Source organism: Anopheles ziemanni, chromosome 2, assembly GCF_943734765.1.
Source record: "Anopheles ziemanni chromosome 2, idAnoZiCoDA_A2_x.2, whole genome shotgun sequence".
NCBI classification, from domain to species: Eukaryota; Metazoa; Arthropoda; class Insecta; order Diptera; family Culicidae; genus Anopheles; species Anopheles ziemanni.
Window position 1 is genome coordinate 17,735,586 of NC_080705.1, and position 132,563 is coordinate 17,868,148.

General features: G+C 46.8%; 11 protein-coding genes and 1 non-coding gene across 12 annotated transcripts; 8 read left to right on the forward strand and 4 right to left on the reverse strand.

The window, feature by feature from the left end:
* The first annotated feature begins 10,222 nt into the window (after positions 1–10,222).
* Positions 10,223–10,699, forward strand: LOC131293088 (uncharacterized). Its single transcript, XM_058321168.1, has one exon. It carries the CDS (start codon positions 10,223–10,225, stop codon positions 10,697–10,699), a length of 477 nt encoding a protein of 158 aa, XP_058177151.1.
* Positions 10,700–21,403: 10,704 nt separating this feature from the next.
* LOC131281355 (ankyrin-1-like) lies at positions 21,404–31,256 on the forward strand. The gene is made up of 6 exons (XM_058310684.1): positions 21,404–21,419; positions 29,576–29,852; positions 29,917–30,338; positions 30,404–30,642; positions 30,710–30,862; positions 30,939–31,256. The coding sequence occupies exons 1-6, from the start codon at positions 21,404–21,406 to the stop codon at positions 31,254–31,256; spliced, it is 1,425 nt and encodes a 474-aa protein (XP_058166667.1).
* Positions 23,008–23,674, reverse strand: LOC131281375 (DNA-directed RNA polymerase II subunit RPB9). The gene is made up of 3 exons (XM_058310706.1): positions 23,534–23,674; positions 23,338–23,466; positions 23,008–23,265 (listed from the first exon to the last, which is right to left on the reverse strand). Exons 1-3 carry the CDS (start codon positions 23,596–23,598, stop codon positions 23,076–23,078), a joined length of 384 nt encoding a protein of 127 aa, XP_058166689.1. The 5' UTR covers positions 23,599–23,674; the 3' UTR covers positions 23,008–23,075.
* On the forward strand, positions 24,030–25,211 carry LOC131281365 (hsp70-binding protein 1). The gene is made up of 3 exons (XM_058310695.1): positions 24,030–24,132; positions 24,195–25,019; positions 25,082–25,211. The coding sequence occupies exons 1-3, from the start codon at positions 24,082–24,084 to the stop codon at positions 25,151–25,153; spliced, it is 948 nt and encodes a 315-aa protein (XP_058166678.1). The 5' UTR covers positions 24,030–24,081; the 3' UTR covers positions 25,154–25,211.
* Positions 31,257–31,709: 453 nt separating the features above from the next.
* Positions 31,710–32,234, reverse strand: LOC131281656 (INO80 complex subunit C). The gene is made up of 2 exons (XM_058311003.1): positions 32,082–32,234; positions 31,710–32,010 (listed from the first exon to the last, which is right to left on the reverse strand). The coding sequence occupies exons 1-2, from the start codon at positions 32,227–32,229 to the stop codon at positions 31,814–31,816; spliced, it is 345 nt and encodes a 114-aa protein (XP_058166986.1). The 5' UTR covers positions 32,230–32,234; the 3' UTR covers positions 31,710–31,813.
* Positions 32,235–32,647: 413 nt separating this feature from the next.
* Positions 32,648–36,519, forward strand: LOC131286458 (uncharacterized). Its single transcript, XM_058315415.1, has 5 exons — positions 32,648–33,831; positions 33,899–34,093; positions 34,156–35,753; positions 35,827–35,953; positions 36,115–36,519. Exons 1-5 carry the CDS (start codon positions 32,893–32,895, stop codon positions 36,379–36,381), a joined length of 3,126 nt encoding a protein of 1,041 aa, XP_058171398.1. The 5' UTR covers positions 32,648–32,892; the 3' UTR covers positions 36,382–36,519.
* A 1,739-nt stretch (positions 36,520–38,258) lies between these two features.
* Positions 38,259–39,622, forward strand: LOC131293089 (uncharacterized). Its single transcript, XM_058321169.1, has 2 exons — positions 38,259–38,729; positions 38,816–39,622. The coding sequence occupies exons 1-2, from the start codon at positions 38,259–38,261 to the stop codon at positions 39,620–39,622; spliced, it is 1,278 nt and encodes a 425-aa protein (XP_058177152.1).
* Positions 39,623–39,721: 99 nt separating this feature from the next.
* Positions 39,722–42,137, reverse strand: LOC131293090 (sodium-coupled monocarboxylate transporter 1-like). The gene is made up of 7 exons (XM_058321170.1): positions 41,902–42,137; positions 41,554–41,831; positions 41,417–41,495; positions 40,987–41,130; positions 40,777–40,917; positions 40,085–40,711; positions 39,722–40,013 (listed from the first exon to the last, which is right to left on the reverse strand). The coding sequence occupies exons 1-7, from the start codon at positions 42,135–42,137 to the stop codon at positions 39,722–39,724; spliced, it is 1,797 nt and encodes a 598-aa protein (XP_058177153.1).
* Positions 42,138–45,655: 3,518 nt separating this feature from the next.
* Positions 45,656–47,881, forward strand: LOC131281735 (uncharacterized). The gene is made up of 3 exons (XM_058311082.1): positions 45,656–45,887; positions 46,911–47,007; positions 47,095–47,881. Exons 1-3 carry the CDS (start codon positions 45,656–45,658, stop codon positions 47,813–47,815), a joined length of 1,050 nt encoding a protein of 349 aa, XP_058167065.1. The 3' UTR covers positions 47,816–47,881.
* A 1,847-nt stretch (positions 47,882–49,728) lies between these two features.
* Positions 49,729–67,437, reverse strand: LOC131281749 (serine-rich adhesin for platelets-like). Its single transcript, XM_058311098.1, has 5 exons — positions 66,945–67,437; positions 52,749–53,356; positions 51,286–52,595; positions 50,601–50,960; positions 49,729–50,530 (listed from the first exon to the last, which is right to left on the reverse strand). The coding sequence occupies exons 1-5, from the start codon at positions 67,435–67,437 to the stop codon at positions 49,729–49,731; spliced, it is 3,573 nt and encodes a 1,190-aa protein (XP_058167081.1).
* Positions 67,438–115,583: 48,146 nt separating this feature from the next.
* Positions 115,584–115,656, forward strand: Trnar-ucg (transfer RNA arginine (anticodon UCG)). The gene has a single exon. It is a non-coding gene; the product is annotated as a tRNA-Arg (tRNA).
* An 8,465-nt stretch (positions 115,657–124,121) lies between these two features.
* LOC131282708 (orphan steroid hormone receptor 2) lies at positions 124,122–132,167 on the forward strand. The gene is made up of 6 exons (XM_058312240.1): positions 124,122–124,309; positions 129,080–129,428; positions 129,516–129,805; positions 129,854–130,596; positions 130,668–130,945; positions 131,013–132,167. The coding sequence occupies exons 2-6, from the start codon at positions 129,083–129,085 to the stop codon at positions 131,519–131,521; spliced, it is 2,166 nt and encodes a 721-aa protein (XP_058168223.1). The 5' UTR covers positions 124,122–124,309; positions 129,080–129,082; the 3' UTR covers positions 131,522–132,167.
* The last annotated feature ends 396 nt before the right edge of the window (positions 132,168–132,563 follow it).

Here is a 132,563-nt window from a genome sequence, read left to right on the forward strand (position 1 = left end):
TAAAACCCCGAGATATTATCGATAGTTAACGCTAGCTTCAAACTTAATTCAAGACCAAAACAAACACGAGAAAATACGTACTTAATTTTTCAATTAACATTAAACTACTACTCAAATAACTCGCTCCAAAGCCGGAAAGAGCACTAGAAACAACTTCTACTCCAACCGGTCGTGTCGCGATTGCATTGCACTGCACAAAACCCAATCAGCGTTAATCTTCCGCTGACTTCATTTCCTGATGCTAATTGAACCAATTGCTAGAGTAAATATTGATTTTTCGCGAGACAGACACACGGGCCCGGGAAAACCCTCCACAAAAAAAAAAAAAAAAACGGGTTGGTTAGTAAAAACCCAACCGAGCACGAATGCGCCATGGAGCCGTACGTAAGCTGTTACGATTTTCGTTTTGTTTCATTTCGGCTGAAACAAGATGAAATTAAAATACACGAAGCAGTTTTCATTTGCCATAACATATAAGAAGCGCCCCCACCTTTACCGCCGCTTTGGTGTGGAAATTCAAAGCAAGGTGAATACTTAGGAAAGCTTCCGTGTCAGTGGAACATTATTTATTTTCATTGCAGATTTTTTTTCCCCCGCTGATGGAAAACGGAATGGTAACAATTTCCGCAACTGGTGAAATGAGTTTTGGGCAACGTTTCGCTGTCGCTTAAATTGTTGTCTTGAGTGAGTAATAGAAGGCCATTATTTTTAGTAATAAAATGTGAAATTTTGTAAGTAAAAGGATAGTTTTGTTGTTTAACTAAAGTCGATAGAACAAACAAGTTGACAGAACATCCCTCGGTATGGAATAAATACGATTTATAATTGGACCAAAGCGTGTGATCACATGATCCACTTCATCGAAGTCAATCTCACTGCTTGCTCTGGCGTGGTGGCGGTGATGGTGGAAAACTGAAGGAAAATTCTTGCCTCTCCTCCTGCACTCCCAAACACCCAAACACCACTCAAGCTCACACACACACACAAGAGGTGGAAAATCGGGAAGCGAAAAGTGTGGAAGAAGGAAAAAAAGAATGGAATCCTTTTTTTTCTCTGCCTCGAAATGTCAAACCGTCTTGCTTCTTCTCCGCGCTGTCTTCGGTTTGGGCTTTGTTTTTCCATCAAAGTGACATCTGAGATCTTCCATCGTTTCGAAACACTACTCGGTCTGTCTCATTCACGTGTTGGTTTTCTTTTTACTCCGCTGGCCAACAGCTTGCCGTCGTGGTGCTTCTTCCACACACTCGCCGTTGTGTCATTCTGAACCGCACATTTGCTCACGTGCCTTTCGATGAGTTTTCCCACGGACCGACGGACCGACCGAAGGGAAAAATCGCCCGTGGAGGCAAACATTCCACTGCTCTTCTCCGCGGTTCATTGATCTCAGCATCATGTGCTCATCGCGCAGTGATCCTTCGTGTTGCTCTTTGCCGTGCATGTGTGTGTGTGTGTGCGTGAGTACTCTCACACGTTTCGAGCTGCTCTCCCAGGGAAAAAGGGTGCACTTTTCCAATGCCCGTGCATGCTTTTGTGTGTATCGCTGTTCTTGTGTTGTGAGCACTTTTCATGCCTCGAGAGTTCTGTCTTCTGTCTTCTGCTCTTCTGAAATTTCCCCATTTGGGTGACCCCCCAAAACATCCCCTTCTCATCCCCATACTCAGATGTAGTACATGTCGCCCTTCTCACGCGAAAGCGAAAGGACAAGGACTTCGGTCGGGATGGGTCGCCAGGCCGTGGATTAGTTTCTCTTCCGTGGTTGGCCCGAACGGAGCGGTCGGTCCGATAGAGCAGCCTGTGTTGCTTCGTGTCGGGGGCCCTAACTTGAGTCTGGCACCTTTGGATTTTTCCCCACACAAGGGGGAAATCATTTTCCCCGGGGTGCGCCGCGACGTGCATTTCCCACAAAAGGCGATGCCAACACCACGAGGTGTGTTGTGGGACCAACCGGAACGACACAGTGAAGAGCATAATTTTCCAGCACAATATCGAGCGATTAGAGCTGGAAAAACTCGCCTTTGAAATGGATCTGAGCTAAGCTCCGGATATCCTGGAAAATCCGCAATCCACCGCAATAAAGCAGCTTACGGAAGAAAAGCTGAAACCGGAGCAGAAAGTCCTGAACTTTCCGAAGGAATGTGTGTAACGTCGTTTGTGCCGTTTGTGGGAAAAGTCCGTTTTTCCCGAGTCACCGATGGTTTGGGGCGCACGCAGGCGCACGGTAAACGTCACCCTCAAGCAGCAGAACACCGTGTCTTCTTCGAGCTCTGCGCTGCGGAGACTGCGGATCGGAACTCGGAAAATGCTCTCGCTCTCCACCACTGACGGGAAAACTACCACAACTCCCCCCCGTGCGTCGTGTTTGCAGCTAACCGGAAAGGTGTAACACACGCGTAGGAGGACGGCCGATTATGATTGCGGAAGATGGATACACACGAGAGCCCCAAGGGAACGGAGGGGGGAACAGGAGGTAGGCTAGGAGTGACAAAATGTCCGTTTTCCCACGCTTTACGATTTCTCGAAGCAATTAGCACCCCGTTGGTGTTTATTGAGTTTGTTTTCCCCCAACTGGGAGCGCCACCACCACCGAGTAAGTGTGTTTCAATCTCCCCACCCCTCTTGTACAGGATGTTTTACTGGAAAAGCACAGGAAAAGCGAGGAAGGACTCTCTCCGATTGTGACAGTTGAAGGAGCGATTGCGAGAGGGAGTGTTGAGTGAAGAGAGTTTTTGATTTATTCGTTCTTCACCGTTTTCCCCGAGCTTCTTGATCAAGAACAAAGAACGAACGGACGGAGTTCTGGACGGTGGAAAATCCTGATGACCACCCCGTTCCCCCCGGTGAGGCCGTGGGAAGTCTATCGCCTCAGTCGGAATCGTTCTAGCGGGAATTGAGAATAACATTTGACGAATCTCTCGCACGGACGGAATGTTTATTTGTGCAGAGAAGGCAAATCCCTTTTTTTCGCATCGGAAAAACCTACAATTCACGAGAATTTGGTTGTTTATGTGAGAACCGGAGAGCCAAAAGTATGAAAAAAAAAGTATAGAGAGAGAGAGCATTTGATTATTATGGTGGAGCCTTGTGGGCTCGATTCACGGGTGATGGCGAACACCCCACCCCCCTCATGGTTAGCAGGGAAAACTGTCGCAATGAGCCTAGCTGTGGCCGATTTTTCAAACCCAGAGTCAAACCGAGCGCTTCTCCGGTGGCTATCGAAAGGTCGTATGCCTTTCGGATTATATTTGTGTGTTTGTGTGTGTTTTTGATTTTTCACCGTAAGTGACGTTTTCGAGTTCCGAAGTTTGGGCAAAACACATATTATTTTCGGAAGTTTTTCCCTCCTGAGCTAGGGAAAAGGATCCTATAAAACAGGCCCATTTCTTTCCACGTGTCGTTTTGGGCTTCGAAGACAATGTTGAAGCATGGAAAACCTGGAGTGATGGAAAATCCACACACTCCCTGGATAAACTCGCCAGTCCTGGAACGTGAAGTGAGGCAAGATCAACGACCTGCACCGAAGGTTTCCTCAAGCCTCCTAGCATTTGTGAGCAGAAAAACATCTGGAAAATTTTTCAACGACGATGAAAAATGTCACGTTGTTATGAGGACAGTTTGTAAGTAACTTCCGACGGTGCGAGTGTTAGTTGGGGTAAATTAATAATCCAGTGCGTTTTTTTCCACAACAAAGTTCCAAAGCAAAATTATTATAAGTAATCAAATCATAAGCAAATAGATACGAAAGCACACATTCTGGGATGCAAAAACATGTTAATACTTGGCCCAAAATAGTCCCTTCACCGTGGGAAACACATTTTCCAGGAATGACGAAAGAGAATCTCCACCCAACAACCCGGATTCTTCCAGAGGAAGCGATTTTTCTCTCCCTCTCTCTCTCGTTTTAGCTCTCCATTGTGCATGTCGCCATCTCTTTTCCATAGCTACTACTTACTTTGGGGTCGTTCTTTGTTCTGAAAATCGCCCCATGGAAAATCACTGCGGGGAGGAGGGAATGCAGAAGGTAGACGATATCTTCTCAAATTTCCTTTCTTTCAAAGGATGTTTGTTTGTCGTTTCATTTCCCAAATAGGTCCTAGTTTCTAAATCCAATAAGATCTGAAGGTATCAGTGTTGGAATGTTTTCCCAATTTAATCCTGTGGAGAACAAGGCAGGATTTGTGGAGCTCGTTTCATCGGAAACTGATCTCTTCCTTCTCCCGTTTCAGCCTAAAGCTCTCCCGTAATTTTCCACCGATGTGTCCGTCGGAGAAAGAGCGAGTGTGTGTCCTGGCCGCGCGCTGGTCGCTGGCTAGATATTGTGCAGGATCAGTTCCATCGAGGTCCTGCGTGAGCATGTGCAGTTCGTGTTGGGGTTTTTGTGTTTGCCTTGTGCACGACTTGCAAAATTTTGACAGCTCACACAAAGCCTGTCCTAGGACTTCGACTTCCGTTTTTCGGTCGGTCGGAAAATTCGGGTGGACCTGGAAACCCCACACCAGCTCGTGAAGACGGCGACATAGCAGCTGGAGCTGGCGTGATTGTGAAAAGCAAACTAATTAACACCAAGCGAAGGGTACGAAAACGGTTTTGTGGTGTGGTCTTCGATTAGCAAAGCTTCGAAACTTCGGGGGCAATGTCTCTGTCCTTCTATCGCAAAGGTTCCCCCATTCCGCGGGTGTTTGTGCTGGTATTTGTGTACTGCCTCCTCCTCCTGTGCGCTGACCTCTGATTGGCCTACGGGGTGAACCCTTGCCTTGAGCTTCACGTCGGGACGATTGAAGTGCCTCTGTCAACGCATTTGACATCCGGAAAGGCAAAAAAACAATAAATCATTGGTGAAAAATTTGGGGCGCTTCCCCTGTCACCCAAGGCAGCATGGAATGGATCAGCTGTTGTGGCACATTTTTGCAGGACAAAATATCGCCCTTCTTACAATAGACAGGAACCATTGCGAGTAATATTTTTAGAGGGTGTGTTAATAGGCCAAATATTCTCTTTTCTCTCCCCCCCTCCCTCCATGAAGCATACTTCACCTTCTTCCAAGTGTCACTTCTATAGCTTACCATTTCTTTGTTCTCCTTTTCGTCCTCAGAACCTCCCTCGTGCGAGCCCTCGCTGAAGAATTCAATCATAGAATGGTTCCGGAGGAGTGGAAAATCTAATCCCGACGTCGTCGACGCCCCGTTCGCAGACAAACGCGTTGTGACCCCTGGGGAACACGGACACCTTAGCGGAAACACGCGGTATCGGAATTCAAGGAAAGCACACCGCGAAAGACGCAAGTGTGGAGTGCTGGGGAGGGGTTGGAGAGGAAGTATCGCGGATGTCCAGAAGGGAAAACCCTCCGCTTGCGAACACGCTCATTCCGTTCGAGGGAGATTCGCAGTGTTTAGTTGCGTTCCGTAGGTTGCGGTAAGAACATCGTGGTCCTGTCTCTCCGCTGGAGTCCTGCCGATCCTTTGCCAGCCTGACATGTTCCTTGTCCGGCCTAGTTTATCCACGAATTTTCCTGCAACATTTCCTTTGTGATTCCCTTCTCCACCGTGTGATTGAAACCCTTTCCTAGAGCTGCCGTAAATCCAACACAGTGAACTGTCAGTTTCTTCGTTTTTCATCAACACGACACAAACACAACAGGGGAAAATCATACACACCAGACGATTGATCCAGCTGCTCTAGCTTTCCCCATTTTCCCATTTTGCTGGGAAAATTAGTGTTCGCGTGCGTGCAATTCTATATTGTTTCTGGTGAAGGTTTCTTCCACTACGAAACAGCTAAAGTTTGTTCGCCTGTCATCCACTCATCATGAAATCGTCATCTTCATCATCATCGCCGTGTTTCTGCCCTGTCTGTGGGAACCCGTAGATCCGAACTTGTGCTTTACATTTCGTCCACAAGAACGGACTTATGGGATTCTGCCGATGGTTGGGCTGCCCATCGTGAATCGTGTGTGTGTCGTGTTGGGAGTGTTCGGAGGGTCGGGAAAAGGTTAAAACCAGAATCTTTACCATATCTGCGAGAAGTCAAAAACATCCCCATACACACAAACACACACACACACATATATTTGTGCAGGAAGAAAAGTTCAAAGCCACAAAGAAATGTCCACCGAACAACGACGAGTAACGTAACGTAACGTAACGTAACGAGAGGTGTTCCCGCAGTTGGGAGAGTTTGGAATGTCGTGAAAAAGATTTGGCAAATGGTGCGGAGAGCGAGTGCGGAAAATTCCTTGGTGAAAGCTCTCTGCCTCGAAAGAAAGAGGAAGTGGCCGGTAGAAAACGGGGCAAACTATGAACAAAGTATTGAACGTTACTTACTTTTCGTCGGTTTCGTTAGTGGAAAATTCCTAGAAAAATTATTACCAAGGAGAGAGTCCACAGTCGGGAAAGAGCAGAGGACGGGGCAGGGAAACGGGCCCGTTTATGAAACAGGAAGGAAGGCCCTCTACGGCTTTTGGCCATTTGGAGTTATCTCTCCCAGCGAAGGAGCACCGTTTTGCGGAAGAGTATTTCGTCCTGTTAGTTTTCCACTCACACTTGCATTTTTCGCTCTCACTCAACACTCGGCCCGTTCGGCTATTCTCCTCATCTCGGACCCCACGGTAAAGGACTCGGCTGCCTGCGTGTGTGTGTGTGAGTGTTAGTTCACGTTGGTGTTTGTGCGTCAGTGCGGTAGTATACGCGAGCGCACACGTAGTAACGGACGTAGTAGTCTGCTGACCGAAGCAGCGAAGAAGGATACGGACCCGGAGGAGTGTCAGAATGAAATTTTCAGCGCTCTCGATCGTACGTCTCTCAAACGTCGGTTCTCGGTTCTTGGTGTTCGCCCTGGTTCTGGTTCGGTTCCGGGCCAAACACAAAGGACCTCCCCCGGCGGAAGATAGGCAAAATCCTCGCAGTGTGTTCCTACCCTCCGCACGTCGAGTTGCTCGTTTTTGCCTTACAATCCGAGCGTTTTTTTCCAGTTGGTGTTTATGGTGTCCGTGTCTGTGTATGTGTCGGTGTGTGTATGTGTGTGTTCAGTGATTAATCTACGAAAATAGGATCGTTCCTAGTGAAAAGCTTCTTTCCAGAGCCGTGCCTCTAAACTTTACCCCAAGATTTCTTTCATCTTTCCTTTGGGAACCCTTTTCCCAACTGTCCCAACTCTTCTTTAACTTCCTTAAAACACACCACTTCGTTGGCACCTTTCTTCCCGACTTTCCTACTCCCCTTTGTACCTGTGTAAAAATACTCTATCGCCCACAGGCAACGCATAATTTCTCCTCTTGGAGTTTGTTCTTCTATCTATCGGTTCGTTATCAACATTGGCGAAATGTTTTGTTCAGCACACACACACACGCACACAAAATCCATCAAAAAAAGGATATCCTAGTCGAACTTCGCACCGAGCCAGCGGAACAAAGAAGGCTACCCAAAAGTCCTTTTTGTTTTCAGTGGCCTGTGTGAATCCCGATGGAGAGAAAAAAATAGCTAAAAAATCACAATACCAAAAAACAACAACAACAAAAATACGAAAACAAATTCAAACCCAAATGCGAAATAAAAAACAAACGAAGAAAATTCTAATAAAATAAAAAAATTGAAGCTCAAATTGAAGAAAAATAAAATTTCGAAACCAATTGGCAGTTTTATTCATTTCATTACTGTAGAATCCTATTCGAACTTAGCTGTCTTATAGCATGTCGTTGGGACGGGGTCTGGCGGAGAATTGGCTACAAACCGACGGTGGCCCAAGAAAGACGGCAAGACACTGCGCCATCGCAACTCGCAATGATCGAACTTGTTGGGTTACAACAATTGTATAAATTTATTTGTTACATTATTCTAGAACTGTAGTGAAGATTATTATTTATAAATCATTTTGTTTCGTAGTACGTTATGTTTATGTATAAAAATAGGTTGAATCTTTATGCTAGTCGTTGGTATATTTTCAAGCTTACATCACTTTTTACCATCTAAAAATCAAAGAAGATCATGTCTTTTATGAATTCATGTTACGTAAAATAAGAGTACTTTGTTTTTTCTTAACTTAACTTTTGAGTTCTTTCATGGTGTAATTAAGTTTGTAATATAACTTTGTAGATGAATTCAAGTTGCTTATTTATATAAATAGATCAATCTCGTTGGTAGACTATTTTGTTTCTTTATTTTGCAATTATGTTCACCGTTTGTTAAACCTCGTTTGCTCGGAGAAGACAAATCGAAACCATTTTGTAGTCCCACCGACATCATTGGCCATCTTTTGCCAAGTCAGTTCCTCCAGCTGAACATCACCACCGACATTTATCACAAATCTACCGAACAAGATGTGTATGAACGAAGGTAAGTACGTACGTTGAAATATATCAGATCTCTCCTGGTGGAAGCCAGCCTTTTCTCGAAGCCTGTCGGCCCAATTTTTAAAAAGACGACAGTTACGATGATAATCAATCACTCCTTAGTAGAGGGCTAAATTGGGTTTTGTTCGATTTTGTGACGTTTTGGAGGATATTTCCTCAACATTTTCAAGCATTTCCCAACACAAACGAAGAGATACGTGTTTTGAGTGATTTATTTAACAACTAAAATGTCAGGAATATTGAGGCATGGAATTTGACGGATTAGTAAAGTTCAGAGTCATGTTTTTAACGGAGACTCCTGTTTAAAAGTTTATTCCAAACATAAATGGTTCTATGCTAATATTGTCAAACTACTGTTTAAATGTTGACATACTTCGAATAGCTCTAAATCTAAGTTATCTTGTATAATATTCTCTCAAATAAAAGTCTACACGCGCAAATCGAGTTGGGTAAAACATGGTTGGTTAATATTATTATTGAAAAAACATCCTCCCCTTCTGGTTTTAAGGAACACGTTCGGAATCAAACGCATACGCCATATATCCGCTTCCTCCAGCATTTACCCAATATCCATAGAACCGTTACTTCTTTGTTCAAGATACTGTAATCCAATATTTGATTATTTAAAATGTAGATGTAAGAAATGTGGAAAGTGTTGTATATGAACCCTTGTGTGTGTGTTTGCGATATTGTTGCCCTTTGTTAAGCTCGTTAAATCCCGTAATAAACGAGTAACGAACATCGCCCGCCTCGCCCCAAAACCCGGCCAGCGACAAGTCGCAATCGGACTACTTCCGTGATGAGGTAGTTGGTTGTATAGTACCGTGTTTGTAATACTCGACTATACAATCCGCTAACTTACCTCGTGGGTAGCGAGTCGTCGTCGAAGGAGAGGCAGCAACCCACGATCAACCCACGAAACGACGAGCCAGAGCTGCCTTACTCCTAATTCTCTTCTTACGTTCCGTTTTCCCTTGAGCATGATCTTTCTGGAATAAGTTTCATTAAATTGATTTGATAAGTATAAATCACCACCTTTCAGGAAATTTCTATTTAGTAAATTGATTCAACACATTGCGACTCAGTCATAGAAACAGATTGGTGGACTTGATTAATTGGAACAACTAGAGATGAAGCTCGACTAGCTACTATTTCGTTTAAAGTTATCAAAAATTATCATATTAGAATATATCTATGGCAAAATTATATTTTATTATATTAACTTCTTTCAAAGAACCATCTTTTGCCATGTAAATTTTACAAATTCTAGTAAGGCCTTACATTCCTTTACCTGTTAAAGAAACTGCAAATGGATCCGGCGCCGAAACCGATATCAGCGCACACTCTGCACTTATCCTTTTGTCCCTCCCCCCGGGGAAGAGAGAGGGCTCCTGGGAGTTGGTTTGAGTTTTAGAGTAGCCTCTTTTATTGTTTCGTTTTTTGTATCTGCTGATTCCCTGAGACCCTAACTTGTGACTATCGTTACAAAGTTTCACAAGTTTTGATCTCCGGTATTAGCGGTTGAGATGCAACGGGAAGTTTATTTCGCCGGACCCGGTTTACGCTGCAAGAGCCCGTGCCCTTGCATGTGTATGTGTGTGTGTGTTTGTGTGTGTGTTAAAGAAACTGCTGTGACCAGTTGACGATTTTGTGAAACATGCCGGAAGAAAATGGCCGCATCGAAGGAAGTAAGTTGTCAGTTTTGAAAAGAAGGAAAATGTGAAGCTAACCCTTTGCAGATGTAGAGTCAATAAAGGAAAGGTAAGTTCGTGCTGTAGCAACCGAGCTGCGGGTGATGATCAGCTCTCTGGTGAGCTCTTCCAGCACGGAGGGGAGAGCCTAGCTCGAGTGCTTCATTTGGTGATCGGCAAAGTTTGGGAGATGGAAGAACTACCCCAGGACTGGATGACCGGTGTCGTTGTACCGGTCTTCAAAAAAGGGGATAGGTTGGACTGCGAGAACTACCGTGGCATTACCATACCAAATGCCGCCTATAAGATCTTCTCTCAACTTTTGCTCCACCGGTTGCTGCCCCTGGCCGAAAACTTTGTTGGGGAGTATCAAGCCGGCTTCATGGATGGACGCTCGACAACTGACCAGCTGTTTACGCTCCGGCAGATTTTACAAAAATGCCGTGAGTATAACTGCAGAACACATCACGTCTTCATTGACTTCAAGGCGGCCTATGACAGCATTGACCGGCAACAGCTGTGGATGCTGATGAAGGAGTTTCAGTTTCCGAACAAGCTGATCAGGCTGTGTAGGGCGACTATGGGCAATGTGATGTGTTCTGTAAGGGTCGGTGGTGTCGCGTCCGCTCAGTTTTGCTTCCCAGAGAGGGCTGAGGCAAGGGGATAGCCTTTCATGTATCCTGTTCAACGTGGCCTTAGAAGGTGTGATAAGGCGAGTAGGCATCGACACGCGAGGTACCATCTTCTGGCGCTCAATTCAACTCCTGGGCTACGCGGACGACATTGACATTGTTGCGATCAACAAGAGGACGGTTGCGGAAACGTATGCTGGACTTAAGTCAGAAGCTCAGCGAGTTGGACTCCAGATCAACACGTCAAAGACAAAATACATGCAAGGATTAGGGTCTAGGGATAACACCCCAGATACCTTTCCCGGCATCACCTTGGATAACGACACTCTGGAGGAGGTGGACTCATTCGTATACCTTGGATCCCAAGTCACATGTGACTCGGACACATCCTTGGAAATTCGGAGGCGCATCCTCGCTGGAAATCGCACCTTCTGTAGTCTACGTAAGTGGCTGCGATCTGGTCGTGTCTCCAGGCGAACAAAATTGACGCTCTACCGGACTCTAATAAGGCCCGTTGTGCTCTACGGACATGAGACATGGACCTTACTGGAAGGCGATCTGCGCGCACTTGGCGTTTTTGAACGCAAGGTGCTACGTTCGATCTTCGGAGGGGTGCGGGACGCGGACGGCGCTTGGAGAAGGCGGTGGAATGATGAGCTGTACGAGCTGCTAGGTGATCCCCCAATTGGTGTCCTGGTAAAAATCGGGAGACTAAGATGGCTGGGACATATAGCGAGGAGGCCTGTTAGCTATCCAGCCAGGGAGGTCATCGAAAAGGACCCAACAGGCACGCGCAGGAGAGGGGCGCAGCGAGTACGATGGCTTGACCAGGTCGAGGCAGACTTGCGGAGGATCGGTGTTTCGAGTTGGAGATCTGCAGCACAGGACCGGGCGTTATGGCGCAACATTTTGTTCACGGCACGAGTCGACCGACGGCTCTAGTCCGTTATATATATATATATAAGTTCGTGCTGTAATGTGGAAGAAAATTATATGGTATGAACAAGATTGCCATGCAAAATCTGAGGATAACTCGCAATCATTAGTTTGTATGTAAATGTGTATGCTTATCCAAATTTGCTGACGATAAAACGATTACCGAACGTACAAACAAACATCCTAAAGTAGTTGATGCCATAAAAATTGAAAACCTCCTGACCTTCTCATTCTTCCTTTGAACGGCATGACATTTAGTGCTTTTCTTTAAAACTTTCACGGTGCGGCGAAAAATGAATGTAATGTCCTATGGTCCTTGAAGTGTAGGGGGAGTCGCTGTAGTTGAATGAAAAGAAATTCATCGTGACTCTTTTTATCCGAGACGATGGAGAACCGGTCAAACAACGAGAGGATGGGGGAGGGAAAAAAGGGGATCGGAAGAGGGACAGCAGTCAACTTTGCGAGACTGAACCAACCGATCCGATCACTAAACGAAACGGGTCGGAAAAGGTCTCGACTCGATTCACCTAGAGGGAGGATAGTTTTCCGAAAATATTGTCTGAACGATGAATTATCCTCTAAAGGAATAGAAACCACCACAATTGAGCAAGAGTAAGTAAAACATACAGCTTTTCAAGTAAGTTCGCTACGATGGCTGTGATTTGACCTTGTTTTTCGATGAACAAGGAGGCACAAGATCTCCTACAGAAGATCGTTCCTTCCGGATGGAACCGAGGCGGGAAAAGGAGGAGATGCGGGCTCGACTGTTGCGCACGGGCGAATGCACTTCGACTGCATCGGTATCCACTCGATCTTCAACGAGGGAGAGCAACAAGCTGCATTGAGCTGTCCGCCGAACGCTCGCTGCGCCGGATACCGGTCGGCGGCCTCTTTATCCCCCCTGCCCGCCTCATCCCCCTACCCGCGGCCCTTGACTTGAGTGAAGGCCCTTTAGGGCCCACCGCCCGTTTGCGTTCGCAAAAGCGGTTGACCTCTCTCTTCTCCTTCGGACAGACAGACCGAAAGATGATGCACAAGTGGTGAGTCTCGCCCGCGAAAAAGGGTAGCACCGAAAAAGGGGGAAAAAAGAGGAATTGCTCAAACGGCAAGAGCGACTGCTCGTTGGGGAAGAGCTCTTCGTCGTAAAAGCCGGTTTTTGAAGCCGTCGGCGGAGGAGCATATATTCAGGTTCGCCCGGCGACGCATCGACGCGAATGCAACTGCAATCCCGGCGTTTTCCCCGTGATTTGGTGCAGCGTGTGTGTGTGTGTGTGTGCGAGTGCCAATCTGGTAAAAATAATGAACTATCTGCGATGGAGACCGGGAAAAGGGGGTCCCCTTAAATAAGGCACGCATACTAACGGCTAGGAAGAGCAATCGACAAGAAAACTCGATCGAAAAAGAGGCAGTAGGCTGGCTGTTTTCTTTCGATCTTTCGAGCTTGTAAACCGCGGGGGGAAAGCGGTTTTTGAAGGAGAAGGAGGAGTTGAAAAGCGAAAGTGCGTGCCGTCGTCGTGCACGTTCACGGTCGTACGTGTGCGCGAGTGCACTTACCCGTGCCGCCCCAGAAGCAGAACGCGTGAATGTCACGAAGCGAGCTGACCGCGAATCGGTGGATGCGCAAGGCGGAAGGGGGAAAGTTCGCGCCGGTCGAAAAGACATGTCTAACTTTATCACAGGGCATTCATTTTAAATTGTTGATCCTTAGATCCTTTTCAAATATGGCTTTTAAAAACAATCCTTAACTAATCATTCGTTAACTAAAAACTTTACAAAGAAAATTAAAACCAAAACAGGGATGCCTTATAAAAGCGCTGATCCCAGAAATATTCTGTGTAGAATGGCTAAAAATAATTATTAATTACTTTTGCTGTGAACAAGGCATAGGCTTTGTAAAAATAATACTCCGCCCAAAAATAAATCAACAACGCTAAATATTACATGAAATTTGTTCAAACACTGCAGAAGCCATAGATGGATGTATAAATTATTGGAAGCATGTCCCAATATACAAACATTGATCGTTAAAAACAGCATTAAAAATAACGCTCAGAGTTTTACATTTGTACCTTATTTCTATTCTAGAGGAAACAGTGTAAGAGCATAATCAGAGCGAGGATAAGATTACTTCAATTAAAAGCAAACTATATCTTCTAAATTATAAAAACAACCTTACTAAATTAATTGGAACCGTTTGAATGGTTTTTCCTTTAAATCAACGTTGTAGCATTAAGGGCAAAGTTGCGAAATGTTATTTGATATCTGTTTTCTGTCTAAAAATGTAGTCCCTTAGAAAACAAAACTTCTGAATTTGGTCCCTTAGAAAACAGGTTTCGCTTGCTGATCAATATCGTCGTGTTCAATGCAAACATTGTTCCTCGACCGAAAGAAGGGAACTCGAGTGATTATCTGTGCGCAAGAAAATTGTGTTGACTTAACGATACGCATCTCTGGGAACTTGTTTTTCGGACGCATAACAATGTGTGGTTATTCGTCACTCGAAAAACGAAAAAAATACCTTGTGAAAAATAGTGCAACACGCAATCGCTCCTAAACTGGTCCGGGCTGCCTCCTGAGTGGCCACCGGATGGTGCTTCCTTTCCTTCGTCGGCTAGATTATCGTAGATTAGTTTGAGTCAACACTGTTGGGACGGTGGCAAACATCACAAGGGCTTTTGATCTGAAGAGATTTCCCACCGATTCGGAAGACAAATGGAGGATGGGCCAGCTGGAACGGTTTTTGCGACTTCGACGACGACCTTTGTGGATTCGCGAACGCTCCGTGCCGTAACCTTGATGATCGCAGATGGGTTAGCATCTAAGCAGGCACAGCCACCGGGCCATCAACCTCTGACCGAGGCCCGCATCGGGTGCGATTCACCCTTCCGTGCGGCAGTTTGTCTAAATCGCCTAAATCGAGCTTCCCGGGGAAGCAGCTTGGGAGGGGGGAATTATGCACATTATTAGGATGCAAAATTGAACGATCATAAAAACGAACTGGTGGTTCGCCATCCTCCCCGGACACCACCACTGCGTGCACATTCACACAACATTGTGCCCGCGGGGACCGCGCACCGTCGGACAGCAACAACAATTGCCCCCCATGCCGCCGCGTGTTGCTGCAGAACCGGGTTGGTCCCCGGGACGGTCCCGAAAACGGAGGACGCTTGTGCTCGTCCCGTGGTCGTCTTGGCCAGTTGGTGGACGACCAGCACAACGGTCCACCGGACGGTAATTGAGGCGTGTAAAAGCCGTCCGGACCGAACCGAAAACTGGTTATGATAAAGAGGTGCAGTAAGTGCTTCGGCTAAAAATCTTCCCAGAAGATGCTCCCGGCGGTCCGGTAGAGACATAAACGGAAGGAAGAAAGAGGAAACCAAAAAATGAAACCCGTTCAATGAAACGAAAACCCCCTCCTCCGGTCGATGAAAAGTGCATGCTCCGGGTGGTGCAACGCTAAGCACATCCTTTGACGGGATCCTGCTGTAAGCTAACCGAAGAAGCACCGGACACCAGCCTATTTCTAATCTCATGGTCATTTCCCCTTTGCATAGCAATGCATTTTCGTTTTCTGCATTCTAATATCGCACTTTTGAATGGATCATCTTTTGCAGTAGGAAGTTTTGAAAAGGGTCTGGAAGATTGTCGGCTAACGGTGTACCGTTTCGTAGTTTCATGGACAAAGGTGTAGCTTCTGTTCTAGGAAAACATCTTTTTTTCCAATCCGATCCATTTAATTATGTTCTTAACTTTCATCACAATAAGGTTTAGAAGTGCTCGGGGCAAATTGTGGATGCATATCGTTCAGTTTAGGAGAATTTTCCACACGAAACTCGAACTATCATGATCCACAAGGGATGCTCGAACAAGAGCGGGTCGGTTATCTAGCGAAAATATATATTCGGTATTAAGAAGAAGAGGTTGGCAAAGTTGTGCTAGTGAAACATCAAGGATAGTGTCCAAGAATGTTTTGAAACTAAGTGTAATTTTGGTATATTGTTCATGCACAAATTAGTCAGTAAACATCTTTCAAACAGGAGAGGAGTTTGTTTGTTGAAGCAACGATTAACATGTGCAAATAAATTAAATTTATTCGGAGCACAGATAACACAACTTAAAACACTAAATATAATTTATAAAAATTCCCCCGGACTATGCGTATCGACAAGAGATGCACGGAAAAGTAGGGCAAAGGTAGATCGGCGAATAATATTTTTGGTAACAAGGATAAAGTTTCTGTGAATATTTACCCGAAAAGTAATACTAGTGTTATGTGGTGCAAATAATAAGCATGTTTTACTATTACAACAATAGTAGTGATGAACATTACATGAATGAATTTAATTCAATAAATTAGGAACAAATAAATTCGGTCACACAAATTTAAACCCAATTCATTGAGAAGGTAAAAATAATAATAATAATAATAATAATAACATTAATCATAATAATAATAATAATAAAAATTATAATTATAAAAGTAATAAAATAAGAGTAAAATTTCACAGCAAAAATCCTAAACGTTTGTAGGCTTTTATTTGTTGAAGTGATGCTAAGCATTGTAAAATAAATTTCATAAATTCTGAACACTTCTTTAACGCTTTCCGAAAAGATTTTACTGCATTATCTACGAAATTAAAAAAAAAATGTCTTGGGTTCTTTGTCCTTTATATTCATTACTTAGACTAAATGTATTTACTTAATTGTGGGCCTCATTAGAAAGCCATCCGAAGACCCTTGAGTCAAACCCAACGGGTGCACTTTTCCCTGTTGACATCTTTTAAACAAACTCTGTACTTTTAACAGGGATGAGTAAGGATAGGTATTCTGTACCGCAACGAGTTGGCGCTGCCCATTTTGTTCAGCCATCCTTGCGCCATCGTTGGTCCACATCCTTCGCCATAGCCAGAGGTGGTGCATCTTCAAAATATGACGTTAACGAACGATCGGATGCATAGTGACGGTTCGGTACCATAAAAGCCAGCTTCATTAAATCACAGCCCGTTTCGTAGTCGTCGTTAGGTCCGATCACCGAGCGTCACAGGACCGACGTTTGGACTTGCAGAAACGGTGAAGTGAAAACGGGTGGTTAGAAGGTGGTAGAGAGTTGCAGTTAGGAGAAGTCATGGTCGGGAGTTTGGGAGGAGTGGAATCGAGAAATTCGGGATCGGTGACGGGAAGCTGGCAGTCCCCCGGGGGATGGGGACTGTGGATGGCTCCCATGTGCGTAGCTACGATACACACACCGGCCGCCGCCACCGTCTCTCGCCGTCGGTTTAGGGCCCTTGTGGCTGTAGTTGTAGGATGCAACCCCGCCGCACAGATGCACCGCGGGAGGAAGGGTGCAAGGAGGGTTTCCATTTGCTTTTATTTTTGCACACATTCTCAGGAGTTGAACGACCTTTACGCCGACCGGTGCGGGGATTAAAATCATTTCGCTCCGGTTGCAGGGCCATTCACGCGCGCGCGCGCGCCTATCTGCGTTCTCTCTGCCGTTGGTCTTCGCCGAGTCCCCGGGGACTCGCCGAGTTCTATGCATTTCTATCAATTCGCATTCCCATTCTCTTACTCTCTCCGTCTCTCTCACTCTCACGCGCGCGAGCTGTCTCACTATGGGCCCTTTTCCGAGTGGCACCGCCTCGGATCGCCTTTGTGTCGTTACTTCGGAACCTAAGCCCTTCGCCTCCGGGTCCCGTACGCGTTCCCGGGTCTCGTCCCCCTGGTCCAGGCACTACGACGGTGGGTCCCTTTTCTTCTGCCCAGCAGCCATCCTGAACCTGTGCCCTCGGTCTGCTTCTTGGGCCTCTTCCTAACACATTTACTATCCCGAACTTATCCCGCTCTTCCAACTGATGCGCGCTTCATTCGTATCTTCTTCCTTTGCAGACTTCCGCCTGATCGCCAACACCGCTGGAGGCTGGAGTAAATGATGAGGGGGGAAGGAATGGAGGAGCTTGCTTGGTCTACCGATGCCGATCGAAAAGGAGCTGCAGCATAACCGTAGATCTTTGGACCGGACTGTAACCAGAGTGAGGTGTGTGTGTATGCGGCATACATCTTCCTCTTCTCTCCGTCCCACGAAGAACGATCTCGGGGATCCGACGTCTCGAATCTCCTCTTCGTTATCCCGTGGGAGGTGTGAGGGGAGAGCGCACATCGCCCACCACCTCCACCGCACTCCGCAGGTGAAGGAAGGATAGAAGGTTCGATGATTTGTGGCCGAAACCCGTTGGACAGACACACACACAGACACACACACGGACACACGCCACCATCGGAGGAAGGATTATCGTTCGCATGGTGGAGCCATGGTTTACATGTCCACACGAGAAGATGCTGGGACAAGCAGGCGAAGACAATAATCCGTACAGGAATCAGGAAAAGGAACTCTCCACAAGGGAAAATAAAAGAATAAAACATTGTACGGAAATGGTAAAAACCGAGAGGGGGTGGAAAGTAAGAAAGAATCATCCATCAGCAGAATGAATCGAAAACAGTAGATCGCTTCCCGGTGTGGAAGACTCTTCCTCCAAAATGGGAACAACGGGGGTGAGTGGTGACTACGTTGGCTTCCGAGTCCTTCCCCGAGATCCTCCGACATGGGGACACACGACGACGGGGAAAGATCAAAAGGACGATCCGCGTGGACCTCATCTTTGCCCGGTGACAACAACCCCCGCCGGTCCATCCAGGTTGGGGGCAATCGCTGTAAACTGACGACGGGTTCCCACCGGGAACCGTGTAATCCCTTTCCCAGGCGTGCTGACCTCCGCAATGTCGACGACGACGACGACGACGAGTACACACATTTCCCGAGCCGATGACCGCCGACAATGGGATTTGCATCGATCAACCGAAGGACAAGCGATTCGTGTTTTTATTCGAAACTTTATTGGACGGGGAAACACTCGGTATGTGTCCAGTACGAAACCGACTACGACGACGGAGGCAACGTCCCTGGAGGTGCATAATTTCTCCCACGGTATGCGGGGGTGAATGTCCGTCCGAGCTGGAGCTGCCGGGCTCGGAAGACAGGAAGACAGGGCAGGGACGTTTGTTGCTACATGCAGTCTACAAATACTGCCTACGATAGGAATCGTGGCCGTCGGATGTAAGCTCTCGTGTTCCGATGCTTGGCAGCATCGAAAACTATCGGTATGAGCGGCAGTAAATCGTCCGATAGACAAATGCTGCGACATCATCCATCGATGTGCGCTGTGGTGAATGGACTCTCGTTACATCGACATTCTGTTCCGACACGATAAGCCTCCTCGACACCAGAAGAGTCTGGGATTGGCTTACCGATCGAATACGCTTTCCAAGCGGTGTGGGTTAAGGTGCTCAAATTTTATAGCCGTTCGTAAAATGGACCAGGGAATGAGATAAATTAATAATGTGCTGTGTATATACCTGGCCGTTTCCATCAGGAGAGGTGAGGGTTATAAAAATTAAGAGACTGAGATGATCGTCTCGTTTGGGACCAGTCCAAACGGTTTCTTCTTTTTTCCACCCAGCCCCTGAAGTAGGGAGATTCTTAATTCGGGTATTAGCATGGAATTTTATCGATTTCATGGCCAGCTACATGATAAAATTATTGTGAACATTAATTGCTGTACGGTGCGGAGTTTACTATCGAAAAGCGATAACATGAGACGATCGAGTGAGCGGCGATCGTAAAACGAGGCACAATTAATTTGCAAATTGCATGTATCAAATGTGAACTAAAGCTCAATTCTCAGAACAGGTTTGACCATCGAGATAAAGATTGTAAGAAATATTAAACTTAGCAGGCGTCCGTTACTATTTTATTTCATATGACCGTTAGATGACAACGACCACACTCGGACCTCAAAACGCTACAGGAAGAGTGGGTTGTAGAATAAAGAAACTGGCTGGTACGAGTAGGCGAGGAAAAACTGCACAACATAACCGCCGACCACGGATAACCGAACATGTTTCTAATCCCCAACACCCTACACTGGGTTTGGGGCATCAGCATATGCCGGTGGGAAAGGAAGGCACGGGACACCCACATGCAACTAGGACCCCCGTAACACAACCCCCGTGCGGCGATCACAATACCACAAACCCTGCGGTCTGCTCCCACAGCCCGCTCGTCCGCTAACGACGAGAGAAATGATCCCGTCTGACGCGCTGCCACAGGAGACGACCATCGTCGTGGCGAATATATGTATGCAGTTCAATGGACGAGGCTCATGTTGTGCAGATAAGAACACGAGATCCGGGGACGGGGCAGCGCGTGGGATGATGGGGGAGCAGCACGGTAGTAAACCACGGAAAATACCTGTTCTGTCCTGTAGCATGGTTTTAGTGCAGAGGCACTCCAATGCGTTGGAGGGTTCGTATCACCACCATCCACTCGGTGATGCTTGTGAACTATGATGCCAGGATGGGACAGGTCATTATCCGTTTTTTCCCCGCAATGAAATGTGACGGGTTTTTCTAAGCGGAGCCTTAGAGTCTCTTTCGTCTGATAATGGGAATGGATTGAAAAAGGATCGTTGTATTTATGCTATAATCAATACAGCGCAGGAAATCGAAGAAACATTTATTTTTATTCTAACAGATTACAGCTAATCCGAAATCAATTTGTATAGGTGAGCCTTTGGTCTAGCTTTTGTTCTGTCGAGTCAAAACTTCGGGGAAGAATCAACAATTCAATTTGAAAAAGTTCCATAATGCAACAGCTCATAAGTTGAGAGAATCCGCAAATATTTTTATATTTCGTGCTTGTTAGGAATAATAATTAAACGTTTCTTAAAAACTTGGGATGTTCATCTTCCTTACTCTTGAGATGTCCGAAAGCCCTGAGAAATAAGGTTGTACTTTACAGTAAAATACCATTAATATGAATACAAATTCGGTTCCAACATTATGCAAACATCCTTCAAAGATTAGAAGTTTTCTCCAGCAGTAAAGTGATATATTTCGACCAAGTTGTGCTCTTCCTAACAATCTTACGATTACTTGAAATGTGTGTTGAAATGTTTATTATCAATTACTTGATATAATAAATGTACTATTCATCAATTATGTGAGCTATCGCTTCCGCGCAGGAAGGATGCATTACATTGTTTTGATTAGAATTAATACTCGTTGAATAACGTACCACCCGTTCGATCGGTTCGGTATTAAATCATCCATCATTTATGTATTTGGTGTTTCCTTTTATTTTACCTCGAACTTAGATTCGAATGGAATAAAAGCGGTTTCTTTCGGGTACGAGCCTTCGTTCCGGAATTGCACACTGATTACGACGATCTGCGTGTATTCGTCACCACCATCATCTCGTCATCTCTTCGCTATCACCGCAAAAAAAAGAAAGGACGCTCCGTGCAACCGCGACTGCACCGAACTGCACTCAATGAACCGTGCACTCTGTCCTTCCGGCGTTTTGGCCTTTCTGTTTCTCGCTCACGCCTTCGAGGCCACCTTCCAAAACGCATCTGTGTGTTCTGTCCCACCGCGTTGCAACTTCACTCTTCGTTTCAAACGGTTTAATTCTGCCTTTGGCGTCGCGATCGCGCCATCCATTGTCTCTGTTCCTCCAAAATGCATTCGGAATTAGCTAACGGTGGAAGTATGGAGGACGACGATCCGCAATGGTGCAAGGGTATGGGATCACGGTGGTGATGGTAGCGGTGGATGCATTTTCAAATACGCGCGCGATTCGCGGGAGTTCATTAAACTCATTCCGGTCGCGTCTTTTTTTTTCTACGTTCTGTTCCGCCACGGGGAGAACAAAGCGACAAGCAGTAAAGTGAGCGAACTTTCGCGCGAAGATGCCTGACCAGCGTGGTGTGATAGTATAAATGGTGCAAACAACATTAAAACGACCGATTTGGTTCCACTTACGGGAACTTTGCGTGACACGGCCTACTGGGGGAGTAATTTCTTAACACCGAAAGAAATTTTTATTTGAAACGACTTTAGGCTCTGGTTTGTCCAAAATTTATTGCATCTATATTTTAGCATTTTATTGATTTTATCCTGCAAACATTGTAAATAACTTTTTGCTGCTTTGGAAAATATAAGGATTTTTCTCATGTACACCGTCCCCTCCGGTTTTACGCTTCGTAACGCAATAATTGTTCCCAAACGTATGACCCTTTTCGGTGGCAGAGGAGAGAGAAAAAAAGCATACGGCTTGGCGTAATTGCAATTTATAATTATTTTCTCTCGAACCGAGCACCGAGGGGTGCAGCAGAATACAACACCACAAGTTCTGCGTATGTTATGCGAAAATGGTGCACCATGATGGACACTGTATTCCGCAACGGTCGCTATTTAACGACAAACAAAATAACGTGCGTGATCAACAGCTATAATCATTATGTCTTGAGCCGCCGTGTTTGACACAAATGTAAGTTGATAAAATAAACATAATAATACTGTCTGCATACGTTTAATTGTTAAATTAAATTAGTAACAGGCTTAAAAGTATGTTAAAAATGGAAAGCTATGCTGTTAAAGTAATTCCTCACATGTGTTTAGCTGCGATGGTACATTCCATTTGCAATTTCTTAAAAGGAATGGAAGGTGCGATATAAGCCATTCCATTACGTCTTACAAGGTTAATTTTCGTCACACGGGGTTGATTCCAAGTGTTACAGACAGCGTCAAAAAGGTTGGTTGCTGGTGCAGCTACAAGCCAGTAGTTTATGCAAATCCATGCATTTTCCAGCTTTGAGCAAAGGATTTAGTTCAGCCCTTGTTGGACATTACTTAACGCACGGTCGTAATATTTGCAAACCCACAGCTTCACAGTGGAGACGTGTATTTAATGCAAAGTAGATTACTATCTATGCTCCGGAAGATTCAATTGGAAAATGTGATCCGGTCGTTTAGATATGTTCCCCTTAGATCGTGTACATGGTACAAGCAGCTTTGGTGCCGTCTTACGGATAGTAACGGTAGGTTTTACCGTTCAACCGAACACGTACCTTTCTCTTTTCGGTCGTGGGGGTAAAACGATGGATCTGGATTAAGCGTCTGCCAAGATTAATCCCGTTGGATGAGGGATACGAATGCTTAATTAACGTTCCCAGCGGATCATGTTATACGGTGGCACCCACTGTGTGACCCTCAGGTTGCTTTACATCGGTACGATGGTTTAAGGAAGAGTCGAACAGTGCGACAATCAGCCATCTTAACGATTTATTTTATTTATGCGCAGACCCCTTTCCAGCAGCTGCCATTTTACTAGATGGTAACGTTAGCGTGTAAAAGTGAAAGGAAAATTCGTTTGCAATGCATTCTGCAACTAGGTCATCCGTTTTTTTTAAATCCATACATATTTTTTGCAATCGATTGCAACGGAGTTTGTTGTTGTGCTAGCCTTGGTCATGTCCATGCATGGTGAAAAATAAAGTGTAGTGTTAGGAGAAAGTAGATTTATTGTGACAAATTATCCTAAATGGACACCACTGCCGAAAAGAAATATAATCGTACCAACTATTCGGTCCACCGGTGGCAGCACGAAGGGTTCGTACACACGTAGTACAGTCTCATTTCTTCTTCTGCTCGTCGCGTTTGGGCCTGGAAGAAAACGGCCTCTCGGTGGGAGCACTTCGGACACGCATGTTCTTCTGTGCGTGGTAATGTAGGATCCGATATAACATCCGGTACAATGTGTGTCAACTCGCTGTGATCGGAAAGCGAATCGGAGACATTAGTAAAACCGGCCTATTGCTGGCAACTACCTAACGTTACTCACTCAATTTCGTGCATAATTTTGTTCACGTAGATGCAGTTCGAATCAGCTTCCTGCTTGTAGTCACAATTGCGACATGCATAGAGCAGAATTTTGTTTTCTTTATCCTCCTTGGGGTACAGCATGTTGTTGCTAGAATGGCAAATGGAATGATTTGTTAAGTGCGAGCGGAAGCAGTAAAACACAGCAGCAATCTTACCATTCCTGACAGAACCGGATTCCCACAAAACCTGGGCCATCGTCGTGAGCCGCGTCATAAGCCATTATTAATTATATTCACAACTAAAAACGTAAAACCGGGTAAATTTATCAATGCGTCGTATAAACAACAACAATTTTGTTAAATGCCGCGAAATGACAGTTGTCAACCTTCCGACTTTCCGACAAACGTCGGAGACATCTTGAAATATTTACCAAATTAAACCTGCCGAGATAAAATTATACCAGCCAGGAAAAACCAGTATATCCAAAACGACTAACATAAATCTTAATAATCATTAGCCATGATTTCTAAAACAGCTGCACGTTTCTTTATTCTTTAAATTTGGTTGAATGTACAAAAGTAATCCCGATGAAATATTTGCTAAGTGAGAAAGTGAAATATTTCTAAAGTGAGAAAGAGAAATATTTCACTCATGTTTATATTTTTCTCGAACTATCTAGATCTCACGAGGTTTTGTTTTGATTTGTTTAGAAGTCGAAATCGGAATTCATTTGCGGAAAAGTAGTTGATATTGCACGTTGAAAATGGACAGTGGTAACGATCCAAATCAGCCACGGCAACCCCGTAATCTGCAGGTATGTAGGCGGATAAAGTGCTACTGAAACAGTTCATTTTTTCACGAAAGTTCTTCATCAAGGGTCTGCTTAAATTCGCGATGGAAGCCACAAAGGATGAAGATGCACCACAAGAATCGCATTTCGCTCAAATGGACGAGGAAAGGCGACGATTCCTGGAGGAAGCTTTGAAATCACTCACCGTCGATGTGGTGCGAGAGTTGGAAAAGGCCATGAAAGTGCTGCTAGATCCGGAGTCGGATGATGAAGCCAAGGCCGAGTCAATCGAGATTGTAATCGACTACGTGCAGGACATCGATACTGCGAACGATTTCTTCAAAGTGGGAGGATTTGTTATTGTTAAACCGGGCCTCGAATCATCGAGTGCGGCAGTGCGGGCTGGCACTCTTCGGTTGGTAGGAGAACTGGCACAAAACAATCCATTCTGCCAGCAGCATTTGCTGGAGCTAAATATTCTGCCAAAGTTAACCGAGCTGCTCACCGATGAACCGGCTGTGGCACAACAGGCCATGCACGCGGTATCCTGTATGGTTCGACACTATGAACCGTGCCTGGCTGCCTTCATTGACATCGGAGGATTGGAGTGCATTTTGGGGTGCATACAAACAGACAACGAGAAGTTGCGCATAAAATCGTCATTCTTGATGTCGAACCTGTGCACGGAGTTCGAACCGGTGCGGGATGAGTTCATCAAGCTGAACGCCGTCGAGCGAGTGATGGCCGCGGTGAAACCGTCGAAGGAGTACGATGCAAAGTTAGAAACGGCATTGTCGACATTACGTGTTCTAACGGAGAGTAAAGAAGGTATTCGAAGGTGTCGAGATGGAAGCATGAAGCAGAAACTGCAAACTATAGTTAAACTGAACGCTGGAAAAGAAGAATGTCAGGTTGGTAGAATCATCTACGGAATCGAGTGTGTACATTATTAACTTCCTTTTTCTTTCAACAGGAACAATTGGAGTATGCCCAGACGTTACTGAAACGGTGTTTCTCTGAGGAAAATGATGGAACTGATCGCTAACAACAGTGACTTACAAACTAAGTTGTTTTATTCGAATGTTTTGCTCAGAAATCATAGCTGTTCCGGAATAACAAAAAGCGTTTGTTGCACATGATCACGTCATTAACAATAAATAACAAGTGAATTGATTTACGTACACTTTACATTTGTTCCATTTTCCCGATACGACCGAAATCCATTACCTTTAGCCTACATTTTACTCGAGCTACCCGGAAAATATCGTAAGGTGTCTTGTAATTTACTCCTTGGGACGAAATATGGAGCATTTCTGCGTGAGACGCGCAATATATAGTCTATGGAACGAGCAGCAAGAAGAAAAACATTACGTTTCACGAATACTGCGAAATTGCTGTTCGCAACCATTGAAATCTTCCGAAGCAGCACGTATTTGGGTTTTTGCGTCTGGGGCGTGTTTTTGTTGTTTGCGGCTATACTACGTTCCACACCGTCGCTGACGATATTTACCCACATTTCCCATTTATTCCGCATTCGACCAAACGTTTCGTTTACGTTTTTACACGAAAAACATTGATCGCTTTAGCATTGTCCCCGTTCAGTCACGGGGGCGGTGGGTGTCCGTCGGGCATGCGATGCGATTTGGTTTACTGATCTGTTTACTTAATCTTTGAACCCGCAAACGAGAACGATGGATCATCTGATTTCGTTCCATATTTTGCGCTCGTGTCACGTGTGAAAAAGGCGGCAAGACGGCAGACACCAGAGAAGAAGGAAAAACAAAATCCCAAAAGGTGGTGTGTCTTTGTACCGCGTTGGAAGGGGGTATTGGCCAGCCGGCTGACATGTGAAGGTACCCCAGTAGTGTAGAAAACGTTCTTTTGGAATCCGTTGCTTCCGGTCGCCATTAACCGGACGCTTTCCACTTCGACGACGGAAAGTTCAAGGTTCTTCTTTATTGAAACGAGAAACGGCAAGCCCACAACAGGTCTTATCGTACGCAAAAAAGTGTAAAATAAAAATCGGTTCAAGTTCAAGAGCTCCCATTGTTGTGGATGGACAGCTGGTTCAAGGTTCACATCCGTTTTATGGGTCCGTTGTACAGGGTACCAGGCGCCTCCATAGGAAAATGTGACTCTCAGTTGAAAAAGGATTTATTTATTTTAAACATAATGAAATAAAACTGTTGAATCTAAATGAATAAATTACGCGTATGAATTTTTGCTGAAATAAAATTAATATGTCATCATAACAATTGCGGCGCGTTTGAATTCTCAGAAATGCTTATTACGATGCGAGATCAGAACGTTTTTCCAACCTTTTTTGTTTTATTTTCTTCCGAATGACTAGACAATAAAATGTAAATTCGACGGTGCAAATCAATGTAATATTTTCCGTTGAAATATTGAAATAAGGAAACTACAATGTAAAAATGTGTTTTGTAGAATAGAATACAACGTACAAAAGAAGGCCAGAATAACAACAATGGAGTTCAAACCATCCCACATGGCGTGGGGTGACAATGCGACATGTCGGTTCAGGGATAGACATGCTGACTCTTCGGTTACCAGCGTTTCCTTTATGGGAGGAAAATACGCCAAATTGGCAGAGATGCGATGTACAAACACATCGGTAATATTTTAAACGAGACGCAGGTGAACCAAAGTTGTTTGGTGTGCGTGAATTTGCATTTGCTTCTGCATCTCCTCTATTTACCTTGTGGCCATTTACTTTTCCCTTGCCTCGCCCGTCTGTACCACCATCGTTACCATCTTAAGAAGACTCGATCAGGGCACGCAGACACGCTTCCCCACGACGATCCCGCCGCTTGGTTCTGCCGGTGGCGTTGTTTTAGTTTTATGTTTTTCGCGAAACAACCCCACTAGCGATCTGTTTGCTTATTAATTACGCTTTGCTTCTTTAGGGTCGCGAATACAGGAAGGGATTTTCCGCTGAGCGTCAGGAACATACTTATACCAGCGGAGGTCCACACTGCTCAGTCGATCACCGACTTCCAATCGGGAAGGAAAAGCAATCAACAGCACCAGAGAGCCAGCTCCCTCGGCAAGCAGAGGGCTGTGGACAAGACAAAGAAAGTCAGGAAGTTCGTTTACCACTGGAGAACTACAAGTGAACTTTAGTGACTTTAGTGCAGCGGATCAAACGAGAACTCAAGTGGAAGAAAACACGATATCTTAGATATGAACATTTGTCCACATTTGATAAGTTGTGGTGAGAGTGGAGTTTGGTGAAAAAACTAAAACACTACTGGATTTATTGAACGTTGAACGAAAAGAAACACTAGACCCAAAGATACTGTGCGTAGTTTTGTGAACTCCTGTTGAAGCCGGCGAAGAGAAGCAAACACAAGTCCCGCATTTAAACCTTCATTGGTGCATCCCCCCAGTAATAAAGTAAGTATAATTTGGTAACTTCCTTTACTTTTTATCTTTTGTTCGACGTGCGGTTGATTGACAGACGGCATGTCTCGTTAAGGCTATTTTTGGCAAACTGCTTTCGGAGAACTTCGAAGAAGGTAACGCGTTCCATGTGGGAAATGGTGCCATTGAACTTGGTCCCCCTTTTTCTCGAGACAAGTATTACCTGAGGGTGATACATTTTGAATGATTCTAGCATTCTTGACGGCAGGAAGTAATGGGATTTTTCCCTGAGCAGGAAAGCCAAACCATTGGCCACTAATTGATGCGCAGTTCTTCTTATATGGCACATTTATTTATTTTTTTATATTTCGAAATAACCTCCCATGGACACTGAATGGTCATGATTGTACCGATTTGTACAGAATGGTGTCAACGGAATTGCGGAAAACGTAGAAACCTATCATGGGCCATGGTGAGGATTATCATATGGCACCACGTGGTTGCGTGTCACACTTTTTGAAACGCAGCAAACGTGGGACAATCCTATTTATCTTCATCATGGCTTGCTAGCAATGCAGACATTTACCCATCGTTGGCGTTGTTTATAAAACACCCCCCACGCTGAATGGGCTGGTTGCAAAATTCTCGATGTATTATTGAGGTGCGGAGGGATTTTGTTATGATGCCGATGTTGTTGATGATCATGATGATCGTGATGATGATGATGCGTTGTTGAGAAATTTACGTATTTTCTTTTAAGGTAAAAGAAGACCGTGCACGTGATCAAGACGCATCAGAGCCATGCCTACTGCGTGTTGCAAATAAAGATTACTTTGTTTTCCCGCTGCCCCGATTGTTGGTTGAGGTTTGAATTTGTAGTTTCAGATGTGGTCTTTTCCAAAACGAACTTTTTTGAAACAATCTGTCATATTGCTCGTGAGAGAAAAAATCAAACAGCGAGATGCTACTCGCGAGCGATGCGCAAGAAATATTCTCGCGGAAAAAAATCGAGTTGGAAAACGCGCATTTTCACGAGCACATCTCGGCGAACGAATTTCTCCCCAACAAAAGACGGTAGGAACGCGGTGGTATCTTAGCAGCGCCGAAATAGTTGCGCTCATTCGGTGCCGGTAATTTCTCGGCTCCGCAGTGCCGCAGTTTCGTTCGCGTACGGATTGCTTTTGAAGGCAAAAAAAAAAGGAAAACAGTGATCGCTAGGCAGACAGGAAAACTCTGGTTCCATTGCCTGACGCGCAATATTCATCCGGCGCATCCGGCGATCGCAGCCAACTCGTCGCACAGTTTCCGCTCTTTGTTTAACAACACAAGACCACGGCCATTACGGAGCCAATAAATATCGACCGCTAATTAAGTGTTGCGCGTGTTGCGGGGAAGAAACATTGTGCAGGCGGAAGAAACGACACCGTGTGGAGTGTTGATTTTTGCACGATCAAAGCGACTTGCACTTTGTCGGCAACATTTTGTTTTTCCACCCTCACTGGCACCGGATTCGAACGGGATTCTAAACGGCGTCGAAATGAACAACCGAGGTAAGCAAACAGCTGATGACGGCCTGTGCTATGACGCTTGAGCGGCGTTGTGGTGCTGGATTTGGCGAGGATCGCGCAAAAAAAAAAGGGCCGCAAATCGGTTACGAAATCGTTACGGTGTGTCCGGTGGCAAATGATCCTAACGTAGCTGCTGCGATCGTAATCGCCGTCGGGTACAACGTGCATGGGGATGACCTCCGTCCATTCGCCCATACTTAGCGAAGCCGATTCGACGCGATCTGCAAGGAGGGAGCCGGGGTTGATGATGGTTTATTTTTGTAAATTACGAAAATCCGTCCACACGTCACTCGCGGACGACGGGTGTGTATACAAACGGGAGCGAGGATTACCTTTTTTTTTTATTTGCCGACAAAATACTAACCGGCGAAATCAAACGTTGAACACCAAATGGTTCAGCAAGTTTATGAGAGAACAATATAAGATTCATTAAATGTTAAATATTCCGGAAAAACATATCCTTCTAAAAACACTACTATATCAGTTAATTTACATATAAACTATCTCTTCCTTCGCAGGGCGTATTATCACGATGCCGGCCGAGTGTGCCGCGAACCCGTTGCAGCGGGCCCTTGCGGATGCCATCATCCGCATGGTTTCGATGGACGAGCTACGTATACTGCTCGCTTGCGGAGCGAAGGTGAACGAACAGGTCATCCAGGGCCTCAAGCCACTGCACTACGCCGTCTGGCAGAACAACGAGGCTGCGGTTAATCTGCTGATCGTACGGGGCGCCGACCTAAACGCCATCGATGAGGTCGGCTACAGCGCCCTTCATCTGGCGGCAGAGCATGGGTAAGAAAAAACGGAAGAACTATCTTCATGGAAATCTATAATGTGCCCTTTGCTCTGCTTGTAGATATCTCGAACTCGCAACTCTGCTGTTGGATGCAGGCTGTAAGATAGACTACCGTGCGCCAACGGATGATCCCTACCCCAGGACAACGCTGTGCGATGAACCGCTGCGGCTAGCGCTCCGCAACAAGCACTACCATGTGGCCCGTCTTCTTCTCGATCGGGGAGCCGATCCGAACAAGCGCTACTTCTTCGGCTCCGAAATCAACCTAGCGACGGATGTGGAGAGTCTGGAGCTGCTGCTGACGTACGGTGCCAACACGGAGGCACGTGATCGCTCCGGTATTACACCGCTGATGCGAGCGGTTCGCACGAACGGAAGCGTTGATTCGGTGCTTCTTCTACTGCACTATGGAGCCGATGTTAATGCCATGACGGATGCACGAAATGACTATCGGACCGTTCTTCATTATGCCGTTTTATCAGGTACGATTTCTATATACACAACTTTGTGTTTGCCGTTCAATAAAATAAAGTTTTGTCTTCTGTAGGAAATGCTTCACTTGTGACGTTGCTTTTAAAACAGGGAGCTCGGGTGGATATCCCAGCTCCACTGCCCGAACCGGACCGGCCTAGTCCGCTCGATCTGGCGGTCCTCCGTGGTGATCCAGTGTTGGTGAGAATACTGCTCGAGAATGGGGCCAATGTGAATCGGAGCAGTCCGATCATCGGCTCCCCGTTGCACGTGGCTTGCGCCGATAATATTCCCAACAGAGTGGAAATCATGAAGGTAAAGTGTTATCGATGATTGAACTTTGAATATTTAATCATTAATTATTGTTTTTGTATGTTTATAGATGCTCTTGTTTTACGGCGCTGATCCAAATGTACGAGTTATCGGGGATGTTGCCACCAATGCGATTCTGCGTCCCCCGTTGGCGGAGCTGCTGGCAAGCAATGAAATTGTAACACCCGAGGAACTGCATCTTCTGCTGCGACATGGCGCGAGAGTAAGCATTAGAAAATACGGTACGATTAAACAAATGGAATGATCAATAATCCCCTTTTCGTCCTCCTTACTTTCAGGTTATCCTGAAGACCCAGTATCGCGATCCAGATGGTTTGCTGAATTGCCTCTCCAACTTGCACCACGAATCTCCCGCCTTCCACATCATCCTGGACGCTGCCGAAGAGTTCGACCCTTGCATGATTCGCCGAAATCAACAGCTTACCGATGAACAGCGCGAGGTAATGATCGAGCGTGCCACAGTCCCCCGTAAGCTAAAGTCCCAAATCAGAGCTTACTACCGCCGGCTGTTCGGGCGCAACATCTGTGAGTTCGTACCACCGCTGTTCATACCGGATGAGCTGAAAAGCTACCTTCTTTACGAGCATAGTTTCTAGTCACTCGACAAGAAGATCTGGCTCGATTTGACAGGTAGGGGCGACCGGGTCGAAAGTGCCTACACGCCCACATTTCTTTATATCTGGACCTGATAAGACTATTCGCGCGTTGGTGAATCTTTTGATATTCCCACCATATGATAGACTAGTTTGTAAACGACTGTTTCGGCCGTGTCCCCATCACTGCCTCCGTGAATGCTTGCGGTGGCAAGTGCTGATTAAGTGGTACGCTTGGCCAATTACTTTCCCTATCGGTTCCGATGATGGGAACAGGTAAAACTTATGAGCTCTATTTAGAGGGAAGAAGGAAATAGTTGTGATATAAGGTGAAACATTTGTCCTTTTAACCTTTTTGTCGCTAGTAAGATAAGGTGCCTTTAGCTTGTAATCAATCGAATCGATTTAATTGTGCAAGAACACATCAATAAACACGAAGTTAATGAGAAATATAAATTTGTTACGTGCTATATTTTGCTTTAGGGAGCTAACAATTAGTTTTACATGATTAAAAGTACTTCCTTCTTTTGAATGAGAAACGTAAAATGTCCCGTGTCTACTCACACGATACTTGAAGCTCCTCTGAGCGCTAAATAGCCGGCAGTCAAATCCATCGGGAACGTACGGATCGTTTGATACTCTTCAGCATTGTGATACCGTAATTTCGTATGAGGATCGGTGTACGGTGCAATGAGACCGGATATATCGGAGTATTTCTTTGCCGGCTTCAGCGACGGAGGAGCGTTTACTGATGAATCTGCAAACAATTTACGACTGTTTAATCAGTCGATCAATCGATTCCACGTTCGTGTGTGGTGGCGTACTTACAAGTCACATCCGACTCTTTCCAGGGTAATGTTTTCTCGTGCGCAAGAATTTGTTTGAGCGATTTCCACTGCCGTTTCTTCCCAACGATGGGGTTTACCTCGGAGAGATTCTTTTTCTTAAACACCGGTTTCTCCGCTTCATTTTCCATTTTGTTCGTAACTGCATTTGTTGATGTTTTACGTTTTTGTCGGTAAACAAGTCCTCCTGCGTCTATACTGCAGGGTTATGTCGTAGCTATACAAATATACAGCATTATTTTTAAATGCCGCTCATGATATTCCAACTGCATCAGTTGATTTTATAACGCGATCATAGGTCCCCATCGCTTCTCCGGTTTGAATCCAGTTGAATCGGTTTGCTGCAGTTAGAAATAATGCTGCTGCTATTATGATATCATCTGAAAATTTTAGATTCATTTTTCAATCTCATTTGAAATGGCAGCAAGAAATGCTGTCAGTTCATCATGTTGACACCTGTCAGAATATTACAAAGTGCTGTCAGGTGATATTTTTTGCGATTTTCATGTTTTGCTTTGGAAATTGGATTACGAAGCGACCGTGGGAATAAGATAATTGGATTTTACCGTGCTACTTTGGCCTCGTCGCCGTACGATTTGGCCGTACGTCTTGGCGGCCCGTTGCAGTCGGTTCTTATCGCTGGTGGAAATTGTACAGCTCTCCGATTGCGTGCGCCAGTGATAGTGCGTTGGAGAATGTTTTGATTTGGCGCATCTGGTTCTGGATGGTAATGACGTGGTACTACCGCAGCGGGCTCCGACATCATCGACTTGGACGAATGAAAGCAGTTCCATATGAATACACTAACACAAGACCTGTCAGCAGAAGATTACAGCAGCAGCAACTTTCAGCAAGCGTCGTCCGGTTCTGTGGCAACAAGTTCAACCCAAACCATCCGCCACCCGTCGACGCGACGTCAGCAGTTAAATACCGTTCCGTCGCGCAAAGTTCAACAAGCACGCACTGCTGGCGGCCAGTTGACGGTGCGGGTGCCACAAAGAAGGGGTCCAGTGCACGGCGATGACACCGCGGATTGCTCCTCCGACGCGTCGCTCGGGATAACGGGACCTCCGGTGTCCGAAAGCGAGACCTCAAGTAAGGTGGAAGATGATAACGTGGCAGCCGGGATCGAGGACGAAAGCGCAAGTGATAACAGTCAGTTGAGTGGTGGTAGTGCTTTGAACGAAAAAACTCGCCGGTATAACCGCATTAGCATGATAATCGTTTACGGTCGGGAGGCGCTATGCATACTGGCCCTCATACTGACCACATACGCAACGATACAGAACAGTCCTCCGAAGATATCGAAGGCACCGCCAGCGGTTCCCTTTTTCCCCAAAGGATCGCTCGTGCACGATTGGCCCACCGGTGCCCTTGGGACAACGCAGACACGGGTGTCCGTATCGGAGCTTTCGTTCGTGCTGTACTACGCACCGTGGTGCGCGGAAAGTCAATATGCTCGTCAAGCGTATGAACAGGTGGCACAGTTGTTCTACCGGGAAGCACATTTCGCAGCGATCAACTGCTGGCAGCCGGGTGGGGAATGTCGACAGCGGTACTCGAAGGTTCAAGCGTGGCCAGTTCTCATGGCCTACCAATCGAATGGGCTGGCGGTGCAATACCATCAGGCATGGACTGCTACCGCCTTCTCGCGGTTCGTGCAATCGCTAATGCTTCCACTACATCGTTTTTCTAATCCAAGTGATCTACTCGATCACATGACCGGGAAGGATGTAAGAACGAACGAGCGAGCAAACCCTTCGCCTTTCTCTATCACAGACCCTTCTTTTTCCCACACAGGCCGTTATTGTCGCCTTCTTAGAGATGGCCAACGAAAGCAAACTTTACCAGCGATACTATCAAGCGTCGTTAAAATGGCTGGAAAAGGACCCCTTCCAGGAGCTCTCATTTGGCGTCGTTACGGGACAGTCTTCCAAAATGTTTGGCATCGAAACAGTACCGTCCATTCGGTTATACCTTTGGAACGAAACTATAGTAGGCATCGACAAGTGTTGCTGGATTACTAGTTCGTATTGACATATATGCTTTGTTTACAGGAGTACGTTGGGAACAGTTCCTGGACACCGCAAGAATTAATCGCGTGGATTAACAAGCATCTGCACGTGGCATCAATGTGGCTCGCTCCACCGGGCGCCACAAAGTCCACCACGATCGCGCCCTACCTTCAGCAGGGTCCGGTGTTGATGCTCTTTTCTCCTCGGCCTCTGTACGACGACAGTTCTGATGCGTACATGATGCTACGGCAACTTAGCATGCAGTACTACAACTGTCCCGGCGATGCTTGGATACTAGAGATGGCCCGCGAGTACATTGCCGAGCAGCGCACGCTGAACGCGGAACGGTTCGTTCAAAGGCGGGAGCAGTGTGCAAGGATTTTAGGGCGGCATCCTTCGCAAGAGGACGAGGAGGACGATGCAGATGAGTCCGGTGTGCGAAAGTACCGTCGCAATAGGTGCAAAGATGGATTTAAATCGACGGTTTCGGTGTCGTTTGTAAATGTACTCAACTCGTCGAAATTTGTCGACGGTAAACCCGTCGGGAAGGCTGTCGCGGATGAATACTGTGACATTGCACCCGCGTTGGGCTGTGGAGCTCATGAGTGTGGCGCCTTAGGTCCCGAACGGCGTCTCAGCTTGCGGTGGAACAGTGGAGAGGATGGATGCCCGTCTCGAGGCGGCAAGCCCGTGAACTCACAATCACGTACGGTGACATCGAAGTGGGATTCGGAACATGACTATCGCGGCCCCAAGCTGCTTGCCAAGCAAAATCTACGCCGTCAGTGTGAACTTCTCCGCTTGGCGGAAACCGATGGAGCTAATGTGTACTATTCGGAACCGGTGCCGAGTAAAAATCAATCAGCCGAGTTCTACACAGCGATAATGGGATTATCCTGCTCACAGAATAAATCACTCACCTTTCTCAGCATGGACAGCAATTTGTACCACGCGTTTGGCGAACGGTTGGGCGTAAATGTACTGAACGAACCAAACCGTACCGTGGCCTTCATCATCGACCATCAGGATGAGTCAACCTACGTGCTGCGGGACAGGATCAATTTGAATACACTCGCAAAGTTCGTACACGACTACCACAACCGCACGCTGGTGCGATTCCAACGCTCCGGAAACATCCACTACCAGCACACGCATCCTTTCGATGGCGCGAATGCGAAGAAACAGTCCAAACAAAACCTCGAAAAACACTACGAACAGCTCGAACGGGTTGCCAAAAGTAAGGCGCGATCGAAACCATCCAAGAAAGCTGAACAACAAGCAAACAGTTCTCCTCTACCACCGTCAGAAACTAACGAGCAGCTGCAGGCCAACTTGGATGCGATGGGAAAAACATCATCGACAATACCTACCCACAACAGAGAGCACCATTCGGTGAGGGAGATTTACTCGAGCAACTTCCGTCGCGTCGTGCTCGACTCGAACCGCACGGTAGTGGTTAGCTTCTACTCGACCCAGTGTGCCTTCTGTAACATCCTGTCACACCACTTGCTCACCGTGTCGCGCCTGCTACGTCAGCAGCCGGCGCTAGAGTTCGTGCGCATCGATGGTGACCGGAACGAGCTCGGTTGGGAGTATACGATGGATGTGTTTCCTTCGTTGATCATCTTTCCCAACGGGAGGTAGGGGAGGCGAAACGTTTTTCGATCTTTAAATTGGCAAACGATCTAATACATTTGTTCTTAAATGGCACAGGAAATCGGAGAGCCGTATCTTCCCCCACACGCTGAAGGTCAATGTTCCGAATGTGGTTGGATTTGTTCTATCAAACTTAACACCCTCCGAACGATTGCATGCCAACTTTTTGCTCTGTGGCGCCGTGGTAAGTTCAACTGTAGTGTTGGTTTAAAAAAAACCTTGCTGTTATAATGTGCCCTACTGTAGCCTCTTTTATCGACATCTTATCTTTTTTAACATAAAATCTATCGCAATCCTTTTGCATAAATACGCATCCCCAAAATTTTCCTATTTTCTCCATTTCAGAATAAAGCGTCCCGTACCGATTGCCTACAGATGCTGAAGCGTGAGCTCACCGAAAGCATCCGGTTAAGCTTGCGCGAATGGCGCCACCGAGCGTCGAGCGCGTGCGAGCGCGATCGCATCGTGCGCCGTTTGCAGCTCCTAAAGCAATCCTATCTGGGCACGTTGCGCTGCCTTAGTCATTCCTGTGATCTTTCTCAGCTAGTGGTGAACGAGCGGAAACTTATCCAGCAACTGTGGACGGGATCTTCGTCGTGTGTGGCCGCGTGAACATCGTCGATATCGTCGAGGAAATTGCTTGCTTGCTGGAGGAAAGTTATAGATAGCGAGACGTAAGTCTGAAAGTGAAATTTCCTGTTCCGTTTTTAAAATGGTTTTATGGTCAAAACGTCATCGATACAGCGTTTCAAACAACTGAATTCAAACAATTCCACTCTCAATACGATTACTCAACAGTTCGACGGGATATAATCGATCGCATTGCGCTCAGCTATTTATTAAAGAAAGATCTTATTTTTGTATCATAACCTGAGTACCTTACTTCTAGTAGTGAAAACACAAGTACCAAGAAGCTTTTAGCATCCCTTCCACTTAAAACAGGCGTTGATGGAATAGTCAATCGTGCATATTGAGGAACGCAAGGATATTGAGCCTTTTGTTCTCTTCTCACCTGCTTAATCCTGTTTCGAAGTATTCGGTTTTGCTTTCCACACATCCCAGTTATTTCGTTAACGTTTTTTTATTTTGTATCGTGATTTTATGGAGACTTCTCTCATTTAATATGATATTACAGGGGGAGTAGTAAAAAAAGGGAAGAAAGTAGAAGAACAAATTAAAGGTAAACCTGTACATAACGCTAAACGAATGCGGGCGGGAAGAAGAGAAGGAAAAACTTGTTGAGATAAACTAAAATGAAAGCGCTGGTACCGTGTCGGGTGGTCAAACTGTATGCAATATCTACGGAAGCGAGGTACGTGGTACCACCACAATCGATAAATTAAATAAAGAATTATCAGCTCTTAAGAAGGACTATTAACTACATTTAAAACGTATCAATCATTTCATGGTCCTTTTTTCGTGTGATTTACCATTAACGAATGAATGGCTCGTTGTGAAATAGAATTCGTACCGCAAGAGTGACTTTGAATAATTGATGGTTGGCATGAATGAATCAACTCGTAACCCGTTCGTCGTAACCTAACCGTCGTAACCTTACGGTGGGTTTGGTTAGTTTCGATGAGTTAAGAAATTCAGTCGCAAAATGTTGAGCGTGACCTTTAACACTAGATTCCAAATTGCGGTTATTTTGAACGCTTCCCAATTTTCGTTTTGAGTATCTCGAAGACAGCTGAAACTGGTGTAGGTGAAAAAAACGTGGATTTTTTAATTTATCATAGTTTGTTTCCATTCTATGCTTTGCTTAATTATTTTATTACTATGGAAATTGACGTTTATTTCAATTTATAGCGTCCTGTTTCATTGTTATAATATGAAACTATTTTTTTAAATATATGGTTTTCTTTCCAAAAATCTTCAAAAATAACTAAGTTATAGTATTTGTAAAAGAGCGGTCAAAAAGACCGCCAGAAAACATTCGGGACAGAATCCAAAGTAATGTACTCCAGTGTTAAGGACACAGCGCAAACACAATATAATTCAATGGCCAACAAAACGATTTATCGTAGAAACATCGAGTCGCGACGGTGAGAAGAAAGTAAAAAATGTTAGCGCGAGTAACAAACCTCAAAGACAGCGCTTTCAACAGCCTGTTATCGACATGTGTGAATGGTCAAAAATTTCCCTTTCACACACATACACTGCGCGAGTCGGTTCGTGTTCACCCGTTCGTTAACGAAGCGCCAAAATTAATCATCCTGGCACCTGTACTACCGTCGGAGAGGATATAAAAAAACCCTTTCATTGTGCCGTTGCCGCGATGTCATGTCAGGATAACGTTATTGTTAATACATCGATTGTGTCGTTGCGATGACCCGTGGCAGATAACGCTGTCGCTCGTGCTCGTGACTAACGGACTGGATCGTGCGATGACGTTCGAAGGGCGCGAAAAGTGAGCAAGGTTAAGCAAACGCCGCACTGACTCGCTCAGTTGTGACCCGTTAGCGAAGCGGATCACCACGGGGTCGCCGATGGTCCTACTCCGAGCGTACAGTCATCGGTGGCGGCCCGGCAGTACCACGGCTTTGCGCGTAGTAATGATCACCGCCATGGGATGCTCATCGTCCGTCGTGCTGGAGGAGGAGATACCACACACTACGACCCCGGTGACCCGAGGACCTCAAACGTTTGTTGGACCGCAAAGCAACAATCCGGAAACGGTGCTGGATGCGTACCGGAGGATGGATGAAGAGATTTGTGCACTGGAAAGTACCACACCGGGTCCGAGGTTGGCCACGGCCGAGGCTTGGGTAGATCTGCTGGACAATGCGAAAGCGCGGGATGGGAAATCATTCACCGATGATCAGCAACGAGTTGCGGGACGTTTGGCCAATGGGAACGTTCCGAATGGAGTCACGGCGAACTTTATCGATCAACCAGCGACAACCGATCGGGATAGTTTAATCGATGGCAGCCGGAAGGAGATGGTCAAGGTTCGTGAAGTACGTTTGCAAGTCGGTGTTCTTCATGGACCCCCCGCTTTTGATTTGTGCGATCACTTTTCCCTCCTTGTTTCTCATCTTTCCAGGTTGTCCTCCGTTTGGATATCGTGTTCAATCAGCTTAAGGCGGCTCAACAGGAAGAGTTCGTCGCAAGGCTCTCTCGGGCCGCCATGGACCAAGAGGCGGAACAGTTCCGGGAGGAAATGGTAGACCACGCGCGCCAGCGAGTCCTCGCCCTTCAGGCCTCTTTCGAACGTTTGAAACGCCTATATCTCGAACAGGACTACGCGCTAGCGATGGTTTACAACGGAAGGTACGGATCGCCAGCGGAACAACGGCTCGACGGTGAACTCGACGCGGCCCGTGACGTTCGGGATCGGCTAGGGGGTGCCGTGGAGCAGTGGCGCATTGCCGGAGGGCTCCTCCGGGCGGCCGCCAAAGGACTTCATCAAACCGTAGACTACTGGGAGTTGCTGCGGCCTTCAAAAGATGCAGATGAAACGGTCCGGCTTGCCTTGGATGCGCGTACGAGCTGCCACGGGGCACTGGTCGCACTGGAAGCGGCGCAGACAGCACTTCCACACGTCGAAATTCCGTACATTACCATCCGGCAGCAGTCGGCCGTTCGGCACGCACTTATCTACCTCCTCACCGACATGGTTAATCCGGCACGGTATCAACATACGCGCGATGTGTTCGGTGTGTTCGGTGCGAATGTGTCCAAGGCGGTGCACTGGCTGCACGAATGCTACGACGAAACGTTGCGGCAGGATTACAACACGGCCGACCAGAGTGCAACGTTGCTGGCAAAAACGCTGCGCGAAGAAAGACTCCGGTACATCGGGAGCAAAGTGCCGAACAAAATCTACGTCAAACCGGCAATCGGGAAGTGATATATAGGCTTAGTTTACACGGGAAGGATTGCAACAAGCGAGCTAAGGAAATAGGTGGATCGGGTGCCAGCACCCTCCCCCCCCTAGTGGATGGTGGAATCATTTAGGAATTTTCTCTATTTCGGTCATTTCGTAGCTTCGCGTGAGCTTGTACTCGCCCTTCTCCGGCGTGTGGTCCAACGTCTGGTACAGTGGTCGAACCCACGGTGTCAGGAGGTTCATGGGAACGCGCTCCTTCTGGCCACCGGTGGCCATGCTAACTGCAATGCCTACGACAACGACGATGATTGTGCCCAGCAGCGAGTAGTACATGAATCCGAGGCGGAACACCCACGGCACCTCGGAGTTGTCGTGGTTTTCGGCGTCCCGATAGAACGTTCTCGTTTCCGTACTGGAAAATTGATTGAAACCCAGTTGAAGTTGGTTAAGGTGGACATACAAGAGCGTGTTTTCGATGCTTACCCCGTCGCATTAAACCCTTCGCAGCCATCGTAGCGGAACGGTAAGCTTTCGTACTTCAGGTGTCCGCCGAGAATCTCAAGCTGTGCGCCGACGGCTATCGCACTAAGCGAAACGAGCGACGCGATCGCTCCCCAGAACGCTCCACGTCCGTTGACGTGCGGTGAGAACATGCCGAGAAAGAAGATGCCCAGCATCGTACCCGAGGTGACACCGGACACCGAGATCGCAAGACTAAAGATGCTGCCCAGCTGCTCGACGACGAACACCAGCAGCAGACAGATCACGCCGATCGTCACGACCATGCACTTCACGATCGTGCTTGCCGTTTCGTCCTTGAACGAGAACCTCGGCTGCACAAAGTCTTCGAACAGCGTGCCGGAAAGTGTGTTCATGCTGGTGGATAGCGACGACAGGGCGGCTGAGAAGATGCCCACCACGAACAGTCCTGGCAGGCCCGGGATCTTGCGTGCCACATCAAGGACGTAGAAGGCGAAGATCTGATCGTACTTCTGCACCGTACCATCGTGGATGGGATCGCAGTCGTGGTACTTGCCGAATATTAGCAGCCCGTTGTAGACGGAGCACAGTTTCACCACTATATGGCCCACGCCAAAGATCCAGACAGCTCTAAGGTAGAGAATTAAGCGAGGGTCAATAATTGGCGCAACAACCTTACAAACACTGGTACTTACTTTTTGGCACTGGAAATATCCGGAATGGTCAAAAAGCGCTGCACACACTCCGGCGTCACACCGATGTTCGAGATCCACATGGAAGTGAGTCCCACCGACACCAGCCAGAACGAGGATCGTAGGTACGGGTCCGGGTTCATGCTGTAGTAGTATGTTTTAATTGAATGAAAGTTCGTGCGAATTATGACCCTGAAGAAGAATTTAACTCACTTAAACCAAATCAGACGACCGCCAGCTTCGGCCAGTTCGAACACGTTCACGACTCCACCCAGTTGCAGTGTGCCGAGGGTCATGACGACGCACAGTGCGCAAATCATGGCGCCGAATTGTAACGTATCGGTCCAGATTACGGCGCTAGGCATGAGGATTAGAGAAGTAATTTAATAAAATAAAATAAAAGATGATAAGCATTATTAAAAATAGATTTTTAGTTGAATGACTTAGACATTTAGATCCATTAATCACCAAATCAGACGAAGAAGTAGTCGTAAAAGTATACCACGATCAAAGCAGCTTGTTCAAGTTTGACTCATAGGCTACTACAAGCTTCTTATCGTGTTTAACCAGCACCACCCTACTGCGTTTGTTTGGCATCTTTCCCTACGATCGGAGAATCCCCGTGACTCATCGCTTTACTTACCGTATGCCCCCGAAGGTGGTGTAGAATATGCAGATACAGCAAATCATCGGTGTAATGATGTGGACATTGATACCGGTAACTGTGCGGAGAAGACGCATTAGTACTCATGTGTGAAGAAAGAAGAAAGGCTACCCTACCTTGACTGAAGGCAATGGCGGGTGCGTAAATGATCACTGGTGTGTTTAGAAGGCAGTAGAACAGGAACAAGCCACTTGCCAACCCGCGAGTGCGCTTGTCGAAACGCTGCTCGATGTAGCCATAGCAGGACAGCGTCTGCAGCTCGTGAAAGACCGGCAAGAAGACGTACACCATAAAGATGGTGACGATCAGGCCCGAGATCGAGCAAGCCCAGTACTGGATTCCATACTTGTACATCTCAGCCGGCACGCCGAGCATTGTGATGGCCGAAATGTGTCTGAAATGTTGCGAGAGAGCGGTAACATTGCATTGCACCTCTTCCGGCCGAAAGTCCGAAAGGTTCTTACGTTGCCGTCATCGACATCGCCACCGGAAACACCTTCATCTGCTTGCTACCGAGCAGATACTCGGCGGTATTGTTTTGCTTCTGCTTGGCGAAGAACCCATAGTACACGCCGATCAGGGCGGAAAGGCCCAGCATTGAGAAAAAGATGACATAATCGACCACGGAGAAGAGTAGCTGCTGTTGCTGCTGCTCCACCGGTGACGTTCCATCTTCCGCGATTGGCACTTGTGCACCCATTTGCTCGCTGAACTCGGATCTCTAAGTCTGATAGGGTTTACTGTCCGAATTAGCACGCCAGCTTCAAGTTCAGCACAATCAGAATGGTCCAGTTACCATCAGGGATTCACACCGATTCCGACACCGAGCACAATCTTTGCCGCGGAGCGAAGCGAGATGGCAAACACGGAAATGACCGGTACTTCAATTACACTCGATTAGATATTTTTAGCGTCACGCCGGCTGGTAACACCACCACCGCCAACTTTATCCGGAGGATCACTGAGGAGAAAGCAGCCCGCGTGACGACTGCGACGACTACTTGCGGCCGACGATCACCTTCCCGCGGAACTACCGAGCGTAGACTGGCGCGGTGTCGCGAGTGGATGAGCTATTTTAAAAGATCTCAAGATATGGCGCCGCCAGTCGTCGGGGACAAGTGGATTTTCGTAGAGTGTAAGAACGTATGAGGTATCGGGAGTGGAGGGCGGCGAGCAAGTGCATCTTCCAAGCTCATGTGCCCAAAAGCGAGGGGTTTGTGTGCTGATGGGCGTTGGAGCTCTTCCCGCCACTGGTATGGTACGTGGGATTAGCATCGTGTACATCTACGGGATCTGGTTGGGGTCCCTCCATTCAACCGGACCGGGACAACACCAGCTAGCAGTGGGCTGGGTTGGTTCAAGATAAGCATCCTACTTCTGGACTTTTATCGCGATGTCACAGTGCCGTGTGGCATCCCACTTGCCTAATCCCAACCGCCGCAGACGCGCGTGCTTGGCCGCGAGTGATGCGCACCTGTCAACGCTGATAGTCCCACAGACAAAGGGTTTGTCGACCGTGGACTGTTTGAGCAGTCGATCCGGCTTTCTTTAGCGCTGTACGAGTGTGTTTGCACCTGCATTTGACGGGGGCTTGGGCTTTCGCTAAGTCTCCCAGCTGATCGGTGTTTTGCTGCGGACCGATCGCGTCTTCCGCGACGACGCGAAACCTGCCACGTCTACTAGGATGAACAAGGCACACCATCATCCCATCTGTCAGGTAGCTCTAGGTCTAGGTCTACCTTGGGGTTGCTTAGCTACCGGTACGATAACGACGCTCCAAAGGGCACCGAGCAAACGAGAGGAGATCCAATTGGTAGGAAACTCCCCGTATAAAAAGAAACCTCCACCGGGACCTACTTAAAGCCGTAACGACGCACCAACAAAGATGTGAAGTAAAAAAGCGCCAATTGAGCTATTTGGAGGAAAGATAAATGCTTGCGTTAATGCCCCTTTCGCAAGATTATCTTACCTCGAGCATTGCTGACGTGTTATCAATGTTTGCGCGAAGAGCGTCCTCTACTCCGGAGTGGAGATATTTTCGGGAGTACAATGAACTGGTAGGTCCGGGTAGGCGACTGTTGTCAACCTCGCTTGATTTTAGGCTTAAGAAATAATGCTCCTTAAACAACTGACCTAAAAATTGTAGAACAAGTACGATTTAGCAAACAGAAGCAAAATGTTTTAAGATTGGAAATATCTATTATACCGGTTAGATCCTATAAAAGAGGTATTTTTAATCTAAATTCCTCTGGTATGAAACCAGGAAGGGATCTCTTTTGGTTGTGCACAGTTGACCGCAAAATTAAGCGTACACATAAAGGATTGATTTTAGGAAATTGTATACATGTCTAACAATTTATATCAGTATTCTGATCAGAACATTTAATTCAGTCTTTTGAATAGATTTGGCCAAAACTGGCATCCAACAGGAAGGAAATGGCTATTGCTTTCTGAACTCAGCTTATTAATACGTGTTGCCTCGAAAAGTCAGTACGCGAAAAAAGACCAGGCTTCAAAAGGTCAAGTCTTACACTACGAAAAGTGAGGATACTCACAGGAACAATCTGCATAGTCGAAATCCTACAAAGAAACCATTATTATTTAAACGATAACATGATGAAGCAACTGCCATCGTAAATCCGGTTCCAATGACCAACTCAATTTTCAGATATTAAATGCGAACATGAACGTAAAATTTAAAAGTCCATCAAATTTATGGTTTTTGATTTTGGTAATTTCTTCAAAATTTGGAAAAAGTTATTTAGTATATGCCTTATACTGTGGCTAACTGTATAAATCATCCTGAGATTTCCAAATTGGAACTCAAGGGAAACATACCAATCCCATCATCGTTGTTTCACCAGACCGTAACCATGCCTTTGCATGTTGCGCTTTTCATCGTCCCTCAATGCCGATGATGATTTTCCCTTCCCATTCGAACCACAAACGACCTGCACCATCGTGCGCAGGTGGAAACTGAGCCTTTGTTGCGTGCTTTCCATAGCGTATGAAGTTCTGGATTTTCTCTTTCCGTTTTTCCCCTTACTATACAACAAATGGGCTCATTTGGTCCCCTTTTATCTAAGGTTATTAAATACCGGGCGCCCCGCCGCAAGGTGAGCATCGACGGTTCGACTAATCGAAGCAACCGGGCACGTATTATACCTTGTGGGTTTTATGTGGGCCTATGCAGCCAATCTACCGTCAATCAATTGACCATGGTTGAGTAGATTTTTTTGTTCTTTTTTTCCCGCATTCCGGAAGGGTAAAAAGGGACCATCCGGACCGGATACTAGCCAGTGATTTTCCCACATTTTTTTCCACCAAGGTTTGGCGTGTTTATATTGGTGTTTTTTGTATTGCCAGCATCAGGTCAGGTTGGTGCGCGTGCAAGGAAAATGCTCATCGATGCACGACATCCGCTTTCCACGGAACTGTTTATTTTGACTCATCGCTTCCGTGCCGCATTCGGTTCCAGGCGCCAACCCCTCCGGAGAGACCGAGGGTGCATAAACCGCCGTTTGTCACCCCTCCCCCGTTCCAACGTTGGCCCTTCCTGTGACGGCAACCAACGTCCCACATTAGTGAGAAATCAATAAAAACATACACCGACGCGGGGAAAACGGGCCCGACACAACAACGCCTTCCAGCAGCCACTTCGGCCACTTCCGCCATCGCGTCTGCGCGGACTTCGGGCTCACATACACAGCGGCATACGCGCCCTCTTTCGTCCTTCCAGCGGAAAAGGAACCGTCGCCTTACGCTTGCTTTGGCTGTGGTTCGAGTTAGTGTGCGTTCGGTTCCCGGTCGGTTGCCAATGGGTTGCTACTACGTCGAGCAGGAATTCCAGTAGTGCGAACCACGGTGCCAGGTCACAGGTTTGAGCCAAGTGCTTGTTTTTTCGTAGGTGAGTTATCCCGAGCGATTCTAGTGCAGTCAAACATTGTCCAAATCGTTGCAAACTGGAAACACTTCCTTTGTGAACACAATTATAAAGTTAAATGGCCTCGCAGTGAGGTTTTTTGTGTCGAGTAAGTGTCTAAGAAATCGTCTGAAATCATCCCTTCGTTTGCAGGGTGATGAAAAATCTCTCTCTAGAGTTGGAGGAAATTCGTTCGTTGTGAAGGAGGGAGGGCCAGTGGAAGAGTAAGGCGAAAATAAAATACACGCTCACAAAAAAAACATCGGCCATCGGTGGAAAACCCAAACGATAGCGTCATGAGTTGCTTTGGCGATTGCCTCGAACTGGGGCCACCGCCCGACATGATCCTGTCGATGCCGCCGCCTCCGCTGTCGTCGTTCCTGCTGCCCAAGAATGCGCTGGTGGCCGCCAGCAAGCCGAATGGAAACAGCAACCACAGCCTGCTGTGCAGCGCTGCCTTCATCTGCGAACCATCGCTGAAGGCAATCGAGCAGTCCGGGATGGAGTTCATCGAGTTGCCTGGAAACGGTAAGAAAGTTGCCTAAGTTTATGATGAGTACCAGAAGTGTGCTGAAAGTGGTCAAACCTTTCGCTTCGCAAACAAATTCAGGGCTTTGATAACAAATTATGCTTGATTATATTACTCCAGAGTCTGATTTGCTCATTTGTTCTCTGTAATGTTTGGTTCAAACACACAAATTGAAATCATTTATAGAAAAGTTTTTAATTTTCTTTTGTATGACTCCATTTTTACAATCTTTATCATCCAAATCCTTACTTTGAAATAATCGTTACGGGCTTGACTTAATTTTATTTTCTTCGCTCTACTTTCAACTAAAACTGACAAAATAATACTTACTCGACTATTGTTTCAGCGAGTTTTTGAAATAAGTTATTTCGCTCTAATTACAAGCTACTTTTGATTGTCTTAAAGCTGGAAGACCCATTTTTCATTTGAGAAATCCTCTTTAAAAATAAACAGGTTTCATTTAGTTGGGTAAATATCATTTTTCCAATTTTACAAATTTCGTAAACGAAATTCAATAACGGTTTTTGGAAAATTAGGGACTAACGTCAAATTGATAATTTGAAATATCCAAAATACGAACAAAAAGAATAAAATCTTCAAAAAACTTTACTCAACCAAAGATGGTAACAGCTGGAAATATTAGTACGGATTACTATCTTTAAAACAAAAACATATTTTAATGCTCATATTTGGACGTTATAATCCTCATTTAAGAAGTAAGTCACATAAGCTTGCTGCTGAAGTTCTTTGAAAGGGAATCAATGAGGAATTATATAGTTTGATGGTAAACTTTATACTAAAAATACCGCAAAGGCATTATGTGTGAGATGAAGCAATTTAATTCAAAATGTGTGTTTTTTAAAGGTCTAATAAGCACATTCATTCCTTAGAAATTCCATCGAGGAACACATTAATCTTATGCACTTAGGATTGACCTACTTTTAAACAACGTTAGAAATTTCAACACTTTCTTTGCATACGTTTTCCCTTTTATTTTCTAAAATTATTTTGCTATTTTTTAGGGATGGACGACACCTGGGTGCTGGTGTTGATATCTTCCTGTGTCGGAGTACTCCTACTCGGCGCTCTGCTGGCGATGGTCCTGATCAAATGTCGCGAGTAAGTATTCAACCGGAAGGATTCCTTTCTACTAGCCAGTCTCACGTTATCTCACCATCGTTTCAGTCGTTTCTGCTTCCGTTGCAGCTCGTTCGGTTACTCGTACCACGATAGCAACCTGAAGCAACCGCCACTGCACGCCCTCGGCAGCGAGCCGGTCGTGGCCACCAAGGCGGCCGTCTTCATGCCGGGCGGTACGATTCTCTACCCCACGGGGCACGTGCACCATCACCACCACACCCATCCGCACCAGCAGCACGGACAGCCGGTGTACGGACCGGACAACCGGACGCTCTGGGCCGCCCTGACTCCGCACGGAACGCAACACTTCATCACCGAATCGTACGGCGGCAACCCGGAGGATCACTACGAGGTGATCGACTATGGGCGCAAGCACGAGCAGTACATCCCGTCCGCGCACGGTACGATCGTGAAGAGCAAGAACTCGTTCGAGAACTCCGGCTTCGTCGACTACGACTACGAAGATCCGACCCCGCTGATGGAATCGTACGCCCACTTCGACGACATGGACTCGGGCTACCAGGAGCCACAGGAAGTGCTCGGTTCGCTCGGCCGTCCCGGGCTGACCACTCACCGTCACACCAACCCCACCATCTCATCTCCGGTCCCGATCGAACACCCCAACCTGGCCCCGTTGAACCTCTACCCGACCGTTCAGTCGCATCGCAGCTCGACCGGCATTGCCATCGGTCAAACCGGAACGCTCGGCTCCTCGACCATGGGCCGAAAATCGTCCACAACCGGTGCCGGAACACTTTCCCGTCGCATCAGCGACATCAAGAACTGAACCGGGGCAAGCGGGACCGGACCTAGTGAGTGAGAAAGGGGGGATGTCCTGAAGGTGGATCGAACAAATTCCTAGCCAGCGAAGAATCCTTCCGTAAAGCCATCGTTCGATGGGCGAACAGGAGTGAGACGACGGGGAGGGATGGCATCATATTTATTACACAACTATTTATACCAGGTCAGGTTGGTGGGACGTCGACAGCTTTGGCTGGCCAGCTACCGCACTATTTTCTACAACACGCTGCCGTGCGGTGAAAGGAAAATAAAAGGCGCACCGCACGAACGCACGATCACATTGATTGAATGAGACAGAATGTTCCTCGTAAGACAGATGGTAGGACAGAGTAATACACACATAATATAACAAACCGCTTGCAAAACTAGTTAATATGTCAGTAGATGGAAAACAGTCTCCATAATGCATTCCCCGGTTCCCCAAACGACACGGTAAACTTACGCAACTGTATCTCCACGCATCTAAACTAACTAATAACAGTACACTAACTCGCAGCAGAGAGCAAAAGTTGGAGGAAAACTGTCCCAAACTGGAAATGAAAAGATAGCGAACTAAAAGAGAATGCAGCTAAGAGATAAAATACCGCTTGTTTGCTAACGCAAAAGCCACAAAACATGATAAAACAACACGAGAAAAAAACACACAAACACATTACAAACCTGAAACTGATACATTTCAACGAACGAAAAAGTGGCCGTTTGATCGTGTTATAATTTTGTCAACCCACTTAAAGGAATTGTAACTCGAGGAAGGAAGCAAAGGGTGGCGGATTCGGAACGGGATAGTTTTGTGTAAATTTCAGAGTGCTAAGTACATTTCAAATAAAACATAGAACCTTATCGTGTGTCATTAGAGCATGTTGTACGTTTTTATTCACACCAGAAACAATACCAAACGAAATTGTTACGAAATCGATGAGGTGTATAGCAGATCGGTATCAATGTTCATGGTGATATAATTGACCCCTAAATGATCGAAATCCGCGCACGATCCCTATGCGATATCGAATATTTTCCACACGAAGCTCTCACGCTCCATAATTCCAGTGGAATGGTGGAAGAAAAGAGAAAAGAAATCCATAAACATCACTATCTAATGCCGCTGACACTCGTATGAACACGATAAGATCGCACGCAGCATCGTTCCACATAAACCACGTTACTTTATGAAACCCATTGGAAGCCCATTTCTTCTTTCCCTTTCTCTCTGTTTGAAGATTAGGTCATGTAAGGCCAGATTCGGGTGCGTTCGGCCATTCAGCTGTCTTTAAAGGTGAGTTATAGTGTCACATTTTTGGTTCAACTTCGACACCACCGTGAAGGTGTCAAAGGGAGCTCCTTAAGTTGATTTCTTTACGATCGTTTGTAAAGCTGAAGTGAATGTGATATCGGGTATCGGGAGTACAAGATGTTGACCAAGTAATGAATTCGACCTCGCCATTTCGATATCTTAAACTATGTTAAAAGAAATTTTCACTCTTTAAATAAGTCCTTTTTAGATATGCGGAAACAACACATGTTTAAATTCACTTTTTCCATTATATTTAATACACATACATACATTTTTACTTAGACACTTTCTTCGCCTCTTTACGATACATTAAACATACGGTTTATGCTTCACAATCACACAATAATAGAGGGACGATAAGTTCACATAGCAATAAGTAGACGTGAATGTACACCACATTTAGATACTCTTGAGACGGTTCAGATCGACACACTAAACTAATCCTGCTTTTCTGCTTACACGAACTACATTATATGTCTCTCCCCAAAATCGAACTGTACATCAGAGCAAAACCCTACCAACTAATAAGTCTTTCCGATACAAAAGAAAGCAGATTTGCAAGAAATCGGATCGGGCGGGATCGCACGGGATCCCTCCTCCCTTCTCCCTTAACACGCATTGGCATCGATGTCCATGGAACGGTGGGCCGATTTGTTCCGGCGACACAGCTGCAGCACAATTTCGCCCGTTTTGATGCTCTTGAACAGCTTGACCGCCTCGAGGTGCGTGAGGTCGTGGCAAACCTGCCCGTTGACGGCGAGCACTTCATCGCCGGCCCGCAGCCGACCATCTTCCGCCGCCTGTCCCGACGGGAGAATGCTCTTGATGAAGATACCGAGCGCTCCGCGGGGACTATCGCGCCCACCGACGATGGTAAACCCGAGCGACTTCTTACCCGGGCCCTTCTCGAACGCGACCGTGTGGAACGAGCAGAGGGACGACTTGGGGCGCCGCGGGAGCGTACAGAAGTTGCTCATCGATTTGTCCAGCTCGAGCGAACCAGTACCGCTGCTGGTTTCCGCATCGTCCGAGGTGGATGCGTGCAGTTCGAGCTTTTCGTCGTCGCACAGGTTCATCGTGCTTTTGGTGGTGGTAAGGTGAGGGTGGGGGTGGTGGTGGTCCTGCTGCTGGAGGCCACCCTGGGAGGATTGCTTGCCGACGAGCGAACGTCGGACGACGTGCTTTGAGGTGTTGGACTGTGATGGGACATTTTTGGTGAACGAACGTCGTTTCGCACAATCTAGCGAGGGCGGTTGGGAGTCCACTTCCGTCCCGGGGATTCCCTCGCAAGCGGTCACCAGACTGCTGGTCAACGATGGTGGTTGTTGCTGTTGTTGTCGGCAAACCATCGACAGTGGTTGCTTGGATCGTCGCGGTGTTCCGAGTGTGTTGTACTTATTACCATCGATTCTAAAACAAATCAAAAAGATGAGTCAGTATGAAAAGCAGGCTAAAGAAAAGGTTCCCCTTTACAACTCACTTGATAGCAATCGACGCGTAGTTAGTGTCCTGCTCGGATCCGGTCTCGCTACCACTGTGGTCCCTCCGCTCGTCCTCGAGGTACGAATCGAGGGACACCTTCCGGCTGTTCCGGAACAACTTTCTGCTGGCGGACGACGGTGGCCGCGACGTTGGTGGCTGCGTACCTTCTTGCTCTTGCTCGTGATCGGTGCCATTTGCCCTGCTGCGACAAATGACAAGATCGATGCTGGTGCGGCCTCCGGTGCGCCCCCGGGACCCACAGCTATTCAGCAGGTCCTGAACCTGTCGCATCGAGAGCCCGCGCAGCCGTTTCCCGAGGATGTTGACAATTTCATCGTTCGGCTGTATCGAACCATCCCTGGGAGAGATAATGAAAGAGGCGTGATTAGAAAAGTGCGAACCGGTTTGTACGACCGGAAAGAAGGTTGGGTATCGATCGAAAAACACGTCCGTCTATTGTCAACTAGATCGGTCGTGCGGGAGGGAGGTCGTTAAAACTGAAAGGCCACATCAAGCCACAGGAGCCTAAGAACACACCAAACGACGTGATAAAATGGCTTGCGCTTCCAAAAGCAAATCAGCGTTTCCACGGCGACGGCGACGACCGAAAACCGGTTTCCCTTGATCGACATTCCGTCACCAGTCAAAAGTCAGTCGAGGCGCCAGCGAGGTGGCTTGCTTACCTGTAAACAAGTCCTCCGGGCAATACGTGGGCCACCTTGTAGCGGTTGCTGACTTCCCCGTCGGACGTGGCGATCGGTGTCACAATAATACCGAGCCCGCCGGCATCTTCCGCCGCGCACCCGTCGGGTTCTGGTCCGTCGTCTAACCGGATAGTGACCAGCTTAAACTCGGTGCTATCGACAAAACCGTTCACCACCTTCGACGGAATGCTCGGGATCGATCCGTCGTGAAACACGTCGTCCGTTTCGAGGATGGACGAGGCTCCCGACTCGTTCACGAGGATACCGGAATCGCCATCCTCCGCGTCGGTGTGTCCACCGGCCGGGCCGATCGTTCCCCCTGTGCCGCCCGTAACCAGCACCAGCTCCACATCGACATCGTCAACCAGTGCGTTAGTGTGCTTCTCCGGTTTGAGTTCGGGTCGCTGCGGAGATGGTTGCTGCTCTTCAATGTCCTCGTAATCCTTCGGCATGACATTCGCCTGAAAGTCGGCCAACCCGGGCAGTGCACCGTAGCTTACGCTTCTCCGGCTCGCCTCGGACAGCTTCGAGGAGGACTTTTTCAACGATTTCGTCGCCGAGAGGTAGGCCGCCATCGACGAGTGGTTGGTCTTCTGAGCCGCCGCACCGCCCGAGTTCGTTGAGTAGATGCGCGAGAACAGCTTCTGCGTTCGATCGGACATGGCCCGAATTTTGTTCGTGAAGTTGTCCTTCTTCTTTGGGGTCTTGAAGCCAGCGGAGGCGGCGACTACCGACGAGGCGGCCGCACTCTCCTCCTGCTTCAGCGCCTCCAGCCGCAACCGGAAGGCAGTTTCGATCGGCCCGAGGGTGGTGCGCATCTGCGCAAACCCGTACGTTTCGTCGTGATCGCCCGGATCCATCGGGACCGTCCGCGTCGACATTGCCGCCGGATGGTGTTCGTTCTTTGGTAGTTCGACGTTCGGAACCTCGTCACTCGTCCGGTCAATCGCAATCTGCACGACTGCGCTCGAGGACGATAAGCGTCGACGGGGGGCGACGGTCGGTCCCTTTCCTTTCCCTCCACTCGCCGCCGATGTTGCTCTGCTCGTGTCGACGGTGATAGGGCTTTGGTTGTGGTTGTGGTTGTGGTGGTTGTGCTGCTGCGGGTGCGTCAAGCTGTCCGTCGTCGTCGTAGTTGAAGCGATCGCTGCTTCCTCCTTTGTTGACGTGTGCTTCGGTGAACCTAATCGTTGCAACTGCAGCGTCGCCACCGCCTGCTGTCGACTAGCGATCGTGTGCGCTGTTTTCGTACCGTCGCTATCAGCTTCGACCGAAAAAACCGCACCACACTTCCAGCCGGCAGTCGATGACTCGTCCTCCGCTTCGCCGTCCACGTCGACTTGTGGTTCGCCTGAAGCAAGTTGCGTCACATGTCCCACGACGCCATCATCGTCGTCGTCGTCGTTGTTCGTGGGATGTCGATTGTCGGAATCTGAAGCGACCGAGCTGAGAAAGATTAGATCGTCGACGGACTTGTAGAGCGGATGTCGCGCCTTCTGTGCCCGGTGCAGGGTCGCACAGCTTCCGAGAGCGGTCCGCCTCGGTAGACACGTGCCCTCCTCCTCCCCGTCCCCGGCGTTCGACTGCTGCTCGAGACTGATCGGCTGGTAGCAGGACAACCGCGTACTGCCGAGCGGGTTCTTCTTTTCCCGGTACGGTATCGATCGGTGACCGAGCGATGGACTCGACCGACTCTCGATCGTGTCGACAATGTTCCCGATCGAGCGGCTCAACTGTTTGTACAATGACGTGCTGTTGTTGTTGTTGTTACTGCTGTAACTTCCATCCGCCGGCCCCTCATCTGCCCCGCCGGTGGAGTCTTTCTTATCGCCGGCCGTCCGCTGTTGGAGTATTCTGCGCGTGACGGGCGTGGCACCGGCCCCGACCTGGCCACCGTTTGCGGCCGCTGCGATCGCCTGCTGCTTGTGCTTGATGCGGATCGGCGAAACGTAGCGACCTTTCGGCCGCTCGATAACCCGGCCCTCCTCGATGCTGTAGCAGTTGATGCCGGACGATCCGGTGCGCTTCGCCCAGTTGACGGGTGAGAGATCTGTTGTCGAACAACAACAACCAGCCGGCGATAAAGAAAGAATGAAAGAAAGGAATGAGAAATAGTCGCGAATATGTCAGCTAATAAATCATCAAGTAAATTATATTTATGTACTGTATCTCCGTCGCCTTGTTTTCCCTCTTGCGAACTCCTCCGGATGTCCCAGGAAGTGCGGTATTTTGTGTTTGCCAAAATAAACAAGGAAGAAAAGGAACTGGGACTGGGACAAGGGGTTCGGCCAAAATGTGACAACCTTATTGAGAGATGAATTTCACCATCATCATGACAAACATGAACAATAAATTATCACTTTTCTTGCAGTGATCTCTCGCTAAACAAACTCGTCCACTTTCTAGCGTGGTTGTTGGGTTCGCTTCTCCAGGGAGGCAAAATAGAACACACAAACACACTCCAGGCACCAAGACGTCTCCTTCCTTGGCTCTCTTACGGCCCCCGTTCCGGAATCCGGATACGGATTCGAAGTAAGACGTTTATAGCATCGACAAAAGAAGGGGAAAAAACGGTAAGGCAGGCGCCTTAATTGACACAAAAAAAAGGAAACATTTTCCAGCTAACCACCGACATATGCAGATGGGTTTGGTTGTTCAACCGTTCGACGGGTTTGTGCCCATTTTTAAGTCACTTTTTGCTTCTTTACTTGCGTTATTTTGCTTACAATTTTTTGTCCCAACTCCTTTTTTTATATATTTAAAACTGCAGTTTTCTTTTTCTTGAGTACTTCATTTACCCACAACGGTCTTTGCATGTCCGACATAACACTTCCCGGGCTGGAAAAGGTGAAAATAGTTCAAGCAGCCCAGTTCTGAACCAGCAAACGCCAGGCACACCAAGGCAAATACACACAAACACACAAGCTCACACACGCCTTTTTGCAAAAGAACTGACTGATGGAACGAATGCAAGACGTCGACTCCCGCTGTGAGGGGTTCCACCAGTTTCAACCGCGAACCGCGATCGGTCCGTTACCGTTTCTAGCGAAAAACGAAAACAAGAAGGAAGGTTTCCAGTGTCGCGAAGAAAACATGCAGTTGCCGCCGGTTGTCGGGCGGAGCATTCCCGGGCCAGACGGAAGGTTCCGAAAAATGCACTCACGGTATTCCCGGCGGGGTTGCAACAGGCCAATGTGGAGCGTGTGATCTTTGCGTGGAACGAATTCGTCAACAAATTCTGACAAATGCAGAACAAGTCGTTCGAGTTCCTGGAGGGACCAGTCGGACAGAATTCGGTGGGGCCTATTTTCCACACACAACTCCGCGGTTGAAGGACACAGAGGAAAAAAAGAACACACACACTGAAACACATGGAAAAACCCGGACTATTTCGTCGATCGATGCTGTGTTGGAATCTTCTCCTTTGACTGACTTAAAGATATGCACCTCAAGATATTGCGCCTAAGATAGCCACAAACGTCCACAGGGACACAGGTCGGTTGCCCACTCCGCCGCCTTGGGTTCGCGCCAGCTGTCCCCTTTCCGTCACCACGTGTTCCGCTATCCCACCCCTCCGCGACCAAAGTCGCGATCGCAGCGAAAAATGCACTCGCGCTACTAAACGCCACACGTCGCGCAAACAGACTGCGGTGATCGCCAGCCGACTCCATATGAGTCGCGACGTCCGCTCCACGCGAGTGTGGACCAGTTGGGCGTGAAGGGAAGGACACCAGCGAACGCAAGTGTGCGAGCGAGCGAGCGAGAGAAAGTCATCGCGAACGATCGCGACACACCATCACCATCATCATCATCATCATCATCGCCACCACACCACGAGTAGCGACCTACGGTGCGTTACCAGTGCTGATAGGACAAAACGATGGCGTGTACTGAAATTTAAAGTACGAAGAAGTTGAACACAGAATGACGGCTCCCGCTCCGGGAGGTGACGGTTTTAGGGGCCGATCAGCTGCGGATGTGCCACCGGATCGCGGATGACGTAAACCTCCGGGCAGGGTGCTTATAGCATCGGGGCTTCCTTCTAGAGGATGGGAAAGTGCGCACTGTCAATATGTCGAATGTGATCATATTTTTAATTTCTTTTTTCCTGTGGGATGGGTAACAATCAGCCTCATCATTATTCCAAAACCAAAAGGTAAGAAGTAAAAACGTGCCTCCATCACACCTGAAGACTAAACTCCCAAAGGTAGTCACTATTCTGATAGCAACGAGATGCAAAGAGAGAGATACCTCAGAGGCGGGACTGGTGGGGCATAGTGACAACAATAAATTAACATAAGTATGCATAGCTTGATCAATTAACAGCTGGCTGGCCTTTTTTCTACAGCACGGCTCTGTCTCACTCACCAACACTGGCGAGTCCCCCGGATAGCGACTGCTTTGGGTTGAGGCAAAACACACCAAATAAAAAACCAAAGAGTTTGCCTCAGCTAAAAATGTTTTGCGTTGGTAAGCAATTTCCATGTGACGCACATGTGACACACCAATGTTCGGCAGACAGCGAGGCACGCTGGTCTATATGGTGCATGCACTGAGCAGCACCATTTGGCCGATCGATCGACGGTGATCATCGCCAAGTGCTGTTTGGTTTTTGTGGAGTGGCTTTTGGAAAGTCATTTGCGTATCGACGATTTGAAAAGCGCAGGATAAACACGGGATGGTAACGGCAAATACCCGGTGTCTCTGGTGCGAAAGCGGGAAGCTTGAGATATCAATTTGCAAAAAGCCAGTACAGTGACGCATCACAATGGAATAAATCAATACTGAACTCATACTTCAAAGGGGCTCATGAAAAATTCATAGTAGTGACCACGTTTTAGAAACAAGTACTTATTAGCATTTAAATACTTTGGTTAGACATGATATCTTAAGGAAGTACTCTGAAGTTATCACATCTTAACCGCGTGTATGACTTACTTACATCTGGTATTTAATTTTGGGGAACCCCAGTATATTTTAATACTTCCCGCCTCATCAAATCGGAGTAGAAAGAACTGTTTCCAGATGCCATCTGTTTTGTAAAAAACCATTCCTCCCGAGAACACGTGTGCTGATAAGCCCGGTAGTCCACTTTGGACGAGGCAAGAAGCGGGTCAAGGGCCTATTCTAGGGTTTAAAACCCCCGAAACCGAGAAAAAAGCTCCAAGAACGTGCGTCCATCCGGATGGAGGAGGTCATAAGAGGTTCATTGGTTCATTGAAAAGATAACACTTTAATTATGTTGGACATATTGAAATAGTCAAAAAAGACAAATAGAAACTATTGAGCTACTTCTTTTCTTTTGCGCTCGAGCGACTGATACCGACTGTTTGTGTTTGTGTTTTTTCCGGCGACCCCAAATTGACTCTTGTCCACAAGCAACGTTTGGTAACGCAACGTTTGGTTTGGCGGGTCTTCGAAGGCTTTGAGTGTCGACACTGTTTTCACCGAATCAAACCGAGCCTGACCGTTCAAAAGTGCGGTGGCCGGCGGTCAGCAAGGCGCAACGACAATCACTTTCTTTCCATCCATCCGAATCGGGGGGAGAGGATCAGTGAAAGTGAAATATGATTACCCCTCCCCTCCCGGCAACCCGGACAACACGACCCGACACCCACCCGGATCGAATAAACATCAACCGACGCACGAAGACGCACGAAGACGTGGAGGTGGAATTGTGTCTCCGGAATCTTGGGCGCAAATTGCATTATAAAACTCACAAATGACGGCGACACTGAGTCACGCAAGATTTGCGACCGTTTGCGAAATGGTGCGGGCATGTTGTAAAGTTGCAAGGTCGCAGCGAATTACGAATCGCGACTGGAGAGGAAAAATAAAACATGGCTAATTAATTAACATTAATTTAACGATGTCAATTCAGTCGGGGCGGTCATCTAAATCAATAGAGACACAAAAAAGCTGCCACACAAATAAATAAATAAATGAATAAATGGGGACAGATTGATAAACAGGAAAGAAACGGTCGTCGGAACCCGAAAACCTTCATCGCGAGACCGGAGCTTCGGCGGCTGCGGTAAAAAAGCACGATTAACTAATCATATAAATCCGCAATTACGCCTACCGCGGCTTCAGTTGGATACCTTCTGTTTTCGCGCTCATTGTTTTCCAACTCCCTCCACTGGAGAGAGAGAAAAAGCGAAAAGGTGGTCACTGATTTGTAGGGGGTGAAAGGAAATCAAACATCGACGAGGGTTGTCGAACGAAACCGCAAGTTCCATCCACCGAAAAGGCAGAAAGTTGCAGACCTCTGCCCGGCGCGGCAAGAGGGTTGACCTTAAGGCCACCGGGACCGGTTAGCTCGTGCTGACCCGTTGCGAAATCGAGATGAGATAAGAAAAGGTAGGCTTAAGGGAAGCGGGAGAAACCATGGCCATGGTGGACGCCCACCCACCCAGAGATCGATCGAGTTCGATGTTGAATCTCACCTGTGTGTGGAAGTCTTACAGGGAGAGTGGAAGCAAGTTCGATGAAGGTCGAGTCCTAGCTCAACACGACCACCAGTGACGTGTTCCAAAACTCTACATGGGAGCTCCCTTGGGAAGTCACGAGACTTTTCGGATGGGGCTGTACCCACAATTGACCTTAATTGAGTGTCTGTGGTCCAGTGAGAGAAATGGAATATCAGCTTCTCAACCTTTCTTTTCTATGTTTACTTTCCATGTTTACTTTCATCCTTGCCCGCGGGGATGCGTTTCATACCAAATATAAAAGTGAAAGTAAACGAGAAGCCTTCGTTTTGCAGCCATTAATCCTATTTTGAGTTTATCAACAAACTCCTTGACTATAAAACAACAAACCTGGTTTAAACCGGACGAACTATTCGATCAAATTTGCAACCAACATCAGCGGAAAGAGAAGTAAATGGCGAAAAGTCCTTAGGAAGCAGAACGCGAAAGATCAAACAAGCCCCAAAGCCATGGGAAAAGCCCATATTTTCCCATTAGAGGATGGGTTCTCCGCTCGGCTTGGACGATTGGGAAGACGAAGACGAAAACAAAACCTACAACAAAACCGGTAATAATCGAACCCTTTTGCCGAAAAGGGCAGCATAAACACAAGCCGCATCGTGCCGACCCTCTGATTACCGGCGATGTGATAATGCGAATCGTGACGCAAGAAGGATATACATACGAAAAAAAGCACCCAACCCTGCGACCTACACCGAAGAAATTGGCCCACAGGGCATACGATCTCGTAATGTTGCTCCCCCTTCGATGATGCTGCCCTCTCGCAACATAAAAACCCGTTTTCGCATCATCTGCATCAGAGCTTCGTCCTGTTCCCCTTTTCGGCGTCGGAGGGGTTTTTTTTTCGTGTATGTTTCACTTTTTCTTCTCCTCCAACGAGTGATTTCATCTTATGCCGACTTTTTTATTGCCTCGCTCCAGGTTCCATCTCTCTTTCGTATCTCTTTTAGAGGTCAATTATGTTACGTAAGACGAATCGGTTATTTCGTTGACTCATGGAACGGTATATGTTTGCAGGGTCGGTGGGAGGGTTTTGCTCGTAAAATTCGGGGAATCTACAGGCGACTCAACCCCGGCGCGGTGAAACCAGATTAGCAGATTGATTAGCCAGTTGTGTGCGCGCCGCTGATCCGAGCCGCCAGATCGTACCCAATTTGTGGCGGACGCGTGACAAATGGATTACATATCGCCCGTTCTAAGCGGGCGGATGGCGGATCTACTTAGGGAGAGTGTTAATAACTGGTAGCTCCAGCGGGAAGTTTTCCGACACACCGATCCGACTTCGTGTACACACACCTTTTCCTAGGTTCCCCGTGCGGTCAGTGACATTCACCCGGAGCGACATCAACGACGAGGCGTTATGATTAATGGGACGCGATCGCACATTAGCGGGATTCTAAACCATCGAACATCATCTTTCGTGCGTTAACTTCGCCGACTTTATTTTGGTTACTGGCCGGCTTGGAAGAGGAGTAATTAATTGCCGTAAGGGAAACCGCTGCCGATTTTGACACTCGACCAGTACGAGTGATCACCGGCAGGCGACACCTGGGAGACTTTCAGGCAGCGGAGGTCTTCTCTGGTCGGCAGGTGTGGCATCTCGGACCTCGGTCTTTTTTAGGACAGGATGAGAAACGATACTGGTTTCCCCCTGCTAAAGCCAAAGGGCTATCAAGCTCAGGTTTCTTACATCAACCAACACGAAGCGGCTTCCTAAGGAGCGTGCGGTATAATTTATTGCTCCGTTTGTCCCACAATCCAGTGTTAATGTGAGGCGCGGTCTGCGGATGATTCGTGGTTAAAGGTGGTCGTTTTCTTTTCAAAATATGGCCACTTCCAAATCTAGTGTGAACACAGGTTTCAGTTGAAAAATGGCTACATACATTTTCCGCCGATTTCCATCGAACACGTAGAAGATATGTTAATGATGAACTATTCTTGAAATTCTGGCTCTTTAAAGTTATCCACATTACCCTTGATTTTATCTTTCCAAATATCTGTTTCTCAAGAATTGTAATGATTATTCTTGGGAAAATGGTAATTGAATCCAAGAGTATCCAACCTCACAAAGTTCAGGAACACTGGCATACACCAAGGCGCCAAGTAGACTTACTAGACGCCACATGGCCGACATTAAAACCAGATGGATGCGCACGCTAGCAATGTTTCTATATCTTATCGCCTATCTAGGAACGATCTTTAGCGATCACCGATCGTCGCGTGATCGTTAAGGAAAAATTGCTCCAATTAGAGAAATTATCACCAGATATTCTGTGTCTTCCTGCAGTTTGCCCGCGTCAGGTGCAGCCAGAACTTGTCCAATCTCAGCCTCGACACCGAAGGCGACCGAGGTTGAGGATTTGTAATTGATATTTAGCGGATGAGCGTCGCATGTGTTCCGTCGTAATTGCAACCGGTTGCGACTTTGTGAACGCCGTTGTCGAAGAATGTCGAATGTCGCCCAGCTCCAGGCCAGCCTCGTACCGCGGTAAACCGATCCCGACTAGCCGAAGAGCGGGCAGTGGGGACGCCTGTTCAATCTGTCTTGTCGTGGGCCATCAAAACATTTACCACGAAACGGCGTGGAATGGGATGGCATGCAACGCAGCAGCAGAAGGAGGACAAATAAACGCATCCTCCTAACTGCTTGCGGCGACCTCATGGTGGAGAATGCATGATCCGTTCCTGGCTACCTATATGAAATAGCAACATAAATGGGGAGCTTCGCTGGGATGGCGGTAGGAATTTCGCAAGAACTTGTGGCGACGGCAATCTCTTCCGGCCCTGCAGAACGCAGAAGAGGACCGAGACGACGACGACGACGACGACGACGACGATGAGCACGTGAGTTATTAGCATCTGTCAGTGAGAAAAACGCAAACGAATTACGACAGGAAATGGGTCGTTTTATTTTTATTCCACCGCTGCCATACGCTGAATTGTAAAGTGTCGTCTTCCAGCCCGGTTTGTCTTGTGCGTATGTGTGCGAGCAAGTTGCTACATACAGTGGAGTATATTTATACAACTCATTCCTGGCGTTCGGGAGGAAATAAGGTCCTCCATACGGAGCGTGAGAATAGTCGGGCGCCTTAGAAATCGCACCATGCTGTACGTAACTAAATTACAAATCGAGACGACGATCAACGATGTGAATTTAAAATGTCTATCATAATTTTCATTCCGTCAATCACAGCCCTTCCGAAAAAGAGGAGTTTTGTTCGATCATTGTTAGAAATCAATTCAAATTTTCAGGACAATCGGTGGATGAACAGGGAATGATTTGATCGACACAACTTCAAACTTCAAACTTCAAACGATGCAGTCTGGAAGCAGCGAAGGCATATTTTTCCACCCGGAGGTCACTCCTCTAGAGGCTTTTCAAAATAGCAATGGATCCAACACATCATTATATTCGCCCATACTCAACTCCAGCCCACGGATGCACAACGAATCACGAACTTCATCAGTAATTTGGCGCGTTGGGTTCGAACAAAATTTTGCATTCCTCACATGACCCGACCGATCAAACCGATACGGTACAGTGAGCGCCATTGTAACGATGGCCACCATTCGCCCCTCCTCTCCACCATTGATGGGATGCATCCTCCGCTTACCAAATCATCATCCGCGCCGCTAATGATTATGATTACCCTGTTTCTGCGTGCAGCGGTAGAGTTTGCAGGTTTGGGAATTATGGGCCATCAATTGCGACGGCTCAGGAGATCTGGACACTCTCCGAAAAAAAAAACGATGAATGGGGCATGGGAATGATTGAAGCGAGCGTGATTTGGAACTCCAGTGGGGCATCGGAGCTGTCAGTGTGATGGCCTTTTAAATTCGCGAAATAAATCAACAGAAAACGGCGCGTGCACCTTGCGAGCTTGTTCTTAACGAAGCAAAGCAGAAGGACTTTTGCTTCATTAGATCCCCAACGCGATGATCCTCTGACCTATGACGACCGTTTGTTATGCGTTTTTTTATGTTGTAACGCAAAGCGAAACCGATTAATGTACGAGGTAATTACCTTGCACGGACGTCTTAATTGGTGCCTTGCAATTATTCACACCTTTCTTTCAAGATCGCGATCGGTTTGACTTGACCTAGGGTCCAATTTGAACCTGCGCCGTGCTGTTTGGCGAAATCAGCGCTAATCATGTTGTAATAGTTGCTAACCGATAATTGAGGTAGGAGATAATAGGGGTAGAAGAGATTGGGGCAAGATGAACCGGTATAAACTTTAGGAAAGACGTTGCAGTTTTCCAAACTTTGTGTACTTGGTATGATCCTAACTAAATCAACTCAAGGTTGATCACATGCTGCATCCTCATAAACGATTAATTTTCAACGTCCTGTATTGAAACATACGATGGAAAAAGTTTTGCAATGAAACGAATTGGCATTTGTTGTTAAAAAGAAATGTAACAAAACTTGTAGAAGGAGAAATGTAACAAAAGTAGTCTCTATAAATAGTTAAGAGGAAAAGGGTGTTCTCAAAAAAATTGTAAAAAAAATTGAGAGATTCGATGTCGTTTTGTTATCTTTTGGAAGTCTCTGATCTTGTATCTGTAAGAGAATTTTCTGTTACAATTTGGGATATTTTCAGTTGATTATAAAAAATTAATGTGTTTCACTTGAGTGAAAAAGTTCATATTACCTCACTTTACCCTATTTTTTGAGCTGCAGCTTTTCCTATAGGCCAGTATCTAATTCCTCCGATTGCTAAATTGAAGGGATTTAATTAAAATAACTCCTTGATTAAATTGCCAGGCGCGTTTAGTTCAGGCCGTTCTTTAACCTCTTGAACCTTTCCTAGCGGAGGAATTCATGCCGAACGACATCAATCGCCGCCTGGAGAGGTCTACGATTTCCTCCAACAATCGACTTGATCACTCGTTGCCAACCATACGCGTAATGGCTCCAACTCCCTGACCTGATTCGGCCATAAGATGAAGTTTATATTTCCTTCCACTACCGGACCGGAAAGCAGTGGTGGAGTTTCCGCGGAGGAGAAATGCCTTCCAACAGGAACTGATCATCTGTTTCCTGCCCTACGCCCACACACACACGCCGCGCCGCATTTCAACCGGACCTAACCGGTGTTGTTAGGTCAGCCCTCAGCGACTACGACTACGGATTTTGCTACGCTTTTGATGGCTTTTGCGCCCCCTTTGGAATGGTCTCGTGGTTTCAGAAAGAAAACCTAGCGGGTCGCGGGAAACGATACAAAGCAAAGGCAACCCGATACGGGGTGGTTTTCCAGCGACTTTTGTGGTCAAAAGGTACTGCACGAGCCGCAATGTACCGGAAGGTAGCTTTTGAGGTTACGTGTACGTGCCTGTTTCAATTACCATTCGGGTTGTCCCTTCCCCCGCTCGCTTTCTCCGCCTCGGACGTGTGTTCTCTGTTGGGTGGTACTGCTTCGGAAACAACATCCAACATTAGCCACAGTTCGGGGGGGCTGCGCAAATCCGGGAATTTGATCCAATTTTCCGCCAAACGAAAAAACTGCCCCGGCGCATTTCACCCTTTCACTGCGCGTGGGAGGATCGGGAGGAGGGGGTGAGGAAGCGGCGAAAAAGCATGAAAACGGGCATCTCTGATCTTACAGGTCACCACTACCACCAGCACTACCCGCAACCGATCGATTTCACGAGCACTTTACCGGGATTGAGATCGCACGATCGGCGGAGCCGTCTTCGGGAACAGATGCTGCACCCTATTTCTTCCGCAATGGGGTTCCGCACTTATCAGAGGGTGGAGTTTAGTTTTCGGGGAGAGCGCATTACCGGGCTTGGTTGGAAAATTCCTTTTTTTACCAAAGGAAAATTGAACCGGGTGGGTTGAGGTTCAGTGGGTCAATGGTTGGTCAGCAAAGGCAAGCACCCGCCCAGGATGAGTTAAGTCGAGTAAATTGAATTAATAAGGTTAAGCTATTTAATTTCTGTTGAGGGCGAAAAAAATCCCACCTCTCTGCGAGAGGAATCCGTAATGTGTAACGCCCTCCAGATAGCGCCGCCGCTGGAACGACCATTTCTTTAAATGGATTTTCTCTCCCAGCGTTTCTCAACACTTTTCCCACTCCCGATGGGTGAAAAATCTACGAAGGTTTGGAAAGAATTTTATAACCTAACGCCAATGTGGAGCGGGGCACTTAAAACGGATCGAATCGGGATCAAGTTTATCGCCGGTTTCGTTTAGCCCTTGGACACAAATCCATTAGATTTCCCGTCCCTTCGGAGATAGCCTTTTCAGCTGGCCATTACATCATCCATAAGCTAAATAAAACGCCTCCGGCTTGGAGACGGTTATTTAATAAAAGGAAAACTGATGGAAACAAAACAAAATACTAACGAAACGAAGTTGGTAATATTGCTTTATTTTTCCTTTCCATAAATCACTATTTAGAAGCGGTGGAATATTTAAAAAACGATGATCGGAAAACGCATAAATCACCCGACCGTGCGATATCGGAAATCGAACTTCAAAGTGGAACTGCGACAGGTGCCACGGGCGCAAGTGGGTCTTAGCACCACCACCACTACCAAGTCCCCTTTCCTGACGCTTGACGCCCGCTAATCCGTTTCCGCGTTTTAATTAAATGCCGAGCAAAGTGTAACGGACGGGCGGGCAAAAGAAAAACTTAAAACAGACCAAATGTGTTTAAGCTGGAAACAGCCGAATCGGTCTCAAGTGGTCATCTTGAGTTAAACATGTGGTCGTTTGCTTTCCGCGCGCCAGTTTAAGCTGCCTGCCTGCCGTTCCTTAACAGGCTCGAGATAAATTATGCAAACACCAATAACGGAGAACATGTTGTTGTGTTGCGTGATCGAGTATCGGGATCGCTGAAGGATTAAGCTCGGAATCGTTGGGAGAAAGTGTTTTCGATACTTCAAGATACATAAAAATTAGTCTTATGAAACAAATTTTAGTAACAATGGAATTTGAATAATTTTGATTACATTAATAGGGCATTTCCCACGGATGTAGAAGTTACCAGATGACTCATTAACCGACATAAGCGCAAGGGATCATATGCTCCCCGAATGTGGCACACGATGGAGACAACAAAAAAACACAAACTCCGGCGGATTTGGGGACATCGTTTGCCTTCAAGAAACATCGCAAACATGACACCGATGCTCCACTGAACCAACCAAACATGTCGTCTGCGCACGGAAGCAAACAATAACACCCATAATAAATAGGCCGGTTGGTTGTTCCTTGTTGTCCATGCCGGGTGACCACCCCGCCATTCACCCACTCACCTTCCGTCGTGGACCCAATGTCTTGGTTTGGTTTTATTTTTAACTTGCGTTTGTTTTAGTTTTAGTCCGACCTCAAACCGGGGCGGCGTAAAATATGCGCACTACGTGATCGCGAGGAGGCCAATCTTACATGGCAATGACAATGACCGGCACTTCTGCGCCGCAGAGTTGGCGCATTTTGTATGTGCGGCAAGTGCAGGCCGGCTGAAGAAGTCGGGTGCATTCACATCAACGTGTGATTTATGTGTTCGCCTCAGTCGGTCGGAGATCCCTTTACGAAATCGACAAAGTACGAAGTTCCTGTTCCACTTTTTTTGTGAAGCAGCCGCTGATGACTTCAGGGTGAAACCGCGCGGTACGATGATGAGCCGGTCATCATTTTTGGCCCACCTTAACGTTTGAAACGACTTCGTGGTTTGGGAAATGCCATGACATGAAGCTATCAATTTCAGCTTCCTTAAAAATGATTTAGTCTGCAACGAATATCGATGAACATCTTCTCACGACGGAAGCAAGCTTCACAACGAATTCAGGTAAGAACAGCTGCCCGGTTTGTTCCATCATAAATCATGCGATTTTACGAGAATTTTATTCGACACAAACAGTCCATTTGGCAGCGCACCTTCACGATGGGTGTGGGTGAAGGCGTCGATAGGAGGGGAATCTTCATCTTGAAGATCGTTTGTGGAGCGTCTTCCACGATCAGAATGCCACCCACAGGATCGATCCGGGCGTGCAAAATGGATTCCTCGTGCGGGGGCTCAAGTTCTGGAGAGAGGTTGACAGAAATTAACATAGCTTCACATCGTTTCCAATTAAGCGAACAAGTTCATCCATTCGCCGATGGGCGGTTGGAGGGGGAAGATTGTTGCTGACACGTGGAACATGTGTATTGAAGATTAGCAATTAAATTTATCATCCTATCGCTCGCTTAGAATGAGCCTGTCGACGCGAACGCTCCTTCCGCCTGTGGGAGATCATTAGAACGCCATCTCACGGGCGTCAAGTGATGCAAACTCCCCCGGAGTTGTTTGACTTCGAATCCACAGGGGTTGCGTTGCGTGCGCCTAACAACGACAACATCCAGAGCACGCCCGATGGCGCTGGCCTATTTATAGGAGACTGGACCGACGGACCAACAGGACGAGAACAATTTCGAACGACCGATTGTCGACCATTCCGCCACACGCTCCGGCGGATTACGTTCATCCTCAATCACGTGTCCCGCTGGGCAGTGTGTATGTGTGTTTTGTTTTCTGTTAATCTGTTTGTCCGCCGTCAGCAGCTGTTCTCGTTTTGCGAACTTCTTGCGGAGAGTTCCGATTCCCTTCCGAACGCAACCTCGGGGCGCTCTAAGGCTTAATTTCCGATTCGACGCATTACACGCTGCGGGAGCAATGTTGTTTGCTTGGCGAGGATCTTCGTCTGCAAGACAACTTCCTCCTGTGACCAGGCCGAGAAGAGAATTTGCATTGAGTCTTTCCCCCTCTCGCGTCGCTGAATTGCATTGCGTGCGAACATCCTGCGTTCATTAGGCTCGGACGCACGCTTTCTTGAGCTTGGAATCCCCGATCGTTAAGCTGTCAGCAAAGCGTGTGGAAACCGTGGAAGTGGAGAGGTTTTTTTGGAGCATATGCAAAATCGGTCGTTTCCTGCACTTCGTATGGTTTGGGGTTCTCGACCGTCTTGTGCTTCCGCCGAGAAGTTCTTCCAACATCCGGCTATCACCAAAAAATTGGGGTGTTTTCGGAAATCGCCGATCAGAGACATTGTTCGTGGCATAAGGATTTAATTAAAATGTACATCGCAACGATGCGAGATCATCGGGAATCTTGGCAATGGCACGCAGGGAACGATTTGAGGCGGATACAACACAAACACTCACCAATTCGGGACTTCCGTGGCGTGGTGGCCGTTCCGGACTGTAAGAACTTTTGCGGACTTGTACTGCTGCTTCCGCTGTGACTATCACTGGTGTAGGAAAACGGTGAGGAGGTACTGCCGGTGGTGGAGGTGCTGCTGCTGCTAGAGTTGGACGAACTCGTCGTCGTCGTCGAAGGAGATGATCCGGAGCTGGAAGATCCGCTCCCAGAGCCGGACGAGGAGTTCGACGAGCTCGACGGGGAGTTCGTCAGCCCGACGGAGGCCGATAGGCCTACCGTCCCGAACCTTCCGCTGACACTGCCCGGACCATCACCCGCACTGCGTCGACGCAGTGTCCCCATGCAATCGGGACCGTCTAGCTGCTGATGCAGCCGCATCGTCGTCGTCGCCATCGTGGCCGGTTCATTACCGAACACATTCCCCGACTCGGAATGTCGCAGCGGTGACAAACTGAGCAGTTTCGGCGACTCGGTCGATCGTTTAAACCATCTCATTTTTGCTGGCCAATTATCTCGGGCTCGGGTCCCGGGTAAGTGTTTGTCGTTAGCGCACCGCCGAGGGTCGGTAAACTCTGCAAAGTAGAGGGGAGAAGATGAGAAAATTAGTATGAGGAAGGGTGTAAGAAAAGGCAATCGCAAAAGTAAGAATCCACCGGCGATTAGGAAGATGCTCGAGCGGATAGACCTCAGAAGAGTCTCGCTGGAGTGTATTTAATTGAATTCATCTTTATAGACACAATAAAAAGTGTATCTTTAAGCGATCGTTACGACGGACCATCGGGCGTTTGCGTCACAGGGCACGTTCCAAACCCCAACGTCTACTTCTGAGCGCTGTGCCGATGTCACCGGTAGCCTGAACATCTTCACCAGGGCCGGCTCTCGTGGAGGTGCACATTAAAACCCATTCGAAGGTACAAATGATTACCGCCCGCTAATCAATACACGCTGCCGCCGTCGGCGTCGCGCGCTCCGCAGTTTAATTGCGGCCGTTAAGCCCAACTTCTTCGGATGTTTCTTCGGCCGAACGAACAGCAACAACAACAACATGCAACCTGTTCCCTTCAATAGAGTGGAAATTTACTGTCCCCTGGGTGGTGGGGAAACTTTGTACCGAAGGTACGTGCCCTCAAGATGGTGCAATGGTCTTTTCCACGTCCCACACACAGTGGTTAGGCGAGCGGTCGTTTGGTTTGACATTTCATGACACTAAATTGCATCTGAATTTTTTTTTTTCTCATAGGAAAGTACGATGGTGTGATGAGAAATATTAAGAATATTATACATTTTAATGCAGGAATTTAAAAAAAAAAGTCTTTCGGAATATACCAATGAAATAAGATAGATAAACAATGACTAAACCGAGGAATCAATTTCGAGAAGTGTCACGACTATATGAATGAATGGCAGTTGAGATTTTACCTAATTATAATGCTTAGTTTACATGAAACGCAAAGCAACCATTGCAAACCATAAAATTCTGTCGATCAGTCAACTGTCAAAATGTCCAAAAATGTGTTTTTCGGTCGGTGATTGAAAAATCATTTTAAAAATATGTTTGTTGAGAAGATTTTGGTAAGCATATTACTTCTCTGTTGTTTGTTTACAGTTAAAGACGAAAGACACTGAATACGACTGCATTTGTATCGGCTCAAGAATATAAGCGTCTGACACGAAATGCAAAAAAAAAAAGACAGCAAGACTGATATTTTGCGCGTGTATGTGCAATACTTTGTGCTTCACGCAAACCTGCCATAAAATTTTGTAATTTTGACCTAACAACCCCTCCGGCTGAACTACTGTGCGATGTGACGCAGAAGAAATTTGCTGGAATTAGCAAACGACAGCAAAAAACACAACGCCTTTTATTATACGATACAACATGTTTACATTAACCGTTTGTATGTGTTAGGAATGAAAAAAAGGGAAACACATAAAACACCTACCAAGAAACAGGTCCATTCCGAGGTGAGCTTAAGGGAATAGTAAAACGTCTTCCAAGAGACGTTCGTCGCATCGCATAAACATAACTGGATATCGCCATGCGGCACCGATCGGTCACCGCGCCCACGGGTGCAAAACGGGTGCAATTAGCCCTAGAGCAAACGAGCCTAGGGGGAAGATGGATAGGGGGACACTAGGTAGGTACTACAGTTGCAAACAATTAGCCAACCCCGGGATCGGGAGAGCTGCCGAAGCGGCTCATCAGTGTCAGGATGCGATCAAGTTCCAGACCGATGGGCCGCGCTAGGGTTGTGATTTATTTCATTTTAACTGCCATCCTCCGACCGAGCTGGCCAGAACACTGGATGGAATGGAGATGGATGGATAGCGTTCACAAATGGCGGGGTACTGGTGCCGCAAGAATGCGCAATCTGTTGCGGGGGTAATTAGATGTAAGTGTCTTGGGATTGTGTCGCCGGGCGAATAAACGGGGTTGCAATGCGATTGACCATTCGAAATGTTGCAAACATTTATTGCAAAACATTATCTGAAGAATGGCCATAACTATGATCGTGCTTTGATATTGCGAAAGAAGATTAGTTTTAATCGGTTAACAGTCCAGAGAAACTCCCTGGAATGGCTCTTCTTTGTTTAACAAGTCTTACAATGTATCATTACCTGCACCAGAGTGAATGTTTTTGTCTGATCATAAAAATAATCCTCAAACTAAGGACTCTACTTTGTTAATCCCATCACATAATCTGATCGTACCGGAACATTGATCTTTCCTCTAGAACAGGGGTCGGCACACGTTTTCCGGAAGAGCTAGAAACAGCGCACCAAGAATCTAAATGTTTTAAAAGTGGCAATAAATAATTGTCCAACTTTAAAACAAATATCACTTTTTTAAATCGTGGTAAAATATGAGATAAGATATTCATGTTTCAAAGTTTTACTTTTAACTAAAATTTAATTTGGATACTCATTTTCATTGAATGTTGTACTTCTAAATCAGTCCGTTCCAGAAAAGTTTGTGTATTGTAAATTATATGTTGTTTCGAAAAGGCAACTAATTGCAAAGTAAACATGTTATTTTTCCACTAGATTTCAGACAAAATTCACGAAACCGTGGATGTTCAATGTTCAATAATAAAATTCGACTGAAAAAGTCTAAGAAAAGAATACTAGCAAGCATTGAACATCTCGTTCAATAGTTTCAACGTATCTTTAAAGCAGAAATAAGTGTAACATCTTGGACAAATCGAACATGAATTTATACCATGTAACTTCCACCAAACTTTCTGTTAGGCCGAACTTTGCCGACCCCTGCATTAAGTATACCAGTAGAGAGGGCCCTTTCCAAAGCAGGTTCACTGCACTTACCGGCCGCACCGGAGAGGAACGGAACAGATTTATTGCGCTGACGTGTCCGCGAATGTCCTTTCGCCAACGCCCACACCACAAAAAAGAGTACAAATACAAACTACAGCATCAGCAAATCGCGAGGAAGGATTATCTCCGCACGGGATCTTAAAGGGAATTTTAATGCCGCGAGAGAAAAAAAAAAGCGAGGCAGATAGATCCCAAGAGGGACATAAAGGGTGGGTCATGCGAAAACAGCGTCCCCATAAAGTGATGTTGTTTATTAATCAACCCATAAATAATCGCGCGGCAAATATCGGCAACAATCGACGGCTGGCCGGACATTCCGGCCGGCTTAAAAGGTTTCTCGGCGCGAACTTGACCTCCCTATCTCGGATGCTTTGTCCCCGTTGGTCCTTTCGGGTGGGTGAAAGAAGGTATTCTGTGCTTTGTTTGCCGAACGAGAAAGGGACGTAGTTCTGTTCGCAAACGAAAGCCGCGAAGCTTGAGGTTGATCGACCGTCATCGGGTCAGGTGGCGAAGGCGGAGGACGCTCATCAGCCGATGTTAAACATGCGCGAAAAACAAGTTCGAACACGATGTTTCCTGCTCGTCATTAAAAATTTATACACCAAAACATTTCCAAATAGCCCCGGTTCGCCTCTTTCGCTGTCTCTCTCTCCCTCTCTCTCTTCGGCCGGTGAAACTATTTCCGGAAATGAATCGGATTACCGGGCGAAAAAGAATGTGCGCTTTTCGGAGTGTCTTCAGCGTGTTCCTACGCAAGATGGTTCTCGGTTCTGTGGCCCAACAGCTTCTCGAGATAAGGCGCCACAGCGGAGGAATTGCGAGCGGGAAATGTTTTACGAGCAATAAACCAGCGACTCGAAACGACGCTCGCATCCACCTGATTCCGGTGAACCGGTAGGGGCCATTTTGCGCATCAACATCGACTTAGCGAAAACGCGTTGGAGGAGTCAAGATGCATCCGATCGGATATCGGCGATGCAGCGTCACGAGCTGGACACACCGGAGATGGATGATGGGTCGTTTCGAAAATAATCCTCTTTACGGCTTATAAGAGGATGCAACATCATCGACACTCGACTCGACTCGGCGTCTTTTTAGCGAAAGCTGTTTTGCGCTGATGGAAATTTGCTTTAAACTTTAGCTCACCGATTAGCCGCGCATTAAGCGTATTAGGATGGCGTGAAGTTTAGCACATTCTAATAAAATCCTGTAAAGCCATAAATCTGTACACCTTTTTGTCTGGCAATAAATTATTGCTTACGCCAAACTGCGCTCTAATGGCGAATTGAAATCAATTCGTTTTAATCATTTAACTCCATTAATTTATTATCAATTATTTATGTACGCAGTAAGTGCATTTCTTTCGCTTGTAAATTGATCAAAAGACATCGAAATCATTGTGAACTCTCGAGTGAAAAAAAAACGATCCCATCCCATCGAATGTCTGCTTTCATTTTCCGAACCGGGAGGGAAAAAAGGCAACATTCGGTTACATCTTTCACTTCACGCACAACACCGGCAAACCCGATGGCCATTTAACGGTCGAGACAATCGACACCAAACACCAAGCGACTGGGAGGTTGGAATTTTCTTTTCAACCCCGACGCTTTCTCTGCGCCAGTAGGCAGTCCAACCTTTCGGCCACCTCTGCCGGTCAATGTTTTTCCCTCGCTCTCGATGTCCCATAGTAAACATCACGTGCCATCGTCGTCGTTGGATTGTGTTTATTTCGGCACATTCCAAACCCGACCCACTGATTTGAGAGTGAAATGATCGCATTGCAGCTTATCGAACGGAGGTGAGTGATTGTGCCGAGGCAGGATGTTTATTGTTAACGTGTATTGCATGTTGAAGGGAAACATATAAACAAAAAAATACCTAACTATTTGCGGATGATTACGGAGCGCAGAAGGAAATTCACGTTGTTTTTCTCGATGCATCTCGGAGGCGAAAAACGGCAAAAACGGATAACATTTGTTAAACACGGTTTCAAAAGACAATTTAACGCACGAGCATTTGCGGAGGTATGCTGCACGAAAGAAACAACGCTTGACACGTTACATAACTCCGCAGTTCGTTGTGGTTTTCCGTTCCCCAACCCGGTACAATGTGGCGTACATGTTTCGAAACCACCGATCATTCCTTGCGGACATCGACAGTCAAAGGACAATGCTGATGGCTTGTGCTGCAACATTTTAACGGGAGGTTTTCTACTTTCTCGGGACAGTTTGTTGCAGTTGGGTTGAATGTTGTACCCGAGAGACGGGAAAAACAAAGCCATTCCTCAACCAAAAACCTCGCCGTTTGACACGTGGGAGCCCTTGAGGGTCTACCGCTTCCGTTCCGACAAATTCCCTACCCGATAAGCTCGAAAAAGTGACTGACTTTCACCCCCAAAAGGAAAGCATTACCCAGGTTTTAGACCGACCCTTCAAGTGACGTTTGAAAGACCCGCAGATACATGCGGTAAACTTCTGTGCCCGGAATGTGTGAGTGGGAAAGCGTTTCTAAGTCCGAACCGGTTCGAGTCATAGACTCGTAGGCGGCTACATAACGCCCCTTTCAAAGTCGACCCACCAGCAATGGCACATATTACATGCCGGACGGTGTCCTATATCTGATCCTGGTTTGAGGAGGTGTTGGGTTTTCGATGCTGGAGCTGCAGCATGAAAAGTTATCACAATGTACTTCCACAGAAGTTGTGCAACACACTTTACCGACCGTCGGTTCAGTGAACCTCGGCTATGGGGGGAGGGGGGAGCGAAAAGATTTCGGAAAAATCCGCCTCCCGGACACCAGATGGCCCTCGGATTTGAGACCAGATGGCTTGGACCCCAGCTGGGAACAACGCGGTTGTACATTCCAAGGATTGGCGCAATTGAGGCGAACCTCGACCGTCACGCAGAAGGTGGTACCTAAGGCCGTTGCGCCGGAGTTTGAAGCTGAGATCAATCTGCAAAACCCGGCATGGACCAAAGGCGCAGGCAGACTTTCATCTGCGTCCCGGAGCGCGTTGGCATTGGCGTGCTGGACACCTCTGCAAACGCCACGAATGCCAAACCTACCGGTAATGAACATCGCGATATTACGATCGAGAGGTTCGTGCTGCGGTTTAACCACGAAAGCTACACATTTATTAGCCGATTCATTCGATTCGATAAAGTGTTCTGGAGAAAGAAGAAACAGTAGCCAAATTGTCCGATTAAAGGGTTAATTACGATGGAGTTAATTGAATTTCGATCGGTTTTCCAAAACGGCTGCTGCTCGGTCTCCAGCTCCATTAAAAATCCCGCATTGGGTCATCCACTTTTTCGGTAGCATTTTGGGGAATGTGAGAGACTTTGATGGTTAAAAACGGCGACGGAGAATCTAAATGCGCACAACTTCTTCAATCCTCAGCCATAATAGGCCGGTCATTATACTTTCCATCGGCTTCTTATCTGCGCTTCGTATGTTGTTGAACCTGTCAGCTGAAGTTGCTAATCGGACTGCAATGGGCAGACGGTCGCAGATGGCCACGCTTGGCCGGCGGAATGGTATGCTGAAACAATACAATAAACTATACGAAAACATGGCCGCCTCTGCCATGTTTTTTTTTCTTTTCTTTGTAGGCGCCAATCGAAATGGAATAAAGGGAAAGATTGGCTCCAATGTGATAATTGGTAAGTAAACGTTTGGCAGCCGGCAATCCCGATTAAGTAACTACGTTGGCTGGAAGGATGGAAGATAGAGATGTGACGCAGGTTTGCCGAATAATAAAGTAGCCATTTTTATATGATTTTAAATATTTTATCAGCCATTTGTTTCAAGTATTATGTCAAATATAAACGAACTGTTCATTTCTCAATTAGACCTGACTGTTAGGACAAACATCATGTAACTCTTACCGAGTTCTTATAAAATAAGAACTCTTACATTCCCAAACGGATGATCAAAAACATCAATTCAAGCATTCCATCAAACCCGTTTTGGCGATTACTTTACCATTTCGACACGATCGAACACGATCCTCTCCGGCGGGAAGCATCAAATTCCGCCATCTAAGACAATGTTTCATCAAGCTGAGGTGTTCATAAACTGATGCCCAAAAGAGCATCAAAAAGAGGAAAGAAACACAACATACTGAGCATGAGAGAGAAAAATAACGCCGTCCACCAAACACATTCCACGCGGGCGCCAATAATTGTTTTCGCTAAATTAGTGCCTGCAAGACTTCATGGCCTCCGAGGACTGCTGGCCATTCACCCGAGAGGGAACCGAGGGGGAACCCTTTGTCCGGCTCGTGCTCGTTATGTTGATGCCGTGGTGTCAAGTGATGCATCCTCGAAACACGATGAACCTCACGGAGTTTTCGATCGAGATCGACGAGATTGGTTCGCATTTCGGTTCTCACAACGACGGCCTCCGGTGGTCAGGGTTCGCATCGCGTGGTCGGCCGAGCTTCCGAAGGATGGGAACGAACCGAAGATTATGATGGTATTTCAGCAATTCGAAAATTGGCCATCAGCGGCTAAGTGTTCGATTCGTTTGTCGGGCGCCGATCCGTGGGCAGTGTTTTATGAGAGTTGGAACGCAGATTCCTTTCCACACCTACCCGAAAAGGTTGGCGGATCGTGGCTTTGCATATTTTTTAAACTCGTTCCAAACGTACAAAACTTGACGATGCTTTCGGATGGCCATTTTTCGTCCATCATGCGAACCAAATCTTTTCCGCTTAGAGCATAACTAAACGCTGCCGGGTGATAACGATCACGGCCGACTAACGCGCAGCGAGCTGGAACGCTGGAAAATGGCCACAATTAACGCAACTAAATTGATTCAAAAGCAGGGCGAGCGTTGGCAAAAATAGTAAGACAAACAGGCAAAGCAGAACAACAATTTAACACATTCGATGGCGCCGCTTGGCGAGCTGACAAACGCTTGGCGGCGAATGATAAATCTCCCGTGAAGTCGGCGCATCGCCGCTAATGAAAGCATTATGAACACGCGCGCGCGCAAGGAAAGGTGAGTCCGCTTCGTTTTTCGCGTTTATCTGTCTGGTTTAAGCGCTGGAATATTTGCGTGAGCACATTAAAAAGCAATTAAAGAATAATTTTGCTTGAAACGAAAATTGTTTTCGTAACGCGGTCTTTTGTCCACACCTTTCGCCAAGTGTGCAATTGGTTGTTTCTAAATTCACACAATTTATATTCACATGTATGATAATTTATAGCTATGTTTTGGTGCATCGGTGGATCAGAAACCTCCTTTCGATATTTCAAATTCATTGACCATTCCATTCCATTTTTTATCGCCAGCATGACATCAGAACGTTGCCACACCGTTCGCGTTCGGTTACGTCAATGTTTCCATCAAATGTTAATATTGATTCTGAAGCCTACATCATTGTCAACGAAATTGCTCATCGAAAGGCAAGGTCGTCCATCTATCAACCTGGGCAGCCGCGTCGACGAAGAAGTCAGCCCACAACAACAAAGTTAACTTTATAAGCAGTAAACTGTGGGATTAGCGAGCAGTTGGAAGGTTTTCTGTCAGCCCTGCGGCAAAGGGTAGGGGGAGGATCTAGCATCATTAGCCGAGAAAGGCAGATTAAGGTTACCGAAGGTGTAGTTACCAGTTTCGGAGCTCGCACGGTGGAGTGTTTGGGTTCGCTGATGAAATCTTCCCAGCGGCGCTGCTTTGGAAGTGGAAGTGTGTGCATTCTGCTTGCAACATATACGTAATTGTACTTTTTTTTCTACTAACTTCTAGCGACCTAAACGCATCGGTCGGTCATCGCTTCACGTACACTCCGTGTGGCATGTACATGCCCCATAATTGCCAGTGACCTTTTGGTCGGCTTCAGTTTTGGTTTCTCCGGCCGGCGTACAACGATTGCGTACCGGTGGGTAATGACCGGTGTCTGGGTTGGGTGTTGGACAGCATCCCGCCACCTGAGAAGCATAAATACATCAATCATGTCCGCGGCGACGCAACGTTCCAGTGTGTTGTGGCACGCACCAATAGTGGTTCACATCTTCACAGTGCCCCGAAAAATTGGAACGTTCTGGTCCGCTTGATGTCGTGATCGTCGGTGTTTCACGATCCCTCCGGAAGAGAGTCAACCCACTGAAGGGAGAAAACCGCTCGCCCTCGAACTGTACCTCGTTCAAGATGGAAAACCCCAGCATAGTATTATGTTGGAAAAAAAGAACCTAAAATGCACCTTCATCGACGTTAACAGAGTTGAAGATGAATCGGGAGATTAGAAATCTTCCACATGGCAAACACAAAAAAAAACGGAACAACACAGAGAAGGAAGAGGAAAGAATCTAGTAACTTCTTCATTTGTCTTCACGTAAAAAAAGTGGAGGATTATTACGATCCAATTACAGATCGCCACGGGGCACAACAGCGGCTTTGTTGTGGTCCAAGAGTCCAAGATGACGTGTCCGAGTGATGCCCCCAACGGAGGGGAAACGTGTTGAAACTGTTCAGCAAGCAAGAAGAAAAGCCTCGCCTAGGTTTGTCCATTTTATTCCGAATCATTAGTGACGTGCTTTGCAGAAAAAGAAGTGATTCACGCCATCGTAGAATCATTTAAAATTCGACACATCATCAACCGATTGTAGTAAACGACATTGAAAACTATTAATGGCACAAGGAGAAAGACAAGTATAGTTTAAATGAAGGTCGCATTTTTTAATTGAAACATACCTTCGTAGACTAAAAGATGGCAAGTCAAACAAGTGCGTCACATAAAGTTATTTTTCCAAGCATATCTGTCTGCTGCCGGACAACAGGTGTCGATCGTCTAATTACTCGATCTTTTTCCGGCGACGAAACTCAACACTCTTTCCGGCGGATCACGTAGCACTTTTGTGAAATGCGCAGTAGAATTTCCCCCACGAAAAGCTCTCACTCTCGAGCGCAAAAAAAAACAAAACTAATGGGGAGGAAGATGTGCATCCCAGCCCATCTTTGGCACATGTTCAATGTTTTCCTGCGCACCGCTCGCATCATATTTCCTCCCCGAGAAACCGGCGGGCGCACGGGAGTACGGTCCAATTCAGCACGGTCGGTTTAATCTGATCCGCTTTGCCTGCGCCACCACATTCGCTACCGGAGCGTTCGGAGTCGGAAACGACCACGAGGAGCACATGGTAGCTTTTCTCTCCTTTCCCGGTTTTAGCTTTTTACCTTTTCCATTCGTTTGCGTCGATTCCCCAAGATGAAACTGCTGATCGTTCACCGTATGCGGTGTGCGTTATGGGGATCTTTTGGTGTTTGTTTTCTTTCCGCAAGCGGTTCCACCATAAAGAGTTTCAGTTTCCTTCTCCGGGGGGCGAAGATGATCCGACAGCGCTTGCCATTTTTTTTCCCACCGGCCAGTTTGGAGTCCCTCCTTCGATATTCATCCCTTCTTCGATCCACTGTTTACTTTCATAAAGGGTGAGAAAATTGGAACGCAACGTCTGCACCGGGTCCGTTCGAGCGAGCGAGCAACCAAACCACGAGGCTAACGTTTAAATGAAGGGCTTTTATTAATTAACAGCCCCAAGTGCGCCCGGCTCCCGTCCATTAGGCTCCCCGTTGGGAAACGGATCGTGAAAATCGCACCCGCAAATGGCTAAAACGGGGGATAACTTCTGCAACGCGATCGAACCATCCGGCTCACTCTAACGTGGATGGATGGGGATAAAAGGGTATCGAAAGGTAGTCTCTGAGTCGGATCGCATAAAAATTCATACCGAACGACCACCTAAAGCGATCCGTTAGGTAAGAATTGTCCTTCGGTAGAAGAGAAAAAAACCCCAACGACAAATTTCTACCAAGGATGTTGTAGTTTTTGCTCACTTTCCAGCATCCGGTTACCCTTTTAGCTTGCTTGTGAAACGGCTTCAGTCTCAGTTTTTGGAGGGAAATCGAATTTTTTTACCGTTTCCTTAATCCTACCTTAGGCTTTCGGGTGTCATCTGTTACCGCCGGCGAAGTTTACCTAATTTCCTTGCCAAAAACCAAACGAATCCCTCTTGGATTTCTACAGCTTCAAGTAAAAGATATTTATTTAAAAAAAACCACGGTTCGCAAAAAAAACCAATGAAACATTTTCCCACAAAGAACGGGTAGTGAAATTGCCTCGTTTTGTAACATAAACACTCAAAAAAGTGTCACACCCGATGAAATAAATCTTCGCAATTTAGATGAGTATCTCGTCGGGCGGCTTCACTTACTACTCATCCCAAAACAGCATGGCGAAATGTGTTTGACCTTCTTTTCCGCCGCACTGGAACATGTCACACGCATGGGGGAGCCCTAATTTTGGGAATCGGTTCGTTAACAAGTACCCATACGAAGTGCGCGCACACGGCCAATTGCTGAATGGGCCGCGCCAGCCACCGGGACACTGGTCCGGGTTTAGTGTTGTGGTACGATGATTTATGCGACTCCGGTGGCGGCATTTTTTAATCATCATTTTGGCATTTTGTTTTGGTGCGCTGATGCGGCCCTTGTTTTTTTGTTTCTGCCTTTTTGTTGTTGCTTAATGTCGGCGGCGTTTGCCGTCCTCAGCACTTTTCCGCCGGTCACTCTCACGTGCTCGCATGTCTCTTGCTTTTGTGGTTCATAAAAATTGCGCCCGAGTGAAACTGGACGGTGGGAAACTTGGTCAGTTGGACCGTCCGAGAAGCGACGTTTTTTTGACGCACGGCGGAAGCCTTCGATGGATGGGAAAAACCCTCAGTCAACTTCGGTCGTCCTACGACGCTTTCTTTTTCTTACACTAGCGCAACTTTTTGGCAATGAAACGAATAAACCTTCAACCATCGTCGTTAAACTCGCCTAGTAACTAATTGTAATGTGTTAGTTAGCAAGTAATGGCAATAATATGCACCATAACCCTTCCCTTTTCCCGTACGACTAGGAAAAGGTGTGGAAATGGAGAAAAGTGACGATGCTCATGAATGAAAGCACTCCGAGGCAGGAAAGGGGTGGTGATAAGAGTATTAATGCAGCGTAAAAGCTACCCCATCGAGCGACCCTTTGAATCATTCATGAAACGGTTAAATTAAAACACACAAATTGTTTTCCGGTTACGCACGAGGAGCACGTTCAAAGTCACGTGTTTTGGGGTGTGCGGTAACAATTATGCAGCGCATTATACTTTACAACCGATAACCGTGTATGGTAACGGTTGTGAGCCTTTTGTTAAATGTTTTTATTGTAAAATTTAATCACGATTTTATGCACCATTCGTTGCGCTCCATGACAATTCAAAATCCATTACTCATAACGGAATTCGGGAGAAGGTGGTGGGGTGCAGTAGACATTCCTTCTCAAGGGCAGGGACATTCCTTCGATCGTACAGTGACGAGAATATCAGCATGCTGCACTTGCGACAGCAGCAGTTAGCATAATTTATCACAATGCTAGAAATAAAAAAAAATGTCTATCCAAAGATCACACGTGCGCCGTCGGTTTGTGCACCACTCGGTTGTTTATGTTTCATTCATCTCTCCTTCTGCTTTGTCTCGTTCCAACTGCGTTGAAATATTTCTACAACCATTTACCTTCACAAGGTAGTCCAGGTCGGAACACCTGACGGGGTCGCGACTTGGAGAGTCACAATAAAAACCGGCATAAACCATATCCCCCCCTCGAAGCCGCACCTGAAAACCACCACCTCCCCTTTTAAGTAACTAGGCCCCAAAGAACTTACGCTGACATATTGTCACTAGAAAAGAGTGCAATTAAATTCCACCGCAACGTTCCCAGCTGCGTTTCAGTTCGGGCTTGTCCGTCTCGTTCGGCCCGAGTGTGGTGCATTTCATAGGTTTCCTTTTGGTGTTTGCCGGTGCAGTTTTCGGTGCAGACGTCGTCCAAGTCGGGCACGTTTCGAAACGGGAGAGGAGGTTCAAATAGACATAGCACCGTTTCGACTCCGCCGGCTCGGAGTGCGATCGTTTGTTTCATGTGCGAGCATGATCGAGGAATGTTTGTTAAACATCGTCAAGCTTGTCCACATTGTCGATGAGGTTAGGTTGAGGTGGTGGAGCAGACGTGCGTTGGAAGGGGGGCATGAGCGTTGTGTTTGTTCGCATGAATATTGATCGCCTTGTTTCGGAGCATAGTTTTGGAGTTAGAAGTAATGTTCCGCTGTCTATTTGCTCCGATGTTTACGGGGTGTTACTTTATCTTCACGATCGGAGGGTTTCGTTCGGTTGGAATTCAATTAAATTCTTAAGGAACAACTAAACTTTGCTGGCCGGTCCATTGACCATTAATTTTTTCGGTCTGAACACAGGAAATTTCGTATCATTTAAATCTTTTCCGCCTAACATGTTTCTAAACCTTAAAAATATAAAACAAAACAATAAATAACATTGGAAGGCAGCACAAGAACAGTATTGGCTTGATAATGTGCGATAAGTGACTTCCTAATGGATCACCCTCTCCTACACCCAAAGTGACTTCAACGAGCACCGAGACAGTAAACCCTTGGACGGAAAGATCAAGACTCGATTATCTTTAAAATTCGTGCGCCGATGGACGACCACCAAGGAACTACAGGCTTCCCCGGCTTCGAAGGTATTTCCCTCCGATTGCTGCCCAAAAACTTGCTGTTTACCTGCGCCCCGGACGTCGCGACATAGGCCTCGAGGTGAACGTCGGATACGTCGGGTGTAGGCGTCAGGGTATAGCGTTTGACATACGTCGGAAGGGTCGAATGAGGGCTGTCAAATGAAACCTTTTCCATTACCGCTATCTGTTACTAAACATTTCAATTACCACGTCGCCCGACGACTTTCTGTTTGAATTGCGATGGTGGGTGGCTTTAAACGGCCATGTTGCCATGTCATTGGACAACTAAAGGCGATTGAAATTTTAATTTTTGGAAATAAATAAAAGTTTCATTTTAATAAAAATAAAACAACAGCAATGATGATCAACAAAAATCAAACTGATAAATAAAACTAGTTATCCACAACTTTTATAATAACTTACATTCATACTATCCGGTTGCACCAAAAGCTCGCTTCACTCCATACGTTCGGTTACCGCCTTGGTTTGCCTTCCTCCTGCACTTGTCGTTGCTCCCGTGCACGTTGTGATGCAATGCTGAACGGTTACCAAACCGTGTCCTAAACCGAGAAAGAAAAAAAACAAGCATCAAAAAGACAAAATTAGTATACGCTTTACCAACGACAACTTGCGATGGGCAAGAGCCATCAAAGGAAAACGGTAAGCAACTGAAAACGCTGCTCAAAGATGATGCGACTAATGCAACCGAAGGGCACGCGGGAGAAAAAACAACTAACTAGAAGCGACCAGATGAAAACACAGCCCGCCTTTGCCGACGCAAGCAAACAAAATCATTATGCGCAATCATCTGCCATTCGCGTTGCATTCGCGCACGTCCGTATTTTGCGTACGACTTGCGTTGAGGCTGCATTCTGTCGCCAAGTCGGGTCGGGTGGTGGTCCAGTTAGGGGATCTTTTAGGCGCGCACAAACCCAGCAACCAACAACCATCGTTGAGAACCGCTCGAGAGTGAGTTGTGCGAACTCCTAAAAGGGGCAGTCAGAACCAGTTCGCTGGAAAAGCACGACAAGCGCCCTACACACGCCGCACGTTTCCTAACGTGGTCAAGACTCGCGCGTAATCAAATCAGCTTCCCCGGCTCCATTTGGAGGTCTAGTAGCGTTTCGCTTTCGTTCGACGAGCCGGCGGGCCGGTCGTGCGTTGCGTAAGCGTTGTTGCTGCTTAAGCAGGTCGGAGGCCAAGCCGTACTTCATCTTCGCGAGCGAGAAGTCAAACGGGGGCCATGGGAACTGGTTGTAGAGGTAGAGGGTCGAGTTCCACTGACCGCAGCAGTGGAAGCCCAATCGAAGCCCAACGGTTGCAGCAGCGGTGCCGTCTAGGTCGCTTTTGGAGCAGAGCAGAGAGCTCGCGAAGTTCGCGAAGGCAGTCGTCACTTATCGGCGATTCAATAGCAAACTTTATTTGCTATCGCCTCGGAGGGCAATAAACTGTAGCATAAACTCTGCAAATGATTGCTACTTAAGGTAAATGAAGCATGTGAATTTCGTTTCGAAAGGTAAAGTTGCCTGTTTACACTCACAGCTTCGACCTGAATATAGTGTTGTCTTATTTGAAGTGAAATGACAAAGGGCATACGATCAGATAAAAATATTAAATTTAAGGGAATTACGTAACAGAAAAGTAGAAAATGCCAAGAAGCACAAAATAAAAGAACAACGCGGTAACACATTCCCTCAGATGTACAATCCTAAATGTTAAACACATGTAAATTTGTTCCTTTTTCGGAATTCGTTTATGGCCGAACGGAATGCGATGCCAGCATTGGACCAACTTTCTAGCTATCTTCTCAACATCAATCAGCACGCCCGACAGCAGCCGATCACCGGCCACTCCCGACCTACATACGGAAAGGCCTAGGAATTCAATTTGGCACACCCGGCGAATGTGTGACGCCGCTGCGAATTTTCTCACCCGCCCCGAAACGATCCGAAACGCCATGTGTGTGGCGATCGATCGGCCCAAAACGCCACTTCATTACCATCATCTGGCCCGTTTAGGAGGGGATCGAAGTTTAGCGTCTTCCAACTCCCTAAAGACCGTTTCTTACGCTGGATTAGGTTTTTACTATTTCCACACAACGAAAGTGATGACGCCAATCAAAGTCGTAAATGGAGGCCGCAAACAGAACGTTTTCAACCGATCCACCGTACGAAAGACTTGAGCGCGCCGACAGACGACGAACCCAACGAACTCGCTCGTCTTCGAACGGGTTGCATTTCCGTATGGCAAACAATTGCGGTGAAAATTAAAAGCCTTTTGCTGCTGAATGGATCTCGCTTATTGTTGTAACCATTTGATTCGAGCTTAACGCAAGCAAACCATTTCCACTCGCACATGAGGCGTAAATATTGGAGGGTGTGCCCCGTTCGAAGTCTGAAGAAGCAACGCCTGGGGCCCTCGGAATGGCCAGTCGCTACAAGAGAGAGAGACGATTTATCGCCTAATGGGTGAAGGAACAAAACTGAATCGTGAGATTTTGCTTCTTCGTTTGATTTTTCCATCGTCGTTCAAACGTCAAAACCCAGGCCGAAGTCGGTCGATGTACCTATTGTTTCGGGGGCGAGTGGTACCTTCGACGCATAGATTATTCTTCAACGAGGGGTCTTCTGGAAAACATTTCCTACCGCAACACCTGTAAGAAACGATGGAACCTACTTTAAACGATGCCGCCAACGCCAAAGCGTTACCTCACGGGCAAGGAGTTAGAAATAAAACTAAAACCTCATTACAAAAGGGGGACGCTTGGTAAAGCTGGCGTGGTGTGGCGGGAAAACGCATGCAACGGACGGGCTGTTTGCGCTATTTGCTGCAAATATAATTTCCATCAAGAGTCCGGAGTAAAGTCGGCAACGTAGAAGCACATCACAGGAAGTGGCGACGAATCGTCAGCGCTTTTCAGCTCGCCATCATCGCCGGTGGTCTTCAAACGGCAGAAGCCGCCATCGTGAGGTGGGTGTTGGGCATGAAAACGCCCTTCGCTTTAGCCTGTTTGCAGGCGAGCAAATTCATTTAATCGCTAAACGCTGCGAAAGGTCCGCTTGGCCGCGGGTTCGAAGGAAGCAACACTCATAATTTCTATCAACAGGGTGCGGTCCGGGTTGATTGCTAAACGGCTTCTCCCCTTCCTGCAGAAACCCGGTATGCTTATCACGCAACCGCAAAACAGCAGCATGTTGTCGGCACGGAAGAAACTATAGGTATCGCTTCCGGTTCGATCGATCAATCATGCTGCCCATGACATTATGTAAATATATATCACATCGCCGGCGATGTAATTTCGCTGAGTGTAGAAAAACCCTGAAAGGAAATCTTCGGCCGACGGGCGAAAGTGTTCCTGGAACGATTATTTTATAATCCACGCCCTGAACCGAACCGATCGGGGTTTCTTTTCCCCCCCTCAAGCGCATCCCATTTTACTTCGCGATAAAATTCCTCGAATCTTTCGCCATTTGAGATGGGGGGTTTGGTAAACGGTAAACAAAGCGGCAGTGAAATGAAAAAAGGACCAGGCTTTCTTGTGCAGCTCTACGCGTCCATAATCCCCTCCGATGTCGTGACGAGCGACGTCAAGTGCCGCAAACAGGCAGGGAGTCGAATTCACGACACGTCTCTTCGCCCGGGACGGAATAACTTCATAATTATTTCTAATGTGTTCATCAACGGCGCGTCGTCAACCGGGCGTCAATCGCGCAGATAGTAGCGCTCGCCGGTTTTCCACAAGGAAAAGCGAGCGGGAGGGGGGAAAACGAGGCAAACAAACACTTTGCACACGCTGTTTGCGTATCGTAGTGGCGCAGTTTCCCTTGAAGATGGCTTCATACACACACACGCAGGGTGGAAGGGTTCAGATGGCGGCACATTCATCTCCAGCCGCTCCAGGGCGATTGGGCTTCGAATAATGATGAGGATCGGACGGCGATGATGGCGATGATGTACCACGTCGTGCGGAATGTGTTTGCGTCAACTTTCAGGTTTTCGGCATGCAGCATCGGCGCATGCTGTCATGACGAGGACGACGACTACGACGACGAAGTCGTGCGGATCACTTAATGAGACATCTCCCAGCGACCGAGAGACGGTGACTTCAACGCGGCGTAACCGACGAACCCGTAACAAAGCGACGACGAAGCGAGTTGTAACAAAGCGAGGAATAAAAAAAAACTGTCAGAAACGTTAGAAAAATTAATAACCAAACACGAGGAAGCCGCAAGCGAGAGTTGAACACATTCCTTCGGCCACAACCTTGGCCTCGGAATCACATCTTGTACACGGCAGAAAACTAAAGCCGCCGGTGGCGAAATTATTGACCGGCTAATTTATGGATTTTCGGGTGGCGGTTCCTGCTCGGTTTCGGCTCCCATTCTGTCCTTCCGTTTCGTCCACCTTCCTACGAGCTGCCAAAGAAATCTTCGCGCACAACAAGACGATAATGACCGGTCCCGGTGAAAGGTGTGATTAAACAGACACCACAATTATGCCGTTGGAGGCCATATAGGAGGTACTTTTGCATTCCGTAGGACCCCGCCTTTCGGCAACAATGTGTGCAATTCTTGGGGACTCGATGCGTCGCGAACGATTCTTCATTTCGCGACGTGATTTGCCGAAGGCAGAAAACACAAAGTCACACATTACTCCTGCATATTCTAGCGGGCAATGAAAGCATAAATTAAATTCATACTTCACTCCACTCCATCATCATAATCGACGCCGGCGAATAGAACTCGTGACATCGTTTGCAGTCAATTGTTGAATAATTCAATATTGATCATACAATTATCGGCGTTTCGCATTCGATTGCCCCTCTCGGTTTCGTTGAATCTTTTCTTTTTCGCTCGCTGAATATTGATGCCCTGTGTGACTGGAAAAATGTTTTTCACATATGTTTAGAGCCTCGAATGATGAACTTTTACAACAGTGTAACAATTCACGTCTTATCGGCAATGCGACGGCGAGACTTCTCGAGCGAACTTCTGACATCATCATTCGTGGTGGAAGGCTGTGACTAAAGGTACAGAATATCTGCGACCGTAGAATTGTCTAGACATCACGTCATCGAAACTTTTCCGTTTTGTTCTACGAATCCCACCACTCACCCTTGTTACTCACCTCAAGAGAGGTGTAAACCGTTGGTGCAAATGCACTTCTCACCCAGAGGGTGGTAGCTCGCGAGGGAATAGGGCCTGTCTATTCCGATGGCGTCTAACTTTTTTGATCCGTACATCCTACGCCGCATTAAGGCATTAGAGGTTTGCCCTTTTGACGAAGCGTTACGCCATCGTAGGGGCATATGGAGGGCTCCAGGAACGTGATAGAATACCGGTGCTAGGTCATCGGCTCGGACCAAAAACGGACCCGCGTCCGGTTGTTCGCTTCCGAACGTTGCCAATCCGTTCCGATTTGTTCGTTCAGTTTCCTTTCCAGCACACGCCCGCGGTTCAAGGTGTACCACTTCCTCCGAAAACAGAGCTTATGGCGCCTTCGACGTCCAACGTGCACATAAGTCGATGGAACGACCGGCTGAAACTCGATCTGCCGAATGGAATTAACCCAGAAAAAGACGAGCTCAATCAAGCGCATAACGCACCGCGAGCATGGGGAGGATTTTATTCTCTTTCCTTTTTCTATATTTCTTTCCTTACTCGGTGTGCTTACGATAAATGTCTCTGGTGTACGAAACATTGTCGCGGCAAGCGTGCCGGAGCCCGGGGCAGGAAAGTCACCGCGGATAAACCATTCGATCGATGATGTCTCGAATGTCCACCAGTCCCTTTCCGCCATGCTTCCGAACGCGTGCGCATCATGTTCGGAAAAGAAAAGGAATCAGGAAAAAGTTGTCACTTTCAATCGTGGCGACGGATTGGGTACGTCCGGCGCCGCTTTTACGGCGAGTTTGACAGGTCCGGGACATCTTTCGACGACGTGTCGGACGGGTTGAAAATGCCTTCAGCACGACAGCACGGTTGTGGGCAATGTTTTAAACCAATAAAATCAACCCTTCCAACGTCGGCGGAGGGGTATAAAGTTCAAATCAAACTCACATTTCGTCCAGCGCGGGCCGCGGTTTTAATGTCACTTGTTGTTGTCCTGTTCAAAAACGACATGCTCCTTTCACTTCTTGTCCCTACTTTGTGTCAATTAACTCGTAACATGTAACTATCACCAACGCGGGATGGGAAAGCTCCTGCTTTTCCCACCAACATAGACAACCTTCCTCTGCGGAAGCAGCAAATGTGTTTTTCTGCAATTGATTTGCTCATTTGTTGCCAAACACGACCGCGAATGAACCGTGACAAGTGCAAAATCACACACGAAAAAAAAAGAATGTCCACGACATTAGGAAGCAAACGAGCGTTGTAACACAAGGGATTTCTTTTTGTGTGTGAACAAAAAGAAATTATGATGAGATATGGATGGCACCGCCATTTACCCCTTGGTCCAGCTAATGTGCATCCCCGGGAAGGGAGCGAATAACAACGCCACAACGCCGAAGCAACACGACTTCCTTTCATTATCAACGTCTTAGCTAACGGGATGCGTACCAAAAGCGGACATCGTACGGAGGCTCATTAGGGTGGCGGAGAGGAAATGAAAATCTATATTTGGACAGACGTAGGAACCCTTTTTTTTATCCACCACACTAACACACACATACTCGTAGCTACCCGGAAAGCAGGGAGTAAAACAAGACGAGCTCAAAAAAAGCAAGTAGAAACCTCCTAAATCAAATAAATCTAACGACACACAACGGGTAACAAGGAGCCCGGCTTGTGGGGCGGGAAGGAGAGGGGAAGAAAAGAAAAACCCTCGTCGGTCATCTCCCTAACGGTTGGCAATAAAAGCACAACATTTTCTGTCAAACCCGGTCAACCCATCACCATCCCAACACGGCCGGTAATGGCGAATAATTACTGTTTCGGACTCATAATTCCTACATTGACAAGGCCATTTTCTTCCACCCCGTCTCCGGCGGGGACATTCCCCCGTCTCCTTCTTCTTCGTCACACAGCCCGGGATACAGTTAAGTCCACTTCCTTAATTGCCAAAATTGAATGTGGTTGTTTGCCGACCGTCGATTACGCAATCCAAGCTCCGAGTGTGCTTATCTCCGGGGGCGACATCGCACACGTCGTCGACGTCGTGGTGTCCATTAAGTTCCCCTCGCCGGGGAGGAACGGGGAGGACCACTTACAGGAGGAACTCGGGAGCGTGTTTTGGGGTTGTTTTTTTCATTTCCCAGCGACTTTGGTTAAATTGTTTCCATCAAACGAGGTACCGTTTGGGGAGGCTCTCTAGAACATAACTGCATGTACCGCTAGATACACCGGGGTAATAAGCTTCTCGGAACGCGAGCGAAGAACTTCATTCGTTGTTTTGTTTTTGAGTGGAGAATTCCACCGCTGAAATTTAGGGAAATCTACCTGCAGCAACACGGAGGACACTTGATCTTTCACACGAAACTTTTACGTAACATTACCCCAAAAGCAAAAAGCCTCTTCCGAAATACTGGCGTAAGGCCTTCGCTTTAAGTGCAGAGAAAGCTACCCTCAACCGGCCTCAAGTCGCCGAATTTCTTTAACAAGATTGTCCCTGAAATCGTTGGTCCGTCTTCCAATTAACACTTCCGCCCTCCGAATGGACGCTAATCGGTAGACGGTGCGGTACTCGAAAAATCAAACCCCTCTTGAGATGTGATCACAAGGGTTCGTCGCCTGCCTTAGCTCAACTCTTTCGTCCCCGTGCGTGCGCGCTAATCGCGGGGAAGATTAATTGGATTTTGCATCCACTTACCCATCCCGCGTATGCCTTCATGCTTCATTTTCCCCCCCGCCGACCAATGACAGACCGATTCATTTCGCTCGCCATTAGCATGATGGCCACACACGCACACACAATCTGCACACTTACGGATGCTCTTGCGACCGGACGCGGCAAGTGTTTAAGGTCGATCTTGGTGCAGAGACCGTCGCAGTTCCGTGCAAAAAAAAAAAAAACGATCAAAAGTGAAAGAGCGGAAGTAGTTGTTGAGTGAACGCGAGGTGAGAAACGCTGTTTTGCGCGTGGAAAAGAAACTCCCATCGGATCCACTTAGCCGCCGCGAAGAGCAAACTGTGGCTGCGCGTGTGTTCGAAATTGGCGGTTAAGTGAAAGATCTATGGACGTGATTTGTTCTCTGGTTGATGGAGCGTCTTTGAGGCAGTTTGAAGGCATTTGTTTCGAGGGTCATTTGGGCGCTATTTGCAAGCGGCGAGACCTTCTTTCCATTAGCTGCGTGATATAAGAATGTTTCCTCTCGAAAATTCAACCAGCATCAAGTGAAGTGCACTCGAAATGAAACGGATGACGGTGCATTTGAAAGCTAGCCCGAGCGGATTAAGGTAAAAAACATACCATTTTGAAAACAGAGATATTGAATAAAATTGCATTAAAATGAAGCAAAACATTCGATCAATTGACTAGACTTTCATGGTTGGAAAAAAGATCTTCTTCGTTGTAATATTTAACACCCTACACGTGTTGGTGTTAAATTTCTCCATATTCCAATGAGGATAACAAGAAAAGACGAGTACCAGATCTACTGAACTAAATTTCGAAGAAGGTTCCAAATGAAGCGCAGACTAACAACTAACAAACCCTAATGCAATCTGTGCCACACGCGCGAACCTTCTTCTATCAATGGTAGCATAAAACGTACCACCCAAAGGTCCAACGAATTGTTTGATGCCCTCATTCCAATTTCCAGCGCCTTCACCTGCTACCGCGATGATGCGTGTCTTGCGTGAACTTGACTGAGTTTTTGGTGGGTCGATAGTAATAAAAAAACACACACAAACACACACTGGAAAAGATGAATCTATTCCAATCAAACCCACCACCAAACGCACCCACGGGTATGCGTTTGTTTACGTTGATCGAGGTAAATACGGTGTTGGAGAAACAAATCCAAGCTAGTTTTGGATGCACGCCGGGGCGCCTTGACCATGACTGGAATTCGAAAGTGGAGTAAATAACACTCTAGTGCGATGCGAACACCTCGAGACACCCCTTGCGGGACGGCGGAAGCGACTCGATTTGCATGCAGCCGCAGATGCGACCGAGGAAAAAGCCATTTGCAACTTTGCGCCGTTCATTAGCAAACCAAGTTGAGGCCTAATCGGTGCATCAAGTGCATCCGTAAAGGTTAGCGTCAAATGCAATTTACTTCACGGTGGTCTCTTTTTATTGGTTCAACACCTTTGTAAGAAGTGATGTGGAACCTTGAATAATCTGTAGAGCACTACGTAGTGGAGGTTCTTGTCATCGACAGGAAATATTCAACAGGAGAAGAGAACAAAATAGAAACGAAACAAATAAAGACCGAGAAGTACAAGTTCAAATGAAAATGTCACACGACATTGAAAGCGAACTTATTACCAACAAGGTAATCCTTCTTGCAAGGCGATCAAAAAGCAATTAGCGGATTAATGAAATATGAAGGGGAGAGGGAAAAAAAACCTCCAAGAAGGTCTCGACCAACTAAATGAAGCTGTAAAGAGACACCCCCACGCCGATGATCACATCACAACCGTGCGAACCCCCTCTGTAAATCATACTTTTAATCTCCAGATATTTCCCTCGGCGATATCGCAAGCGGAAGCTTCAAACGTGTAGGAGTGATGACAATCAAGCCCCGTCGGCTACCGGAGATTAACACCCATAAGAAATGTAGTCCACGCATCGTGTGAAGTTTACGATCTGGCAGCACCATGTCTCCGGACACGGGAGGTTCGTTACGGGCGTCCCATATATCATCGCCCAGAAGGACGCCATTTCGGTTGTTGGCGATCTAGCGGTGGTAAGCAGCTTTTCCTGCAATGGCGACCTCTTATGGCATGCAAGGATTTGCATCGATGATCGAGAGGGAGGTTTATAATACGGTTATAGAGCGTCCACGCCTACGCCAACTATACAGAATAGTATCTAACGCTTTTTGAAGGTTGTTCTTCTAGAGATCTACCGTTCCGGAAGCCCTTGATCGACTTAAAAAGCGTACGATCATAACATAACCTATTTTCCCCGAAACCTTTCACGAACTCCGAAGACCCGTTTCCAGCTGGGGAGCTCAAAATAGCTCACAATAGACTGCAATCAATTAGAGTCCCTTTCTCGATACCGAAGAAGGCGGTTCCCGCCTTTTGAACGTTAATTTTGTTTTCCACTGAATAGATATCCCCAGCGGATCGATCGTTCGAGCCCGGAAGGGGGGAGGAAGATAACTGTATCTTGATGTGGCCCACCCCGCCATACAATCAGGCGGTGACGTCTTGGAGGGCTGCCAAGATGGGGCGGTATGTTTAAAATATTGAAAAACGGCACATATTAACAAATTAACGGCCAATTTTCAACCGCGCGCGTGTTTTTTCCGAATGTCAAAAAAATGCTCCCCATCAAAATGTTTCCCCGAGGATGGGATGGAATAGTGTTTTCCTTCTTATAGTACGCACCCCCAAGCACCCTCGGAAACCGTTGGCTTTTCACTCGCCGTGGATGAATTGTTTCATGTCGATAGTTGCTGCTCATACTCGGAGTTCTCGGGAGCCGACCCGAGACAAAAACGATCGACTTAATCCACCGTACTCTATTTATTTTCCTTGATTGTTTGTTGTTCTATTCCTCCCTCCGCCCTGCCCTAGCAACAACGAGTTTGTGTGTGGTCTGGAAAGCTCCGTTGTGCAGCACCACAGGTGTGGTTTGGTTGGGCGGATGTAATAGCTTTTCAAACCCGCTGGTTCCATACACCACGTGCGCTCGCGGAAAAACGGTATCATGCCGGTGGAAACTTTTCGCCGCACGAGAACAGATTTTGCGCTATTCCGCTATCAAGCAACCGGCAGCATCGGCTGTCGATAGCTAACTGTTTCCAGACGAGTCTAAAACTGGACGGTTTTACATTTATGACCCTTTTTCGGGGTTCTTCACGTGCGCAGCCGTGGTTGTGTTTTTCCTCCTATTTACTGTATTTATTTACGACTTGTGTCGAAACCTGTTGGCTGAAACTAATAAGGTAAGGTGAGGCAATATGAACCCCTGTATCGCAGTTTAAAACGAAATTTTTAAAAGCACTTTTCTACAAGCATCTTAAATGATGCAGAATGAACCACATCAATAACTATTCAATTGAAAACTTTCGTAGAGATTTTATAATTTTTTAGTTTTTATTATTCAAAAACAAAGTAAACCAGTTGAAAAATTCAATTAAAATTGTAACCAAGACCAACTGAATATTTGTTTTGTTGCAGAGAATTTTCATCAAATGGTTCAAAATTGGATGTCGAAAATTTTTCATTTATAAATCATGCACGGAGCAATGTTCAACCTTGAGTTCATTTAGTTTGGGCAGTACAAAATATAAACAATTTGAAAAGCTTTAGATGTGTTTATTTCTTCTACTGATAATACTAAACTTTTCCTGATGACATGATAAATTTCTGCTTGATTTGACTAATTTCAAGCTGTTTTCGTCGCTTGAACTATGGTTTGGAAATGATTGAAAGGCTTAATTTGCTTAATCCTGTTTTCTCCGTTTAAATTTCAATCTATAGCCAAGATATTCACACAAGATATATAAGATTTGCGAATGAACATATTTTATTAGTGCATGTATTTTAAAACAAAAAAAATCAGCCTAATCTTTGTGCATTTTACCCCATCGGTACATCTTGCCCCATTTCCCCCTACAATAAAAACCCGAACAGTCAAACTAAACTATCCAATTGCGTATAAATATTCCACCAGGTTTTTGACCGCCATTTTCCCCGCCCATCCAACACTTTTCGTTCGCTAATGTTAAATAGAAAAAAAGCAGTCTAATGCTTCTCACAACACGCCAAATGAATGCAACCAAAGGCGCATTCGATTTTTAAGCCGAGTCACCATAAACACTTCGGGTGGAAATCTATTCCAACCGTACACTCCATAAACACCACCATTCGATGTGCAATCGAGTGACATTGATTTAGCGTCAAATAGAAAACAGATAAAGGAACGGGGGGGGGGGGACGTACAACAACCAACTCCACACTCCATTCGGAATGTGATGGTGATAATGGCGGATGCAGAAAATTAATGAACCCGATCGGATCGATCAAACCACTGCCCGTGTGTGTGTGTCATTGCATCCCCCATAAATGATCGATGTATATGCAATAACGTTTTATTATCATAGATTGGATAGCTGTGTCTGGACCGAACAACCCCGCGATCCAAAGCGCGATTGCAGCAACTCGCGAGGTGAAATTATTGCGCGACCGGACCTTCGCAACCGCACGCTTTTATCACCACCTGCTATCTTCGGCTGGAGTTTGATGGATGCGTCCAACTTGACCTTCGGTTTTATGGTAATTAGGTAGTTGGCATTAGAGGTTTCGGTTTATTGACAGTTTGTTTGGAACATCAGTATTTACGTCGGCTTAATTTATGTGGTCTGTGGTTTCACTCCTCTTTGATTTGGACGATGTGGAGACTATCTTCCAATAACGCCCTTGTTAAGCTCCCAGTATTTCCGTTATTATGAGAGATTGAAAATTGATTCCCCAATTCAGTCGATACACCGTGTCCGCCACCTTGCCCTTCAAAGACTTAGCGTTAAGTTGATGGCGCATCGGGGTACAAAACGCGTCCCGCTTACGGTACTAATGAAGTATTTGTATTTTAAATAATCCCCCGTTAGTGCGTAGGACTGAAGTGTCATTCCACAAACGAGCCTCATCCTGAGAAACGAATGAAAACCCTCGATAATCCCGCTCGGACGGTCCATCGACACTCATCAATGTTTGCATCTCCGAATATCTCCGTCCGTCCCGACGCAGAACTCCAAAGACTCTAACTGTAACGAACTGTTGTTGTCGGAGAGGCTTTCCCCGCTGTGTCACATCGGTTTCGTTTGAAGGGTGGAGGACTTTAGAGTTTGATAATTGGATAGCAGTCACACCGTTGCCTACGATGACGCCACCAATCGAACCGAATTGAGCCTCCACGAGACAGCTTATGCCGAACCACAAACCATGAACCAGGTCCGCTCCTCTCGATAGCAAACAAAGCTCCGAACGCACCAGATCGTGGCGACTTTCAGCTGCCCAGTTATGCAAATGAGTTCAATCCGGTAGCTCCAGCCTCCGGTGTGTACTTTACGTGGACGCTTCGAGGGATAGCGAAAGATGTCACCATGGTCCGAGACGTTGGTCGTAGGACGATCCATCTTCCAGATACCAGTTTGCCGATCGATTCTCGAGACGTCCGGAGATAGATGGACGACACGGTTCAACTTGCTGGCGGCTAAGCAATGGAGAAACGTGTCACATAGCGACCCTCCTCCCCATCATCGACTCTCCGTCCCGTTTGTCGTCCTTCGAAGATTAGGAACAGCGGCATTTCATTAACCCATCATAATGAGTTCTCATTACTTTTTCGGTGTTCCGTTTAGACGACGTACTTTCGCAGTTAACCCACCTTTATGGGGGAAGATTCCGCCACCAAAAAGCAGGTCAAAGCTAAACAAAGCGCAAAGTTAATCGCCGCCATCACACCGAACACAATAGAGGAACACCGCCTGGGGGACGTTTCGGTAAAGGGTCCAAGAAGCATGATAACACTTTAATGAAAAATAAAAACGCGGCAACTAGGTTAACGTACAAGCGCCTTAAAACTTGATGAGGTTACTCTTACGAGCCCGCTTATGATGTTAGACGACGAACCAACGTGATTCAATTATCCCAAAATCCGTTCTTATCTCTTGGACCGTCTTCTCCTTCACGGCAGGGAAGTGAAGGTGATTGCGATTAGTCTACCAAATCGCACATAAATGTCAAAACAAGTTCCCATTAGCTTCCTCATCATAGTATTCTTCTGCGGTAGTAAAAAGATCGCACCAAGAGCGTCCAAAAGAAAACTCCCAAACTATTTAAGCCTAGAGCTCCTCAAGTTCACAGTTTTCGCACAGCTTTAACCGACGTTGGCTAGATGCTGTGATTAGTTTTCATTTACCTTCCTACAGCAGATCCTCCCGTCTGGCGTCAAACAGAAGAGTGGCTGGAAGTACTTGACCTTTCTGGTAGAATTAAAGAAAATGAAAAACTAAACATTCCAAAACATTCCACTGAATTCTCCGGTTCGGATTCCAAGACGTTCCCTTCCTCGGCACGATGACGCTGCGCAAATCGAAACCGAATCGCTTCGGCAGCCCTCCTAATGGGGCACACGATTTATCCCACAGCTCACCATCACAACCCACCCCGGGGATTGGATGCAGTAATTCGGTATGCATCAATTTGCCCGTAGAAAATATCTTTAGAGAGCGGGAGAACACATTCCCGAGGACGACTACTGGCCAACGCCTCGGTTCTAAAAATAATCTCGCACAAAGAAGATGATTTTTCCTGAGACGCGACTCAATAAGAGGGGTGACTACCGGGTTTCACCAACTCGCTGGTTCCCAAATCGAGCCCCATTTGATTGTATATGGATATGGTCTAGGCTTCAACTTCACATGTTCCAGGCGATGCACGACCGTCGACGGACCACAACAACGACGACGATGATGATGGTAATGATTCAGCCCGTTTTACTCGCGAAGGGTTCGCGGTGGAATGTGGTGTAGGGCCTCGCCATTAGTTACGGTCCGAAAGGGTTCCCTCGACGCCTTGGCCATGGAGTCTGGCGAGCGATGCAAATCAATAATGTTCAATTAACATTGACTTGCGCACATGTGGTTCCCGTTCGGTGGCTGCTACTCAGCGAGCCTAGGGGAAGGCTCTCTATCGATGCTTCGATGGCGGCTCGGTTCCAGAAGTCAGTCCCCGTCCATCATTCGCGCTACAGGTTGCACCTTAATGGAGCCCTAGGGTTGGAAGGTATCTTCTGGACTGTCGCTGCATGAGCCCATCTAGATCGGACCCTTCCCGGGTGCTGTCACTACGCGAGCCATCAACATCCGGCTCTACGGTTTGCAAACCGGCAACGCCGATGATTAATTGCACGAGTTGGAGCGACCGGGAAGTGTTCCCTTAGTGCGGTACAGTGCGATTAGATCCTGCTAGAACTTGTTATACTTAACGCCAGTTTGTGGCCTCCGTTCACAGCATGGCGTAACCGGGGGATTGCGGACATGGATGATGCTACTACAGTGCATTGAAAACCGATTCCCTTCTTGGGACGTCCTATGCAGCTTAAGAGCACGTTAGAACTCACGAAAAAGCTGAAAAAGGCGAACGAAAAACATATTACACCGATAAAGCATACTGTCATGTTCGATAACATCGTGGAACAAACCGACACACACACGGTTCGGTGTGATGTGTCCATGGTGTGGCCATGATAAACCTCCTCCGCATCCCGGAGTCCTAGTCTTTATCTCCGTTCTTCCAGTAGCGTATGCTTCTTCGCCATTCTTCGAGCTCTCCACTCCATGAGATCCGATGCTCGTAATTACCGATACCGACCACGCTAACAAATGGCCGAACGAATGGTATCAATTTCTCCCACCCACCCACACACACACACGTGCTCGGGAAGTACCTATCATGGTCGAGAAATAAATCGAGTCCATTGCAAGCGCGGAAAGGAAATGTTTTCCTTCGCCGGGTCGGAAAAGTGAACAAAGGCCCTAAGGTACACTCGAACTGGGTGAGGGAAGGCGATGGACATAATTCAACCGCGATCGGGACGTTAAAGAATCGACCCTGCCAGAGTCAATGCGAGCGTGGTGTGCATCCAGGCCGTGTGCCGAGAGTGGATTGTTGGATTCTTATTAAAATAGCACCTCCGGTGTGTACTCATTTGTTTATCCGGCACACGTATGTGGCGGTTTGTTCTCACCTCCCCGGAAGAACAACACGGAGGGGAAGTACCCGGGGGTATGTGCGGGTTGGTAAGTTATGGTCGCAACAAGCTTGCGGTGTGGCTAAAGGGACTATACTCTGGAGCGCCCTGGACAATTTCTCGATTGAGCTTATGAGCGTCAATCTGTTTTAAACGGCGGCACCGGATGCCATTGGCTTACGCGGAGTAAATTGGTGCTGCAGCATTAGGGCGGTGATCAGCGGAAAAGAGGATTTTCCTGTAACGCTCAGGCAGTGGTACTTCTTTGCTGCCAAGGTCTCGGGAAGAAGCGTGCCGCAAAATTCTAGAACTAAATCGATACCGGCTCGTTCCCGGTTGTGCATTAGGGTTCAGCAACGACAACGGCAGCATCGGTAGATAACACCTTCTTGTGGCCTCTTGTTAATATGATAATTTACCGACCGGCAATCAGCAGAAGCTCCCCTAGGGGGGAAACCCCCACGGGGTGTGATATGATGACCAGAGGGCAACTTCTGCATCCAGCTGCAGCGGTCTCATTACAACCCGCTGTTGAATCATTCCGCTCGCTGTTGGTTTCCTACTAAGGACTCGGGTTCTTGGAGAAGCGATTCTGGAATACGTCGATGGAATGGTTATGGAACACATTTGCCCCCCCTAAGCATGCACCTCAGAAAGTCACAAGTTGGTGTTAAACCGCGCCCAGACTCAAACTCCGGACCATTGCGTTCCTTTGTAAACGCATCGCTCGCTCGCTCGGGCTCTCAAATTAATTGTAACAACTTTCCAGACCAAGAAACGCATCCCGACTGCTTGGCATTCCAGCGCAATAGCGTCGAGTCGAGCTCGAGCTACAATTAGCGTCATTTCTTAGTCCACAACGTGCCCATCGTAACTGCCCTAGAAATGCGTTTGTTCTAGCTGCGTCGGTTGCGTAAAACTCCACATATCCCTTGCGTTGAAACTAACTCCACTCGTGCTGCGTTATCAGTGATTTGTTTGCAGAACCGCGAGGTGTTTGCTTGGAGTGGGTGCGCGACTCGCTTCGGGGTGATTTGTCTTCACCGCGAGCCGAGCCAGGAAACAGATTGGATTTACTTTACTTTTTTACTACCGCCTACAGAACGCGCGCCCCGACTCCTACACGCCGGGGTTTATGGAGTGGCCATTTCTTCTATTTTTGTTACCGCAAGAAATGCACTCGAAAGAATGCCAACGCCGGGGGTAATGTGTGCGTTTGTCTATTTACACCTTTTCCTGCTTTCCTGTCGCTTATCTGGCACATATTTTACTGGTTTATTTGAGCTTTAGGTGTTTTGTTTGGATTTTCCTCGTGGTAAAGAACAGCCCAGTGAGAAACGGTAACTCCACAAAGAACTTCGAGAAGAAGTGTTTTCAGGCCAACTTGTGTTCTGCTAGGATATTACTCATTCCACCAACCTCGCAAAACAAAACCGGGACCAACCCACATCATCACACAAGAGGTACTTACTAATTAAAATCTCATCTTCCAGCTTGCATTATCCATCGGCTGATCGATTCCTCGACTTTGCTCGCCTTTGCGCGTACCGTAATTCAAAATTCATTCACGGATCAATCGTTCAATCAGCATCCGCCGGCGGCATGGCGGATGAATGCATGCATGATGCCCGGCCAATGAATGAACGAAATTGCTCCGGAGAAATTGAGCGAAACTAAATCCGCCAAGTGCGGACCAACGGGAACACTGCGGTAGCCCGGCAGCGGCATTCCCCGGCCGCGCGGATCGATTCGAGCTAATTTTGTGTTTTTGAGGTTAGGTTTCTTCGTTGTGCTGTTTTTCTTTCCCTTCTTGCGATCGATTTTTCCCGATCCCGATGCAAGAGCCGGGTAAATTTGCACATTCGCTTGCCGCAAACGGTTCCGATGTGGTTGCCCGGTTTCTACGGCTTGCGGAGGAAAACTCAACCGAACCCCTGGGATGCAAGTGGGATGTTCCCCCCCCCCCCCCCCCCCCCTTGCCCTCTTCCTTCCAACGGGATGGCTTTTCTCTAGCGTTGCATATGCCGTGCACAACATGTGTGTTGGCAGCAGGCAGTATTCATTATTGCGGCCAATCATGTGTTTCATTGCATCGTTATACTTCGCTTCCACTACCAACAGAACGGCAAGCAAGGGGGAAAAGCGGTAAATGGGAGACGGGAGTGGGATGGAGAGGGGGGGAACGGTGGGCTGCAGTGCTCCGGGATCTGCAACGATGATGAAAAGGTGTCGAAAGGCTCGTTTTACTGCGGCTTCGATGAGCGGTACTAATAATAATCCTTCCGTCCGCGGAATGGTATTAAACATTATCCCGGAACAAAGTGGAGAGCCTCGTCTCATTACATAAAATATGCTGCAGTGAGGTAACAAAGCTCCATTAGGCGTTCTTGGAAAAGAGAAGAGCTCGATAAAGGATGTTACATCGAGAACGGGCTCAGGTGATGGAAAATTGTGCAGCGTTAGATGATCGAAGTGGTGGAAATGGTGCAACAAGGAGCGATGAATAAAAATAAAATAAGATTTATAAAAAGAAAAATACTTGGTAAATATCAATATTTCTTAAACATATTTTCATTTCTTGTTCTTGGTTGAAAAACTAAACCGAAAACAATGTAATACCAATTTAAGAAACAAATTCACTCATAAATAATCACATCCCCCCTAAAAACGAAATGAAAGAAATGGATGCGTTCATGTTACATGCCAGTCTTAAACGTGCAATTAAAACAAGAAAACAATGAGTTTACTTCCCATTCATCATTAAAACAGGTTGGGAACGTAACTTACGCCGGAACGAAGCCCTTTGCGTTACCGGTAGCATACAATTTGAATGCTGTTCGTATCATTAAAACGAAGCGCATAAACTGATCGCCTTTGTGTGGAGTTTTGTTGTGTTTTGAAAGATGTGGCTTTTACTTTTTTTTTTAAATAATACCTAATCGTCTGCTGATAGGTATCTCTAATCGTGATTATTTTTATGATGGGAAAAAACATACCAGAAAAGTTATTCAATGATTAAAGAAGAAGCCGTTCAGTTTAGGCAACAATAATCCTCACTACATTGGGTTTTATGCAAAACGCACTGCTCCACGCTTCGGTGATGGCAAATTTAATTGAATTAATAACGAAAACCATTCGTCACGCATTTTTGCCACATACCACGACCGTTCCTTAGCTTTTTTTGGAAAGCAAGAAAACGGACCAAGAACAGATGGCTAAAATACTGGTTTTTATGAAAAAGCGGAAGAGAAGAATGCCACACACACGATTCCGCAACATGCGTGCTGCCGGTGGTATCGTTATGTTTTGTGGTAAAGTTGACGCTGGCTGATGGCATTTTAATCCCAAAATAATTATCGGTTCATCAACGCATTCGATCGAATGCAGCAGAAAGCATATGTGTTCGTAGGCTGTTTTTTTTGTTGTTGAACATTTTTTGTTGTATGAAAATTGAAACTATATTTTGTGTTTTGCTTCCAACCGTCTTATTTAATGTGATTAAAAAGAGCATTCAAGCTTGAAGGAACAAACGCTAGTTCCGTGCTTCCGAAAATGGGATTATCTGTCCCTGAATGGGTGAGTAACATTTGCCGACCACAAATTAATAAGATGTTCCCATGCGTGGATAGGGTTTTCCAAATGGGCTACCGCTAAGCTTTTGACAAAACTTTCCCTCACTCGTTACGAGAATTGCCTTTGGAAGAATTGAATAAAAACTACAATTTCTCACACCTACGCCAACATTACGGAGGAAAAACAGGATACAGAGCGACCCAAAAAGGTATCGTTTTTTATTTCAGGTAAGCCCCGTTGAACTGTTCTTCTGCACTTCCGCACCAATGCCTAATCGAGCATCGATTGACATAATGCTTATGCCACAATGCGGTGTGTGTGTGCATTAAACCGGATATTGGAGCAAATAGTGACACACACACACAAAGGAAAAATGGCACCGCAATTCCTGGTAAAAGAAGGCCGAGGACACTTCCGCCGGCTAGACACGCCGGAACCGACCCGATCGGGGATGCTGTTTACATACATTTATTTTAGGAATGCGCCCGTCATCCCAAGGCCACCACATACACCGGAGGCGACATCGTGCATTTCTGCCATCGGAAGACGACGGTGAGGATGTGTTTTAAATTTAGATTCATGCTGTGTTCCGTCCTCCGTTATTTATGCTGCGCTCGAAACGAGAAGGGAAGCGGAAAACGCCCCATAGTGGCGGAAATAACGGACCCCTCGACAAACACTCCGAACCGAACCTAACCTCGCATGCACTGGATGAGTTCCAAATGCGGATGAATTTTGCAGAGGAAGGCCACACACTATCGGAGGAATCTCAGGTCCGTTAATATGCTTCATTTGAAGGGACATTGTTGTTGTCCCCCGGGAGGAGGGCAAAGTGTCCGTATGGGTTTCTATTTTTACTGTCATCGACGATCGGTATCGGTTTGGGGGAGCGAAAAGGTCACAGGGAGTCGTCCTTTGGGCTTCCAGTTTTTAATTCATGCTGGTACCGTCATGAGTGGACAAACGTGCCGAATGTGACCCTTCGAACTATTGATGCATGCCAAAATATAGCTTCAGCTCGAAGGGACGTGAACGTAATTACATCAAATGATTAATGCAGATATTTCTAACCAAGATACCCTAACTAACGATTCTATTCTGCAATAAAGAATCACCGTGTCCTTATGTCAGAGTCGTTAACAAGCACGTGCGTTGCGTGTTTTTCTTTCGCCATTAAACGGTGTGTTGTCAATCTGGGAAAGAAATGCCTCAAGCCACAGTCGTCTAAGAAGGGATAATGTTAGCGAGCAATCTCAGATGAGTGATTGAAGTCTGCCGAGATCCACCATGAGATCGCCTGAAGGTATGTTGGTTCAAGAATGTCATCTACGTTTCGTTGTTGACAGCAAAGAAATTGCATCGAAAATTGCCATTTACAAGCTAACGTGTTTTTATGCCGAACACCGTCTTATAACCCACACATACCAAAAAGTGATATGCAATCTATTACGCCGAATGAAGTTTAAATTACAAAATAATATGATTACCGTGCGGTATTTCTAAACACCCTGGCCCTGCAAAGACCTTCACGGTTTGATACGTTTACTAATTTACCAATTTGTCGCAAATCTTCGCCCTGTGTGTGTGTCTGTGTCTTTTTTCTTCGGTCGGTGAAAAGTCGTCGAAAGCGACTGATTGCCACTTTTCTATTTCGCGACAACCTCACGACCGTGCGACACAATTTTCCGCTCGTTTTCCGGTGCTAATTACGCGCAAGACGCGCGGCGAATGGGTTGGGGAAAATTTTCGGCGGAAATTGAGCCACCGAAATGTGATGTCATACGGAGCCATTTGCGTTGAAGATTTGTTCGCTCACGCTTGGTGGGAAAATTTTAACGGTGACACCCTTTTTAGTCGAACGTACGTAGCGATGGTTTGTCAATCATCGAATGACGATTTAAGAAGGAATTTAGAATATCGTTTGCATAAATGTTGAATGGCTTTTTCAAGAAATGTCAAGTCTAGGTCACTTTTATGAAAAGAAATGACCAATTCTTCGCTCCAAATTATCCAATCGTATGACTAGCAACAAATGGAACCTTTTTGAATTGACTTGGAAAATAATCTCCAACTACAACAAGATGTACTGAAAAGCAACACGATTCCGCAGTCAAAGAAAAAGTGCTTGCGGTTATTCCGTACTCAGAAGAAAGAAGCACGAACAAAACCCTCAAATCAATCACAATGCCTTGTCGAAAAACGCGGTAGGGCCTCGAAAGTCACGACAAGAATGATGTGACTAAATTAGCGGGTGTGAAATTGGTGAAGCAAGCGCATCTAATACGAGGTAGAAAACATTTTTTCATTTCCTAACCGAAGGTTGGAACTGCAATCAGTCAACTCACGGCGGAGAGACTTTCTAACACAAGAGTAAAACAAAACATTATAAGTTCTAATAAAAACTCAGAAATGTTTATGTAACCGTTGCCAAATCGAGTATTAGCGACCAATCAAATTATGCAAGCGATTACGAACAGCTGAACGTCTCTTTTTTTTTCCGCAGCACTACACCATCAAACTCCTCCAATCGCAGCACAATTAGCTTGCGTTACGAAACCCGATAACTTGCGAACTGTGATTGTCAACTGCAAAAAAAAGAAAACACCGTAATTACCGCCGGAGGAAAACTTCATCAAAAAATGATCACCTCACGATCAATGCTCATCACAAAACGCATTCAAATTAATTACCTTCCTGTCTGTTCGTAGTCTATCGCGATTCGCTCGGTTCCCGTCGCGACTAATGGCGAACTGAAGTGTTCGAACGCGAGGAGGGGGCAAAACGTATTGATTGCATAAATTGTGTTGACTTACATTACGCGCAGATTGAGTCTCCCGGAAACTGGGCCACAAGTGCCAACCGAATAGAGACTTGAGATGGAAAAACAACTTCAACCAAACTGTGTAACGTCCAAGACAGACACTAATGCATTTCGGAAGTTCATCTGGGACCTTCGAGAGTGGGAGGGAGGCTTCACTGCAACCTACATCGCAAACGTAAACCAAGCCTAAGTAGATGCCTGTTTACGGGTTTTGTTCCACCAGCGCCAAGGCGATTGTTTTTCGTTTTCATTTCCTCAAACCGAGATCGACTCCGGTGTACTCCGAGTGGGAAAACTTGCACTTGAAACACCCACCGCCCCGGGAAGCGGGCGTGGAAGGGTAAATAATTGTTGAGAGGAAATAAAATATACTGATCTAAAGATCGGTTCCTTCGCGTTCACTTGAAGGCGAAGCTTTTCCTTCTCTTCAAACACTTGCCGGCAAGTTGCTTTCCACCGTTTCTTTATCCATTTCTGCACCACACAAACGGGTGGATAAGTGCAGTGGGAACAACGAAATCGAATAGAAACACGGAAATGGTGTATGGAACTCCACTCCCTTCCGCCAAAACGAGGGGAAAAACAAGCACATCAGACAACGCTGAGCATCCGTCCTCATCGTCGTCATCCGTGATATTAATGACATAATTTGTCGACCGTATTTGGCGAGCCTTCGACTCTTCAAAGCGCAATACTATGCTGGCGCCCCGAGAGGGAAACTGACCGCCATTTCCCAACACACCATCCATAAAAGGCCCTACCCAATGGCGCTACCCTTTTGTGGAAGCGAATGGAGCGCTTTCCTACTTGCCTGCCGCCGGGGGGGCAATTGGGCAGGCAATTGAATTTCCCACCCAGGTTTCCACCTCATTCTCGGTGCAGTTTCGAGGTCACCAAATTTTCTCGCTCGATCGGAGGCGAATGGATGCTGAATGCCGCGAGATGGATGCAGCCGTGCATGATTGACGATCCAGTTTTGGCCGAAAATTGTGCTGCCGGAGAAAGTCTCACCGATAGCGCCGGAGTGGGCGGGGCGGGGGCGCGAGAGTGCTGCCGAGGAAAAGCGCCGAAAGGTTCGGCTGACTGACTGACTGACTGACCTGAAATGGGAAGAGTGAAAACGAATGGGAATTAGAGACACATGCTTGCCCGGGGAGGAAAATTGATCGTCTGCCGAATGATGTCGTCCAATCAGTCACCACTTTTCCAACGCGGACAACGGTTCGAGGGGAAAGTGAGGAAAAGGGAAGTAACTGATTGAACGATTTGACGTGACGAATAATTCAGAGAGAGATTTAATCGGAATTGGAAATAAATCAACTGACAATTGTTTTGTATAAACAACTTTTGAATCATTAAATATTTTGACGTTTAGCTAAAATTCACAAATGACCTATTTTTTCATTATTATCATAAACAAAACAGTATTTTGTTTCCATATTCTAAAACACCATCCATCCACCAAATGAATCTAAATGTGTTGGACCCCTTGGAAATCCATCCCATTAAATGCCCATCTTCATATCGTGATAAAGAACGCATAAATTATGCTCGACGTTGTTTTGGACACACACTAAATAAAAAAGCAGTTTTAATCGTCCATTTCGTTTTCCTCTCTCAATTCACATAAATTAAAGTTACAGAACGAAAACGTTACACCACACGTTCGGACAAAAAGCCTTTCGTAGGTTGAGGAATCTCGATCCACCAACTTCGTAGATGAGCTCCGGCACGCCCTAAAGGTGTCGTTAGGGGCCGATGAGAAACGGTACGGGCCCTTCTGCGATGTCTCTTCCACTCGGATCGACCCGTTTGCCCGCCGAGATGGAATGAGTGTGAGGAACTCTGGTGGGAAGCAAATGATCGTCGGAATGAGGAAAACGAAAAAACAAAATCAGACCACAACCAATAGAGTACAGCCCGTATAGAGCGTATCTTCACCGAGCCGGCCGATGATACCGATTCCCGGTTGACATAAATTCTGTGCCACAGCCGCTTCCCTCCCCCCGCTCCAACCCCTCGTAGGGGGAAGACCAAACCCGTCACCATCGATCGGAGGTAAATAAATCAAGACCCGAAAGCGTCACCGGCTGCGGTTTCAGTTCTGGTCCGATTCCGTTCGCTTTGCTAGGCGAGGCCACACATTTAAGGACGAGGGCCAGCGAAGCCACCGCAACACACCCCCTCCCTACCACCACAACATCACTTATCAACCCCATCCCGAGGGTGTTGGAAAAAAAGGCCCCCCCGAGTGGGTGTTCAACGGTTCGAGTTCGAGTCCGCTTCCATTCCATTTGCGAGATCAGCACGAGCGTCCGCGCACACACATCTCGCTCATGCCCCCATGTGGAAACTCAATTCCATTTCAAGCACTTTTCCCGACCACCAAAACATCGACCCCGCGGTCCGGTTCTAATGCCGGAGGGAAGAGGAAAAAAGGGTATTATTCTAAGCAACGGGTGATCGAATCGGGGTTCGCGGCAAAAAAGGAGGTCGCCTCGGTTGGGGTTGGGATACTGCTGGATGCTGCGGTTTTTTCTCCATCCCCTTCCCCCCTTGCCGGCGCATTTCCATTGCGACCGCTGTCAGACTGCATCTAATTCTTGCATCCCTGCGTAGGTAAAAAAACCCGACGCCGAGCAACGAATCAAGGTGTCGTCGTGGTCGTCGTCGTCGTGACGTTGAGATCGCTTCCCCGAGGACGCGCGGAGGGGAGATCGGTGCAAGTCCAAACCGAACCGAACGAAAACTATCCGAGTACCGTTTATTTTTTCTGCCACGATAGATACCGATTCGATCGATTCTGGATCGTCTGGTCTGGAAAACTTCATTCCAGGGCGCAACTCCTTCCTGCTGGTAAGCACTTTAAACATACACACACGCACACACACTGGAGGAATAAACCAGAAATCTTATATGCCCCCTCTCTCCTCCCCTTTCCCCTATCATGCGGGTACAATCCGATCGAATCGATGAAGACCTCGAAGATCCTGGTCCTGGACGAGGTGTTCGCGACACTCGATACACTGGCTGGATGTAGATCGAATGCTGAACCGGCTCACTAGGGGAGGCGAGGGATGAAGGGATGCGTGTTAGACATCGGGCCATGTCTGATTTAGATAAGCAAACCCCCCTCGCTCCGAAGAAGGCGAGCGCTAGCTGGAGCCCGATGGTAAATCATACTGTCGTCATCTTCATCGCGATCGCGTCACCGCAAGCGCGGAAGCATCGGCCACCAGCACCAGCTTCATCATTGTTGCACGTACACGCCGAGATGTGTGGTGCCGTTGTTCTACTCCACGAGTTTATGACGATAACGGCAAAACAAACCACAAAACCCACCCTTCCGCGCCCTGGAGACTTCTTGGTCGCAAAGTGATGTAATAGGTTCAGGAAGGGTGGTAAACCTTTGCCCCGGTACCGCACATCGTCGCTCCGGACGGTAAGGTAAGGTGGGGCATTATGCACCTCGTAGTGAAAAGCATTAATTTCTCCCAGGCAAATAAAGCAAATTCTCCCCTAATTTACACAAAATTCTTACATTTTCTTTCTAAAAAAATATCAAATCGACATTAAATCCGTTAAATTTTCACTATAACCAAGATTTTTAGCCATTGTGACCAAGACTTCCTTAGTCTATTCTTTCTATTCTACAACTACTTTAAATAAGAAATGTAGTTAAGTTAATCTCAAACTCCACATAAAATTCTGGCTTTAGCAAATAACTTCTGGTCAAATAATTCAATATAAAATATCGATAATTAATCATTTGTAAGTTATGCAAGCAGAATACGCTTTACTTAATTTTCACAAACAGCAAATTCAATGAATTTGGTAATTTGTAGTGTTTAGGCTAAAAGTTATTTCGGTTATGACTATGCATATTATCTGCGGATGAGAATGTTTTAATTTTCTTCTCCAAAACCACGATGGAATCAAATTCTTTTCAGTATTCATCTAATAACATATTAAGGTAATTGATGAATGTCTGCTTGATTGATGATTGTATCATTTAAATTCTTGTCATAACCTTAACAACGGTAGATTTTATACTTCGTTTACTTTATCCTGTTTTTTTTCTGTTACATTTTCATTAAGAGGCATAAAATTCATATAGAATATAAGAGACATGCTCATGAACATTTTCACTACTTAATTTCAAACTGCGTTATTTAGCTGAACACATGGTGATGCATCTTGCCCCACTGTCCCCTAGGATTAGGAATGTGATGTCGCCGTGTTTGTGATGGCATGCTGCAGTTCTAGTGCCTGATCACGTACAGGAAGACCCGGTGGAGCAAAGAAAAACCCCCATTCCACCGCGAACACCGATCGATCGCGTATCTCATTCTGGGCTGCATAAATTCTTACTACCGGTTACAAACTAGACCTAGCTCTGCATCGACCTGCTTTGGCACGGGATTCCTCCACGTATCATCCAGCTCACAACGCAAGGAAATTATCGTTTATCATCATCAACAAACAGCCAAGTTGTTCCCCAATGCGAACCAACCGACCGGCTGACATGTTCATCACTGTTCGATAATAACAACTGCCAAGGACCAAAAATGGGTCCCTTCTGTAAACGGGCCTTGCAAATCATCTCCCTTCGTCGCGGGGACAAACAAAACGGCACAGCGTTTACAGCCGTAACAATCGATGGTTTCAACGGATCCCGGCAACAATGTTGCAAAAGGCCCGAGTAAGGAAAGGAATTCCTTGGAGCCGTATAAGTACGCCGCGTTTTTTGTCCGACGTCAAATAATCCTTCCGAATCAACCTGTCGTCGTTGTCGTCGTTGGCCCGGGGCAATGTTTCGTGACGCACGGCTCACGGCTACGCACCTTCCCAGCAAACACATATCCATACCAAATGCAGCAAACAGTCGTCCGATGACAAATCGTTTACCATCGAGGCAAGGGGAAACAAAAAAAAGGTGTAGGAAAAAAAACGCACTCTGCCCGGCTCGTTGCGGATAAAGGGACAAACCCCTGGCTCGGACCAGGGCTGGCCAGCTTTAGGCGGCTAAGCTCCGTGGAAGGCGCGAGCGTTGACATGGAAGACTAGCTTTCCGGCGGAATTCCAACAATCTGTCTGCCTGTTTGTGTGTGAATGTATATTTTTTTGTTTCTTTCGCTTCACTCGGCAAACCAAACCGAACGGCCTTGAGCGTCGCGAGCGAGAGAAGGGATGCCGTGGTGGTATGGATTACGGTCGTTTCACCGCAAGCGAACGAAATATGCGTATAGTTTCTTCCAAACGGCGAAAGGCACTGCAAGAGGCGAGCGCGAGCGAAAGGTTAAAAATAAAAATCGGAAACAAATGCCACAACCGACGGGGGGGGGGGAAATGGTGAAGCATAAAATGAACGCATCCAGCATCGCAGCGTCACCTCACCGACTCCAAGCACCGACTATCGCACATCAAATCACTCAAACCGCGAGCTCGCGATCGCAAACCGTCGAACGAAACGACGAACGAACGAAAGACTTGCTGCGAGCAACAGACGACGAACCTCTGTTTACTCGTTCATCGACACAAACGTCACCGGGGAATGCAATCGCTTTCCGTGGCTAGTGTTCGTGGTATTGTTGAACATAAAAAATAAAAAACCAAACTAAAAAAATGGCCGCTGGTAGGGTTCATCATCTCGTGCAGATTCACGCGGGATGCCGGTAGCAGCCGGTCGTAAAACATTGATACTTTTACGCCGCCTTCAGTGGCGCGGTTGTCTAGCGCGAGCGCGGTCTAGGCGTAACAGGCAGAGGTCGAGTAAATCAGGCTCCTTCTCTAGTGTCCCTTCTCCTCCTTCCGGCATATCCTCCTCCAAAGCTAACCAGTACGAGTTTGTGGCTGATGGTGGCCAGCAAACCAGCCATGGCGAAGCAAACCCCAGCGGTGACCACTGCCGTTACACTGCCTGCCGGAGGCTCCATAATGGGTTTCGGTGGGTTTGCGAGGCTGCGGGACGCCACAGGACAACGCAGGACGTAGCGGCGCAAACCGGTTAGGGCGCACGCGCACATCAAAACAGCGAACAGCATCCACAATCACAGCCACAGATCCACAGCGACAAAAAGGGACGGCCCGAGAGACAGGTGGCCCCCTCGGAAGGTGGACACGGGGCAGAAGTAATCTGTTTTCCGTGTGGCGATAAGCAACATCGGCGAAGGTTGGAATTGGGAGGGAGAGGGGGCTTAACAATCACATCATCACAAGCCCCGAGGCACCAGCCTCGTGCGGCTCGTCGTTGAAAGATCGCGCCGAATGGCGAACTCGCGGTGACATGGCCAGTCAAGGTCGCTAGTGACGAAGAGATACCAAAAGAAAATTCAAGTCTCAGTCTTGTGTCCAGCGGATGGGTTTTGCCTGGCGAGTTCCGGGCATAATGAGGCGCGCCAAGGGAGTGTTGGACTGTTTCGTAAGCATTAAAAATATATTCGCAAACACGTTCTGCAAAGGGGAATAAAAAGGCAGTACGGATCGCTGTTGCCGGCCAGGGAATGAAAAGAAAACCCAAGTTCGCCGAAAAAGGGATATGAGTCACCGGCAGTCGTTTCTTTTTTCATTGGAAATATTTTCCACATGAATATTTCACCACAAAAATGTCATGACTTTGATGACGTCCACGAACTGATCGTCTGATGAAACTTTGAACCAAGTTTTAGTAAGCTTTAAAAAACAAGGCTCGATTCCAACTTTTTTTTCATTCAAAAACCAAGAAAGCTAGGAACTTTCTTTTGAAAAAATCTACCAGGATATTTGTATTCAAAATAAATCGGGCAGCTTTATCATTCCAATTGTACAAATCGTGGCCAAGTTTGTTCGAATGGTCAGTTTTATTGCGGAATAAACACTTTGCGTCCACCGAATTCAGCTGATTTGGATGTTTCAGTATTTTGGCACTTTTAGAAAAACGATAAAGATTCATTTGGAAGCCTTGTTTCCCAGGAAAAGAGGATTAATCGTTCCATTTTTAAGGAAGGAAGATCGCTTCAATTGTAGTAACGTAACTTCGAATGTCTTTCGATTAGTACCAATCGAAAATTTTTGTAGATTTCTTACAATCAAGATATATTCTAACAGTTTTGGAACCAAAATATAGCACCAGTTAATAATAAAGGCATTAACAGAACTGAAAAACATGCCACCATCAATACAAACGACCGTCGAAGAAGCTAAGCTTTAAAAAGCTTAACCAATGTAGCATACCAATGTACAATAAAAGCTTACTTCATCCAATTATTTTGTGTTTCTTTTGAATGAAAGGATGGCCGATGAAAGTTAGTCCACATTTTTATGTATACGTTGAAATATTATCTTCTTCGCAGTACGATTTCAACTCGTTTCTTAACAACAACGAAGAGAAGAGGAAAAGTAAATTTTAATCAGATAAACATTCATCCAAGACACATTAGAACAGTTCCGTCCGTTTGCCTTCCCAAATCCACACATGCGTAACTAAGATAACAACATCCACCGTCGTGATTCGTGCTGGTAATTTTCATTCCACTTACTTTAAAAATCCAACTCTATGCGCATCCGAGCGTAACCGCCCGGTAGCTGAAATGGGTTTCCCTTTTCAACAGATTTGATAAAACAGGGAAGAGTTCTTCCTACCGCAGACACACAAGAAAAGAACGACGCCTGTGATTTCCACATTCAACAACTACTCCATTGACGCAAGCGGGCAGCAATGAGAGGAAAGCATGTTACGCAAGCAGGGATGCATGGGAAAAAGCAATCAAACATATACGATGCATTCAACGGAAGGGGTTCGAGAGACCTTTCGAACTGGAAGCACCTGTGAACCCGCGCATTGAGATTCCCTCTCCTCTTTACGTATGCGTGTGTGTGTGCTTGTACGTGTGATAATGATTCCCAAGGTCGTAACTCATAATCAACCTGAAGATCGGGGGGATCCACGTGAAGCAGCAGTCCATTATGTTGCCGCGATGCTGATGCCAGTGCGCGCCGACAAGTAAAACATAAATCGAACGCTCGTGGACGGGCCGGGGAAAGCGAGCGCCGGCGGTTTCGGGAAAGCAAACGAACCAAAAGCCCGGCTCCGAAAAAGGGAACGAAATGGAATAAGAAAAGAAAACCCGAATGGGAAAGTAAAGCGAGCAGGACGATGACGCTTCTGGATGGATGGCGGAGTGGACCACGCGCGAGCATCGTTGTACAGGTTCGGTACCTCGGCAAACCTTGGGAAGCAACACACACACACAGAACAACACACGGAAAGAAGGCAGGAGTTAAAAGAAGAAACAATCTGAGCCATACAAACTCATCCCAGAATTTACCTGCACGAGAAGAATTGAAAAATATTGGAAAAGCGCCCGTGGAAAGTGCGCCGAACTGGAGCGATAATAACCAATACCCCTGAGGGGTAGGGCCAATAAATATGGCCGGATGGGGGGTGCGGGTCGAGGGGCGAGGATTTCGATTCCCAGGCCGACCAAAAGCAAACCATCGGTGACCATCGAAACTCGTTAAATCATACAGATTAAACCTTAATTAAGTCGCCCGCTCCTGGGCCTCTCGATGGCGGCGTCGGGACTCGTTTCCACCTTTTGAAAGAAACGACGAGGCCGTGAAGTTGGAAGCGAGAGTTTTCATGTTACCCGAATGTTGAATGCTTCTTTACCCGAAGGTCCGAAGACGAATCGTCCGGGGCATGTTCCAAAAGCGAAAGCGATACCCGCAGGATCCGAACCATTTTAAATGATCTCACATAACCTTTACGCGTTGTTTCCCGAGCGGGTAACTTTCTTGAATCAGAGCTCTTCTGAGTGTTTGGTAGGGAAACCGTAAACGTGGAGTAAATAAATCGACATGCTAATTGGTGGTTCTAGGAGAGTTTCCAACTACCTCGGAACTTCCCGCATACGAAAAGCGGTGGCAACGATGACCATCACATTTTCCACTGGTAAATCACAGCCGGAGTGCGGGATTGAATCCTCAAACTCGGGAAGTTCAATTGAGAGTTCGTTATCCGTCATGCCCTCATACTAGAAACAGGAACAATTACAAACTGACCGTTAATAATTGTTGCTCTTGCCTAACGCCTTATGGTATCCGGGATAAGATTTGTCTTTCTGACTTGTGTTATTCGTTAGAACTTAGAACTTCCTATACCCAAACATTCCCTCAAGGCTTACGACGTTCTTACTCTTGTGTTTGATCCTCGGCTTCCGTTTGCACTAAAAAAGATCATCATTCAAGTACTCCTTTATGGAATGGAACCTTGCGCAAAACAGGATATATCCAACACACATCGCTGCCCCGCGCTTGTCACTTTACTGCCAACTCTTGCTCTCGCTCTTTCTTTCCCTGGACCGTCCACTTAAATCCCGGAAGTTGTAAATAAATTGCTCCCCTTCGCGCAACGACGTGGAAGGGAAAAAAACGAGAAAATTAAGCCCAGCCTCCCAGGTTTCGGGAGTTCTGTGGCCTTTCTTCCATCCCTTTTCACGTTCTTCCCATTCCGGACGAAGAGCTAACGAACGCTGCGGAAATACGTCGAAATCCTTCTTGCTCAACCCGTTCTGCTACGAAATACTTTCGACATACCGAGTGACCATAGGGCAGAAGAACGTTACAGCGATTTGGGGATATAAATTCTAAACAAAACCAAATGCTCACGAAGAAGCAACACTAGAAGATGCTATGGAATGGTTAAAAATAGCAGAACGGAAAGGATTTTTGGCCATCCTGGGTTCTCGCTACTAATGGCTCGATGCTATTAAATGATCATTTTCCTGCTTTACGACAAAGGTTAATGGCAGACTAAATAGTGAACACGCTATAGAAAAAGCGAGACGGAAATTGATACATAGCTCCAATTTGTTGGTCAAACATGTCAATCTAAAAGAACAAAAAGTAAATACTACACTTTTTGTTCTTTTAGATTGACATGTCTTTTGACATTTGCCATAAAACAATCTTTTTTTAAATAAACAATGAAAATTGTATTTAATTAAATCTTCCTATTTTATGAACGATGAAAATTCATCTGCATCACATATTTGATGTTAAACACATTAGTAAATAAGTCTCCGTTGCACCCTTTTGCAAACGAACAAAAAGAAAGGGAAAGCCGGTTGTTTTATTTAGAAAATATTCCACCTGTACGAGAGAACAAGAAAGTCCAGCGAAAAATACGAACGAAAACCAAAATGCCAAACTCCGAAAACATCTCCCAACAGCGATGTCAACAAACCCCGACCGTGGTGTGTCCGTGTCGGAATGCTCGCCCAATCCTGTGTGTGCCATTAGCCGACGTCTCGCATGTCGGACCTCGAACCGGGGACTCGTGGCATTCCCTTATGCGCCCGGAGGGATCTGCTGTTCTGATCTTAAGGTTTCTGTTTTTCTTTGTTTTGTTGTGCATTAGCTTGTTCCGTTGTTCTCCAATGCGATCGCCGTCTGTGAGGCTGTCGGCCTGCCGACGTTGCCGACGTGGCCGCCGATTACCAGATACCGATAGTACCGATTGTGTTTGTACAGTCAAATCACGTGACAGTGATTGTTCGATGGGTGGTATTCTGGAGGTTGGGTAGAGGATCCTCGTGGAGCCGGTTTGGAAAAGGGCGACCCGACGATGCCGTCGCCACACTCTCAGCCCAACACGGGGTCGTATTTACCTCGGACAAACCATGCTTTGCTTGTTTTGGGATACGTGTTGGGGATCCGGGAGGACAAAAGGAAGAGGACGAGAGAACGAGAAAACCACATGATGGGGACAATGCCACCACGGCTTGATTAGATCTCTTACCGACCAAGGAACGGCCCTAGCCCGCGATCCTACCGACAATTGAATATTGAACAGTGTACTCCCTTCGTCGGCTTTGGGAGATCTGTCAGATCATTTGCTTATGCAGCCCGGCACGTCTCCAGCGTGATCTCCGTCGGGCTGGAGCTGTCACTTTCCCCGTTTACACCAGTCTGCCGATGACAGAACGCCATCCGCTGAGCCTTCTATTCCTGGCCGCGATATCTGCATCTCTACATCGCTCCGAGGCCAGGCCAGACATTCGCCCGCCCGGCTGGAGATTCCGCGGGCAGACTCGGCAAGGGGTTGGCTGGCTGCAACTCGTCCGTTGTTTGGTAATTCGAACCTCTTTCGGCATCAGACCGGGGTCTGGTACGCCATCGTGTGTTGTTCATTACGAAGGATATCAACTTGGGTTTGCCTGGTTGGAATTTGGTACAACCGCTGAAACCCGTTCTCCGTCAAGCAGCGCTGTTGACATTGTTTTGTGTATTATTTCTAGCCATTGGAGTTTCTTCGACATTTGTTTTGTTGTTCCTCATCCTCTTCCCTCATCTTTAGCCCAATTTTCTTCATCCCAAAGTGAAGCAGCCCAAAAGAGAGCCTCCGCGATGTTTGGATTGGTTTGGTTTTAGAAAGCCTACAGCGTGTACACGAACGAAACCCAGAAGGGTTCTCGAACGCCATGGCTTTATCGTGGACTCAAAAAGCAGACTCTCATCGGCTCGGAGTTTATTACGAGAGCAAAGGCAAAAAAAACCTCCCGCACTTACACTTGCTTTGCTTACTGTATATCTTTCGGTAATACTTGGCATTCCCGCGCCAAGTACTCAACCCTTGCCGCTGAACGCGACACGGCGGAGCAAAGCGAGTCTTATTTCACAACCCACCACGCACATCCTCCTGCATCTTGCTGAGCCCGCATTGCTCAAACGACCCGAATGAGCGCCCCGCTTATGCTACCGCACTTGTAAATCTCAAGATCTGCAGGCTGCTGCAGGTGGCCGGGCGAGCGATGATGAAGCAAACCACGCTCGAAGAGAGCAAACTCCTCGAGGAGGGAACTTGGGAGTTTTATGTTAAAAGAAATGTATACAAACATGTACACGCACGGAAGAAGCGAAGTGTGGTGAAGAAGGAGAGCTGCTTTTTGCTTCTCTTCAAACCATTCGAGCCTCAAGTAGCCTCCGGCTGGGCTGGGAAGAAGAAGGTCGCTAGAACTCGCAACTAGAGCCCTCGAATGGTAGACGCCACTCTAGACACCATCACTCCAACCACCGTAAGTCCTCATGGGCCCGCGAACACCATATCGTTTAGGATGGATTTATTTTTTCATCTTCCTAGTTTAAAAAATACACAAACAGTACCGGGGTCGACCCGTTCTCGGCATAATTTCTTCTGTAAACATTGGCGCAAAGTTGGTTTCTTCCATTTTTGGGTTACAATTTTTCGTGCCAGCCCTTGAACCATCGCCACACAAATGCCGTTAAATGGCTTCCTCAGGGCTCACGTCCGCACGCCGGTGGACGTGATAGCGCCAACGAGAAGAGGGGGGAAAAAGACGCAAGAAGCTTCGGAACGTAAGAAGCAAAGTGTTAGAAAACAGAACCATGAACAAGGCAAGAAAAAGATGACTGTTTGCAGTCTTATCGCAGCAAAACTATGCCGAACTCGCACGCTTCTGGACATCAGTCACCCAACAGCGACCGTGTGGCCTAATGGAGAAGGCGTCGGACTTCGGATCCGAAGATTGCAGGTTCGAGTCCTGTCACGGTCGAAAAAGATGGCGCTCAAAAAAAGCCTGTCCTAATTTTTTTTCAAGTTGACAGCTTTTTTTAAAAAAAAAGTGTGCCAATGAAACGGACGCATCGAGATGAAAATAAACTATCACGTGAACGAAAAGTTAAAATACAATGTTGCAGATCATGTTTGCTGGATTTGATTGGGCTTAACTTGGCCATGTTTTTCTCCAAGCGACTGAACCGTTTTTGTTGATTTTTGCGTTGAATTAAGAACATGACAAGATCAACTTTCTCTCCAGCGCCAAAGCAAACCCTTCCTGGAACTTTGCCACAACATTCACCCAGAAACCACCAACCAGATATTACCCGCTGCAATCTGCATTCAGTTCCGTATTTTTCAACCAACCAACAAAAAAACATACCTCAAAACACTTCCTCCTTGAGCATGCGATGTTTTTTTCTGTTCGGCTTGATCGTATGTTTTTTACTAATCCTTCGCCCAAGGACGTCATGTTTTCGTGCTCGAAGGCTATCGTCTAAGGTAGGTGATAACTGAGAAAAAAAAGGTTTCAACACTAAACATGCATCGAAGAGGGAGCCTTCGTTCGACCTAGTTTAAATTATTACACCCAAATTAAAGGTTCTCCCTACGGATCGGATCTTCAGGCTGGTTTCGCAAAGCAGTTCCGCTTTCGCAGAAGATCAATCTGAAAGGTTTAAAAAAATAACCACGCGCAGCGAACACATTCAAACTCTCAGCATACCTTCAGCAAGACCAAAAAATAAACAAGTCCCCACCGAACCTCACCGAGGACAACTTTCTTATCATAAATTTAAAAAAGAAGAAAAACGTGTGCTTAAAAACAACGACCACCAAAACACATAACCAGATTTGGCATTTGTCGCCGGCTGGTCGGTGTTTGGACAGGCGAAAAAGAGGATGACGATCCACCACCTCCCGGGGGACGTCGCCCTCAGCGCTGACGAACCGCGACGTGACACTCGCGCAAAACAGGATTTCGAGATGAGCTGAGCCGATACGTTGATTTTAATATTTTCACGCCACGCGAAGCCCCGCGAGGAGGGAGTCGGACGTCTTTTTCCGACCGGTGTTACCGGTGGTGTTTTAAGCTGGTATCCGATAGGTTTGTCTTGTGCCTCGCGGTGTGCTTCGCTCGGGCAGTCTTTTTTTGTATTTCGCCAGCTCGTCATCACGCGCCAGAAGGACGGCTAGGAATTTATTGGCAAAGGCCAAGGTGGATGGCCCGCGGTGGGGTTCGGCACGGATGGCGAAAGGGCAGTAAAATCTATCTTCCTCGGGCCGGCTTGTCACTGGGGAAGACGACAAACGCACCATAATAACCGTCGGGCAACCATGGATGGAAGCTGGGGTACAGTTTTCACTTTTCACCCGGGGGTAGCGGCGACCTGATGGAAAAACGCGTTTCATTGCCAGCATTTTCACTCTCGTATCGGCGCCGTAAAAAACAAAAAGCGCTCCATGTCCACCGGCGCCGGGGGTCGAAGTCATTAAACTTTTACCCCATCACCTCGGAATTTCCTTTCTGCGATGCTATGCAGCGTGGTGTCGAAGTGGACATTGCAGCACATTCATGGTTTCCGAAAACAATCGTACTTCCATAGCACTTGTTGTTTACCCAGGATGCAAACAGTTTAACCAATTTCTTCACAGGACGTTTTTCAACATGTTTTCAATTTTTATATTTCCCAAAGAAAAACTGTTAGCCCAGAAAAATATGTACCAATGATTGTAACGTTTTAAAATTGAGTCATTAGATTGACCACGATGCATTAGGGCACAGTATCATTGATGTGAATGAAAAAGTTAAAATGGATACGTCAGAAATATTGAAAAACGTAAATCATTAATCAGAAAAGTCTTATTTTTAGTTTTGAAAAAATTTACGACCGGTTCCGAAACATTCGATAAAAAGGTATAAAAGTGATCAAATTTACGACTATTTGGATTTTTGTGTTGAAAACAAAAGTACACAAGTAAAGGTCCAAAAACCTAAAACATAACAAAAAACAAACAAAATGAGAAGTATTTATCAAAAAATGTTACCAAATGTTCAAAACAAAGTGTCCCTAAAATAAAAGCAGAAAAAAAGTTCTTAAGATACCGCTTCGTAAGGAAACTCAAACGAAATCCAACGCTGGAACCATTAGCACCAACTTTAAGGCCTATCATTAACGTTACAAATCTTTCTCCGCACAAATAAATATATATAGCCCCTCAGCTCAACTGCTTTGAAATGGTAATTATGCGCGCGTACTTGCCTTTCCTCGCATTTTTGGGCTGGAAAAAATAAGGGCAAAAATTGTGCTTCGGGTTTTTTCCCGCATTTCCATTGCAATTGCCCATCCGCTACTTTCACACAGCGAAACATTTGGTTGGCACATTTTTCCTACCGCGTTAGTCCTTTGGCAAAGTCCATCGGTCCTTTCTGCCCCTTCACGGGACCTTTTCATGTGGAATGGTTTTGGGGTCTCCGGGAATCGGAAAAGATCTTTTCATGTCCCGCTTGCCCGCCCCGACCCTAACACCCTCGATCATCCGAAGTCGCATTTTCCCAGCCTCTTCCCAGTTCGAGGGTGCGCGGAGCTTAAATTACATACCACCAACACATAAAGCGGTTGATGCGTTTGCGGAAGAAATGTATTGCGACGAGCAGCATCTCCGCGCGTCCAGATGGTTGGTCCGTTTCCGACCTTTTTGTTCCCGTTCCCCTGCGCAATCGGCAGAATCCCTTTGGTATGCAAATATCTGCACGCAAGTTGAGCAGTTTTTCACTGCAAATGGGGCGGGAAAAAAAACCATCCACCAGGGTCCGGAAATTCAGCGCAAACCACCAACGAAGAGCATCCCGTTTTTGACAAGCCCGGGCCCAACTGAAGGTCTGCAATACTACCCCTCGAAACGGAAACGCAGTGGAAGGGGAAAACAAGGCAAATTTGCCGAATAAAGAAGGCCACTTAAACCGATCCTTGCGATCAGGCGAGCGAGCGGAACAAAGGGCGAAAAACAAAAACGAAAAAACATATGTTCGTTCGCACAAAGTTCGGGCGCGCATAAATTCCCTACCCTAAGTGGCAGAAAAGGAGAGAGAGAGGGAGAGAGAAAGAACAGGGTGGACAAGGGAAACCGCCAATCCGGTGTAAAACATGTCCTGCGGGTAATAATGATGTCCTTTCTATTCCCTCCGCGTGAGCAGAAAACGGATTGGAATCTTCAGCTTCTTCACCATTCATGCACGTATTCTCTCCAATTGTTCCTGTTATGTAGTTAAAGCTGGTTTGTACATGTTTTCCTTGTTTTAAAAACATGTTCTACCCGAGGGTGCGCCACGTGCTCGAAAGAAGTGTGCAAAGTTGCAGTGCTTTGAAATCGATTCACTCGCCTTTGCATGCAGTAAATCGTATTCCAATCCATTTTATCGACGCAGACGATCCATTTCATTGTCGTGTTTTACCAGCGATAGGTTGAGTAATTTTAACCCTTAAAAAAGAAACACAGGTGTGCAGGGCTCCGGACCCGGAACCCCTCTGGTGGGAATCAAAAATCGATCGTTTAAAGGGTCCAAAACGGCGTCAGCGTGGAAGGGTGTTGCCATGGAAGGCAAATGCGGCCAGGGTTTGATTTGTTTGAACCGGCGACGGGGCGATATGGTTGCGTCAAAACGTGAGCCAAAGCGAAAAAGTAACGCCATTACCGTTTTGGTCACACAATACGTGCGTGCAGCATTATTTCATTTGCTTTTTCAACGCTTCTTCCGTTCGTCTAACGTGTCACAAAAGCTGGCACTGACAATGTCCCTGAAATGTGTGCGCTTAAAAATGCGCACGTGGTCCGGGGGAACCCATAGAAAATTATCACCACAACACAGCCACCCCAACGGGGAAAATCCGGGCTCTTCAATTTCCCGGGCTGGTAGTTAAACCATGTTCAAGATGGTGGCATGGCGCCAGGGATATGTTTTCAAACCCCTTTTTTTACAGCCCATTAGCACGTGGCAGGGTTCATCAGGGGGAATTGGAAATCTGTCCCCCAACGTGCGTGTGTAGAAAATAGAAAATTAAACATCGGTGCTCATGGTTTAATAGATTTATGTTTCGCGTGCATCAGGATGAACAGTTGTTGTTGATAATTAAAGCACCTGCTTTATAAAAATGTAACTCAGGATGTGGCACATGATGTTTGCATGTACAAACAACGGACAATGTAAATGAAATCTAAAACAGGATTCATGTCCTGAAATAGAACGGCTATAATCCTATCGCTAAAAAATAATGCTGACGCAAAAAGAATATCAGAAAGCTCCATTGCAACATGGGAAGACTTTCATGGACGGAAAGACATAATACTGATACTGCATTGTATAATGGAAAAATCAGCAACCGCAATAGGTTTGTGTGTAGGCGATAAAAAAAAACGAAAGCCGATACCCAAAGACCATAAATAACGAGACGAAAACAAAGCCTAGGATTAAAAGTGGAAAAGCCCGAAATGTGCGCCCACACGAAGAAGAGGTCCTCTCCTACCTGAATCGAATCCGGCCTCTTTTCTGTTTTTCCTAACTTTGGAAACGTTGGATTAGAAATAAGAAAATCTTTTCCAAGTGAGAAGGGAACGCAAGGAAACTATAAATTGCATTTATTCGTTGGAAAACCTGGAAAAGGATGGGAACGAAATGTTTGACCTGCCCTCAATCGCAGGCTCTTCTTGGTCTTGTTAGGAAGTGTCCTTTCGATGAAATGTCCAGTGCGTCTTAAGTAGCGTTAAATGTGTTAAATGAATCTTACCTTTTTGACACGACGAACCGAAACACATACACACACACACACGGCTTCCAATGGAGTTCGCCTGTGAAGAAGTTTGCGATCCTTTTTTTTCTCTGTTTTCTAGTTATTTTTCACGAGCAACTTTTGACCTTTGTATGCTTCACCATTTGCACCGGATAAAAGGTTTCACTTTGAGTGCAATTTAATGCAACAACTTTTTCACACTAAACAACCAACTTCAAACATTCACATACGCACTTCCGATGAACTCTATTACATGTTTCTTTTTTCTGAAATACCATTGGAAAAAACAAAAATTTCACATTTAAATGGCAATTTTAAATTTCTAATGCTCAATGATCATTAAAGTAAAGTGATTTTTTCCTCGAAATGAACTTAGAGTTACCACAAACAAAACGAAATATCACTTGCACACTGCGACCCTTTCCCCCAGCGCGATCGCGATTTCGGATGGCATTCGTTCACCCAAATGGAACAGTCGTTTGGTTTCCACTGCACCGCGGCCTTTCTCGCTAATTTTCCACCCACTTTTCCGGGGCGGCGCAACCGAGCCGGGCGGTGGTGGAAGAAAATCGATCCATTACTTTCAAGCGAAATCGATGATCATTTTGAATCGATCGGGTTTGGATCTGCAGATCGCTGTCCCTGTGGGGGAAAGGAGAAGCGAACCGAAAAAAAAACCCGTCTTCGGTGGATATATTGATCGCACCGTGAAGACGCTCGCTTCTTAAGCGTTTCTGGCGGCGTTTCTTCCCATTCTTTCACTTGTTCACTTGTAATTTAAGTTTTGTTTTCCGTACTGCACCGCACGGCCGGCCTCGGGGCCGAGAGAAATCCGCCTCCAACGCGCAATTTGCTGCCGTGGAAAACTATTTCCAAACATTAGCGAACAATTTGAATGGGGTGGAGCGGATCGTGGCGGAAAGCTGGTGGCCACAACGGATCGAGAGCAACCGGACGGCGGCAGTGGCAGTGAAATTTTGCACCAAAAAACGATAATGAACCAATTGCAATTGCACGAACGCTACCCAAACACACGCAGATTCATCGAATGTGCCGCGTATGTGACGTCGGTGCGGGAAACTGACGCACGATGAAATATTAACCATTTTCAAATATTTTGGCAAGGTTTCACACCATTTTTCAAACAATCTCTACTCGTAAACAGTTTCACCGCCTTTTGGAAGAGTTTGACAACCGGTAAACGCAACACCTTGCGCTTTGTTGTTGTCATGGAATTAACCACGCGCACGATATTAAACACTGTACAAATCCGATCTATTTAATTGCAAACGCCATTAAATAACATTCGAGGAAAGAAACCAAAGGAAACATTAAATTTACAGACACGTACTTTGCTTACACCGGCGAACTGTGCGACTACGAAACGGCAGCGACTAACGACTGCACCTCTACACCCGAGCGAGGTTTACAACGAACTGACGATAAAAATGTAAACAGAGATTGAAGCCCACAAGCACGGAGAGAAAATGAAAGAGATAGAAAGCGAGCGATCGTCAAGTGATCAAGATGTGTAAACGAGACAAATACATCAGAATGGAGTATAAATATCCAAAGAAGAGAGAAAAACGATAGATTTTCTCAGACAAAGAGAGGACAATCTTGGAGAACTGGAGAGAATCATGTTAGGAGAGGTATGAAACGGAAAGGATTATTGAAAGGACATTTTGGAATATATCGCAAACAAGTTGAATAAATTCAATCTGTTCCCACGGTTATTGGTATTTTTCAGGACTTTTAGCCTTGTCGTAAAGTAATTTAGATGTCATAAACTTTAGGGGTACAAGAATGCAAATTAGCAAACTTTTTTCTCACAGAGCGCCAGAAACAGTTCTAATTTTAAACATCATTAGTACACGTGGATAGAGTCATAACAGAAGTACAACAATAAAGAATTCTAAAATCAACGTCGTAGTTCTACTAGGATAATTGCCTGGTATGGAGAATGGTACCAGAGGAGAGCAGTACATCATCCAGTGTCGTGTTTCTTAATTAGCTCTTTCGCTGTGTCTCAAGAGGACACGAGAAGTGCAACCCGGCGCTGAAATAATCCGGAAGTGCTACAGAAACGTGCTCTATCGTTCGTTCGGCGACATGTTTCGTCGTCAAACGAATCAAAAAGATGGACAGTTCGCTGAATTTCCGCTGAACGGAAATTGAATGTTGTGGGTAAAAAAAATGTATGAAATGAAATATTGAACAATACCGAATGATGATGAAACCCATTCGGAATGCGTACCTTACAGAACACAGCAAAGCTGGATAAGGAAAAATTATAAAGTTAAACAAATTATTTAGAATCGGACAACATTTCAGGCTGAACAATACAATGTGCATAGGGTTTTTTTCGAATGCAAACCTCACAGTTTACAATTTGAAGATTGATGTGATGAATAGATGTGATGTAGATAATGATTTGTTGAATTAATAGAGAAGAGTTTTTGTATTACTGTAAGTGATTTATATTTCTTAATTATGTAAGTTATGATATGGTTTGAGTCAATTGCAAACAATAAGAGAATGAAAATTTCAAATTGTTGTTTGCAGAGTTTTAATGCAGGCCAACCAATTTTTAAAACGGTCTTTTCAAAAATTATCCAGTTAGCGCCATCTACACGTATTGTCCTATCCTCCGGATGTCACTGTTGTCAAATGCTGTCAGTACCGGTGAACTGTCCTATCCCCCGGATGTCACTGTTGCCAAATGCTGTCAGTAGTGATCTGCTCCCGGTACGGTGATCTGCTCCCTAGTACGAGGCTGCGCTCACCAGATGACGCCAGTGAGGCCACCAGATGGCGCCAGGATGGCACAAAACGGTTCTTCAAGGTCATAAATCACGCGGGTCCGGGACTGAAGGTCATCGAACCGGTCAAAATAACCGGTTCTCCAAAACGGTTCTTGAAGGTCATAATAAGGTCACAAATCGTAAATCACCGGGGTCTGTTCCCAGCGAACCGGTTATGCCGTAAATAGTCCTGGCGCCATCTGGTGGCCTCACTAGCGTCATCTGGTGGTGGTCGGTGATTTACGGTGAATCAAATCCGATCCAAATCCGTCACTCCGTGAGTTGTTGAATCTTCGGAATTATGCCAACACTACACCTACGGTCTCCGTAGAACAGGTTAAATTCAGTCGAAATGTTTTCTTGCGACGACGACGACGACGGAAGCACCACGCTTGACGATTAAGGGCAGCAAGTTCACAGCACTTCGTTTGGTGGGTTTTATGTTGGCGTGGTTATGTGTTTCCTGGTTTTGTGTCGTTTAGTTTACAGTCCGGTTTAATTTGCGTCGAGCGGTTGTGTTTTTCTTGTGCAAATAAGTGTTCCTTACCGCAAGTGTGTGAATGATTGTTTCGCTGGCAGTCTCCGCACCGAAAGCCAGATATTCCGTCCATTATTACTTTCTATTCAGCACGCGTATTCCGTTCGTACTTCCGTGTTTGTTATCTGAGGTGGAGCTGCCCCAAAACCCCTGCAACACGCGTGTGTGTGTGTGTGTTCTGTCCAGTCAAAGGTGGAGTGGTCCAAGAAATCCGGTCATTTTGTTCTGCTGACGCTGGCGATCTAAAGCAGCAGCGTACAGCGACGATGAGCAAAGCAATCCCCGTGACCGTGAACCGTGATTGAAAAGATTCTAAGCCGCCTTCGGAGACGGAGGAGAACGTTTCCACTGGTATCCACGCAAGCAGAACCAGCATCAGCAGTGTGCCGGAGGAGAAACAGAAGCATCATCAAGTTTCCGATTCCCGTTAGAAAGCCCTACATCGTCACCAGCAGCATCTAGTAGGGCTAAGGGGGCGACGACCGGCGCAGCACGGAACGGGGAACCCGAAGAAGGAAGGTAAATGTCACGCCGTCAGCAAAGGGGGGGCCTGTGAGCTGGCAGGGAGCTGGCAATAAACAGATGAAAACGACGGGTCCTTAAATCGATTGCTCCATTTTCGGGCCATTCACCACCGATCCTGCGTTCCAACCTCTCACTTCGCAGTGAAAGATGAGATGATGGGGGGCAATAAGGCAGAGATCGTCGCCTTTTGCTTTTGCCCGAGCTACATTGCGTGGTTGAATGTCAGCGGGTTTAATCTTTACTGCTCAACGGCACTTGTTCATCGCGGCTGTGGAGAATGCACTTTTGTTGACGACTTCATCGGGGACGGGGTTCGACGTCATCGTGCAACGGTCGCGATCCATGATTGATCGAATACCGTTTGTAAGAAATCAGCTCACCGTTTTGAGCGAGATCGATCGACCAACTGGATTCACTCGCTGATCTTTAATACGGTCTGGCTTTCCTGCTCACTCTAATCTTGAATCGATCGTCCTAGCTGCTCACCGTGAGTCGATCTTAATTTATTTCATCAGCGTCTTGCAAGGGATGGAAGAAAAATAAACGAACCCGTCGTGACATATCGTTTCACCTTTATGCCTTCTTGGCCGATGTCCGGCAGTTGGTAGTCTACGCAGCGTGTCATGTGTCTTGCTGGCGTAGATGCTTGTTTTTTTATTGCCTTCCTTCTCTGTGATATTTATACGAACCGTAAGCAAATGTAAATATAGCTCCACCGTTTTTAATATGCTAAAGACGCGCCCGGTCGTCTTTCCACCAAATAAAGCGGAACAACCGCCCGTTGTAGTTGCTGTTGTTTAGTCTTTGGCCGGTGTCGGGCATAGGGGGCCTTTTTCGCATGACCTTTTCCAATTGACACAGATTAGCGGCGGGGCACGGCGAAAAGGAATATAAAGCCACCGTTAGCATGCCTTTGTTTTGCCCACGAGCGATCAGCGACCAGCGACAAGAAGACGAAGAATCCGCTAATTTCAGACTGACCGGTTTCTTGTTTTTTCAGCTCCATCTTTGCCCGCTCAATAATCTCCGCTTCCTTGTTGGTTGCCTGTTTTGGCGCACCTGCGAAAAAGGGTGAATGCTGTCTCTCCTGCCGGGCAGGCGCGTGTTTCGGAGGTGAATGTCACCAGCGGTCCAACAAAACCCGAACCCCGCGGAGGTGAACCTGTGTGTGCGCGTCGCGATCGCGGGTTCATTCCACTGTCCGGGAAGGGGGGAGGAAGGAACGCGATCATGCGTCACAGGTATCCACCAGGGTCCACCACTTTATTGATCCCCATCGTGGAAAGGGTACGAGATCGTCGGTCGGTGTGCGCGTGTTTGGTTCGCGCGAACATTCGATATCCAATTGTTGTCTGTGTTGACAACAAGCCTGACACAGTGTGGTCAGCGTTGGGATGAAAAAGGCATACGAAACAAGATCTTCGCGCTGATGGGACAACAATCTCTCGGCTGCATTTAGCAAACGGTCCGATAATCTCGATGTGGAACATTTTGCCGTTATGCGTTTACTGTTTTCTTGCGGCTGAGGTTTTCTGTTGAGAAGGTGCCAATTTGAATACTGCCAATGAAAAAAAAAACCTGAACACGATTGGGTTTTGGTTAATATTCCAAGCCTGAGATTTGAGAAATATCACAAGCTAGATGATCAGCAATGGTTTGAAAATATGCACAATGCAAGGACTCCAGTCATTCTAATTTCAAATACATCGAATGTACATTGGCATAAACTGCTTTCGTCATCAAATTTGTACATTTTATTTACACAATATTGTGCTTTAAGTTGAATTTGATAGAGAAATTAGCTACTTTAAGATTCTTACCAGAACTAGAAGGAGTCATTCTAGATGTCAAGGTGCCGTTTTAGTATTAGTGTAGCATTCTATTCTATTGAGTATTGGTCTATTACATTCCTAAAGTTCAAATCTGTGAAACATCGCTATTCCACCCAGTCACTGTTTCCTGTTGACATTCCTCACGAATTTCAAAGCATGGAACTGTGTTTCCAGCAGGTGCTTACGCACGTGTGTTGGTTCCAGCAGTGCCGCGAGAAGGCAAAGGAATTAAAACTAGATCGTCGAGAGGAAAAAAGTGACTTCGAAAGCAACTTTATGTTCCTCTTCTCACTCCCCCCCGGCTTTCCTACTTTCTCGACCCTTTACGTTGGAAGGGCCCCACGGGATGATCATGGACTCTAGGCGTCTGCCCGTTGCTCTCAACCACCGACATCAGTGCGTCACCGTTTCGTGTTGAAAAAGGGGGCTTCCGGCGAAAAGGGTGTATGGGGTGCGGCGGGGAACCGCGCGCGGCCTGTGACGAGGCGTAACGGTGACCATAAACACCACGAGCACACCAGAAGCGACCGTCCGCTGTTCGCTTGCTCGCTCTCTCGATCGCCCGCGAGCCGTGCACTCGTGTAAAGTTCAATGAAATCTATCAAAACGTGCGTCCCCCCGTGCCAGCCCCTTCTCGACCCCTAGAGCGGGCTTGTTCCCCCTCGCCGATGGCCGAGGTGGCCATTATTGGTTCGACGCACGCGGGGTCCGAGTTGTGTGTGCGTGGTGTAAAGTTGATCGGCCGCATCACAGAGGAGGGATGTAACCGATGGGAGGCACAGCAACCACACAACACCTCTCCATGGCCCCATCTGCCACGATGTGTAAGAACTTATGGCTCATAAAGGCTGGAGTGGAACATAATTCTTTCTAGCTAGGTTCTGGGTTGAATTTATGCCAAACACAGGAACTAATCTAGAAGTCGGGGCATGACCGAGAACTGACAGAGGTGCCATTTAATTAAGTCACCAAGTATTCTAGATACCTAAGACAGAACTATTCTTGAAAATGGGCACCATTTCAAAGAGGAGAACAAAGGTCAATGGTACAGGTATTCTCTGTCCAACTCGAGAACGCATCATGCTTACTGAAAAACCTTTTTCTAGCTCTGATAACGCCAACTTGCTGACAAAGAAAATTGTTTAAAAGCTCTAATAGAGAGTCGGCTGTAACTGTAGTTCAATTTTTAAATAACTTGTTTTGATACAAAAATACAAAAATTGACCAAACTTTGCGATAAAGATGTGCAAAAGTATTATTTTATACATTTCCGAATCCTGTTTGTTTACAGTTTCTTTAATGTTTTACTTGAAACGTTTTTATTTATATATTTTACTCGTCGTAGTAAAACAAGGGCAAATGAGACAATTTATAAAAGTAAACCGTAAAATGGTGGCAATAATGTGGATGCGAAAATTACAGCTGGCCGAAACAGACTGTGGTCTACTTGTAAATAAGTATTTACAAGTTTTTGTCAGCCACAATAAGCTTCGAAAACAATGCCACTATCCCTAGTTACCTACGAAACATACATCTTAAATTATACTTTTTGTGCTCTCTATAACGGACAATCTGTTCTCGCATGGATTGATGCAGTGGAAGAAAAAAAAACGAAAAACCCCGTTCAGAGAAAAAAAAACACCAACATCGCATCCCATCATAATCCCATAGTGTGCATCTTGTAGAGAAGATGCCATGCCTCCACCCTTTCAAGTGCCCCGAACTCCACTCGATGCTGTGACGTAGCCACGATCCGCTCTGCGGAGGGTATGAAGAAGGAGGAGAGCACCCTGGGTCCGTGGTGTGTGGAATGGTAGAAGGAAAGAATAACCGTATCAAGTCGATTAAATGCAATATTACTACCGCGTCCCCCCCACTCACATGCCTTAAAAGGAGGGAAGGAGCGAAGGTTCGCCGAGAAAAAGATAGATAATGAAGTGAAAGGCGGAGAAAGGGTGGAGATGTTGCAACCATCACGGTGGTGGCGCACAGGTGGCAGTAACCTTCTCCCGGCGGGGTGTGAAGAATGAGGTTCGGGGGAAAGCAATCGCGATTGACAGACAGAGCAAGAAAGAGGTTCCCGTAGCCGCGAGCGCGCGCGCACAAGGGAAGGGTAATCCGCGACTGACGTGTTGCTGTGTATTGCAGCAAACGGAACCTGCAGCAGCAGCAGCAGCAGCAGCAGCAGCAGCAGCAAGAACCAGAAGCGCCGAGAGAAACGGTAGCCGCGAAAAAGGAAGAAATCGACGAGCCACGACCGGGAGCAGGGAAGCAGTGAACACAATCATCCATCCAGAAGTAATGTTAGATTGCGAGAGAATGATAGAACGCAAGCACCGTCGATGGGGGGAAAAGGCAGTAGCGAAACATCATCGGTGGCCGCAGAGCTTTGACCTCTATAGTACGCGGAGAACGGACACGAAAGTAGAACCGACTTACCATTCCGGATCACGTCGATGATGATCATTTTGATGATGTAACGTAGTTTTCGCTGTGTGTTCGCGCGCGAGATAATTCCCGGGGGCCGAGATTGGAACGGTGCCGTAGGGTTGGAATTTATCGTGGTCTCTTTCTCCGCGTTTTTCGTTTTCCATCTTCGCGAAGGAAAAATCTAAGGGAAGGAAATATTGTGGCGGTAGCAATCATTTTCATCAGGTCCCGTGTACCGTACGGGCAGGTGAATGAAATTGCTGTCGGAACTGACCTGCTTGAGTATTGGAACTGTTCCGATGGGACCACACCGTCGTGGTGTTCTTCCGTTAGGGCTTCAAAGTGATCTGTACGTCTTCATTTGGTAATACAATCTAACTCAAATTCTACCTAATCTTGTTGAAAACTTCCTCGAAACTGATTTTACCTCGGATCAATGTGTACTGCGATTCGGAAACGTCATAAGCGCCTACTGATGTGTTTTCTTTCTGTTTCGTTCCAGGGTATGAAGTTGGAGGCCAACATTCATCTGCAGCAGCAGCTTAGCAGCGGCGCAGAGGACAAGCACCAGCATCAGCATCCGCTACATTCGGTCAGCAACCTGCAGCACCTGTCGCAGTTGAACAGCATGAGCATCGAACTGTGCCTGGTGTGCGGCGATCGGGCCTCCGGTCGGCACTATGGCGCAATCAGCTGCGAAGGCTGCAAGGGATTCTTCAAACGCTCGATCCGGAAGCAGCTCGGTTACCAGTGCCGCGGGTCGATGAACTGCGAGGTGACCAAGCACCACCGGAACCGGTGCCAGTACTGTCGACTGCAGAAGTGCCTCGCCTGCGGCATGCGCAGTGATTGTAAGCGTTCGGGGTTCGGGGGAGGGTTAATGACAGCCGACACCGCACACGGTCTAACGATGATGATGGTCCTCTCCTCTTCCACAGCGGTCCAGCATGAGCGCAAACCGATCATCGACAAGAAGGACGGCCAGTCGGGCCCGAACCCGAACAGCAAGTACAATCCGCACCGGAACAAGGAGTACCACCATCACCATAGCGCCAGCAACAGCAGCCAGGAACCGGTGGTCAAGTCTTCCCCGGCGGCCTCCGCAGCGGCCGCCGCCTCGCTGTTCAACTATCTGCCCGGGTTTAGCTTTGCCGATTTCACGGCGACACTCAGCAAACGTTCGGCGGCAAACAAATCGCCCCCGTTGTCGCTGGCCAGAGACCCGTCGGTGCAACAGCAACAACAGCAGCAACAACAACAACAACAGCAACACCAGCAACAACAACAACACTTAGCACAATCAAGCTCTTCCGCCGCCACTCACCAACTCTCGTCGCTTTCGGCCGCATGCGGCGGGGGTGGCGTTGTTTCCGGTGGTCCGGTCAGTCCCTTCGGAAGTCTCCAGTCGGCGCTCAAAACGGAAGCAGGTGAAACGGGTCTCGGATCAGTGTCGACCAGTGCAGCCGATTCGATTGCGGCCCTTATCGGACTGAACACTTCGGCGGCGGTTGCTGCCGTGGCGATGTCGGGCGTTGGGGCCACGCTGAGTGGCCGACCACCGAGTGCTACCACTGCCGCATCGCTGCTCGGTGAGGTTGCGGATGGAGTGGGCGGAAGCCTTCGAGGAAGCGCATCTTCGAACGTTGGTGGAGGCATTCACTTTCCGTCCCTCACGGCGATGGACACAAGCGATTCGAGCTCGGTGGACAAATCGCTGCTGTGTAGCTCGCTCGAGTTCATCCAGAGCATGGAGCAGGAGTTGAACAGCAATTTGAACAACAACTTTGGCATCAAAACGGAACTGAACAATGGCAACGATGAGGAGTGCATCGAGTACGACTACGGAGGGATTGGGCGGGGCGAACCGGTGTTGACGGAAAACTGCATCAACTTCGAGATCCAGGTGCCGAACGTGTTGCCAAACTATCTGAGCTTGCACTACGTTTGCGAGACCGGTTCTCGGTTGCTCTTTGCCACCGTGCACTGGATGAAGAAGAATCATATCTTCCAAATGCTAAGGTAAAGCACACTGGAAAACAGCTTAGATTATTGTTGGAATTAATCTGGATATTCTCTCTTGTCCCTTGCAGTGATGCCTTCCAGGGTGAACTGGTGCGTCAGGTATGGCCGGAGCTGTTCATGATCGGGCTTGCGCAAAGCAGTGGCCAGTTGTCATTCAACACGATCATGCTGGCCCTTATCCAGTACATGAAAACGGTTATCCTGAACAAAAAGTTCAGTGGTGAGGTCATCAGCTACCTAATGAAATACATCCTGCTGGTCCAGGAGCTCGTCAACGATCTGCAGAAGTTGAATCTGACCGACCATGAATATGCCTATATGAGACTTTTGACGATCTTCAATCCAGGTTGGTTGGAATGTCTCATAGTATTTAGAATAGCATCGTTTAAATCACTCTCTTTTCTCTTTTGTAGATAACATCCTACAGGACAACGGAAAGAATCAGCATCTGGCCAAGATTCAGGAGCTCGTTTTAAGCTCTTTCCGGGAGTACTACCGCACCAAGCACCGCCGGCTGGTGGCCAGCGAAAGCGAAGAGAATCTGCGCGCCAACACGGCCACCAGCGGGGCCGATGAAGAAGATCCGGACGATGACGACGAGTACTATGCGCGTAGTGTACAATCTCAACACCACCAGCATCAGCGGGCAGCAACGCAGGACTTGCGTATGATGAAGCTGATGCTGAAACTCCCAACACTCCGGGCACTCAACTCGAAGCGCGACCTGGAAGATCTTTTCTTCAGCAACCTGATCGGTCAGGTGCAAATTGACAGCGTGCTAACGTACGTGCTGCAGACGAACGATGGAGCGCTTTCGTTCGCGAATCTGGTGCACAAGTTCGAGCCGGCAGGAGGGAATAACGGAATCGGTGGACTCGTGACCGGCGGTGCACACAGTTCGGCGATGGATAGTGACGAGTAGGGAGACAAGAAAGAACTGATTGATTGTTGGTAATGTGGAGTGGGACCATTATTTTGGCCAGAGTTCACAAACTCTCACGTTTCTTATGCTCCCCCGACGTGTTGTTGGTTGAACCACCGAAAGTGCATTCTAAAGCTTAAGGCAACTAAGAAATGGCAGATAGATGTTGTCTCCCAATCATGAATATCTGAAGATGCAGGTAAAACACATCTTTCTTTTCCACTCCGTTACGGATCTAAACTCTATATGGCATTTTTATTTCTTTTATTTGTTTATATAACTTGATTTTCTTCGCAACACCTCCATCCTATGGTCGTTGTTTGCCTTTTAAAGTGCACAAAAACGTGACAATCACTAGGGACGTTAACTGTAGTTGATTCATGCCTCTTCCGGGTGGTGATTGCATAGAAAGTATTATTAGCTCGATTGATTTCATTTTGCCAAAACGACAACATGAATTAAAAGCTCAGTGAATAATGATTTATTATCAAACGAGAAGAGCGCACGCTTCATTCACAATCGAGGTGTCCGTATCGTCTGTCCATTTAAATGTTAACTTTTTTTCAATTAACATTGTTAGATACTTTTGTGTGGCACATTGCAGGAAAAACAATATATGTATATTTAAGAAAAGTATAGAAGACTAAGTGCACGCACGTGGCAGATGGCGTGCGTGGAAAATTTGTTAAAAATCCTCCCAACACACTTTTGTACTTGAAGACGATGGCGTACAAGAACCACCTTATATATTAAATTATATATAACTTTTGCTTTGGCGAGAAAACAAAACCCGTACCTGAAGAAGGTATTAGTTGTTTAGAAAACGACTTACTTGTAGCTTGTATTTAGCGTAGTAGAAAGCGATGCCGAGAGTGTGCAAGGCAAAGGAAAGGAAAAGGCGTGCAGGAATAAGATTACGAAGTGACTGCGGTAAATGGAAAGAAAACAATATATTAAAGCGCAACTTCTCACAATGTAGTGAAACAGAACCAAACCACTTACACGAGGAGAAACATAGATAAAAGGAAGAGATACAAGAGGA

What these genes read in the sequence shown, in the direction of transcription:
- LOC131293088 (XM_058321168.1), top strand. Translation starts at nt 10,223, where the DNA reads ATGGAAGAACTACCCCAGGACTGGATGACCGGTGTCGTTGTACCGGTC.
- LOC131281355 (XM_058310684.1), top strand. An exon ending in CATCTGGCGGCAGAGCATGG is followed by an intron (nt 29,853 to 29,916) that starts GTAAGAAAAAAC and finishes CTCTGCTTGTAG; the next exon opens with ATATCTCGAACTCGCAACTC. An exon ending in ACAGAGTGGAAATCATGAAG is followed by an intron (nt 30,643 to 30,709) that starts GTAAAGTGTTAT and finishes GTATGTTTATAG; the next exon opens with ATGCTCTTGTTTTACGGCGC.
- LOC131281375 (XM_058310706.1), bottom strand. Translation starts at nt 23,598, where the DNA reads ATGGCTTATGACGCGGCTCACGACGATGGCCCAGGTTTTGTGGGAATC. An exon ending in ATCCGGTTCTGTCAGGAATG is followed by an intron (nt 23,467 to 23,533) that starts GTAAGATTGCTG and finishes TTGCCATTCTAG; the next exon opens with CAACAACATGCTGTACCCCA. An exon ending in AAAATTATGCACGAAATTGA is followed by an intron (nt 23,266 to 23,337) that starts GTGAGTAACGTT and finishes TTCCGATCACAG; the next exon opens with CGAGTTGACACACATTGTAC.
- LOC131281365 (XM_058310695.1), top strand. Translation starts at nt 24,082, where the DNA reads ATGGACAGTGGTAACGATCCAAATCAGCCACGGCAACCCCGTAATCTG. An exon ending in GGCAACCCCGTAATCTGCAG is followed by an intron (nt 24,133 to 24,194) that starts GTATGTAGGCGG and finishes TTCTTCATCAAG; the next exon opens with GGTCTGCTTAAATTCGCGAT. An exon ending in CTGGAAAAGAAGAATGTCAG is followed by an intron (nt 25,020 to 25,081) that starts GTTGGTAGAATC and finishes TTCTTTCAACAG; the next exon opens with GAACAATTGGAGTATGCCCA.
- LOC131281656 (XM_058311003.1), bottom strand. Translation starts at nt 32,229, where the DNA reads ATGGAAAATGAAGCGGAGAAACCGGTGTTTAAGAAAAAGAATCTCTCC. An exon ending in GAAAGAGTCGGATGTGACTT is followed by an intron (nt 32,011 to 32,081) that starts GTAAGTACGCCA and finishes AATTGTTTGCAG; the next exon opens with ATTCATCAGTAAACGCTCCT.
- LOC131286458 (XM_058315415.1), top strand. Translation starts at nt 32,893, where the DNA reads ATGAATACACTAACACAAGACCTGTCAGCAGAAGATTACAGCAGCAGC. An exon ending in ATCATCTTTCCCAACGGGAG is followed by an intron (nt 35,754 to 35,826) that starts GTAGGGGAGGCG and finishes TAAATGGCACAG; the next exon opens with GAAATCGGAGAGCCGTATCT. An exon ending in TTTTGCTCTGTGGCGCCGTG is followed by an intron (nt 35,954 to 36,114) that starts GTAAGTTCAACT and finishes TCTCCATTTCAG; the next exon opens with AATAAAGCGTCCCGTACCGA.
- LOC131293089 (XM_058321169.1), top strand. Translation starts at nt 38,259, where the DNA reads ATGGTCCTACTCCGAGCGTACAGTCATCGGTGGCGGCCCGGCAGTACC. An exon ending in AGATGGTCAAGGTTCGTGAA is followed by an intron (nt 38,730 to 38,815) that starts GTACGTTTGCAA and finishes TCATCTTTCCAG; the next exon opens with GTTGTCCTCCGTTTGGATAT.
- LOC131293090 (XM_058321170.1), bottom strand. Translation starts at nt 42,137, where the DNA reads ATGGGTGCACAAGTGCCAATCGCGGAAGATGGAACGTCACCGGTGGAG. An exon ending in GATATTTCCAGTGCCAAAAA is followed by an intron (nt 40,712 to 40,776) that starts GTAAGTACCAGT and finishes TCTCTACCTTAG; the next exon opens with AGCTGTCTGGATCTTTGGCG. An exon ending in GAAGGGTTTAATGCGACGGG is followed by an intron (nt 40,014 to 40,084) that starts GTAAGCATCGAA and finishes TCAATTTTCCAG; the next exon opens with TACGGAAACGAGAACGTTCT.
- LOC131281735 (XM_058311082.1), top strand. Translation starts at nt 45,656, where the DNA reads ATGAGTTGCTTTGGCGATTGCCTCGAACTGGGGCCACCGCCCGACATG. An exon ending in CATCGAGTTGCCTGGAAACG is followed by an intron (nt 45,888 to 46,910) that starts GTAAGAAAGTTG and finishes GCTATTTTTTAG; the next exon opens with GGATGGACGACACCTGGGTG. An exon ending in GTCCTGATCAAATGTCGCGA is followed by an intron (nt 47,008 to 47,094) that starts GTAAGTATTCAA and finishes CTTCCGTTGCAG; the next exon opens with CTCGTTCGGTTACTCGTACC.
- LOC131281749 (XM_058311098.1), bottom strand. Translation starts at nt 67,437, where the DNA reads ATGAGATGGTTTAAACGATCGACCGAGTCGCCGAAACTGCTCAGTTTG. An exon ending in CCCGGAGGACTTGTTTACAG is followed by an intron (nt 50,961 to 51,285) that starts GTAAGCAAGCCA and finishes TATCTCTCCCAG; the next exon opens with GGATGGTTCGATACAGCCGA. An exon ending in TACGCGTCGATTGCTATCAA is followed by an intron (nt 50,531 to 50,600) that starts GTGAGTTGTAAA and finishes GATTTGTTTTAG; the next exon opens with AATCGATGGTAATAAGTACA.
- LOC131282708 (XM_058312240.1), top strand. Translation starts at nt 129,083, where the DNA reads ATGAAGTTGGAGGCCAACATTCATCTGCAGCAGCAGCTTAGCAGCGGC. An exon ending in CGCTGGCCAGAGACCCGTCG is followed by an intron (nt 129,806 to 129,853) that starts GTGCAACAGCAA and finishes CAGCAACACCAG; the next exon opens with CAACAACAACAACACTTAGC. An exon ending in CATATCTTCCAAATGCTAAG is followed by an intron (nt 130,597 to 130,667) that starts GTAAAGCACACT and finishes TGTCCCTTGCAG; the next exon opens with TGATGCCTTCCAGGGTGAAC.